General features: G+C 42.3%; 2 protein-coding genes and 2 pseudogenes across 5 annotated transcripts in view; 1 reads left to right on the top strand and 3 right to left on the bottom strand.

The window, feature by feature from the left end:
- Nucleotides 1-12,650, top strand: part of ADAMTSL1 (ADAMTS like 1) — a gene marked incomplete at its 5' end in the record, with an annotated part of 379,578 nt that extends 366,928 nt beyond the window's left edge. For both annotated transcript variants that reach the window (XM_080921555.1, XM_080921554.1), the window contains 4 exons: nt 3,401-3,608; nt 8,307-8,416; nt 9,186-9,406; nt 10,289-12,650. In XM_080921555.1, coding sequence (XP_080777681.1) covers nt 3,401-3,608; nt 8,307-8,416; nt 9,186-9,406; nt 10,289-10,395 — 646 coding nt within the window. In that variant the 3' untranslated portion in view covers nt 10,396-12,650. The remainder of the gene's footprint in view (nt 1-3,400; nt 3,609-8,306; nt 8,417-9,185; nt 9,407-10,288) is intronic.
- An 18,120-nt stretch (nt 12,651-30,770) lies between these two features.
- On the bottom strand, nt 30,771-138,810 carry SAXO1 (stabilizer of axonemal microtubules 1; the record flags this gene model as incomplete). The annotated part of the gene is made up of 4 exons (XM_080921970.1): nt 30,771-31,774; nt 56,207-56,412; nt 70,393-70,572; nt 138,770-138,810. The coding sequence occupies 4 exons, from the start codon at nt 138,808-138,810 to the stop codon at nt 30,771-30,773; spliced, it is 1,431 nt and encodes a 476-aa protein (XP_080778096.1).
- LOC308424792 (TSC22 domain family protein 1-like) lies at nt 111,664-112,089 on the bottom strand (annotated as a pseudogene). Its single transcript has one exon. The product of its transcript is annotated as a TSC22 domain family protein 1-like (transcript).
- LOC308424791 (transmembrane protein 216-like) lies at nt 118,199-118,462 on the bottom strand (annotated as a pseudogene). The gene has a single exon. The product of its transcript is annotated as a transmembrane protein 216-like (transcript).
- Nucleotides 138,811-144,179: the final 5,369 nt, after the last annotated feature.

The raw sequence follows: 144,179 nt of genomic DNA, 5'->3' as shown, positions 1-144,179 counted from the left end.
CTGGTTAGTCTGGCTAAACGTTTATCTATCCTGTTGATTTTCTCAAAGAACCAGCTCCTGGTTTTGTATATTCTTTGTATAGTTCTTTTTGGTTCTACTTGGATGATTTCAGCCCTGAGTTTGATTATTTCCTGCTACCTACTCCTCTTGGGTGAATCTTCTTCTTTTTGTCCTAGAGCTTTTTGGTATGTTGTCAAGCTGCTAGTGTATGCTTTCTCTAGTTTTTTTTTTTTTTTTTTTTTTTTTTTTTTTTTTTTTTTTTGGAGACACTCAGAGCTGAGTTTTCCTCTTAACACTGCTATTTTTATGTCCCATAAATTTGAGTATGTTGTGCCTTCATTTTCATCAAATTCTAAATAGTCTTTTATTTTATTCTTTATTTCTTCCTTGACCTAGTAATCATTGAGTAGAACATTGTTCAGCTTCCATGTGTATGTGGGCTCTCTGTTGTTTTGGTTGTTATTGAAGACCAGCCTTAGTCCATGGTGATCTGATAAGATGCATGGGATATTCAATCTTCTTGTACCTATTGAGGCCTTTTTTGTGACCCATTAAATAGTCAGTTTTGGAGAAGGTGCCATGAGGTGCTGGAAAGAAGGATTGTTCTTTTGTTTTAGGATGAAACGTTCTATAGATATTTATGAAATCCATATGATTCATTAACTGTTAGTTTCACTGTGTCTCTGTTTAGTTTCTGTTTCCATGATCTCTCCATTGATGAGAGTGGAGTGTTGAAGTCTCCCACTATTATTGTGAGAGGTGTAATGTATGCTTTGGGCTTTAGTAAGGGTTTTTTTTCTGTTTGTTTTGTTTTTTTGTTTGTTTGTTTGTTTGTTTTGGGTTTTTTTTTTTGGTTTTTTTGTTTTGTTTTTTGTTTTTTTGTTTTTGTTTTTTTTTTTTTTTTTGTGAATGTAGGTGCCCTTGCATTTGGAGCATAGATATTCAGAATTAAGATTACATCTTGGTGGATTTTCTTTTGAGGAGTATGAACTGTCCTTCCTTATCTTTTTTGATAACTTTTGGTTGAAAGTCAATTTTATTAGATATTAGAATGGGTACTCCAGTTTGTTTCTTGGGACCATTTGTTTGGAAATTTGTTTTCCAGCCTTTTACTATGAGGCAGTATCTGTCTTTGTCACTGAGGTGTGTTTCATGTATGCAAAAAAATGCTGGATCCTCTTTATATATCCAGTCTGTTAATCTTTGTCTTTTTGTTAGGGAATTGAGTCCATTTATGTTGATAGATATTAGAAAACAATGATTGCTGTTCCAGCTATTTCTGTTTTTAGAGGTGGAATTACGTTTATGTGGCTGTTTTCTTTTAGATTAGTTGAAACAAGATTACTTTCTTGCTTTCTCTAAGGTGTGGTTTCCCTCCTTGTGTTGGAGTTTTCCATCTATTATCCTTTGTAGTGCTGGATTTGTGTAAAGATAGTGTGTAAATTTGGATTTGTCGTGGAATATCTTGGTTTCTCCATCTATGTTAATTGAGAGTTTTTCTGGATATAGTAGCCTGGGCTGACATTTGTGTTCTCTTAGGCTCTCTATGACATATATATCTGCTCAGAATCTTCTTGCTTTCACAGTTTCTGTTGAGAAGTCTGCTGTAATTCTGATAGGTCTGCCTTTATATGTTACTTGACCTTTTACTTTTACTGCTTTTAATATTCTTTCTTTGTTTTGTACATTTGTTGTTTTGACTATTATGTGAGGGGATAAATTTCTTTTCTGGTCCAATCTATTCAGAGTTCTGTAGGCTTCTTGTATGATTATAAGTGTATCTTTCTTTAGGTTAGGGAAATGTTCTTCTATAATTTTGTTGAAGATATTTACTGGCCCTTTAAGTTGAGAATCTTTGCTCTCTTCCATACCCATTATCTTCAGGTTTGATCTTCTCATTGTGTCTTGAATTTTCTGGATACTTTGTTTTTAAAACTTTTTGCATTTTGCATTTTCTCTGACTGTTATGTCAATGTTTCCTATGGCATCTTATGCCCCTGAGATTTTTCTCTTCCATCTCTTATGTTCTGTTGGTGATGCTTGTGTCTATGACTCCTGATCTCTTTCCTAGGTTTTCTATCTCCAGGATTGTCTCCCTTTGTGATTTCTTTACTGTTGCTAATTCCATTCTTAGATCCTAGATGGTTTTGTTCAATTACTTCACCTGCTTACTCGTGTTTTTCTGTAATTCTCTAAAAGATTTTTGTGGTTTTTGTGTTTCCTTTTTAAGGGCTTCTACCTATTTACCTGTGTTGTCCTACATTTCTTTAAGGAAGTTATTTATGATTTTCTTAAAGTCATCTAACATCATCATGAGTTGTGACTTTAAATCAGAATCTTGCTTTTCTGATGTGTTGGGGTATCCAGAACTTGCTGTGGTGGGGAAACTGGTTCCTGAAGATATCAAGTGGCCTTGGTTTCTGATGCTTAGGTTCTTGGACTTGCTTATCTCTGGTATTAGCTGGTCTTGGCAGTTCTGACAGTGGATTGACACTCCTGTAAGCTTGTGTGTGAGTGCTACTGGGGAACCAGCTCTCCCAGCAGGGTCTAGGTACTGAAAGCTGTAGCACAGAGTCAGCTTCAGGCATAGGCAGTAATCAGAAGGTTGCTTTACAGTTCTAGTCCCAGACTCCAAGTAACTGAACTAGTAGAGTGTTCCTAGATTATTTTAAGTCGGCTGAAAAGTTCCATGCCTCTGCATGCCCCTCATCCTTTGATAATTGTATGTTTACACGTATAGAAGAGGCTTGTGCATGCTTATACGGGCCTCATAGTATCTCTAGATTATAGAATGGCTTTAAGAGAAAAGCAAACAACCCACAACTTGTCAGTGTCCATATTTTATCAATTCCCTGTGGCTTCAAGAAAAAATTGTCCAAATGGCATCGTAAAACTCAATTTTAAAAGCCAGAAATCAAGGCACCCATGGGGCTATAGGCCCTTTGTGAAGACTCTAGGAGTGAATTTGGTCCTTGTCAGTCTAAAAGTCCCTGCTTTGTGGCTACATAAAACTGCAGCTCCTGTTCCCTGGTTATGCTGCCACCTCTTCCTAATATGCATATCCCTCTGATACAGGCATGTAGGTATCTACTCACATAATTTCATCTCAAAATCCAATTATGGTATATACCTATAACTCCAGCACTCAAGGAAGGAGCATCGCATGTTCAAAGCCACACTGTGTTACTTAATGAGACTCTTGACTCAAAAGCAATCAAGCAAGTTAGCATAGGTCATAAATTGCAGAGACACTGTGTGGATGCTTTATACTTTTGTGAGTAAATATTGGGGAAAACAAGGTTTACACATGTGCGCGCGCGCGCGCACACACACACACACACACACACACACACACTGCCTTACCCTCTACAGTTGCTCTCATGTTCCTCCTGATTCGCAGATGGATGGTGACTTCCTGGTCTGCCTGTACTCGGAGCTGTGGTGGAGGTATTCAGACCCGAAGAGTGACCTGTCAGAAGTTGAAGGCTTCTGGTATTTCCACCCCAGTGTCCAATGACATGTGCACCCAACTTGCTAAACGGCCTGTGGACACCCAGGCCTGCAACCAGCAGCTGTGTGTGGAATGGGCTTTCTCCAGCTGGGGCCAGGTAAGGATTCAAGGGGTTTTGGTTGGTTGGTTGGTTGGTTGGTTGGTTGGTTGATTGGTTGGTTGGTTGGTTGGTTGGTTGGGTTGGTTGGCTGGCTGGCTGGCTGGCTGGCTGGGTTGGTTGGCTGGCTGGCTGGCTGGCTGGCTGGCTGGCTGGCTGGCTGGCTGGCTGGTCTGGTCTGGTTTTGAGGGGAAATCATCAGATAAAAACTTTGCCACCATGGGAGAAATTCACCTCCACATCACATACACATAACCCCACCAGTGTCACTGCTGCATTCCCTGTCCTAATGGGTGTAGGCTATTCTGAGGCATTAGCACCTTCCTCAGGCCCATTGTTTTTCCTTCTGCTTTTGTGACCTCAAACACTACCTTCTGACCAACATTCCCCAAGAGCACCTCCTATAACTCTACTAGGAATCATTCTGGAAACTTCATATGAGAACTTTCTGGAGACTACACTGTTGCTCTACTTGGTCCAGGGTTCTCAACCAATTCTATGGAACAAAAACTTCACTGGGGAATTTTTTTAAAAAACAACCAATGTCCAGGCTGTGACTCCTAAAGAATCAACTATACTGCAGGTTTTAGAAACTGTCCTTGTGATTCTGATCTGCAACTTAAGAGTAGAAAACCATGATTCCAAACCAGGAAAAGGTGACACCTAGATGGATCACCTTAAAACCTAGGCCTCCTTTCCCAAAGACCCTGCCTAGATGTTAACATGGGAAAATTCCAAATGAGATTGTGAGGGGTCTGAAGTTGTTCAGGAATTCACTAGTCTGTTCATGAACAAATTTTAAGCAAAGAAGCTTTATTCAGATACTGGAGCCAGGTTGACACTCAATATTTGAGATTCCCAAGGTAAGGTTTCAAAATACACCAGTCAGGCGTATAAAGGCAAAACTCACAAGGCTGCATATTTTCTTCCTTTGTGCAATCACATCTTTGGGCAAGACACATCTTGACATACTTCCTGCCTACACATAACTGAGCACACATCCCCACCTACATGCAGTCAGGTATACATCCCATTGATGTACAATTAAAGGCAAGCAAGCTTGCTTAAAGGAGCAAAAACACATGGTTTGTTATTTCATATGAACAACAGATTCATTAAAATTGTACAAGACAAGGAAATTATAAGAACAGTTCCCAGCATTCTGGGACAAAAGTTATCTGTCCTTGGGCAAGTGAGGCTTACAGGCTAGAGTATTTCTGTTTTATATATCTCTTAAGCACAGTGATATAAATTTAAAACATAATGTTAGCAACCAACACAAAGATCAACAGGGTGGTCCTTGTTTAACTAGAATCTGCAGATGGAGCATCCTTTAGATATAATAAAGGCATTATATTAACGTTATCCACTGAGAAGTAGTATTTTTAGTTGTGATTTTAAAAGGAGACCAACACAAACAAAAGATTCTAGAGGTGAGAGGAAGGAAGTCAAGGGGGAGTGGCAATGGTTGTACTCTGGCTAGTCCAGGTAAGACTGTACACCTGTCAGAACCTCTGTTCTGCTATAGGCCTACATTAGATACTAATAGTCACCCTACTTGTATACCTAATTCACAAAATGGCTTGCAGCCAGCCTCTACAATTTTACATTGTTATTCACACACACAAGAATCAGGGAGGGGGTATTTATATGAACTAATTAATATTCTTGTATATTGATTCCAAAATCTGTGTTCAAAAAATGTTGGAGATCTGTCATGGGTGTAAGAGATGTTCTGTCTTCAGAGCATGTGTCTGCCTGTTCTTGGTTTGTCTGGAACAGCACTAATTGGCAGTGACTTATCTGACTGGCCTGGAATAGTTCTGGATGTTTTGGGGCAATTAGAAACCATAAACTTGTTGGAATTTTGGCTATGTACACATTTCTATTCAACATTCAATATAATACACATTTGAGGGATCTTTTAAGCTGGCAATAAGCCTTCACATACATGACAAAAAGATCTCAACAAAGTGCCAAGACCACTTTATAGTAGGGAATCATTTTTCAGCATTTGATGTTGAATAACGGAAAAAGTGGAGCTAGTCTCTTACACTGTGTATGACAGTTCATTTTTGTTGCTGTAACAAAGTTCCACATATGGATAAGTTATAAAGAATATGTATTTATTTCTTATAGTTCCAGAAACTAAAGTTACCAAGCAAGGAGTGGTGCTTACATGGTAAAATATATGCCAATAGCACAAGTTTTCCAACTGTGTCAGCCACCACATAGCATGAAAGCAAGCATGTAGGCTCATGTCTTGCAAAGCCACACCTCACCCAGCCTTATCTCCCACAATGCCAGCAACCTCTCCAATTACTAGTAACATATGAAAGTGAGAGTTAAATTTCAAACATAAAAAACTCATAAAAATCTACTCAAACCAAACCAAACAAGAAAAGTACATCAAAATTAAGGGTTCTGTACAGCAACAGGATACTATTCAGTATGCAAATGCAACTGTCAAAGGGTCAAGTCCACACTGAGCTACATAATAGAAAAAACGCTTTCTCAAAATGAAAAAATAAAAGAGCTGGGAGGTGGTGGTGGACACCTTTAGTCCCAGTACTTAGGAGGCAGAGGCAGGTCGATGTCTGAGTTCAAGACCAACCTGGTCTACAAAGCAAGTTCCAAGACAGCCAGGGCTACACAGAGAAGCCCTGTCTTAAAAAGGAGGTGAAGGAGGAAAAAGATGAGACAAAACACTCCCACATGCATTTCCCTGTTACACTCATCAGGGTGAAGATTATCAAATAAACAGGGAGTTTGGGGCTGGCTGGGGTACCGAAGAGCACTCAGCTTGTTTCACAAGGTCTGCGTTCAATCCTCTGCACTGGGGGAGAAAACTTTAGTGAAGTTAAAAAAGTTGCATTTCTATTGAGTGGCCATAAGAAATAAAAGATGGTTTAACTACTGTGAAGAACACTGTCAGTTCCTCAAAAGTTTAAAAAAGAAAGCAAAACAAAGGCCAGGGTAGAAGGAGAAATGTGACTAGAATTTATTAGACACATATTTGAGACTGCCAAAAAAAAAAAAAAAGAAACAATTATCACGTGCCCCAAGAATAACAGTTCTGTTCTACACACCAAAACAGCGTCATTGTGTGTCAGTTAATGATTCACCATCATATACAATGACGGTCCCATAAGATTACATCACCTGTGTCTGAGAGATAGTTCCATGCTTGAGAATGCTCCCAGCATCTGTATATGGTGGCTCCAAAACACCTTCAACTCCAGTTCCAGGGATTGCCTTGGTCAGCCTCCGTAATGGATACAATGTACACATAGGCACACATATATACATATTTATTTTATTACTGCATGATATATGATGATGTCATAGCCACCCTGGTTTTAGTTTGATGTTTGCATAACAGTAAAATCACAACAACAAAACAAAACAAAAAACAGAATGTGCCTCCATTGTTAAGCAACAAGTGACCATATGTAGCAGACTAAATAATATAAAACAAAATAATTTACTTAAAATCAACAACACATAATTGTGTTAATAAATTCAACTAATCAAAGTTTGGTTTTCTGAGAAGACATCATTTGAGTGAATGTGGTGAGCCTCATAAGAAAGAAAATGATTAAAACCCCTAGCTAAGCAAGGGGCACACACGAGAAACTTATAAAACAAGTTACATTAAAAGGAAAAGGTTAGAAAACATGGGGAAGACTTTATCCAAGTGGAAAGTTATCTGATAAAAATATATTAAATACTTTTTAGTAGACAGGAGGATACAAAACAAACCAAGATGAGGTACAAGTATATATTTAGTAAAATGCTTAATGTTTAAAATATATAACCATCCAAGAACTTCCAAAAGTACAAGGTAAATGGAAACCCATGTGCCAATGGCCAGAGAAGAAATAGGCAAAAGCCCTTGTAACCCTAAGTAGATAATGTGTCTTAAATCTGCACATGCATGGCTGTGTGAACACATACAAAGTTGCACGCTTGGAAGCATGAAGCAGTAACACCCCAGAGGCTTGGAGCAGTACTCCTTTTATTATAATTACAGAGCTATAAAGAAATTAGGTGTTGACAATAGAGGCATAGTGACTTTTTCACCTTGGCATCAGTTGCCTCTGGAGGGTAGTGGGTGGACGCAGGCTGTTTAGTTACATGGTGTGCCGTGTTTGTTTGTTTTCTTGCCGTCCCTTAGCCAAACATGGTAACAGATGAGGAAGTAGTCAACTGCGTTACTCCAAGACCATGTCCCTTCTAAGGAGGCGGTAACACCACGCACAAGTTGACCGTTTATATTCATTTTCTGAGGACTCACTGAAGTGTTCTTTGTTTTCCTTACCTGTACTACACTTGACCAAAACATAGTTATATGGTATAGAGAGGAACTTCATCGCCGAAGTTTTCCGTCACATTCCTAGCAGGTGACAAAATACTTCCACAGGTCAGCCCGGGTCAGCCTTCTCTGGTTAATGCTACACTTGCCCTGGCCATCCCCTAGCACAGTGCCCACAAACTATAGGACAGTTAACTGTCCCATAGAGCACATGCCATTGAATGTCAATTATTTGACCCAAAGAAGACAAAGAAGATCTACAGGTTTCAACCATCCTGCCCTCTAAGATACACGTATATACTTAGCATGTGCCTAAGGGAGTGCTAAACTTTGCAGCATCCCCCTTGGACATAACATTCCGTACATCTCCTCTTTCTTCCCAGTGCAACGGGCCTTGCATAGGCCCCCGCCTTGCTGTGCAGCACAGACAAGTCTTCTGCCAGACCCGGGATGGTATCACCTTACCATCAGAGCAGTGCAGTGCCCTCCCCAGGTGAGACAAGGCCTTTACCCTCCTCTACGCAGCCCCAATATCAACAACGCAAAAAGACCTTCACGCATGAATGCTGCTGCTCTTCCAATCTTATACAAGGGGTCACCTGTCCTGCCCTCCTCCATCTTACCCTAAGTCCCTTGCCTCCTGCAAACGGAGAACTTGTACTTGTTGAATGAACCAGCTTGGGTTTTCTTCTCTCGGGGATGAAGTACATGTAAGTGTTCTTCATAAAAGAGGTTCACACTTATCTCTAGGTGAGCAAGAGACAGCCACAAGAGTTCCACAAGCTCATCTTGCTGGCCTGTCTCTAAAAGTTAGGCCAATATGAAAACTTTTGTCCCTAGGTCTCAACCTGTGCCTGACTATCTACTACTGTCCCCTAGTATACTTCCTTATAGATGACCCCCTAGGAAAATGGCCCCTTACCTCTTCCTCTTAGCCCAACATGAGACTCCAGGTTTCGCCTTTGCTAGTCTTCGTGATGAGTAGAGCTTGTTCGCAGGTCATAACAGACCATAGAGAAAAGCAGAAGGATGCTCAGGACAGTGGCCTCCTTAAGATCCACGCCCATTCAATCCTTAACAGATCAAGACCTCAGGACCTCGGCTTACCTACCTACATCTCTGAGTTCCTACAGAGAGAGAGAGGGAGACAGACAGAGAGAGAGAGAGACAGAGACAGAGACAGAGAGACAAAGACAGAGACAGAAACACAGAGACACAGAGACACAGAGAGAAAGCTTACCTTTGTTATTATCTTCCTACAGGCCGGTGAGCACCCAAAACTGCTGGTCAGAGGCCTGCAGTGTCCACTGGAGGGTCAGCCTCTGGACCCTGTGCACAGCAACATGTGGCAACTATGGCTTCCAGTCCCGGCGGGTGGAGTGTGTTCACGTGCGCACCAACAAGGCTGTGCCTGAGCACCTGTGTTCCTGGGGGCCCCGGCCCGCCAACTGGCAACGCTGCAACATCACTCCATGCGAAAACAGTACGTTCCAATCCCAAAGAACATTCTGCAAATTCCCCACAGGCCATCGGGTACAGAGGGCAGTCCCTGGGACTGAGCCTGAACACAGGGCACTGGATCAAGAAGCTCCCTAAGGATTGTGAGCTTGGGCCAGAATTGAACATTTTAGGTGGGGTACATGGGTGTGTGCAAGGATGTGTATACACGTGTTCAGACAACAAAAGATTCCAGGATGTGTCCCAAGGGCTTCCACTGTCTTCATCCTGAGCCCTAAAAGAATCAAGGGCCAGATAAAATTGGCCTCCAACACACCTGCAGTCTGCCTTGAAGAAGCATACAGAATGCCTGCCACTCAGCCAGTTCTGCACCCAGCACTGTTCTGCCTCACACCAAACAAGGACCTGCTGACCCCCCTCCTTCCCAGCCCATGTACATCCACTGGAAAGGAACATGAGGACTGTGCCCCTGGGTTCTGACAGTCAGCCATTCACTCCACCCTCAGGTCGGGAGCCTCTCAGCCCCATCCCAGGATTTGTGTTCTAGGGAGCTAGTCTCTCCTCCTTATAACCCAAAACCCACAAAAAGTAATGATAAATCTTTGCAAAGAATAGACAATTAAAATGGGAGCTTCCTATTGTGAAGGAGATTAAAGCTACCAGTCAGAATCAGAAGGAAGCAAAGAAGGCCCTGGGATAGCCCCCAATCAATCAGCCAAGCATCTGCAGGCTGGTAGGGAGGGAAGGGCAGAAGGCTAAATGCTGCCAGAAGAAAGGCTGTCCAGAGGGGCTGGAGAGCCATGGTTGGGGTAGACCCCACAGGCAGCTTGCTGAGCGCCCAGTTGCCTCCATGAGTCTCTGTTTCATATCTCCTTTCTGTCCCCCTCCTCCCCTCCTGCTTTCCCAGCTGAGTGCAGAGACACCACCAGGTACTGCGAGAAGGTGAGACAGTTGAAACTCTGCCAGCTCGGCCAGTTCCGATCTCGCTGCTGTGGGACGTGTGGCAAAGCATGAAGACAGGGCACAGGGATGAACTCTACCCTGGCCACACAAAGGACTCATACAACCACCTTGGACATGACCTATGCTTTCTTCCTTTTTATTTATTTATTTGCCCCTCCCCACACACCCATGTCCACCTGCACCCATGCTCCTGAGGACCTTGGCATGTTTTCTTATTCAGTTAGCTGGAGGCAAGTGTTGAGAACAGAAAAGGAGCCGACTAAAGGAGGTCGCAGGCCAGGCAGACAGCAGCTCCCATGCAGAGCTGGTTTCTTCCGAGTCAGGGTCTCAGAGACTCAGGAAGAGCAAGCCATAACCTATAGGGACAGCAAGGAGTTTATAACACACAGGCACAGGCCAATCAGGAGTGCTGTTCCTTTGTTTCCTAGTGGTAAGAACCGGGAGCAGCGTATTAGAGCAGAAACCAGGCTAGAATCCAGTTCTTCTGGTAGCAGGGTGGGAAAGCAAGAGAGAAGAGACATGAACTGGGGGCAGGTGGGTTACACTGAGAGACAAGCAAAATAGGCAGAAGGCATACAGCTATGCTTTAGACAGAGGCTGGGAAGAGAAGGGAAGCTTGCGCGTGCTCCTTGGTGGGAGGAACTTGCAGGCAGGACAGATTTTCGAGCAGCCAAATGAGACCCATATGACATACGCATAGTCCTGTAAGTTCAACAGAGGTGGGAAGGGTATTCAGCGTCCTCCATGCGGTTATACAAGTGTGTCTACTCTTTTCTATCAGGTGACTTTTGTGTCCGCAGCTGTGGCAAACCCAACAAGGAGTCAGGGTGTGGCTGTGTGGTAAGGCTCCCCCTGGCACACGCCTCACTTAAATCAGAGGTCACTAGCCCTGAACTAACTGCTGCTGTGGGCCAAGGGCATTTGAGTATGAGCACTCCTGGTTTGCCATCTGAGCGACTTTGCAGCTCCTTATGGGGCCGGGGTCTAGCATCATTGCTCACAAAGGATTCGTTAAGCAACCTGTTTGCTGGCCAATATCTACAGGGTGTGGGAACCCTTGTCACCAGCGCTAGCCAGAAAGCAAGAGAGAATGGAGGGGTCATGCATGCCCACTGTACTTTTTGCTCTCCCAGCCATCACACACTGGGCCTGGGAGCCCTTCCCAGAGCACAGCAGAGGTGCTGGGTATCCTATTTCTCCAGCAGGCTGGGAGTAGGGAGTGTGATGCGGTGCTATAGCAAAGCCAAAAGATAACTAAAGACTCACAACACAGCCCTCAGCAGCTTTTAAACTATCCTCCTGACTACACAAACACTATGGTAATTAGCACACCAGACTGGGTGAGTGGACCACTCAGTGGGCCAAACACCACACACAAATCAGCTATGGCCATGGTTAAAACAGAAGACCTTGGCAAATCCTCAGTCAGCAGAGAGGCTTCAGCAGTAATATTTGCTTCTTTCCTGAGCAGCCTCGGTTTAGCAGATGAGGCAGGCAGAGCCTGGTAGCCATCAGATAAGCCGCCCCTCACCAACACACTCACCAAATGCTAACACCCCAGGGCCACCTCTCACATCCATCGGGACTGCATTTCCCAGCCAGCCTGGAAATTAAATTTGGAAGACGGTGTTAATCTGTGTCTTCATAAATGTGCTATGGACAGAGTAGGCCTCTTCCTCATCACAGAAAGAGCCTCTAAGAAATCGAGTTATTAAAAGTCAATGTAATGTCTATTTAAAATTAAAGAGAGTGTTTCTATGTATATCTTTTGTGAATATTTATTAGGATTTCTTGTATTAAAAAGTGCAATATTAGCTGTACATTGGCATCCAGAAAAACAACTCTTTGGGGGATTTTATTAACTTCCTGCAGCTGTGTTCCTAAAATCTCTGTGGCAATAATTGTATTCTTCCTAAAATTTTAAAAGAAACAAAACAGATGTTTAACTCTGATCCACTGTGTACAGAGTATCTTGTAAAAGCTAATGTGGGACTGGGGGAGAACAATAGAATCGGTTTGTTTGTGACACTAGTTGTACATAAAACGAACACACATTCTGTAACGCTAATACAGCTGATTAGTTCAGTAGCTATTACAAATTGGTGGTCAGTGTTTGAATTTTTCTAGTAAGTGGGCATCTTCCAGCTCTGCCACCTGAGGTTGGAAGTACCTTTCAGAACAAGTTGGAGAGCCTGGGTTTGGAGTGGAAAGCAGTGTGCTCCTTGCATGACATGAATGTACATTTAATGTTTGTTCTGTGAATCGTGGCTCCGCAGTACCGCAAACTATCGGGGCTGTTGGATAGTGCAGAAGACACGTCCTCCTCTAAAACACAAGACTGTATTTATGGTTTTTTGTACAGATAATACAGCTTATTTATTTAAATGATGGTGTCAGCGTCTCTGTGAAACTCATTCTCTTCATACTTTCTGAAAGGGGTGAAGAAAATCCCTGTTTACTAATTGGGTGGTTCCCAACTAATTCTAAATAGCTTACTGAAATGGGGAAACTGCAGTTCCCCCTCTCCCTGGGAAGCTGGGATCCATGCTCAGCTCAGGAACGGAACTCGGCGGATAGGCATCGGCAGAGGTGTGCACGGTCTGGCTGAGTACTGCCTAACCAAAGGACCAGTCATCTCGTTGACAGCCCTTTGTAGGAGACTAGAAGAAAGCCTCAAGTACCTTCTGGAAGAAAGGCAAGGGACAGTGTCTTAGGATAGATGAAGACTCCATGGTGGCTTCCAGTCAGCACACGTGCACAGGAGGAGGCAGCCGTGGGATAGAATTTTGGTTATGCATTGTAAGCAAACACTAAGCTTCATGAATCACTACCGTTAATCCTCATGCGACCCTACAATTATTCTCACGTGCATACAGCCACTTTGACAGACACACACACACACACACACACCACAAACCATCCTTTCCTACTGCTTTGAGGTTACTACAAGATAACAGTTATGCACCATGGTATACAGAATTGTGAGAGCTATTGTGTTCTCCTGTCCCAAAATCAATTGTTTTGGCTTATAGGGCTCAGGTTCCTCCATCCCTATTCTTAACACATTTTCATAGCAACAGAGATGCTGTGAGGTGTGCAGAAAAACTGCACGCACATTTGTAAAGTTCTTCCTAGAGAGGTGTAGTCAAAGGGCACTATGTCCCCAGGCCTGGATTATGTCCATGCAGAACTATTGTGAGAGAAACTCCAGAACTGTCCCTCCAAACCCCACCCATGATACACACAGCACCCTCAAAGCTAAACTTTTTTTCTAGAATTTTACCCCAGCACACCCATTCCTATTGAGTAGTGTAACAATACATCTGAGAACTCTTCATTCCCCCATTTTCTCAGAAACATTAGGTTTTGCTAAAATATATAGATATAGATAGATATATAGATATAGATATAGATATAGATATAGATATAGATATAGATATAATCACTTGTATCCAATGTCCTGCAGCAATACTGTGAAAAGAGTCAAAAATGTCAAAGGGAAAACCCAAGAAGACTCAAGAGACAGGGAGGCCTCAAACATCATGTACAGCAAAGTCTCAATCACAGATCCCAATAAGAAAACAAAAGATTCCTACAAGGATGCCTTAAACTCCGGCATAAATGCCTGGAAACTTGACCGTAAATTGTCCTATAGTTATTGTTTGACATTATAAAGTCCTTGCTGGTCCTTGTAAGCAACTAGAACTAAAGGAGCCCAGAAATAATGTGGGCCATTAGGATCACAATGGTCAAGTGTCACCAAAACTCATTCACACCTCAGCCTCATCATCTATAAAGGCAGCACACCACACAGGATCCAGGATGTTAAAAAAAATGCTAATTCCTTCAGGCTGAGGAATTACCAGGTGCTGAAATACTCACTGAGGATAATTGTTTTTATTACCACCATCCAAACTAACCCTGGAATGGCAGGGAGATGAAAGTCCCTGGCTACTTTGTGTTCTTCTCACTGTCCCTTCTGTGTTTCCATTTCAGACTGAGAAGGAAGCCAGTCTTTCTTTCCAAGTTTAGTGTTGCCCAGTGGAATAAACAAGATGGACATTAGTAATCAAGTTCTAAGCTCTGTGTCTTAGAGAGAAAAATATATCAAAGCATTTAGCTAAGTCAGACCCACAAAAGTCTCCAACAAGCACTGGATATTTCCCAGTGCAAATGTTATCTTAGAACCTCAGTGTGAAGCCTGCTCTGGAATCAGCATATCCAAATACATACATCACTACTGTTTCCACTGAAGTCCACGTAAAACACTGGAAAGTACTTGGGAAAGTATGAGCTAAAATAAGAGACATCTCACTCTTTTTCCTCCAGCCTATCTCTTCATGCTGCAAATGAGCCGGAAGAAAGCAATCCAACTTAACTATTCTCAGCTAATTTCAGACATGTCAGACATGTTATATAACTCAGTAATCTATGGGGTTCCCTAAAGTAGTCAAAGTCCCCCACAAAAGACAAGAAAATGGTTGTCTAGAGAGAAGGACAGCACTATTAAGAACAATAAAAAAAATTGGTGGACTAGCCTATGAACAGCTAACTTAGAAATTGAAACAAACACTTCTTTCTCTTACCTCATTTTATTGAGAGAGCTACCTGAGCTAAAGGCTTTTTGATTCAGACTCTTTTTTTTTTTTTGGATATTTTGGGTATTTACATATTAAATGTCATCCCCTTTTGCCCCCACTCCTATTCCCCCTCCCCTTGCTTCCACAAAGGTGCACCCTCTCCACCTACACTGGGAAAACACACCTTCACCTGACCAAAGTCTCTTCTCCCATTAATGCCAGACACTGCTATTTTCTGCTACATACACAACTGGAGCCATGGGTCTCTCCAGGTGTGCTAAATAGTTGGTGTTTCAGTCCACGGGAGTTGTGGAGGATTTGGTTGGTTGATAATGTTGTTCTTCCCATAAGGTTTCAAACTCTTTCAGCTCCTTCAGTCCTTTCTCTAGCTCATTCACTGGGGACCCCTTGCTCAGTCCAAAGGTTAGCTGCAAGCATGCTCAGCTGTATCTGTATGACTCTGACAGAGCCCCTAAGGAGACATCCATATCAGGTTCCTGCCAGTAAGTACTTCTTGGCATCAGCAATGGTGCTTGGGTTTGGTGGCTGCATATGGGGTGAATCCTAAGGTGAGGCAGACTCTGAATGATCTTTTCTTCAATCCCTGCTCCTCTATCTAACCTTGTATTTCCTCCCGTGAGTGTTTTGTTCTCCCTTCTAAGGACTGAGGCATCCACCTTTTAGCCTTCCTTCTTTTTGAGCTTCATAGGGTCTACAAATTGTTTCTTGGATATTCAGAACTTTCTGAAGCTAGTGTTTACTGATCAGTGAGTGCATACCATGTGTGTTATTTTGTGACAGGATTGCCTCACTCAGGATGATAGTTTCTAGTTCCATCCATTTGTCTAGGAATTTCATAAAGTAATTATTTCTAATAGCTGAGTAGTACTCCATTGTGTATATGTACCACAATTGATTCTCTGGAGTCTAATTTCTTGAGTTCTTGTATATATTGGATATTAGCCCTCTATCAGATATAGGATTGGTAAGGATTGTCCCATTTGTCAATTACTAATCTTAGAGCATAAGCCACTGTTGTTCTGTTCAGGAAAATTCCCCCTGTGTTATGTGTTCTAAGTTCTTCCCCACTTTCTCTTCTAATACTTTCAATGTGCCTGGTTTTATGTGGAGGTCTCTGGTCTTTGTACAAGGAGATAAGAAAGGAACAATTTGCATTCTTCTGCATGCTGACTGCCAGTTGAACCAACACCATTTGTTGAAGAGACTGTCCTTTTTCCATTGAATGATTTTACCCTCCTTTGTCAAAGATCAAGTGATCATAGGTGTGTGGATTCATTTCTGAGTCTTCAATTCTGTTGCATTGTTCTACTTGCCTGTCTCTGTACCAATACTATGCATTTTTTAATCACAACTAATCTGTAATATAGCTTGAGGTCAGGGATGGTGATTCCCCTGGAAGTTCTTTTATTGAGAATAGTTTTCACCACCCTAGATTTTTTTTTTGTTATTCCAAATGAATTTTAAAATTGCTTTTTCTAGCTTTATGAAGAATTGAGTTGGAATTTTGATGGGGATTGCATTGAATCTGTATATTGCTTTCAGCAAGATAGCCATTTTTACAATGTTGATCCTTCCAATTCATAAGCTTGGGAGAACTTTCTATCTTCTGAGATCTTCAATTTCCTTCTTCAGAGATTTGAAGTTCTTGTCATACAAAACTTTCACTTGCTTAGTTAGGGTTATACCAAAGCATTTCATATTGTTTCTGACTATTGTAAAGGGTGTCTTTTCTCTAATTTCTTTCTCAGCATGTTTATCCTTTGAGTAGAAAAGGGCTACTGATTTGTTTGATATAATTTTCTATCCAGCCACTTTGCTGAAGGTGTTTATCAGCTGTAGGAGTTCTTTGATGAAATTTTTTGTGTCACTTAAATATACTATCATGTCATCTGCAAATAGTGATGTTTTGTCTTCCTTCTTTCCCATTTGTATCCTGTTGACTTCCTTTTGCTAATTGCTCTGGCCAGGACTTCCAGTACTATATTGAATAGGTAGGGAGAGAGTGGGCAGGCTTGTCTAGGCTCTGATTTTAGTAGGATTGCTTCAAGTTTCTCTTCATTGAGTTAGATGTTAGCTACTGGTTTGCTGTATATTACTTTTACTAAGTTTAGGTATGGGCCTTGAATTCCTGATCTTTCCAAGACTTTTTACATAAAGGGGTGTTGAATTTTGTCAAATGCTTTCTCAACATCTAAGAAGATGATCATGTGGTTTTTTTCTTTAAGTTGTTTATATAGTGAATTACATTGATGGATTTCTGAATATTGAACCATCCTTGTATCTCTCAGGTGGAGCTTACTTTATCGTGATTAATGATCATTTTGATATATTCTTGGATTCAGTTTGCAAGAATTTTATTAAGTATTTTTGCATCAATGTTCATGAGAGAAATTAGTCCGCAGTTCTCTTTCTTTGTAGGGTTTTTGTGTGGTTAGGTATGAGCATAATTGTGGCTTCAAAGAACAAGTTGGGTAGTGTTCCTTCTGTTTCTATTTTGTTGAATAGTTTGGAGGTCTGGTATTAGGTCTTCTATGAAAGTCTGATAGAGTTCTGCAATAAGCCCATCTGGTCCTGGGCTTTTTTTGGTTGGGAGGCTTTTGATAATTGCTTCTATTTCTTTAGGTGTTATGGGACTGTTTAGATGGTTTATCTGATCATGATTTAACTTTGGTACCTTATATCTGTCTAGAAATTTGTCTATTTCCTCTAGATTGTCCAGTTTTGTTGACTATAGGCTTTTGTAGTAGGATCTGATGATTTCTTGAATTTCCTCAGTTTTTTGTTATGTCTTCCCTTTCATTTCTGATTTTGTTAATTTGGATACTCTCTCTACACCCTCTAATTGTCTGGCTAATGGTTTGTTTATCTTGTTGGTTTTCTCAAAGAACCAGCTCCTGGTTTTGTTGATTCTTTGTATAGTTCTTTTCATTTCTACTTAGTTGATTTCTGCTCTGACTTTGATTGTTTCCTGCTATCTACTCCTCTTGAGTATATTTGCTTCTTTTTGTTCTAGAGCTTTCAGCTATGCTGTCAAGTTGCTAGTGTATGCTCTCTCCAGTTTCTTTTTGGAGGCACTCAGAGCTATGAGTTTTCCTCTTAGTACTGCTTTCATTGCATCCCATAAGTTTGGGTATGTTGTGCCTTTATTTGCATTAAATTCTAAAAAAATATTCTTGATTTCTTTATTTCTTCCTTGACCATGTTATCATTGAGTAGAGCATTGTTCAGCTTCCATGTATATGTGGGCTCTTGTTGTTTTTGTTATTAAAGACCAGCCTTAGTCCATGGTGATCAGATAGGATGCATGGGAGTATTTCAACCTTCTTATATCTGTTGAGGCCTGTTTTGTGTCTGACTATATGGTCAACTTTGGAGAAGATGCCATGAGGTGCTGAGAAGAACATATATTCTTTTTTAGAATGGAATGTTCTAATATGTCTGTTAAATCCAATTGGTTCATGACTTCTGTTAGTTTCACTGTGTCTCTGTTCATTTTCTGCCTCCATGATCTGTCCATTGATGAGAGTGAGATGTTGAAGTCTCCTACTATTATTATGTGTGGTGCAATATATACTTTGGGCTTTAGTAAGGATTCTTTTATGAATGTGGGTGCCCTTGTATTTTGAGGATAGATGTTCAGGATTGAGAGTTTACCTTGATATTTCCTCTTTAAGGGCTTCTACTTGTTTATGTGTGTTCTCCTGTATTTAAAGAGTTAGTTATTCATACGCTTCTCAAGGACCTCCATCATCATCACGAAGTATGATTTTAAGTACATTACTTGTTTTTCTGGTGTGTTGGGAAATCTACTACTTGCTGTGGTGGAAAAACTGGATTCTGACGTTGCCAGGTTGTCTTAGTTTCCATTGCTTAGGTTCTTACACTTTCTTATTTTCATTTGTTATCTGTGATTATAGGTGATCTTGTTGTCTCTCCTTTGGTTCTGAGGGCCCATGGTCTGAGGAGAGAGATTGCTCCTGGGTGTTTGGCCTTTTGTGGGCAGGCAGTGAGTTCTGATGGCAGTGACCTGATGCTCTCTCTCTCTCTCTCTCTCTCTCTCTCTCTCTCTCTCTCTCTCTCTCTCTCTCTCTCTCCTCTCTCTCCCTCCCTCCCTCTCCTCTCTCTCTCTCTCTCTCTCTCTCTCTCTCTCTCTCTCTCTCTCTCTCTCTCTCTCTCTCTCTCTCTCTCTCTGAGCCGGAACAAACCCATTCCCAGAGAGTACCACGCTACCTGGGCCCAAGAGTTCCCAGAGGTTCCTCCCCGAATATACATTTGGAGGGGGTGGCAGGCTCACCGTGGGCTCAGGTGGGAGAACACTTGTGAGGCTCTTCTGGGTGCTCAGTCGTCTTCGGGCAGGTCCTGTGTCCTGATGCTGTTGACCCGGCTCTGTTTGTGGGCCAGAACAAACCTGTTCCCAGAGAGTACCATACTACCTCATGATTCTGACTCTTATATGTTGGATATAAGTTAAATCAGAGAAGGTGATCTGCCCAAGTCATGCACTGCCAATTAGGAAATGAACTAATTGTTGATTAGTTGATACAGTGTCGATATATTTCTTACTGAAGTAAACAGTAAGAAATCAAATATAACAAGAGTTTGACCAAACTTGATCCAAAATCTTTCTTTGCTCCCTCCTACCCACCTTTCTTGTCCACTTAGGAATGCTCTAATAGGTCAAGTCTAGATCAACATGTCATGGTTTGTCACAAACTGTTGTCCTTAGCCTCTTCTTCACAGCACCCCAAGTTTTTGAGTTTCTTTGTCAATAATCCTAAACTGAAGGCAGATATGAGGAACCAATCTTCTGCTAAAAAGAACTGGACTGTCATCCTGCTTGTCAACCAGAAGTTTATAGTTTTATTCAGATGGCTTCTGTGAGACACCTGGTCCCAATCAACCACACAATGTCACGCCTCTGATAAGACAATATACAGTTGTCACTCGCTCTTGTGTTTTCAAAGGGCAAAATTCATCTCCAACCAAGCATTTCCCAGGCTACTCCTAATGATATGGTTTATATATATGTAAACAGAAGTTAAATGTACAGTTTTATGTGAGTTAGAGGCAGACAATGGGGAATGGTTCTCTTGCTGAACGTAAAGAATATTTGTTTAAACTGCGTCCTCAGAGATTGTGCAGTCAGCATTCAGACCAGAGAATATGCTGGGAAATCACCTCCTCCTCTGGGACTTCATGTTATCCAGGGTTGACCTTTCTACAAACCCCATGAAGGATGGTAGACAAGCTGTGAATGACTTTGTTACCAGGTAAACAACTCCACACTGTGTTTAATGGTGGAGGTCAATAGGTGTGTCATGCCTTGGCTTTCTTACCCCTCAATCCCACTGCAGTTGTTTTTTAGGGAACAGTTGAAAGTTCAATAAATGGTTTAGCTCAGGCCAGTGAAGGAAGATAAAGTTGTTCCATCCACTATATAAATTCTGTCCCATGACTGTAGATCAGTAGGTCATAATGCAAGGACACATGGCAGAAGCCAGCTCCAAGGATTCCCACTCTGAATTTCCACTTATACAAGCTCCTGCCTACTGGAGTGAAAAGATACTCACCTAAAAGCAAGATCCCATAACCAACTCTCCAATTCATTTGTACAGTGAGGGTCTGCTTTGCCCCTGTTGCAGCAGGCATAGAAGACAACCCAAGCCTTTATCTGCATCAAGAGAGTCTCACTCTTGTCTTTTCTCTGATGAGTCTCTACACTTCTCACTCATTTCCTCTTTCCTGACTCCCCAACCCCTTGTCCCAACACACATGCCTATTCTTGCTTTTGACCTTTTTTATTAAAGCCATCAACTCCAGACCCATGCATGTAGAACTGGGCACCCAATTTCTGGATTTAGAGAGTACCCAGTCCACCTGGGGTGACACAACCCACAACAGATGTTAATTCATCCTATCTCAAATGAGAAGTCTGCCAAGCTCTAGGGAAGGCTCCATGACTTCTTACCATGGTAACCAGTATGGAAAGTCTTCCACATTCTCCTCCTCCACAGAGCTTTTGCAAAATTCACCTGACTACAAAGTTTACCCTTTAAACTCACTCCGCCCTCCTACAATACATGTCAACTTAAAACAGAACTGTGGTTCTCTCTGTAGAAACCTCAGTATAGATGCATGTTTATGGAAAGAAATTTAATGTATGTCCTGGAGGTAGTTCCCCAACATGTACTCGACTTCATCATGATCCACCTCTAGAAGTAAACATTGCAAGCACTTCAGATATTTTTATAAAGCTAAACAAGCTGTTTTGTTATACAGTCTTTATGGATTATCCACAGGTAAAAATGTGTTGTGCTTTAGGCTTGCAAAAAGCATAGCAACATGACTGTCCTGGCATAAGTGTGCTAAGGTTCCAGCTGTTGCAGTTAGAATGTACACCTTCAAACTGCAGGTGCTACCAGGGGTGACACTTTCCTAAGTGTCTTGACACTTTCTAAAAAGAAAGCATGACAGCCCCTCCCCAAACAGGGAACAGGAATGGCTGTCCAAAAAAGGAGCTTGACATACTGAATTGAATCTTTTTTTGCCCTTCCAAGCTTCTGCCATGTGAGAACACAATGTTCTTTACAAAAATCCAGCATCTAAAGTACCATCTTGGAAGCTGAAAGCAGCTCCCAGAGAGCACTGGCAGCTTGGCCTTGGCCTTGGCCTTCCTAACTTCTGGACCCATGAGGAAATTTTTATATTTTTGTAAATTACCCATTCTACTGCATTCTTACAACAGAAATGGACTAAGTTTTTACATAGGAAATTCAGTAGCACTGTGATCAAAATCTAGCTACAGCTGGTTTGGGTTCTCTGAGCCCAACTCTTTTTGCTTGACCTGAACAGAAAAGGGTTCACCTGTTGTTACCATGGAAATGCTGACCTTGAAGCCATTATGTATTAACAATAGGACTCACTCAAGGACCAGGTTATTCAATGGCATTGGGTTGGGATGATTAACATTTATGCTTACTCTAGAATTTGCCCTTGCAGTCACACACCATTGCTGATGGGTCAGACCAAGCAAGTAGAAACACAGTACTTCAACCTCTTGCCCACTTTTACCAAAATAACTTGCACCTTCGCTCTTTAAAAAAAATTACTTCAATGTACAAAGAAACGCCCTCAAAGAATGATGCAGGTTATACCAGTCCTGCTTTGACCCATCTATAATTCCTACTGCCAAAGAACAAGACTCTTTACAAGACTCTTTATACCTCCATTCCCTGTTCTTTCCTCCCTCCACTGCCCAAGTCTATTTACTAGATTCGTGACTAAAAGATAAAAGTAAACCTGCCATCTGGCCTAATGCCCACTCTTTCTTTCTTGAAGCACCCAGTACAACCAAAGTTTCTTACCCAGCTCTGGTGTCCAAAAACCTTCCTGCCAGAAGAACCTTATCCCCTTGAAGGCTGGGGAGTGGAGGAAAAACAGAGAGAGAACATAGTTTCCCAACATCACGGGGGAGCATGGTGGCTCCTATTAACTAGAGAACAAGAGCTTATATAGAAGCACAATGCCTCATTCTGCTGGAGAAGCCTGCTGGCTCCTCAGGCATCCAAATGTCCCACCTCCATCCTCCCTAATCTCACTGGATAGCAAGTGTGACCCTGAAATTATTCAGACAAATCCTGAAACATTCTCTAATCAGCAACACCCATGGCCTGCCTTTGAGACATATCCAAAATGTAACACTACTCTCATGACTCCCACACTTCTACCCCATAAGGGTGAGCCTGCCTTATGCTTTGATAAGCATGCTTGCCACCAAGCCCTGATTCAGCCAGCCCACCTACAGCCTCCTCAATTACTCTGAATTGACCACAAGGCTAATTTTCATGGGCCAGATCTCCATCTTAGTTGAGTCCAAGCTTGACCTTGGCCCCTTTTGATTGGCCTGCTTTCTTCTCCCTGGGCACACCTAGACAGAAATATGCTCACATCGGAGCCCTTTGCTCAAAGTGTTCCCAGATATCCACTTCGTTCCCTCCTTCAAATTTCACATCTCCTCAGTGAGTGCACTCTTTCTAGCCACTCCATTGGGTAGAGTTCCTGAGCTCTACTTCATCCTGATCACACTTCATGTGTTTATGGCTTTCTGACAAGTCATTATTCCTGTTAATCATGATTCGTGTGTTGCTTTTCATTTTATACTAAACAGTATCATCTAATTGTTTATTATGGTGAATATTTTTGACTGTACTTTAACTTTCTCCCCATGGAAATTTCAACGGACAAGACCTGAGTCTGACTTTGTCTAGTGGGGACCTGGGAGCATTCAGAAGAAACCCTGGCACTTTCTGAAGTGTTCTTCAAAATATTTACTTTCTGAAGGGATGAATAGATAGATGGAGGACGGAGGGAGAGAGATGGAAGAAGAAAAATAGGAAGCGAGGGGGAGAAGGGAAGAGGGAGAGAGGAGGGGAGGGAAAAGGGGAGGGAGAGAGAGAGGGAGGGAGGAACGGAAGGAGGGATGAAGGAAGGTGAAAATGCCTTTTTTTCCCTTCATTAAATCCCTAAGGGCCATCTTCTACAGTGAAGAAAAACTTTTGAACAGAAAGCTTTTTTTTTTTTTAATTGATCATGCTGATGAATTCCTATAATCCCAGAACAAAGAAGTCTGAAGCAAGAGGATAGGGCCAGGCAGAACTGCATAGCAAGACCCTGCCTACAAAAGAGATTTTGTTTTACATTTCCCTCAAATACCTTCATTTCTTGCATTTTCCAAGAAATTGATGCTGCATATTGTAATCTAACCAAAACCTTAATTTTTGTGTCTGTCTTATCTCTGTTTCTGTCTTTGTCTCTTTTTCTCTCACTCCCTTCTCTCCCTCCTCTTCTTCCCCTCCCCACTCAGGTATGTATATATACATTATATAACAAGACAAATTTGAATACTACAAGTTGTAGTGGAGCAGGCATATATGTGCACACACACACACACACACACACACACACACACACACACACACACAGCTTTCATACTCAAACATATCTATAAGTTACATTCCTTTAACTCATCCCAAAGCTCCCTCTTTACTCCCAATCTAAAGGACCATGGAAAAGTACTTCTCCATCCCATGGATTCACCTCATATACAATTATTTCATCTAATCCCCTGAGCAAACCTGGGAAGAATTTGCCAAGTTGCCCTCTGGGCCTCAGCTGCCTGCTTGGACAGGGTGCAGATTAAGGGGGATGGTACAGACTGTGCTTCTACGGTACTCCACAGGGTTTTACACAGGACACACACAAGCCCATGGCCTGTCATAAACTTTCCCAGGCTCCCTTCAGCCTGCACTCTGGCTGTACCTAACCTCCCATTTATCAAGAAGCCACAATCTAAGTAGTCAACAGCCAGGATGTTTCAACATTCAGGGAGGACCCTGAGGCCCTGCAGAGTCCAGGGAGGTCCCCGGATCATCAAAGGAGGCTGCACCACATGCTTGCATGGCATGTGTATTTTATTGTCTTCCAAACTTACTTGAAAAAAAAAATTTATGATGAGTCCTTGGCAGTATGTCTTGATATGTGTTCCAATAGGTTTTACACAATAAAAAGGACTTATTGTCGGAGTTTAAAAATGATGTTTCTGTCTGCTCAGCATTTATTCCTCCCTTCCCTGGAAACTGCATTTCAGTTCTCCCTCGAGAGCTCACCCCACCTCCAGCCTTCTGTTATTCACGTGGTTCACATGAGTTGACCCCACACATACTCCTCCGCGCAGGGGTGGACCCCAGTCCAGGCCCGGACAATAGGCAATTTTTCTATTGCCATGACAATCAGCTTAGGAGTCAACATGAGACTCAAAGCCAGCAAGAGACTCCACTCCAAGATCTTTACTGGAATCTCTGGGCTTTCGAGGTGAGAGGACACTGCAAGTTTAGAATCGCCAGAAATGCTCACACTCTCCAGGCCTGCCTTAGGAAGCAAGAGGGAAGAAAATAAAGCTAATAAATAAAATAACAGAGAGCAGGACCTCATCACATCGCTGGAACTCCTCCCTCTAACTACACTGACAGTCAACAGTGAAGTCTTAGACGGTGCAGTTGCCTGAACCAATAAATTGTTTTTTCTTGAGCACTTATTATTACAGGCATGCTAATTCCTACTATGGGTTACACTAAGTTAACAAGACTTCCCAACATACAACAAAGACACACGCACCACAATGTTCATAACAGCCCTATTTATAATAGCCAGAAGCTGGAAAGAACCCAGATGGCCTTCAGTACATGAATGGATACAAACATTGTGGTATATTTACACAATGGAGTACTAAGCTATCGGAAGCAATGACTTTATGAAATTCTTAAGAAAATGGATGCATCTAGAGAATATCATCCTGAGTGAGGTAACCCAGTCACAAAAGAACAGACATAACATGCAGTCACTGATAATTGGATACTAACCCCAGAAAGCTCAGAACACCCCAGAAACAACTCACAGACTATATGAAGTTCAAAAAAAAAAAAAAAAAAACAAAAACAAAGGCCAAAAAAAAGGAAAGAAAATAAAGAAAATGAAAAACCATTATGCTTAATCTTTAGACACCAAGAAAACTTTGACTAGTTCCAGGTTACATCTTGTTTTACGTGTACTTTATATTCATTGTAACTAGTAAGATCTTAATGCACACTATCAAACCTTTAAAAAACTCAAGTACTGACAAAAATGTATTCACATACTTTTATGCAAAAATGCTTAAAATCTATACATTTACCTTTGTTTTTTAAAATAAAGTTGTTCAACTTTTAAAAAAAAAAAAAAGGCCCTCTTACTCTAGAGCATCCCTGAGACTTCAGAATATGAACATGCATTATGGTTCTGCTCAGGAAGCTACACAGGAAGCACTTCCCACACATGTCTAATGAACTGCTTTGGAAAGACCATATCCTGGGACTTAGAATCCACAAGAAAACACCTTAGGAAAGGCTAATGCACATTACCTGTCTGTTAACCTAATATTAAAATACTCCAAATCCCTATTCCCTTGTTATATTCTGGATAAACGAGACAAATGGGAATTCATTTATTCAATACTGTTGGTGCATTTTTCCAGCCTTTAAAAAATGTGTGTCCGTAATTTTTCAGTCATTTTCCTAAATTGGGGTCATAAGCACAAACCATAGTATGTTTTTCCCAGACTTACTAAAATATGTGCACACATATACAGACTTCTCTGTGTTGCACTGGGGTCATAATTCCTGAACCGTTATACTTTTGATTTCCACCTTTTAAAATAGTTTTGGTCTCTAGTCTCACTGCCAAGTTATCAGCTATCGTTTCTTGTTGTAAATGTGTCTCCCTCTAGCTGTAACCCCTCAGACTCCTTTTTGGCTCAAGGGCTAATAACCCAAAAACCTCAGGTGGGCTGAGAAACTCTTGACCCAAACGTGGGCACACTGACATTAGCTCCTGAAGGATGTTAGGATCCCTGAAGTCTCTGATAAGATCACCATGCCAACCTCCCCACGATGGGATTCACAACTCTCAGGCTGCAGAGAAGCAAATCTGCCCATAACACCTTCCACCCCAAGGGTTCCCATTTCAGTGCCACAAAGCCTCAAGGTCCCTGTGCCTGGTCATGTAGTCTTTGGGAGGAGCAGAAGGCAGAGCAGAGCTCAGGGAGAGCCTGGGCAGCAGATTTACCGTGTAAGCTGACTGACAGCACCTGGAATACATATGGAGGGTGATTGGCTCACCTTAAAGACTGCTGGTTTCCAGGTTCCTGCTTGGTTTCGAACAGTTAAAGTCTCTACAGAAGTGACGTCAACTATAGAAAGTGTTGCAGTCTTCAGGGAGAGAAAAAGAACTCTAACTTAACAGTAAGCACTCAGCTGTTCTTAGAAACTGTAAAATAAATTAGGTTTTTTTTTCTTCTTTAAACCCAAGAGAACCTATAGTCCAAAGAAAAATTCCATTCCTTGGTTTATAAGTCATCCATTGGCACACAAGTCAGATTGTAGTCATTTGTCAGGCTTGTTGTGTGCTGCTGGTCTCGTCATTCTATGCCTGCTTAAAAAGTGTGGGCTTCCCCACACCATCCCTCCCATTTATGGTCCTATAATGGAATAGATGGAGATTCGGGAGAAAATGAAGTAATTACGCCTTTCTTTGTCATTGAAGATGCAATGCTGGCCCGGGCAAGTAGCAGAAGGAAGCTAGACTGCTAATACAGATTCAAGCAGGGGAACAGGATATCCATGGGTCCTTCGTAAAGACTGGAGCTGGGTTTGTAGCCACTCTAGTCAGGGAAAAGACATCAAGATTTCTAAAGATCCAGAGGCAAGGACTCAGGACACCTGAGTCTCGGGACTTGAACTAAAAGAAGAGCCCAGCTCACCACTGCTCTGATGTCTTTTCCAGAATGCAATACACATGTTCTAGAAGGTTCATGGACTCCTGCACTCCTCTCTTGCACCTCCAGTGTAAAGAGGAGCCAAGCACCTGCTCAGAAAGCCATTCGAAAAGTTACGGTCTGCCCTGCCAAAGAAAACACTCCTTCTGCTCCCAACCCCCATCATTTATGCTCAGAAGGGCCTCTGTCTTCCCCGTTGAAGGCCTGCTAAGCAGATGTGGGGCTTGGGCAATAGCTGGAGGGACTAGGGAGCCATTAATCTACAATTAGGACTGTGCTTGCCCCAACCTGCCCCACCTGCTTGCTCTTGACAAACACACAACTGAAAAACATCTTTTCCTTTTGACAATCAGAAGCCTTGAGGTTCCCAAACACTGTCACCTATCAGGGAAAGAGAGAAAGAGAGACAGTACAAAAACTTAAAATCTATAGCCGTCCAAGAAAATAACATCCAAACTAACAGAACGTAAAGTAATAAATAAAGCTCATAGCACCATAAAGTACTAAGAAAAATCACAAGCCACCAAGGGATAAGCCACCCATGACCCACAGGGCCAGCGTGCCAGAGATTATAAAGGTGCAATGGTAGAGAGGGACTGTGATGAAGATTGCTGAATTGGGATAAGCATTTTCAGATGAGACAATGGTTTTTCTAAAGATGTGACAAAAAAAACAAAATGTTATTATAGATTCCCTGTTATCGCTGTGACAAAAATCATTGATCGAAGAATAACTCTTTTCAAGAAGGGCTGATGTCTGTTTTGGGAGCTGGAGTTACCTTTCTCGTGTTATTATGGCTTTGTCTGGCTTGGCTCCAAGAGTCACTAAAAGTTGTTTTTGCACTGTACACATCAGCACATCTCTTCCCTAAATAGAGTTCAGTTTCATCTCAGGCATATACACCTTCCATTTTAGAAACAGCCATACACTCTCTCTCTAGTTCCAGAGACGTTGCTTTTCCCAGCAAAACTGGCCTTGCACCTCAGCAGAAAGAAATGCATTCCAGGTCTTCCTGCATTTCAGAAGTCCTGTTCCCAGAAGACCTCTATGAGTGCCAAGATCTCAATTTTTTAATGAAAAAGGATATATTTTGATTCACAGCTTTAGAGATTGTAATCTATAGTCACTGGCTCCACTGTTTTTGGTCCTGTGGTGAGTTTAATTAGCATCACAGTGGTGCATGCACAGTAGAACAAAACTGGTCATCACATGGTACCTAGGAAGCAAAAAGAGGAAGGGACTGAGAGCAAAAATAAATACTTCAAGAACAGGAATCTGGCTCCTCTAACAAGGCTCAGCCCCTAAGGTTCCCACTACCTTCCATCAATAGACATCTGGCTATGAATTGAATAATCCATTGGTGATATTAGAATCATCAGGATCCACTTCTTTAATGCATGAGCTTTGAGGGGGACATTTCCCATCTGAGCCACATTCGTGTTCTCCGCTAACATAGATCCCAGTACACTTGGATATATGGTTTGACATGGTTCATGGAACCAGGATGTCTGAGACACAGAAGATGGATGAACAATGCCTGCATTGTGAAAATGCAGTTCTGAATTCAAGAAACTCCCATTACATACTGGTTTTGTTTCTTTCCTTCTCTGTGTGGCTTTGGAGCATGTCTTTAATGGCTCTGAGCTTCCCCATCCCCATAAAGTTAAATATCCAGACCAGAACTCAGACCAACAAGAGGAATAAATAATGCAGATCTTAACCCACTGATGACTTAGCTCATGGTAAAGACACAAGAACTTAAATAGCCCTGGCCAGGCATAAGAGCCATGGACAGGCTGAGACCTAGGTAGAGAACATAGAGACTTCTCACTGAAAAACTCAGCTCTGGGCACGAACCAAAAAGTCTTAAGCTGAAAGCCCACCTCCTCCACCCTATCACCAAGTTCTCTGGGACCATGAGAGTATTTAGAGATTCTGTGGACTTGAAAGACCTGCTTGGGTAGGTATGCCCAGTGTCGCTCAGTATCTTCTGGCCATCTAGGCCTGGAAAGAAGGCCCACTTGAAATGATCTTTCCTCAATTCTGCCTAGTTCAATTTACTTGACCTTGAAAATCAAAAGTTGCTTAAAAACAAACAAACAAATAAACAAAACTTAGGCCCAACAAATCTCCAAGGCAGAGCTCAGTGTATTACCATGTCAAACTTTAACACAGATCTGGTCACAGCTAGTATTTTAGAATAAACAGGCTTAGAGTTTCCAGAAATCTGCACTGCCTGGGGCAACCCATCCTAGGCTCTGGGCATTTAGAAGACCCCACAGTTTTTACTCACAGCTCTGGGACCAGGTCTCACCTTCATGGTTGACAAGGGTCCCTTTCTTGCCCCTCTTCTCCCTGGAACCAAAGCCTACTGTACTGGCTGCTTTTGTGTGTCAACTTGACACAAGCTGGAGTTATCACTGAGAAAGGAGCCTCAGTTGAGAAAATGCCTACGTGAGATCCAGCTGCAAGGTATTTCCTCAATTAGTAATCAAGGAGGGAAGGGACCAACCTATTGTGGGTGGTGCCATCCCTAGGCTGGTAGGCCTGGGTTATAAGAAAGCAAGCTGAGCAAGCCAGGGGAAGCAAGCCAGTAAGTAACATCCCTCCATGGCTTCTGCTTCCTAACCTGCTTGAGTTCCAGTCCTGACTTCCTCTGGTGATGAACAGCAATGTGGGCACATAAGCTGAATGAACCCTTTCCTCCCCAACTTGCTTCTTGGTCATGATGTTCGTGCAGGAATAGAGACTCTGACTGAGACACCTGCACTTAGAGAAGGCAAAAGTGTGGCTGATGCACATAGCCATAGAATTTCCACAGGACCCCCTCCTTTGCCCATGACTGACAAGAACCACACCTAATCAGACAGCATTAGCCTTGCTATGTCATTCAGGAAAAAAGGAGACAGATGTCCTGTGAAGGAGACCTAGATACAGAAAACCCAAACACAGCCCCGGACTGAGCCCGAAGAAACCCTTTCCATCCTTGCTAGGATGGAATAAGGTGTCCAAAAGTTTTAGGTACACTACTCTCTGTATAGAAAGCACATGAGAGCAAAGAAACCAACCTAAAACTTAATGCCCCAAAATAAAGTTTATTCTTTGGCACTTCACACCTGCCAAAGGTTAATGTCACTTCATACAATAATTTAATTAGATCAGGATCCCAGAAATGTCACTGAGATCATCCTTGATTCCATGAACAAAGGGGACCTGAAGGGGTTATAGAGATAAAATAGAGGGAGGACTTCAAGGGGTTAATCAGCCAATGAGTACATGTCATTTTCCTTTATTCAAGTGATTCTCATATTATTCAGATATCCTGGAATCGGTGGTGATTTTTATTTTATTTTGAGGTAGGTATTTTAATTTTTTTCATTTTGGGAGATTTTTCAATGGATAATTTTTAGTTATCTGCTTTTAAAGGTGTTTTGCAGGTTTTAATTTTTTCTTCAAAGTCAGGCTGACACTTCTAGTTCCCTCTGACCAGCCTTTTCTGCATCAGGTATAGAAAGAGAGCTGTTCTGCCTAGAACCTGTCTGAGAAATTGACCTATATATCTTGTGCCCCATAGAATCCACTTCCTCAAAGATATAGCCCGGGGGCTCTGTGTACGATGCTGGGCACCTGCTCAAATCCTTGGGAGTAAAGCTAATGGAGTAAGTTGTCTGACCCTCTACAGGGATTTTTCTTTGAGGGACAACCAAGGCAGGCTTGTAATTTTCGGTAACAGTAAGTGGATGAGGCACATAGCATATCTTGGTGGTGGTCTGGCAGTCCAAAGGCTCAACAGGCAAGTTTAGCTGGGGAACGGGTTTGAAGGGCTTTGTGTTTATGGGTGCCCACTGCTTGAAGTCATCCTTGCAGGTAGTGGAGCTTTCAAAGCGGCTGCTCTTCTTAATGGAAGGCACAGGTCGGCAAGTTATAGCAGGGCTACCCTTAAGGTGTTTGTAATGGGTCTGCACAGTTGTCAGAAGATCCATCTTCTCCTCAGGAGGCACATACACAACAGGAGCTTTGGGAACTATCTGAGGCGTTGGCCAAGCTTGGTATTTCTCCTGAACTTCAGTGATGTTCGAGAAAGGTGCATTGTGCTCAAGGAGCTTGGATGGAGGTTTTAAGCTCTTGGCAGGCTCCCCTAGGAGGCCTCGGTAGAACTCTTTGTGGGTGGTCAGGTTCTCAAAGGGGATATCACAGGGTATAAATTTCTCTGCCTCTTTAACAAAGCGCTTCTCCACAGGATGGGGCACATAATTCATCTTGTAGTTAGTCAGATCTTCAAAGGGGATGTTGTAGAGCTTTGGCTTGGCTGGAGGCTTGCAGTTCACAGTAGTCACAAGGCCTTTCATGGTGTAGTCATCCTGATGTGTGGTTCTGTTTTCAAACTTGGCAGACTCTGGACAGTAGTTGTTTGGAGGACGAAAAGACTCCCGTCTTGGTTGGTTCCAGGGTAAGTAATCAACTGAAATTAAAGAAGCAGTAATCACTGATCAATCGGGTCTCCTAACTTGCGTGTGTTTTAAAAAGCCCTAAAGCTGCAAACCAGTTTCCATTGGAAATCCCTAGCCTAACAGAACAAAGTAGAGCTCTGCTACCCTCTCAAGAATGAGCTTGCTGTTTCAATATTGTGGGGCTTGCAGCCTGCTGTGCAGAGACAAATCTACTGAAGTTCTGGTATGCCACAATGTCACACACAGAGTTTTAGAATCCTAGGGTCTACAGAACCTACTCCAGCAGAAAAGTCTGACCCAAAGGCAGCTCTTTACCTGTGCAAGCAAAGGTGCTCTCTCAGAGTCAGTGTGTATGAAAAGATGCAGGTGCTGAGCAGAAATAAGAGATTTACAACCCATCACTGATAATCTACCAGCCAAGCCAACCAGGTCTATCTAGTCAAAGTAACTAGTACTGTGTTCCTGAACTGCTCATGTCTAATCCCTATGCACCTAATGCACTGATTCAAGGGAGAAAGAATACATGATACTGCCTAAAGACGATTGCCACAGCTGCCTCGCCCTTGGTTCTTTGTACATTAATCATCTTTCTCGTCAGAACCCCCTAATGACATATCTACTATCAAAATACTTACTTTACAAATGTAGAAACAGAAGCACAGAGAAACTCTCATCCAATTACTTGGTTTCAAATTAATAAAAGAAAAAAAAAAAGCATAGGTTCGAACCCAGATTCGGAAGCCATGGTCAAACTGGCTCCACTCCTGTGAACGTGTGCCAGCCAGCTGTGCTCAACCTTTCCAAACACAACCTGTCATCTTCGAAGTCATCTTTTGTGACCATTGTGATTGTCTCTATTTTCCAGATTCCCAAAGGACAATCTCAAAGAAACTTAAGAGCTTGCCTAAAAGTTTAAGCCACAGGCCTAGCTCCACAGCTATGCTTCCAAATGTCCCCAAGTCACAGCAGGACACTGTATTTTTTAAATAAAGACTGAAAAAGAATAACCAGGGAAAATTTGTAGAGAAAGGCTAACTTCTAGCCAGAAACTGAAAAGAACCCAGATGTCTGTCAAGAGAGGAATGGACACAGAAATTGTGGTATATTTACACAATGAAGTACTACTCAGCTATTAAAAACAATGACTTTATGAAATTTTTAGGCAAATGGATAGAACTAGAGAATATCATCCTGAGTGAGGTAACCCAATCACAAAAGAACACAAATGGCATGCACTCACTGATAATTGGATACTAGCCCCAGAAAGCTCTGAATACCCAAGAAACAACTCTCAGACCTTTTGAAGCAGAAAAAGAAGGAAGGCTAAAATGTGGATGCTTCAGTCCTTTTTAGAAAAAAAGAAAAGAAAAAGAAAAAAATGTGTATTCATCATATATTATTATGTAACCCATTTTGTGAGCTATAATAATATTTTATAAAATAAGTGAATTAATTAAAAAGAAAGAAAGGCTAACTTCAGAGTATCTGAAAAATGAAGATCGGCCAGCGGAGACAAGTACGCATTCATCTCAAGAGGAGCCTCTGTGGTGGGTTAAAATGGCTTAGAAGGAAGGAGTCAACCCAAACGAACTGTGCACTGGAGGAACAAACACAGCACGAGACAGTTTCTGAAGCCACCTTATCCCAAATCTTCAGCACAGCTGGAAGACTAAAAAGTCAGTTGAGAGCAACAGAACAGCTGTTCTTTCCTTTCAGAGTGCCTTGCTCACAGTCGAGACTGGCACTGCCCCATTGTTCTCGTCACCAAGGCTAAAGAGCCACAGGAATGATCCCAGTGAGCCCTCCAAATCCACGAGTTCCCTGGCAGCCTTGGGACAAGTGCAGCTTCTCAGGAACTTATGTAATCAATAGGAGTGGAGGGCAGAGGCACTGTTTTTAACAGCTTTGCACAGGTGGAGTTTACATAACAAAATGAAACCTTTGTAACGCCACACGCTTCTGGGTTTCAGGCACATGATGGTTGTACAGTATGCTGGGTTCTGTTGTAACCATTTCATACATGTGTATAATGGATCGTTGATCTTATCGTACATACCCTGTTATGGTGTGGTATGCTCCAGGATAGTGGTTCTCTGCCTTCCTAATACTATGACATTGTAATACAGATCCTTATATTGTGGTGACCCCCCCAAACACAAAATTATTCTTAACTGTAATTTTGTTGCCATTATGAATCATAAATAAAAAAATGAGTTGAGGTATCAGGGAGCAGAGTGAGAATGCCCGGGCCCATGGAACAAAATGAGTGTGTCAGGCATGGTAACACCCTGCCTAGAGGACAGTGTGTGAAAGCAAATGCAGAGAAACAGCCGGAGAGCACAGCTCCACACTGGAGAGGCTCATGAACTGCACAGAGAGAGGACTCTCAGGAACCGGTAGCCACAGATCCTTATTTTTACTGCAACCATCATTATCATTACTGCCCCTCATCATTATCACTATTGTCCCAATTCCCAATCCCCAGAAAGAAGATGCTCGGATACCTCAACTTATTTTTCATTCCTATATGCTTAAAGGGATTTGACTGTTGTATTTTTTTCAAGCTTTTAGGCTTTGCTGTTATTCTTTATACATTCATCTCATTTTGTTTCTGCATTTTCCCCTATTCTTGAGCAACCTTTTTCTTTTTCTTCGTGTTTTTTCCTTTCTGCCCCATGCTTACTGCTTTTCCCCATCTCTATGTTTAGTGGTATTTTTGCTTTTCCATAATTTGACTTCCTTTTCTCCTTTACTTAAATGGGGACAGGGGCTATGTATTCTGGCTGTACTGGAACTCAATGTGTAGACTAGGCTAACCTGGAACTCACAGAAATTTGCCTGCCTCTGCCTCCCAAGTGCTGAGTTTAACATCATGCACCACTGCACCTGGTTTTGTTTTTAATTATGTGTGCACGTAATTTGTCTCTGTATGTTTACATGTACCATGTGAGTGCAAGACCCAGGGTGGCCCAGAGACTAGAATCACAGGTGACTGTGAGCAGCTTCAGCAAGAACAGCAAGCACTTTATTTTTAAAGATTTATTTATTTTCAACAGAGACTATGAAAGTTAGAAGATCCTGGACTGACATTATATAGGCCCTAAAGGAAAACAAGCTCCAACCAAGGTTAACTCTCAGGATAATAGGTGGAAAAACCAAGATGTTCCAGGACAAAAACAAATTTACACAATATCTGTCCACAAATCCAGCTCTACAAAGGATAATAGATGAAAATCACCACCAAAAAGAGGGAAACTTCACCCTAGGAAAAATCAAGAAACTAATCCTCTTGTAACAAATACCAAAGAAGAAAAGCATACAAACATAACTCTACTTGTAACAACAAAAATATCAGGAAATAGCAATCACTATTCCTTAATATTCCTTAACAGCAATGGAATTAATTCTCCAATAAAAAGATATAGATTATCAGACTGGATATTCAAACAGGATCCATCATTTTGCTGCTTACCGCAAACTTATCTCAGGAACAAAGACAAGCACTATCACAGAGTAAAAGGTTGGGAAAAAACTTTCCAAGCAAATGGTCCCAAAAAAACAAGCTGGAATAGCCATCCTGATATCAAATAAAACTGATTTTCAATCAGAAGTCATCAAAAAAGGACAAGGAAGGACACTTTACTCATCAAAGGAAAAATCTATCAAGAAAATTCTTAATCCTGAACATCTATGCTCCAAATACAAGAGCACCCACATTCATAAAAGTAACTCTACTAAAGTTCAGAGCATATATTAAACCACACACAATAATGGTGGGAGACTTCAACACCCCACTCTAAAGAATGAACAAATCATAGATGCAGAAAATGAACAGAGACACAGTGAAACTAACAGAAGTTATGAACCAATTGGATTTAACTGACATCTATAGAATATTTCATCCTAAAACAAAAGAATATGCCTTCTTCTCAGAACCTCATGGTACCTTCTCCAAAACTGACCATATAGTTGGTCACAAAACAGGCCTCAAAAGATACAAGAAGATCAAAATAATTCTATGCATTCTATCAGATCGCAATAGACAACGGCTGGTCTTCAATTACAACAACAACAACAAAATCCCACATACATATGGAAGCTGAACAATGCTCTACACAATGACAGGTTGATAAAGAAAGAAAGAAAGAAAGAAAGAAAGAAAGAAAGAAAGAAAGAAAGAAAGAAAGAAAGAAATCAAAGACTTCTTAGAATTTAATGCAAACAAAGGCACAACATAGCCAAACTTATGGGATACAATGAAAGCAGTGCTAAGAGGAAATCTCATAGCTCTGAATGCCTCCACAAAGAAACTGGAGAGAGCATACACTAACAACTTGACAGCACAACTGAAACCTCTAGAACAAAAAGAAGCAGATACACCCAAGAGGAGTAGACAGCAGGAAATAAACTCAGAGCTGAAATCAACCAAATAGAGACAAAAAGAACTATACAAAGAATCAACAAAACCAAGAGCTGGTTCTTTGAGAAAATTAATAAGATTGATAAAGCCTTAGTCAGACTAGCCAGAGGGCACAGAGAGAGTATCTAAATTGACAAAATCAGAAATGAAAGGGGAGACATAACAACGGAAACAGGAAATTCAAGAAATCATCAGATCCTATTACAAAAAACTATAGTCAACAAAACTAGAAAATCTAGAGGAAATGGACAATTTTCTAGACAGATGCCAGGTATCAAAGTTAAATCAAGATCAGATAAACCATCTAAACAGCTGCATAACCCCTAATGAAATAGAAGAAGTCATCAAAAATCTCCCAACCAAAAACAGCCCAGGACCTGATGGGTTTAGAGCAGAATTGTATCAGACCTTCATAGAAGACCTAATACCAATACTCTCCAAACACAATACAAAACTCTAAATTCACAATATAGAAAAAGTGGGAAAGCTATCCGATTCATTCTTTGAAGCCACAATTACACTCATTTCTAAAACACACAAAGATCCTACAAAGAAAGAGAACTTTAGACCAATTTCCCTCATGAACACTGATGCAAAAATACTCAACAAAATTCTTGCAAACCAAATCCAAGAACACATCAAAGCATCATTCACCATGATCAGGTGGGCTTCATCCCAGGGATACAAGGATGGTTCAGTATGCTGAAATTCATCAATGTCATCCACTACATAAACAAACTCAAAGAAAAAAGTCACATGGTCACATGATTATTTCTCTAAATGCTGGGAAAGCCTTTAACAAAATGCAATACATCTTCATGTTAAAAGACTTGGAAAGGTCAGGTATTCAAGGCACATACTTAAACATGGTAAAAGCATTATACAGCAAACCAGTAGCCAGTATCAAAGTAAATGGTGAGAAACTTGAAGCAACCCCACTAAAATCAGAGACTAGACAAGGCTGTCCACTCTCTCCCTACCTATTCAATATAGTACTTGAAGAACTAGCCAGAGCAATAAGACAACAAAAAGAGGCCAAAGGGATACAAATTGGAAAGGAAAAAGTCAAAATATCACTATTCAGATGATATGATAGTATACTTAAGTGATATTAAAAAACTTCACAAGAGAACTTCTACAGCTGATAAACACCTTCAGCAAAGTGGCTGGATATAAAATTAATTCAAGCAAATTAGTAGCTTTCCTCTACTCAAAGGACAAATAGGCTGAGAAAGAAATTAGTGAATTGACACCCTTCACAATAACCACAAAGAATATAAAATCCTTGGTGTGACCCTAACCAAGAAAGTGAAGAATCTGTACAACAAGAACTTCAAGTCTCTGAAGAAGGAAGTTGAAGAAGACCTCAGAAGATGGAAAGATCTCCCATGCTCATGGATTGGAATGATCAACACTGTAAAAATGGCCATCTTGCCTAAGACAATCTACAAATTCAATGAAATCCACATTAAAATTCCAACTCAATTCTTCATAGAGTTAGAAAGAGCAATTTGCAAATTCATTTGAAATAATAAAAAGAAACAGATAACAAAAACCATTCTCAATAATAAAAAAAAAAAAAATCTTCTGGGGGAAGCACCATCCCTGACCTCAAGCTGTATTACAGATCAATTGTGATTTAAAAAAAAAAAAAAAAAAAAAAAAAAAAACTCCCTGGTATTGGTACAGAGACAACCAGGTAGACCAATGAAATAAAATTGAAAGACCCAGAAATGAACCCACACACCTATGGTCACTTGATTTTGACAAAGAATCTGAAAACATTCAATGGAAAAAAGGACAGCCTCTTCAACAAATGATGTTGGTTCAACTGGCAGTCAGCATGCAGAAGAATGCAAATAGATCCTTTCTTATCTCATTGTACAAAGCTCAAGTCCAAGTGGACCAAAGACCTCCACATGAAATCAGGTACATTGAAACTAATAGAACAGAAAGTGGGGAAGAGCTTAGAACACATAGACACAGAGAAATTTTTCCTGAACAGAACACCAATGGCTTATGCTCTACGATCAAGAATCAACAAATGGGACCTCATGAAATTGCAAAGCTTCTGTAAGACCAAGGACACTGTCAAAAGGACAAAATGGCAACCAGCAGATTGGGAAAACATCTTTACCAATCCTAGAACTGACAGAGAGTTACTATCTAATATATACAAGGAACTCAAGAAGCTATACCCTAGAAAATCAAAGAATCCTATTGAAAAATGGGGTACAGACCTACACAGAGACTTCTCAATGGAGGAATATCGAATGGCTGAGAAGCACCTAAAAAAATGCTCAACATCCCTAGTCATCAGGAAAATGTAAATCAAAACAACCCAGATATTTCACCTCACACCAGTCAGAATGGCTAAGATCAAAAACTCAGGTGACAGTAGATGCTGGCAAGAATATGGAGAAAGAGGAACACTCCTCCACTGTTGGTGGGATTGTAAACTGGTACAACCACTCTGGAAATCAGTCTGGCAGTTCCTCAGAAAATTGGACATAGTGCTACCTGAGGACCCAGCTATACCACTCCTGAGCATATACCCAAAAGTAGCTCCAATATCTAACAAGGACACAAGCTCAACAATGTCCATAGAAGCCTTATTTATAATATCCAGAAGCTGGAAAAAAACCCAGATGTCCCTCAACAGAGGAATGGATTCAGAACTTGTGATACATATACACAATGGAGTACTACTCACCTATTAAAAACAATGAGTTCATGAAATTCCTAGACAAATGGATGGAACTTAAAGGTATCATCCTGAGTGAGGTAACCCAGTCACAAAAGAAAACTCATGGTATGTACTCACTTATAGGTGAATACTAGTCCCCCACCCCAAAAAAAAGAGCTCAGAATACCAAGAAACCATCCACAGAACTTATGAAGCTCAAGAAGAAGGAAGACCAGAATGTGGATGCCTCAGTCCTTTTTAGAAGGGAGAACAAAACAGGGAAGGAAATACAAGGCCAAATAGAGGAGCAGGGATTGAAGAAAAGATCTATAGAGACTGCCTCACCTGGAAAACCACCGCATATGCAGCCACCAAACTCATGCACTATTGCTGATGCCAAGCAGTGATTACTGGCAGGAACCAGACATATATGTCTCCTCTGAGGCTCTCCCAGAGTCATACAGATATAGATGAGGATGCTTGCAGCTTAAGATCAGACTGAACATGGGGACCCCAGTGACAAAGCTAGAGAAAGGACTGAAATCGCTGAAAGATTGGCACCCTCATGGGAAGAACATCATCATCATCAGCCAAGTCACTGAGGTGGAGAGGGTGATTGGGAGAAGGAGCACCTTCATGGAAACAAGTTGTGGGGGAGGAGGAAGGGGGAAGGGGAGGAGGATACAACATTTGAAATATAAATACAGAGAATATCCAATAAATTTTATTTTAAAATTGCTGTTGTCAAGTAGTGCTTACTGGCAATAATCTGATATGGATACCTCCTCAGAGGCTCTACCAGATCATTACTGATATAGAAGAGGATACTTGCAGCTAACCATCAGACTGAACATGAGAACCCCAATAAAGTAGCAAGAGAAAGGTCTGAAGGAGCTGGAAGGGCCTGCAACCCCATGGAAAAAAACAAAATTATCAACTAACCAAACTCACCATAGCTCCCAAGACCCTGGGTACTTATGCAACAGAGAATAGCATTTTCTGACATCAATAGGAGGAGAGGCCTTTTGTCCAGAAAATGCTCTTTTTCCCAGTATAGAAAAATGCCAAGATTCTGAGGTAGGAGAGGGTGGTTAGGAGAGGAAGCACCTTCATGGAGGCAATGGGAGAAAGAGGGGGAATGGAATTGTGAGAAAGAAATAACATCTGAAATGTAAATGCAGAGAATATCCAATAAAAATTTTTGAGAAAAAAGAGAGTAAAAACAAAAAGAAAGAAAAGAAACAAAACAGAGACACAGTGAAACTAACAGAAGTTAGGATCCAAATGGATCAATGGGATACAGTCGGAAAGGAAGGGGTCAAAATGTCACTATTTGCAGATGACATGATAGTGTACTTAAGTGACACACAAAAAAAAAAAACTCCACCAGAGAACTTCTACAGCTGATAAACAGCTTCAGCACAGTGGCTGGATATAAAATTAACTCAAACAAATTAGTAGCCTTCCTCTACTCAAAGGATAAGGACTCTGAAAAAAAATTAGGGAAATGACAATTTTCACAATAGTCACAAATACTATAAAATACCTTTGTGGGACTCTAACCAAGCAAGTGAAAGATCTAAATGACAAGAACTTCAAGTCTCTGAAGAAAGAAATTGAAGAAAATCTCAGAAGATGGAAAGATCTCTCATGCTCGTCGATTGGAAAGATTAATATAGTAAAATGGCCATCTTACCCAAAGCAATCTACAGACTCAATGCAGTCCCCATCAAAATTACAACTTAATTCTTCATACAGATAGAAAGAACAATTTGCAAATTCATTGAAAAAAACCAGGATAGCACAAACTATTCTCGACAATAAAAGAACTTCTAGGGGAATCACCATCCCTGACTTCAAGCTGTATTATAAAGCAATAGTAATAAAAATTGTATGGTATTAGTACAGAGACAGGCAAGTAGACCAATGGAATAGAATTGAAGATCCAGAAATTAACTCACATACCTTTGGTCGCTTGATTTTTAACAAAGGATCTAAAACCAACCAGTGGAAAAAAGATAGCATTTCAACAAATGGTGCAGGACCAACTGGCAGTCAGCAAGTAGAAAAATGCAAATCGATCCATTTTTATCACCCTGCACGAAGCTCAAGTCCTAGTGGATGAAGAACCTCCCCATAAAACCAGATACACTCAAGCTAATAGAAGAGAAAGTGGGAGAGAGCCTTAAAAAATGGGCACTGGGGAAATTGTCCTGAACAGGATGCCAATGGCTTATTCTCTAAGATTGACAAATGGGACCTCATAAAACTGCAAAGCTTCTGTAAGGCAAAGGACACTGTCATTAGGAAAAAACAGCAACCAACAGAATGAGAGATCTTTGCCAATCTTATATCCGATAGAGGACTAATATCCAATAGAGGGCAGGGCTAATATCCATATATACAAAGAACTCAAGAAGTTAAGATTCCAGAGAATCAAATAACCTTATTTTTTAAATTGGGGTACAGAGCTAAACAAAGAATTCTCAACTGAGGAATACTGAATGGCTGAGAAGCACCTAAAAAAATGTTCGATATCCTTAGTCATCAAGGAAATGCAAATCAAAGGAATCCTAAGATTCCACCTCACACCAGTCATAATGGTTAAAATCAAAAACCTAGGTGACAGCAGATGCTATCAAGTATGTGGAGAAAGAGGAACACTTCTTCACTGTTGGTGGGATTGCAAGCTGGTACAACCATTCTGGAAATCAGTCTGGTGGTTCCTCTGAAAATTGGACATAGAACTACATGAGGACCCAAATATACCACTGCTGGGCATATACCCAAAAGATGCTGTAACATACAACAAGGACACATGCTCCACTATGTTTATAGCAGCTTTATTTATAATATCCTGAAGCTGAAAAGAACCCAGATATCCTTCAGCAGAGGAATGGATACAGAAAATGTGGTACATTTGCACAATGGAGTGCTAGTCAACTATTACAATGACTTCATGAAATTCCTAGGCAAATGGGTGGAATTAGAAAATATCATCCTGAGTGAGGTAACCCAGTCACAATAAAACACACATTGATCAGTGAATATTAGCCCAAAAGCTCTGTATACCCAAAATACAATTCACAGACCACATGAAGCTTAAGAAGTTGGAATGCCAAAGAGGGGATACTTCAGTCCTTCTTTTAAAGGGGAACAAAATATTCACAGGAGAAAATAGACCAAGTTTGGAGTAGAGACTGCAGGAAAACGTCATCCAGACTGCAGGGATTCATCCCATATACTGTCACTAAACCCAGACAACATTGTGGATAACAACAAAAAAAAAAAAAAAATGCATGCTGAGTGCCTGATATAGCTGTCTCCTGAGAATCTCTGCCAGAGCCTGAGAAATACAGTTGGATGCTCTCAACCAACCATTGGACTGAGAATGGAGTACCCGATGGAGGAGTTGGAAAAAGAAATGCAACCCCACAGGAACCATATCAACCAACCAAACCCCCCCCCCCGAGCTCCCAGAGACTAAACCATAAACCAATTAGTAAACATGGAGGGACCCATGGTTCCATCAACATAAGTAGCAAAAGATGGCCTTATCAGGCATCAATGAGAGGAGAGAGGTCCCTTGTGTAGAAGAATGCCAGGTCAGGGAGATAGGAGGGAGTTAGTGGGTAGGGGAACACTCTCATAAAGGCAGGGAGAGGGGGTTGGAATAGGAGTATTCCAGAGGGGAAACAGGGAAAGGGGATAACATTTGTAATGTAAGTAAAAAAAATATATCCAATTTAAAAAAAAAAAAGAAGGGGGAATAAAATTCACAGGAGAAAATATGGAGACAAAGTTTGGAGCAGAGACTGAAGGAAAGGCCATCCAGAGACTGCCCCACCTGGGGATCCATCCCATATACAGTCACCAAACCCAGACAATATGGCTGATGCCAAGAAGTGCATGCTGACAGGAGACTGATATAGCTGTATCCTGGGAGGCTCAGCCAGAACATGACAAATACAGAGGCAGATGCTCACAGCCAACCATTGAACTGATAATGGGATCCCCAATGGAGGAGTTAGAGAAATGATTGGAGGAGTTGAAGGGGTTTGTGACCCCATAATAACAACAATACAAACCAACCAGAGCTCCCAGGGACTAAACTATTATCCAAAGAGTGCACATGGACAGACCCATGGCTCCAGCTGCACATGTAGCATAGGATGGCCTTGTTGGGCATTTATGAAAGGAGAAGCCCTTGGTCCTGCCAAGACTCGATGCCCCAGTGTAGGGGAATGTCAGGGTGGGGAGGCAGGAGGTGGATGGATGTGTGAACACTCTCATAGAAGCAGAGGGAGGGGGATGGGATAGGGGATATGAAGGGGAATCTGGGAACAGTGATAACATTTGAAATGCAAATAAAATATTAAAATCAGTTTTTAAAAAATGATCACACACTATGACCAAGTTGACTTCATACCTGGGATACAAAGTTTTTTCAACATACACAAACCAGTAAGTATAATTCAGTACATAAATAGATGATTAGAGAGTTTGCAAAGTAAAAATTAAAGTGGTCAACAATATTTTCTAAGTATTAACATCTTTAGCCATTATAAATGCAAATTCAAACTTTTTAGGATTCCACATCACCACAGGCCGAATGGCTATTATCAAGAAAACAAATGACAAATGCTGGCAAAGTTGTAGAATAGAAAGCTCTGTTACTGGTTGGAATTAAGTTTGTGCAGCCAGTCTGAACGTCAAGATGTAGGTTTCTCAAAATACTGAAGGTAGAACTCCCATATGAACCATGTACAGTACTCTGGGGTATAAAACTGTCATGATACACTGTACTCTCAGATCTTCTGTAAGTTGTTTTGTCAGGCATTGGGTCTCAGCTGAGAATGAGTGTATTGATCCTGGTGTTTTCAAAGTTTCAGGAATTCTTATAAGGTCCCCCATCAATTTTGAAAATCTTTCTACAGGAGAGAGATTAGAGAAAGATAATCTTTTGCATGTGAATATTCAATTGTCCCAACATAATTTGTTTAAAGCTCTCTTTCCTAGGGTACATTTCTCTTTGTACCTTCGTTGAAAATCAAGTGTCTAGAGGTACTTAGATTCATTTCTGGGTATTCATCTCTACCCCATTGGTCTACTTTTATGCCTAGACAGTGCTGGACTCTGTTCCCCTAGACACGGTGTGATGGGCATCAGGTACTGAGATGCTTTATTATACTTTATATTATATTTAGATACTTAAAACAAAAGCTTTATTCTATTGTTTAGGATTGTTTCAGCAATTCGAGGTTTTCTATGTTTTTATACCCACTTTCAGAAGTTCTTTTTCATGTTCTGAGAGGAAGATCATTGGTATTTTGGGATGGTGGCCATTTTAGCAAAGTGAATTTCACTGATCCACGATCAGGGGAAGCCCTTCCATCTCACAAATACTCTTCAGTTTCTTCCATGTTTCATAGATTTCTCTGTAAAGGTCTCTTTCCACTCATTGGTTAGGTTTATTTTATTCTTTATGAAGCTTTAATAAATGGGACTATTTTCCTGATTTCTTTTTCACCAGGTTTATTGTGGGTGTGCTAAAAAGCCACAATCTATTTAGTGTTTATTTTGTATTCTACTACTTTGTTAAACATTCTGGTCCTAAAAGTATTTCGTTTGAATCTTTAAGATATTCAAATTATAGAATTCTAGCATCTGCAAATAGACAGTTTTACTTCTTCTGGATTTTCATCCTGAGGTGTTTTTTTTTTTTTTTTTTTTTTTTTTTTTTGGTTGGTTGGTTGGTTGTGTCAGTGTTTTGTTTGTTGTTCTTTTGTTCTGATAGAATTGGGAAGTGTGTTTTGCTTTTGCCATAAGGCTATTGTTAGCTTTCAGTTCCTATGCTGAGGAAAAGTGGTGAGAATGCACACATTGCCTTATTTGTTCAGGTTGAATAAACCTTAGTTGCCTTCCTTTCACTAATGCATCTGTTGATGACACATTGCTGGTGAACTTAATTTAAAAAAAAATAGTTACTATCCAACTCTGAATTTTTTATTTTATTCTTTTTGATTTCCCTGTATTGGTACTTCCTAGTTTATGAGTGTCCTAGTTAGGGTTTTACTGTTGTGAACAGACACCATGACTAAGGCAAGTCTTATAAAGGACAACATGTAATTGGGGATGGCTTACAGGGTCAGAGCTGAGAGTTCTACATCTTCGTCTGAGGGCTGCTAGTGTAAGACTGACTTCCAGGCAGCTAGGGTTAGGATATTATAGTCCACATCCACAGTGACACACCTACTCCAACAAGGCCATACCTCCTAATAGTGCTACTCCCTGGCCCAAGCATACACAAACCATCACAAGTAACTATTATCACACTTGGTTTCATGTCGTTAAATGTCACTTCCAACTACTCTTCAGATATATTTATAATACCTACTTTCAAATATTTTTCTGTTAGCTTCAATATCTGGGCTTCCTCATAGATAATTTCTCTTGACTGCTTTTTGCCTTTGTACATGGAGCCTATATCCCTCTTTCTGATGATCTCTCACCTTCCTCTCCTCTGACTCTCTCTTTGCCCCCTCCCCACTTCCCTCCCCCTCTTCTCTGTAAGAGACAAAGTGTCGTAGATAATATACGCTCTCTCCACTAGGAGTTCTTAACTTTTCTCCTATCTGGAACCCCTTGCACCTCCTTTGTACTTCTTCCCTCTGCAGTGTGAGGTCACTGATGTGTTGCCTGTTAAGTCCATTTCCCGATATCCTTCCTCCATGGCTTAGTATTTAACCAGCAATTAATGGTAAGTTAGACTCTCGCACCTCAAAATCAGTGAGGTGCATCTGTGGGAAGTTAGAGAGTACTTTACAAATCAAAACTGCTTTTTTTTTTTCATATATCTGCCACATAGATATGAGGCCTCACACTCAGCCAGAGCACTTGAGTAGATGGAAAGGCCCTTCCTCTGATGGTTCTTGAGACAGCACACAGCCTTGGCCTACAAAAACAGCCTTTCAGATAGCCTGGCTACATCTGAGCATATCAAGCTCTGTGTGTATCACCCTACCAAGGTTCTCATACATCTACTCACTTTGCTCAACATTATCCTCATAAGCCTAGGACTGGCTGCACAAGCTGTTATCTCTAAACAGTTTTTCCCATTACGTAACTTCTCTTCTGTCAAAACTGTTCCAATCGATCAGACCCTCTAACGGCCCCGCTGCTTTTGTCCCCTAACCCCTCCCTGCCCTGCCCCAGCAGAACTGCTGCACAAATGGAACTGGGGGAGGAGAGGCTGAGCTGACAGGAGCCACTCCAGGATAAATCCCATCGACGCCCACTGTTCATAAACCAATCATGTCTCTTGAATAAGTGCTGGCTCTCAATCTGCCCTGTGCCTTTGGTTGCTTTCCAGAGTCTCAGAACAGTTGACTTTAGCACTTTGTCAAGTTTTATCATTGCTGTTGGGGAGAGGAGGTTTACTAAACTTCTACCGCTCCAGAAAACCCTACATTTCTATCCCCAGGCATATTCCTAAGTTTATTTTAGGCCAGTAATACTACCAACTAGCTATTCAAAATTGGCTTCATTTTAATTGAAAATCTAATCTTTCTCCAAGAGCCATTAATGACTCTATCCGCATCTTGAAAGCATTATGGGGGCCTTTGCAGGAACCATCTTGCTGAATACAAACCACATGTTGAGCCCACCAAACGCCGGGCCGCCCTGAAACGCGGCATCTACCTGTAGACACCACCACACTGCCTCGAGATGCTTACAGCTAGGGAGAGCGGAACTTCCTTGGGCCTCTCCTCTGATGGATGAAGTGTTAAGAAAACAGGTTCCTAAGCTCAAACTTGCCTCATGGGACTCCTGGTCATCAACAACATAGTTGAAACCACATTATTATTCAGCATCCTGACTTTCTCCAACTAAAAAAAACCTCAGAATTCCGTATGACAAACTATTCACACACCAGTAAAGCCTTTCAGGGCCAGAGTGTCATGTGGGTAATTGGCAAGAACCTCTTTAAAAGAGATTCTATTCAATAATAATGGGGGGAAACTCAGCAAAGCCTAAAGCTGAGCATCAAATAATTACACTCTCCATCTTTTCAATTGCCCAGTGTTTTGAAAATGTCACAAATTACAACCAAATGCTGCTGAGAATATATCATTGGTGGGTTCTTTACTTTCTCTTTTTTCTTTTTTTTTTTTCCCCTCTTTTCACCACAGTGAATATACTAGTCATGAGTAGAAAAGTTTTAAATATTTTTTCTCACAGGACCAAAATAAACAAAATATGTAAGCAAAATACAAATGGGGTGCATTCAAATGCACATATCTGGTGTTTAGTTTCTGTCCTTGACAGCCCTCTCTGGAAAGGCAGACAGTGATATGTGGCCAGAAATTGTAAAGATTACTGGGGAAATATTACTATAAAGATCACTAAAGCAGCAAATTTCCACAAAAGCCATTCTAGGGCCAATAAACCAAGAAGTGAAGCTAGAGTATGGTGCCTCTTAATTGCAGAAAGTAGCTCAGGAATGACCCAAGGGCAGGATGAATGTCATGCCCCTTCCCCAGACCTCACTCCTGCTCCTGGTTGAAACCTGTGGAGTCATCGGCAGGATGGAGATCTAAGTATAGGTACTGCCAAGCAGAAACTGTCATCTAGAGTGCTGTGAGCAGTAGTTTAGAACTATCTATTCATTTATTCTTCCCTGCATCTCTTTGCCATTCATTTATTCTTCCCTGCATCCCTTTTCCCGTTCATTCATTCTTCCCTACATCCCTTTGCCATTCATTTATTCTTCCCTGCATCCATTTTCCCATTCATTTATTCTTCCCTACATTCCTTTGCCTATTCATTTACCCCTCCCTACATCCCTTTTCTGTGGTCCCTGTGTTAAGATGGTGAGAATGGGTATAGGGAATTTAAGGCAGAGCTTTAGAAGCCATGGTGTCAGAAGAGATCAAATAAACTACTCACATTTTTTTAAAAACATAGGTGCTATTTATAGTTTGAATCACACCTTCCACTCCAAGTGCAAATGTTAAACTTCGGTTTCCACTGTAGTAATATAAAGAGAAGGGGCCGTTTCAGAGAAGTGATCAGTCTTGAGGGCCCTGTCCTTGTGAATGGAGGAGCCCCTTAAAAGAGCTGAAGGGAACTTGCTCAGGCACTTTATTCCTTCCCAGGCACCAGGTATTTGTTGTGTGTATTAGACAACACAACAAAATACCATCCTGGAGTGAGGATAGGGCTCACTAGACTCTGGTTGACAGGCATCCAAAAGGTAAGAGGGAATGGAAAAGAAGTAGGCCTAGACCTCTTACTGTCAGCCCAGGTAAGTTTCAGCAGCAGAAGTCTATGGTTTTCTAGGAGAAATCTGAGAACTGGATAGACAACGGGAACGTGTAGGCAAGCTGGACGGTGAACAAACTGATGAAGCTCAGGTATTTATTTTTGTGATTTCTGTATATTAATTTTGAGGAATGAATAGTTTGTCAGGGGCAGGGGGGAAGTCTCTTTGAACACCACCACAGGACTTTCTCCATCCTTACTACTGCCTAGGTAAAACGAGGCACACTCTTCATCCCCAGACCTGCCAGTGCATTGGATCGGAACAAGAAAACTAAACTGAGAAGGAAGCTCCTCTGCAAAGCCTATAACCTCAGTGAGAGCAAGAGCACCCACAAAACATATAGAGGAGAGGAGGGTTTGTAGCTGAGGATGCCTTACTGTCTTCCTCCGCTTACTCCAGTTTTGCTCAGCTTTGCTACTTTTCCAGGTTCTGAAATGCCCCATTTCCATCTTCAGACAAACACTGACTTAGAAAGAAAATGAGTGCATCCTACAGAGGCACGCAGAGACCCATGATGCACTGATTATATTGAAGCTTTGGTAAAACACCTGTCTACTGTGTTGTGAGTGAGTAGTGATGGTTATTTGTAATTGTCAACTGGACATACTATAGACTCCTGGGACATCTGTGTGTATACATGCATATGCCCAATGCAGATTAGCCTGTGGGCATGCCCGTGAGGAAGTTCTTAACTGGGTTAATTGAGGTGGTAATCAAATATTATATTGAATGAAGTAATCCAGACTCAAAAATCAAAAGGCAAATGTCACATGTTTTCTCTTATCTGTGGTTCCTAGCTTTAAATCAGAGATGAATCCATAACCCAGAATAGCTACAGAAATCAGATGAGAAAAGAGACCATAGGGATGGGGAAGAGTTGTAGAGGGAAAGGGGGAAAGGGGGAAAGGGGGAAGATGGGGGTGTTTTAATTACAGAAGGATACAGAGGGAGAAAAGATAGCAGAATGATTGAAAATGCCATAGGCAATCATAGTTTGTATTTATTTAAAATTACATATAATATGTAAATATATGCACATTTGTGAATATGTGTACAAAACTATACATATGCATATCCTATCCTATGTTCTATATGTTCCTACCCTATGCATTAACAGGTATACACACACCACACATACACACACACACACACACACACACACACATACACACACACACATATATATATTCTTTTAATGAAGTTGTGTCGCTTAGAGCAATAATGCTGCCCCACCCAAAAGCCATAGACTATCTGGTAGGAACCCCAGCACCAGGCATGAGAAACCTCCTTTCAAGCTGGTTAAGAGATTCTCAAAACAATACAGGCTATATCCGTTTCCCTTAGTTGCCTCCTAGAGCTGATTTCAGGTCCCTATTGCTTCAGACATGCATACTTTGGAGTCAAAGGATTGGAGCTAGATGGAAACTTATAGCCTCCATACTGAGGATTAGATTTCACAGCATAGGAAGGTGCTGTACAGGCTGCCAGTGAGGAGAAGCAAACACTATCTCTGTGTGATCATGGGGTGGCCAGCCCCAACTGAATCATTTACAACATGATTCCTGCTGCTAAGGATCAGAGGAAATCACAGAAGGGAGGGAAGAAAGATAAGGGCCAGAGGACCAGGAAGGTTGCTGCAAGAATTTTCTCTCCTAGAAATGACAAGAAAACATCACCAAAGATACTTCAATAATACAGCTGCCCAAATAAGACCTGAATGATGATACGAACAGACATGCAAATGTAGAAGAGGGGACGCTCACGGAGCCTCAGCCCTAGAGAAAGAATTACATGCAACTAATGACAGCTGAGGGACAATCATTTTCCCTAGGGAGGTGACCCCTAATTGGTTGTCCAAAACAAGTGGTTAGCCCTGGAAAATCATTTATATATGTATAGATGGATATATATGAAAATTATATATGTTGCCAGACTCATCAAGTTGTATGTGTGTATTATGTAATTTAATATGTAATATAATTAATATATAATAATTAAAGGAGAGACCATTAATTTGAGAGGGAATAGAAAAAATGTAGAAGAAATTAGAGGGAGAAAAATGATATAATTTTTTTTAATTTGTAAAAAATAGCTGGATATGGTGATTCATGCCTTTAAGACCAGCACAGGCAGAGGCAGATAGATCTTTATGAGTTCAATACCAACCTGGTCTAAATAGTGAGTTCTAGGACAGCCAAGTCTACATAGCAAGACTTATGCATAGATTTATCTCAAAACATAAAAACTAAAACAAATTGTAAAAACTACAAAATAATTTGGATGAAGAGACAAACAGACAACTTCATCTATCCAAGGAAGGATTTGAATACAAGCCTACAATGATTACAAGTGTGCTGTGGTACCCTGAGCATCTGTAGTCTGCCCTGGGGGGTCTAGAAAATCCTCAGACAGCATGGCATTGTAGCCATTACTGGAGGAAGGGTATGCCCAGCAAAGAAACCGCACTGACAGCGTCTCTAGCAGAAAAGGTAAAAAGAATGGGGCTGAGGAAAGTACTAGAGGCTGAAACTGTGGGGCCCAGACAAGCAGGTGCCAGGACCTACAGTTTCAGAGAAGTCGGTAAAGATTTGACATCTTAAGAACCATAACGGCTCAGGAGGCTTAATAAGCAAGGTCTAATTTTCTAAGGCTTTGTGGCTCTGATGAAACTTCGGAATGTATGTGAGATGAAAAGTCAGACCCGCTCTCAAGTGTGTAGTCAAGGATACGGAGGTGGGGTTGGGATTCCCCTAGAAGAAACATCAACACGATAGAAGGGAGAAAGGTTTGAGACACTGGTTACAAAGTGAGCGGCAGTGAAGTATCAATGAGAAAGCTACATGGGGAGGGACAGACAGAAGAAACAACTGATGGTAGAAAAAGGGCCAAAGAATCAACGTACCAGAAATCACAGCAATACTGAGAACCGTTGTCACGGGTGTAGACAAGAGAACAAGCCAGAAAGATAGGATACCGGGCTTTACAAACCCTTCGTAGATGGACCATTTCAGATTATAACAGCACAGCTTGGCAGAGGTAGAACAGAAGAAGGGAACACAAAAGATGAGTAAGTGAAGCACGCAGAGTACAGGCCACCTTGGGAGCAGTTCCAGGACTAAGGAGAGTATGCGACCACCATGGATTCCCTGACAAATGATCGCAGCCCCTTCAGAAAGATTCTTACATCACCACAGCCTCCCATCTTCTCTGCCAAATAAAACGTGTAGATTTCAAAAATGTCAGAGGAAACAAAACAGAACTGTTTGGAAGAGGCAGAGGATCCAGGAGGAGAGGGAAGGCATGGACAAAGTGGGGGAACAAAAGAGAGGGTGAAGACGGTCTAAATATGACAGACATGTATGAAAAGGGTTGCAATGAAACCCATTTCTTTATGCAATTAATATATTCTAACTCAAAGGAAAAGCAAGAATGAAGGCGACTTTGAGGGTTTTCACCCTAAAAAGATGTTTGAGAAAGTAGATGTACTACCCTGGTTAAAACTGTAGAAGTCACAGTTACTTTTTAGACTGTGCCTTGCCCTAAGTGACATTTTCCAAAGCAGTAGTTGAGTCCATTTCAAGTGCAGAGGAAGACAGAGGGTGACTCTGCACTCTTCTGTTCTTGTAGACACCAACAGTCCAGCGTAACCAAGATACACAAATGACAACCTCTCCTTGAAAGTACAAAGATGCCACCTATAAGCTTACCAAAGCCTGGGAGCACCTGGATGTGCTAATACCACATCAGAGGGCTGGAGAGATGGCTTCATGGGAAACAACACTGGCTGCTCACCCAGAGCACCTACAGTCTGTTTCCATCACCCATAAGATGAGCATACGTACATGCAGGCAAAATACTCATATACATAAATTAAAAGTAAATAGATCTTTTTTTAAAAATCAGGGGGAAAAAACAGGTCTAACAATTTACCAAACATATAAAGATAAACAAAGAAAGTAATGCCTTACCTGAACACCAAAAGGAGTAGGATCCATAACACTCCAATGACAATGGCCCCACACACCTGTCATCTGACCACCCAGGATGTCCCTCAAGAGTTCCACCAACAAAGAACTCCCACTTGTCTCCTAGACTTCAAGCTCAGCATGGTCCTCACTTCTTAATGAGGTCATTTAAATCACCCAGTCCCTCCATTCATCTGTCCATCCATCCATCCATCCATCCATCCATCCATCCATCCATCTTCCATCAGGACCCATTTCCGCACCTGGTCTCTACTGCCTTGCATCTCTACAACTCTACAACATCACTGCAGCTGAGTTCTGCAGAGCTTGCAGCAGCTCTCCAGTTGAGCTTGTTAATACTATATCTAACCACCTTTAGAGAGACTGCATCTACAACAGCTCCCTGCCCCTTAAAACTCTATGCCATCCTCAGCTCTTTCGAAACTCTTTTGAAATATAGAAGATATAATTGCCAGGTGACATGTAATGAATGATCAGAGAGTTAATAGTCATAGTTGGACTGGAATAAAAGACATTGTGTTTTCCCTGGCCGGATTCAAAGGGAAGTCAAGACTTATTGGCCATATGCAACCAATCAATTCAACGTGGTTTATGATTTGGTTTTGAATAAAAGTTAGCACTGTGAAGAGACACAAATATGTCTGTGTTTCTGGCATAGCACACTTAGGACAAAAACCTTACAACCAAATAATAATAATAATAATAATAAATCTTAAAAGTGGGAGCTAGAGATGCTCTTCCAGAGGACATAGTTAGGTTCTCAGCATCTGTGCAGTACAACTACCTGAAACACTGATTCCAAGAGATCCAAAGCCCTTCTGGCTTCCATGGGCATACCTATACATGCCTTATACTCAACACAGATATACACATATACACAAATCAAAAGTAAATACATAAGTTAAAAGTAAATTCACTTTTAAAACCTTACACAATGCACATATTATTAAAATGCCACCTTGTACCCTATAAATGGCTATAATTATTATGTGTCAATTTAAAATACAGATATTTTTCGAAAGAATAAATCAATCCAACATAAAAATTTTAAACTAGTAAAACTAATTTATGGTATTAAATTGCTATGATATGGTATAATGGGGCAAGAAATGTAGCTCAGTTAATTTGTCTGGCATTTGGGAGGACCTGGTTTCAATACCCAGCTAATTTGTCTGGCATTTGGGAGGACCTGGTTTCAATACCCAGCATGGAAATAAAACCACAATGGTTGTGTTCTACTCTGGAGACATGGGTTGTTTGTTTGTTTGTTTGTTTGTTTGGGGGGATTTTTTTGGTCAAGCACTATATGTACAGTAAAAATGCATTGATCTATGTTACCATAATGCATTCACTTTCTGTATGTTAAATTGAAATTTCTTGTAGTTGGATAAACAAATTGCAATTAGACTTTGAACAACTTCCAGAGTTATATGGATCAGATTTGTTAGAGAAAGAACTCCTAAAAAACTAGATTCAAGAAAATCAAACAAAAAGATTTATCTTGATGATACCAAAATTTTGTTTTTTACATTTATTTATTACAGAATGTACAGCTGTGGTGAGTCTCACCATCAAGCGTGCTGAACTGGCCTGCTTGAACTTTGAGCCCAGATCCAGTCAAGACAGACATCAGAGACTACATCAATCATTGGTGTGGCCTTCTTAAGGCCTGGCCAGCTCCCTCATTTTCCCTACACACACCCCCTTCGAGATATATCAACATCCAAGTATAGCTTGAAGTTTTTGAAGAGTCATTGCCCCAGGCCCTGACTTTGGGAGGCTGGAGGCGGTTATTCTAAGATTGTCTTACTGAGTAATTTAGAAATGGTCATAATTTAACAGGGAGAAATTAGCTAAAATTGTACAGCTATAATCTCTTAACCACTGAGCCATCTCTCTAGCACCAGCCATAATCTCATTTGGTAGAAATTCTTATATCTGTTACTAAGCTGAAGGTAAAATCTTTTACATTGACATAGAATTTATCTGATACAAATATAAGGTTTTCATTAGTATGAATTTCTTATTGATTTAAAAACTAGATTGATATTGTTATTCTCATATAGGCATTGTACCTATACAACACATTTAAGAATACAAGGCTTAGACTCAGTCCTATGACTGCTATTATAAACTGATCTGAGATGATTAAACATAGGAGTTAAGGATTAACATAAGTTAAGTTAACATATAGCAAATTCATGGCTCTGAGTTTACTGTTAGGATATTTTTAAGATAATTTATTCAGAGTAGTTAACAGACAACAGTCAAGATTGCTTTACTTAGATAGATGGTTTTCAAAAATGTCAGAAATCATAAAATGTGACATTTAATGTTATTTATCATTTGTTGAGACATCTGCTTCTAGTAGCTCCCCTTTGTGAATTCAAAGAAGAAATTGAGCCTCTCTACCTCCAGGTGAGATAATACATGGTGGTTAGGTAGCCACTGGGCAGAAATTGCCTATTTCTTTTACAGACCTGTACTGTTCTTGAGAGGACACAATTTATAAGTTAGGACAGTTTAGTTCTGTTGAGACAAAATAAGCTAGTCCTTAATAATTCCTGTTATTATTATTATTATTATTATTATTATTATTATTATTATTATTAGTCTGTCTGTCTGTCTGTCAAATTCCTGAGCCAGAAGGCTGAAGGCTGAGCTCTCACATGTTGCTAACAGGGGACTATGCAGGTAGGCAGTTGTCACTACAACCTGTCTCAGTTCTAGAAGCCATATTAGGCTTCCTGTATTTTCAGATAGTATTGGCCATTCTCTGGTTTCTGACAGAGTTGAAGACTAATTATAGTTTCATGGCCTACCCAGGCTGTTTAACATTGAGAAGACATAATTTAATTAAATAGTTATCAGATAGTATACAAGCTTCCCAAGACATGTAGATTTTAAGCCTTTCTTAAGCTAAGATAGATAACAAACTGTTATTAGGTGTATTTTATACTTTGTAAATTACAGAATGGTAATAGTTGTGCTCAGTTTATATTTGAGAGAAAAGTTCTTCTTTTTAATTAGACAGAAAGGGTGAATTGTGGTTGATATGCAGGTGAGGGCAGGCACAAGATAAGGCAAGGCCTGTGGTTGGACAGTGAAAAAGTAAGGTGGGGACAGAGTTTTGGAAAGGCAGGAGAGATAGGAGAGGAGGGAGAAGAAGCTAAGATAGAGGAGGAAGAGGATGGCCCATCTCCTTGTGGCTTTAAATAGCCACAGGTAGCTATGAATATCTTATAAAGAGATGGATTATTATATGACAATCTGTGGACAGTTTGTATCAATATCAATTGGCTCTGATTTTATTGTGTGGACATTTTTGTGGAGTGAGAACTTACTGATATAAATCTGATTGATAAACTACAAGCTTCTAGAGTTGTGATTTTTGCCAAGCTACTGGGAATTGTGACAATAACCACAGGGGGCAGATGCAGGGAATGAGAGCAGAGTTCAAGGCAGAGAGCCTCAGAAGGGAGGCCACTGCTGGAGACAGAGAGTAGCAAGGGGTAGGGTGGTGTGGTGCCATGGAACCATTCACAGATTTGTTAATAATTACCATAACAGATTCCTAATTAGCTTAAATTTTAACAGATTTCCCATTGTAAGAGTCAAACAGAAAGCAAGTCAAACAAGGATCATAAAATATATTCTAAAAAGACCAAGATACTGTTCATTTCTGCCACCTCTGGAACCTCCACCATGATCACCTAGCTTTGCCACTGTCACATAGAAGCAGTTATAACAGATGAATGAAAGAATGGATATGACTATGTTCCAATATAGTGTACCCACCAATGGTGAACTTTGGAATATTATAATTTTTAACGTGTCCTGAAATAATTTTTTCAGTTATTGAAAATTATCAAACTATTCTTAGCTTCCCATTTGTACAAAACTAGGCTGTTAGTTGGATTTAGCCTGCAGGCAGTGTTTTTTTTTAACCTTTGCCCTAAGGCAATATGCATATACCCATGTCTTGGTGGACAGACCCACCTGTCCTTTACTTAATCTTTCTCTCACCTTTGTAGGTAGGCAGATACTGTGTTATCTTGTCACTGTTTGGAAATTTACTGTCCCGAGGTTTGATGAGGCCAACTGGACGAGCAGGGAGGTAGTTAAAATCGTGTTTATATGTTGTGAGTAAATCCATAGTCTCTTGACTCGGAACATATGCGTCAGGCTGGTGGGATTTCACGGGTAACATCTTGTGAAGCCCAAAATCTCTCCTAGAAAAAGATTAAGCACATGCCATTGGGGTCCTTGGTTAGAAAAAGACAGTGTTGTCCCCTTGGCTCACATCAACCAACATTCTACTTGATCTCCCTACATTCTATTTTTCTCTCTTCTACTTTGGAACATGTCACTATAATCCACTTTTTGCCCATGTTTGACCCCTTGGGTGTCATCCTTGACTCGGCCCCTCAAAGCCACTGAGTCTGTCATTCACCGGAGCAGCCCCTCGACCTCATGGGTTTTTCTTTCCCCTTTGACCCAGACCCTCTTTCACTTGGACCACATGACAACCTTCCCCTATCTTCCTTCTTCTGTTTCAATTGCCTTGGTGTATCCAGAATAAATGGTGAATAAAAAAATTAGATCAGCTTGCCCTCCATCTATAAATGTTTTCCAGATAAAACCCAGCTCTCCTGTTCAATTTACAAGTTGTCCCACCCCTGCCCCCTGACTTACTCCCCACCCCTACTGACACCATGTGTCAACCACAAGGCTCACTGAGAAGGAAGGCTCTTCTGTAGTGAAACTTCTACCTGTCTTCCATCCAACCCCTCATGTGGGATTAGCATCTGTTTTTCAGATACACTTATGTTCTCTCTGTGTTCTCAGGAACTTCTACTAACTGCTACTAATATCTATCTTCTCTACTCAGCCTTACAGAAAACCCAGAAGAAGAAGAAAAAAAAATCAGAGAGACACAAAGTCTTCACTTCTTCAATATCTACTGCTGTCAGCACCACCGTTATGTCAAAGAGTAACAACAGTAAAATGAAAAGACAGGATACTGTTCGCTCAAGCATGGCTCAGTAATCACTTCCCAAATCCTTCCATACTTATGACAGGCCCAGGTGGCGCCTACTGAGTCAGGCTACACTGCCCACTGCAACAGTCTCCACTGCCTATTTCTCCATAATACCAGTTCCTCCAAAAACAAACTGTTTTTTCCTGAATCCCATTTGTCCAAACAGGACAAGGGGAAAGCAGGATTTTTCCCTTAAAGGTACTTAAGCAAACAGCCCTGTCAATGGCAGGGTGAAGTTTCCAGACAGGAAACATTAGGCTAAACACTAATAAAACTTATTTCCAGGCTGAAACCTGGAGCAGTATTACTGAGCCATGCTTGAGCAGCAAAGGTAACACGCTTCACTGTACACTGTCTTGCATGAATTATTCGTGGGGTTGTCCATAAACCCAAAGCAGGTCTTGAGCATGCCTGGTGGGATGAAGGAGTGTGGAAACAAGAGAATTAGTCTCCTTGGGCCTGCACGTTCGAAAGGGAAGATGCTTCTGCAGACCTTCTATAACACCCTCTTGATACATCTTAAAATATATCTTAGTAGCAAGAACAACAGCTGCAGCCTGACCTGCCTTCCTAGCAGCCTTACTGTGGGCCAATAGCAAAGGGAAGCTAAGGGACCCCAGCATCTGTTAATCATGTAAATGTGAGTTATGTCGTGAACAGGCTGACAAGAAGCTAATAAGAAACCAAGGGTCAGGTTCATACTTTTAACCTTTGTAGATTAAGGACCCTCACATAGTGATTATACTCAATACTCAACCAATTACAGCCAGACACTAGGAGACACTAAGCCTCTGTGAGCTGTACAGACCAATGAAAATGGCTAAAACCCTGTCTGAAAATCAGTTAACCTGAGAGTTAACTTTTTGCTAAAGTTCACCTTCTGGAGAGAAAATACCTACCAGGAGCTGAAGTTTTTTCACTCCCAGGACTAAAGCAGGATTTAGAGGCCACCTTATCTGTGTTCTGTGATGGCTGACCAGGCTGTGGTTCCTCTGTACTTCTGAGAAACAGCAGAAGATACCAAAGGCCAGCACCAAAGAACAAAGCCAGTTGTCCAAGTTTGCATGTTGAGACCTCCCACCCCAGAGCTCAATTATTACCTTACAAAGACTACTTCTCCTCCAAGATGCCATCTTCCAAGGGTATCCAGACCTGCAGACTAACAGCTGAAGCAGGCTCAATGCTCCCATGTACTGTTCACTCACAGAAAGCTGCTAAGCAATGCTCACAAACTCACCAGCTCAGGGGCTAGCCTCAAGTCATTCCTCAAAGACAGAAGTAGACACACAAAACTTTATGCTGAGTTTAGGGAGTGGATTTATTTCTGAATCTCCTTCCACACAAAAGATGCAAATCCCATTATAAATATTTTTTATTCTCTAGAAAAGGCAAATAATTGGGGGAGGGGGGAGCCTCTCACCTTCAGGAGAAAGGATGATTTTGAAGTTTGAAGTATGATTCATTTTTTTTTCTGGCCCCAAATATAGTCACTATGGCTTGCAAATGAATTTTATCATAATGTATGGGTTTCCTCATTAGATTTTTATGGTGGGAACATTCACTGAAACCTATCATTAGCCAGAGCCTAACTGCCTATCCCCAATCTCACATAATCCTATATCCTGCAAGTTCATTTTAAAAAATTATTTTATTCTACCCAAAAATTGCTTACATTTAAAAACTTATTTTTCAGCATTCAATGGCTTCTCTTTTCCTGTGGTACATGTCCCAGTGTTTGGTGTCACTGTGACTATGAATAAAGAGGAAATAAAAAAGTCAAAGATCTAACTTTTCTTTAGGTCGGTAGCTATAAAAGCTACTCATCATGGAGAGCCAAGACTTAAACCAGAAGTGAGTACTGGTTAAAGTGGCCCTGCCGGGGAAGTTATAGCAACTTCATTTCAAATCACTTGGCTAAGCTAAAGAAAGGTGTTGGGCATGAAAGGGGGAAAAGGAAAGGGCAAATTACATCATTTCTAACAAAAAACATTTGCCAAGAAGTGGGGAATGGAGGGTTTTCACAGGAGCCAAGCAACATTTACTTTTTTAATAGTTTAATATTTGTGAAATTTCAGAGTGTATTAAAGTGGTCAGGGAAGGAATCACATTAAAATGTATGCTGTCTTGGGAGTGAGGGAAGCTTCCTATCTGCTAAAAGACCTGTCACCCTTTCCCTAAATCGCCCTCTTCAGGTTTTCATCCACAGACTGTTTTCTAGCCTTCCTCCCAGCCTCCCTCCCAGCCTGCCTCCCAGCCTCCCTCCCAGCCTGCCTCCCAGCCTACAGCTCCACATCTTTCCCCAACTGTGTCCTTTCTGACAGTATTTGCCCCATTCAACCCCATATTTAAAAGAAAAATAAAATGTTTTATAATTTTTATTGAACAACTTTATTTTAAAAATCAAAGATAAATGTACAGATTTTAAAAGCAATTTTGCATAAAAGTATATGAAAACATTTTTGTCAGTACTTGATGTTATTAACGGTTTGATAGTATTATTAAAATCTTACTAGCTACAATGAGCATAAAGTACATGTAAAACAAGATGTAACCTGGAAATAGTCAAAGTTTTCTTGGTGTGTAAAGATTAAGCATAATGATTTTTCATCTTTTTTTTTTTTTTTTTTTGGCCTTTGTTTTTCTTGAACTTCATGTAGTCTGTGAGTTGCTTCTGGGGTGTTCAGAGCTTTCTGGGGTTAGGATCCAATTATCAGTGACTGCATATTATGTCTGTTCTTTTGTGACTGGGTTATCTCATTCAGGATGATATTCTCTAGATGCATCCATTTTCTTAAGAATTTCATAAAGTCATTGTTTCTGATAGCTGAGTAGTAGTCCATTGTGTAAATACACCACAATTTTTGTATCCATTCATCTACTGAAGGACATCTGGGTTCGTTCCAGCTTCTGGCTATTATAAATAGGACTGCTATGTACATTGTGGTGCATGTATCTTTGTTGTATGTTGGAGCATCTCTGGGGTAAATGCCAAGAAGTGGAATAACTGGATCTTCAGGTAGTACTATATCCAATTTTCTGAGGAATCACCAGACTGATTTCCAGAGTGGTTGTACCAGTTTACAACCCCACCAATGGTAGAGAAGTGTTCTTCTTTCTCTGCATCCACGCCAGCATCTGCTGTCATCTGAATTTTTGATCTTAGCTGTTCTGACTGGTGTGAGGTGGACTCTCAGGGTTGTTTTGATTTGCTTTTCCCAGATGACTAGGGATGTCTAGCACTCCCTTAGATGCTTCTCAGCCATTAGATATTCCTCAATTGAGAACTTTTTGTTTAGCTCTGTACCCCAATTTTTAATAGGGTTGTTTGATTCTCTGGTGTCTAACTTCTTGAGTTCGTTGTATACCTTGGAAATTAGGCCTCTATCAGATATGGGGTTGGTAAAGATCTTTTCCCAATCTATTGGCAGCTGTTTTGTTTTCTTAACAGTGTCCTTAGCTTTACAAAAATTTTGCGGGCTGGAGAAGTGGCTCAGTGGTTAAGAGCACTGACTGCTCTTCCAGAGGTCCTGAGTTCAAATCCCAGCACCCACATGGTGGCTCACAACCATCTGTAATGAGATCTGATGCCCTCTTCTGGTGTGTCAGAAGACAGCTACAATGTACTTATATATAAAATAAATAAATAAATCTTTAAAAAAAAAACAAACAAAAATTTTGCAGTCTCATTAAGTCCCATTTGTCGATCTTTGACCTTAGAACACGAACCTTTGGTGTTCTATTCAGGAAATTTTCTCCTGTGCCTATGAGTTCTAAGGTTTTCCCTACTTTCTCCTCTAATAGTTTCAGTGTACCTAGTTTAATGTGGAGATCTTTGATCCACTTGCACTTGAGCTTTGTAGAGGAGATAAGAAAGGATCTATTTTCATTCTTCTACATGCTGAGTGCAAGTTGGACCAACACCATTAGTTGAAGAGGCTGTCCTTTTTCCATTGAATATTTACAGATCCTTTGTCAAAAATGAGGTGACCATATATGTTAGGGCTCATTTCTGGATCTTCTATTCTATTCCACTGATTCACATGCCTATTTCTGTACCAGTACCATGCAGTTTTCAGCACAATTGCCTTGTAATATAGCTTGAGGTCAGGGATAGTGATTCCCGCATATGTTTTCTTGTTGTTGAGGATGGATTTCACTATTCTAGGTCTATTGTTATTCCATATGAAATTGCACATTGATCTTTCCAATTCCATGGAGAATTGGGTTGAAATTTTGATGGGGATTGCATTGAATCTGTAGATTCCTTTTGGTAAGATGGCCATTTTTATAATGTTGATCCCTCCAATCCATGAGCCTGGGAGATCTTTTCATTTTCTGAGATCTTCATCAATTTCCTTCTTCAGAGATTTGAAGTTCTTTTCATACAGATCCTTCACTTGCTTAGTTAGAGTCACACCCAGGTATTTCATATTGTTTGTGATTATTGTGAGAGGTATCTTTTCCCTAATTATTTTTCTGCAAGTTTGTCCTTTGAGTAGAGGAAAGCTACTGATTTCTTTGAGTTAATTTTATATCCAGCCACTTTGATGAACTTGTTTATCAGCTGTAGGAGTTCTCTGGTGGAATTTTTCAGGTCACTTACGTACACTATCATGTCATCTGCAAACAGTGATATTTTTACATCTTCCTTTCCAATTTGTATACCTTTGATTTCCTTTTGCTGTCTAATTGCTCCAGCCAGGACTTCCAGTACTATGTTGGATAGGTAGGGGGAGAGTGGGCAGCCTTGTCTAGTACCAGATTTTAGTGAGATTGCTTCAAGTTTCTCACCGTTAAGTTTGATATTGGCTATTGGTTTGCTGTATATTGCTTTTATTGTGTTTAGGTATAGGCCTTGGATTCCTGTTCTTTCCAAGACTTTTAACATGAAGGGGTGTTGAATTTTGTCAAATGCTTTCTCAGAATCTAGTGAGATGACCATGTATTTTTTTTTAACTTTGAGTTTATTTACATGCTGGATTATGTTGATGGATTTCCATATATTAAACCATTTGTTCATCCCAGGGATGAAGCCTACTTGATCATGGTGAATGATCATTTTGATGTGTTCTTGGATTCAGTTTGCAAATATTTTGTTGAGTATTTTTGCATCAGTGTTCATAAGTGAGATTGGTCTGAAATTCTCTTTCCTTGTAGAGTCTTTGTGTGGTTTAGAAAAGAAGGTTATTGTAGCCTCAAAAAAAAATGAGTTAGGTAGTATTCCATCTGATTCTATTATGTGGAATAGTTTGGAGAGTATTGGTAATAGGTCATCAATAAATGTCTGATAAAATTCTGCACTGAACCCATCTGGGCCTGGGCTTTTTTTGGTTGGGAGGCTTTTGATGACTGCTTCTATTTCTTTAGGTGTTATGGGATTATTTTTTTAGATGGTTTACTTGGTCCTGGTTTAACTTTAGTATCTGGTATATGTCTAAAATTCATCCATTTCCTCCAGATTCTCCAGCTTTGTTGATTATATGCTTTGGTAGTAGTATTTGATGATTTCTTGAATTTCCTCAGTTTCAGTTATGTCTCCACTTTCCTTTCTGATTTTGTTAATTTGGATACTTTCTCTTCGCCCTCTAGTTAGTCTAAGGGTTTATGAAACTTGTTAATTTTTTCAAAGAACCAGCTCTTAGTTTTGTTGATTCTTTGAATGGTTCTTTTTATTTCTATGTGGTCAATTTCTGCACTGTTTGATTATTTCTTGCCATCTACTCCTCTTGGGTGTATCTGCTTCCTTTTGTTCTAGAGCTTTCAACTGTGCTGTCAAGTTGCTAGTGTATGCTCTCTCCAGTTTCTTTTTGGAATCACTCAGAGCTATGAGTTTTTTTCTCAGTACTGCTTTCGTTGCATCCCATAGGTTTAGGTATGTTTTATTTTCGTTTTCATTAAATTCTAGAAAATCCTTAATTTCTTTATTTCTTTTTTGACCATGCTATCATTTAATAGAGCACTGTTTAGTTTCCATGTGTATATGGGCTTTTTGTTGTTTTTGTTGTTATTAAAGACCAGCCTTAGACCATGGTGATCTGATTGGATGCATCAGAGTATTTCAATCTTCTTATATCTATTATCTATTGAGGCTTGTTTTGTGACCAATTAAATGGTCAATTTTAGAGAAGGTGCCATGAGGTGCTGAGAAGAAGGTGTATTCTTTTGTTATAGGATGATATGTTCTGTAGATGTCTATTAATTCCAATTGGTTCATAACCTCTGCTAGTTTTACTGTGTCCTTATTCAGTTTCTGTTTCCATGATCTGTCTATTGATCAGAGTGGGGTGTTGAGGTCTCCCACTATTATTGTATGGCGTGCAATGTATTTTTTGAGCTTTAGTGGGGTTTCTTTTATGAACATGGGTGCTCTTGTATTTGGAGCATATATGTTAAGGATTGAGAGTTCCTCCTGACAAACTTTCCCTGTAATGAGTAAAAAGTTTCCTTCCTTATCTTTTTTGATTACTTTTGGTTGAAAATCTACTTTATTCAATATTAGAATGACCACTCCAGTTTCCTTCTTGGGGCTGTTTGCTTGGAAGGTTTTTTTCCAACCTTTTACTCTGAGATAGTGTCTCTCTTTGTCTCTGAGATGAGTTTCCTGTATGCAGCAAAATGCTGGATTCTGTTTATGTACCCAGTCTGACAGCCTATATCTTTTTATTGGGGAATTGAGTCTTTTTATGTTAACAAATATTAAGGAATAGTGGTTGCTGTTTCCTGCTATTTTTGCTTTTAGAGGTAGAATTGTGCCTGTGTGTCTTTCTTTTTTTGGTTTTCTTGCTTAGGTATTTTCTTGTTGTTACTAAGATGCAGTTTCCCTCCTTGTATTGGGTTTTCCACCTATAATTCCTTGTAGTGCTGGGTTTGTGGTCATATATTGTGTAAATTTTTTTTGCCCTGGAATATCTTGGACTCTCCATGTATGGTGATTGAGAGTTTTGCTAGGTATACCATCTTGGGCTGACACTTGTGTTCTCTTAGGGTCTGCATGATGTCTGTCCAGGATCTTCTAGCTTTCATAGTCTCTGTTGAGAAGTTGGATGTGATTCTGATTGGTCTGCTTTTATATGTTACATGACCTTTTTCCCTTACTGCTTTTAGTATTCTTTCTTTGCTTTGGGCACTTGGTGTTTTGACTATTATGTGTCAGGAGGAATTTCTTTTCTGGTCCACTGTATTTGGGGTTCTGAGGACTTCTTTATGCTCATGGTCATCTCATTCTTAAGTGTAGAAAAGGTTTCTTCTACGATTCTGCTGAAGATATTTACTGTACCTTTTAGTTGATATTCTTCACCCTCTTCTATTCCTATTATCCTTAGGTTTGGTCTTCTCATTGTGTCCTTGATCTCCTGGACATTTTGGGTTAGGAGCTTTTAGGCTTTTGCATCTTCTCTGACTGTTTTGTCTATGTTTTCAATGTTTTCTTTGGCCCCTGAGATTCTCTCTTCCATCTCTTGTAGTCTGTTGGAGATGCTTGCATCTGTGACTCCTGATTTCTTTTTTAGGTTTTCTACCTCTAAGGTTGTCTCTTTTAGTTTTTTCTTTATTGTTTCCATTTTAAATTCCTTCTTCAATTCCTTCATCTCTTTGGCTCTGTTTTCCTCTAGTTCTTTGATTTCTTTGAGTGGTTTTCATGTTTACTCTTTAAAAGCTTCTAATTCTTTATGCTTTTCCTCCCATTCTTGTTTAAAGATCTCCATCATCATCTTGAGGTATGATTTCTGGTCTGAGTCTTCTTTTTCTGGAGTGTTTGACATTCTGCTGTCTGCTGTGATGGGAGAGCTGGGTTCTGATGTTGCCAGGTTGTCTTGGTTTCCATTCGGTAAGTTCTTTCGTTTTCCTCTTGCCATCTTGTTGTCTGTGATTATATGTGGCCTTGTTGTCAGTGATTGGTTCCCGTCTCTCCCATGTACCTGGCCTGTGTCCCTGGATCTCCCGCTGTTCCCGGTGGCAAATGGCCTGAGCATTTGGTCCACACTCACCCGCCCTCCAGGTGGAAACTGAGTCCCTATGGTAGAGTTCCTGATCTCCTGAACCAATGGGGGGGGTACTTTCTGCACACTCAGCCCAGACCTCTCTGCACCCCAGCTACTTGCAGCACAATCTCACCAGGCCTGCATTCCTGAATCTCTGCTGTTTCCGGTGGCAAATGGCCTATTTTATAATTTTTAAAACAAAATATTTTACACATTTTTTTAAAACACACACTGAGAAGCTCTTCTCTTCAGAGTCTCTCCTCATCCCCTCTCCTCCAGAAAGGGTCTATATGACTTCCCACCTCCCACACACTCCCCTGCTCTGGAACATGACTCTACTGCATGTACTAATCAAGGCATCTCAGGACCCAGCCTGTGTCTCTCATCATTAGCCTCCAGCACAAATAGTCACAGTGTCTATCTTCAGATTCATGTTTTATATCTCTCATGACATGTCCTCCTTAAACATCTTCAGGTTGGGAGGTACTCTTTGTCTTGTTTGTTATTTTATTTCCATATGTAATTTTCAAACGTCCCCAGGTCAAAAGACACTTTCTAAAGAAGCCATTATGTCATCCCAGGTAGGTTTGGAAATCCTTTTCCTGAACACTGAGAACGATCTTTCAGCACAACTACAAAGCTTCATCCCAGCATCATCCCTGAAGCCAGCAGATGCTAGTATACACACACACACACACACACACACACACACACACACACACACACACACTGGGGGTTATGCAGTATTATCTCTCCTCTAGTCTCAGCTCCTCAAATCCTGCTGAGGTTGAAGCTAACATCTGTCATCATTCCAAGTAGCCTAGAAGAAATCATGTTTAAACTACTCGAGTGGGCCCAGCCAATAGGCTTCTGGGGCCACGCCAGCAGGTGGGAGAAGACATGGCCCTGTCTGAGTCTTTGCTCCTTCAGTTTCCATGAACTGCTTGTGAGTCACAGCTTCAGACTGAACCAGTTACCAGCCTGTGCCAGATGAGGCAGCTAAAACCAGCCTGTGCCAGACCCTTTCTGTTCACTAAGAAAACAGAAAAGCGAAATGAGGCAAGCTTGGAAAGGAAGGAGCTAAAGCCAAAGTTCTGTATGTCGCTGGGCCTAGGTCCCTGCTCACCCCACACACCAGAAGCAGGCTTCTGAATTAAGGATAACTGAACTGAAATGGAATTTGGGCTGCCACCCAAGACACGGAGCTCACACTTTGAGCTTAATCAAATTACCTGTCCAACAAACAAACAAACAAAAATGCTTTTTCAGAAGAATGTAAAGGGGGAAACAATCCAAGGTCTCCAAATGCAACATTCACAATACTGTCCAGAACCAATGCAAAACCACTCGGTACCCTGCAGGAAAAATGTGCCTCAAGCAGACCACATGTTGAACCTGGAGAAGATTTCAAAGCAGCTATGTTCAATCTGCTTCATGCAAAGGACAAAGTAAGGTCAGTACAAGCTATAATAAACTAAGAGCTAGAAGAGGACACAAAAGAAATAAAAGCTATCATCTGAAAGACAAATGGGAACTCAAAAAGCTAAAGCCGGGCCTGGTGGTACATCCCTGTCCTCCCCAAATTCCAGCACTCAGGATGAAGAACAAGAGGCTGGTCATCAGTTTAGGCCAGCCTGGAATTCTGAGTGAGACTTTATCTCAAATTTAAAAAAAGAAATCTAAAAAGTGCATTATCTGAGAAAAAAATAATTCACTGGGCTTATTATTATGTCTTATTATGAGGAAGACATCAGCGACCTAATCTTCCAAAAGAGGGAAGGTTAAGGCAGAGAAGTAGACGAGCAAATCCTTAATGAAATAATGGGCAAAATGCTCAATCAAGGGTGAGCATCAGCAAAGCCAAGGTTCCCAGGCTCCCCAGACAAGCCTAGTGCTGAGAACCTTGTCTTGTCGTCATCAATCCTCACCCCGCCCCCAGCCCCGCCATCTTGGAAGACCCCAGCATTGAGTAACAGCAGAGAATCCACAAAGAAAACCCACACAGTTCAACCAGCATGTCAAGATGACTCACTACTATCTTGCATCCTTCTTGGCTTTGGTGAAGGGCACCAATGCCCTTTTTCTTTTACTCTTCCTTCCTTAATCAATAAGCAGGAGTCTATACTAGTAATCCACCCCACCACCCCCTAGCTTTAAGCCAAATCCATCTATCTCTCTCTCCTCTCTCTGTCTATTTGTCTCTCTGTCTCTGTCGCTCTGTCTGTCTCTGTCTGTCTCTTTCTCTGTCTCTCTCTGTCTCTCTCTGTCTCTCTGTCTCTGTCTCTGTCTGTCTCTCACTGTCTCTGTCTCTCTGTCTCTCTCTCTGTCTCTCTCTGTGTCTCTCTATCTATCTCTCTCTCTCTCTCTCTCTTTCTCTCTCTCTCACTCACTCACTCACTCACTCTCATATGCACGGATGGACTTCCAATGAACGAACTCTACCATGTCTCAGTCCTTTCTCAGATGCGGACAGTGGCTCCGGCAACAGAATCACTGTTCCAAGTGGATGCCCAAGTGTTTTATCCAGTAGCAGCCTAATGGGAAGCAAAGCTAGAAATGAAAACTTTCTTCATAACTTGACGTTGGATCTAGCTGAACTACAGGCAAGTCCTCTGCAAGAGAATTACCAAAAGCTGCATATTTTTTAAAAGAGAAAAAAAAACAAATTTTCCAGTAAAAGGGACTGGAAATCTCCGGCATTCCCCCTTCTGACACCTGCTTTAAATCCCCACAATTTATAGTCGGTAAGAGTGTGTGCAGCTGTAATCATGCCTCGTGCTGGGATGATAACCTTTCCAGAAGCCAGGTGTTTTTTGTGTCTGGACTTAATCACCAAACTCAGCCAAGCCAGGACACCAAATGACTTTTTCATGCAGCAGGTGGGAGCCCTGTGTCCAGCCTCAGACACTATACAGAGTCCACCTGTAGATAAGGAAATGAGTGAAGTGTCACAGAAGCCTGGGGGTGACAATCTGAGCAAATGACACATCCCATCTCCTAAAAGCCTCCGGGGAGGCAGGCTGCTTTGCATTCCTGAAAGCAGCCAGCAATGGATGTGAGGTAAGGCAGAGCCGCTGTACCTAGAGTCTGCGCCTGGCTTCCCTCCCGAGGGAAGGGTAAAAGGGAACAAATACCCTATCAGCTTTTCTCCCCAACCTCAGTTTCAGCTTATGTGTGATAAGCAAGTGCCCTGTGAGCGAGGTGTACCCCAGCTTTCAGGTCTGCTTCCTCCCCATTAGGAACTGTATTCCATTCCTTTCTCTCTTTAAAGCTCTGTAATCCTTAATAGTATAGGAAATGCTTTCAGTAGCTGGGGACCTCTTAATATAAACTAGATTTATTGTTACTGTGGCTCTGACTGAGGCAGGGTACCTACTGGGAGATGGGTTTATTGTTATAAATGACACGGGCAAAGATAACTTAGCTCAGGTCAGAGATTAATTTTATGATAGGAAGGGGGAAAGTATGTAGGGCTTCCATATCTGAGGGCCTCAGACCTGGGCAGTGGGATAGAAATCCTGCCTAGGAGGATGGATGTGTGCTCTATGATTTAAACATAAACAAGAGCATCTCACAACAGTCATGCCTCGATCATTTCTGTCATAATGTTGCTGAAGTTAGTGCTTTTGATCTCACAAGAAAGTGTTCTTCCTTTCTTGGAAACTGCGTGTAAATAGGTGAAGGCTGCTGCTCCTGGGAGTGGAAAATGACGTCTGGAGTCAGCTCCCAATGCCTCGCTTAGTCCTGACTAACCACTGCTTTGCGCATGTGCACAGGACGCCTCTTTGGCATGGCCTGTGGTCTCTTGCAATGAGAAGCAAAGCTCATGAGCAGCCGACAGTCTTCCCTGAGAGTGCTAGAGCCCTGAAGGTGATCTTAGCCAAACGAAGCCCAAACTGTCATGTTCACGTTCACATCACTTAATAAGTAAGCTGTAGGTTAAAAAGGGCAGCCACGGTTGCACTGTTCAAATGTCCCAGGATCATCCTTAAACAACGTCATGTACAATAGCTGCTGGGCATCAGACAAATCCCCCAGCTCTCTGCCATCCTTAAGGTGCCCCTGCCCAGTAGTTCCTACCAAGCTCAGAAATCCCTTCGCTTCATTCCTCCCCTTAGATGACCTCCTGCCCTAACCTAGACGTGGCTTCTATGGGTCTAGCATACAGCACCTGGTTTTTAGATAAGAGCACTCACAAGTCAAAATCTCAAGAGAGGAAGTTTCCGTTATTTGGGGGGGGGGGGGAAGATGTCATGCTCCACCTCAGGCCAGCTGGAATCATTAAAACCACACAAAATTACAATGCAATGGCTGAGCTATAGGAGGGCATTCAGCAAGTTGTCCAGCATCTGTAATATCTAAGTGTTGTGGGGAAACAAATGGGGTATACTGGTAGCCCCTTTTGTAAATGAGGACTAGGGAGACCAAGAACACATCATGATTCAGAAGGATCCTGTTGGAGACTGAGTAGCTGGACCTGACGTCCCACCTGACTACATTCAAAGATGTTCCTAACTTCACAAATCACTAAGCCAGGCATCACTGTCAGGAGGCCACTAACCAAAACGTCAATGGAAAAACACATAACCTTGTGAGCACAGAACCCTCAGACTAAGCATTTCCCCAGGCCCTGGCAATAGAGACCTCCATGACACTGACAAAGGCAGTTCCATGTGTACATGGTCCTAATCCTAACAACCTCAACTTGGAAGTCAACTGGAGTATAGCAGGAAAAACTGAAAATTAAGTATGTCCTTTGCATGTCTTGAATGTTTGTGGGGTCTCTAATTCAAAATCCAGAGTGCCACAACAAAAGGGCCCATTCTTCATTACCAGCCTTCATTTTCCACCCAAGTTGTTATGAAGCCTTCCATATAGCCAAAAAATTCCTTTCTCAGCAGCAGGCCCTCTCCTTCCAGTCTGATATTTAACTTAACTATCTTTAATTAGACAGACCAACTTAGCCTCCTGACCCCCCACTTCAACAAGCAAGAATTATTGGTAAAGAATGTTTGGTAATAGTTAAGAAAGCTAATGACTACAAGAATCTCCTTCAGAGATATCTAGGACATTAGCATTAAGGCACTAATGTACTAATGTCATTCCACACTATACACTGCTCCCTTGACAAGACACTATGCGTAACTAATTTCAGGTCAACCATTTACTCACTAGCAAATATTTGCTCTCACCTGGATGTGGTCAGGCCGTCCATTGGTATGGACGGTTTCCCATAGCCCCTTTCGGGCTTGAAGGAATTTCTAGGTAGGTAAGACTCATAGATCGGATAATTCTCGGTGTACTCGGAGAGAAGACATGGTTTCTCAATTTTATCATAAATCTTCGTAGGAAGATGTGGACAGCGATGCCTCCTACAAAAGATACATGGAGGGTTTGGTTAGTTACTTTCTTGACGGGAATACAATCAGTCTGAAAATGCATGTCCTCCGAATGTGATTCAGATTGAATGTTGCCCTTAGAATTCAGAATTTAGCCTTTCCTTTATTACACCATGTACATGTCAAAATTTAAAAGATCTTCCCTAATGATTTAATCAAAATATGTGGATCATAAAATGACACACAAGCATGGCTGATGTTCAACTGTCACGTGTCACACTAGTTGTGGGAGCATTTAAAATAGTCTGTACCATAATAAATGGCTTCGGTGTCCAACCTTTCTGCGGGCCACCACACCCTACTGCCCTTTTGAGAAACCAGAGGTAGAAATTGATTAGGCAGCTTCCAGATCACCAACACAGGAGTTCCATCGTTATCCTTGGTCAGAAGCTTGACATATCCTTGGCCCTGTCCTAGTCACAGGCCAGGGATGCCATAAAAGGGCTCTGGTTTGCTATCTCTTTTCTCCTAAGTAAGCACCGCTTCCTGGAAGACTCATATTAGGGTGTGCCCTAAAACCCAGACACCAATTCCTGTTGGTGATTAGCTTTGGTTTCATGTTTTTATCAGTTTTAATCAGTTTCGGTTCATTTAGGGTCTCAGCTCTTGCGGTAGAGAAGAGTGTTAGGTAACTGCATGAGGATTAGAATGCTGGAGACCATTGAGGTACACCCTAGGCCCACTTCCTGTCTGTAACACTAGAAAGGAAAGCATCACAAGTGCCCCTTCCTTATCTCTCCTGGTCAAAAAAGAAGGAGCTATACCTGTACTTGGTGGAAACATCTGATGGTCTCCAAATAGTAGAATATTAAACAGGACTCTTCTGTCCCTTAAGAATCAACCCAGAGAGTTGAAAAGATGGCTCAGCAGTCAAGAATGTTGGCTGCTCTTCCAAAGGACCAGGGTTCGATTCCCAGCACCCACTGGCAGCTCACAACTGCCTGCAGCTCCAGTTTTAGAGGAGCTGATGCTTAAAACAGAAGCAGAGGGGGGAAAATCAATCCAGTTGGGCCTGCAAAAGGAAGTAGACGAAGGGATAAAGTGTAGTACATCTAGACTCCAGCCAGGGAGCTGCTGTTAAAATTCACACATCAGCTTTTCAACTGGGTAAACACTTAGGAGTATGATTCTTACTTAGTAAGACCTTATGAAGCTTTGAAAGAAAATTGAGTAGCCAAAGGCTAAGCGTTTAGGTCAGTCACGAAGCAGCACAGGGCTGTATCTAAAACACTGCGAAATAAACCAGTAATAGCACGGCCTGCTCTTCCAACTGTGTATTTAAAAACATTTATCCGTCTGTCTGTCATCTGTTTACTTTGAGTGAGACAGGGTCCCTCCGTGTAGCCCCTCCCCTTGCTCAGCAGTTAGTATTACTAACTAAAGGTAGTAGATAGACAGAGAAAGTGCAGTGCATCTAGACTCCAGGCACGGAAGCAGATCAGCGTCTTGCTCAGCCATGGTCACAGAAGCTTTCTCCTGCAGCAGATGGGAAGAAATGCAGAGGCTCGCAGGCAGACATTACACACAGAGAAAGAGACATGGAACACTCAGGCCTAAAGAAGAGGTCTCCATCAAATCCTTCTGCTCGGGAAACCCTGAGGAAGAGGAGACAGAGCCTAAGAGCCAGAGGGGATGGAAGATACCAGAGGAACAAGGTCCTTTAAGTCAACATGATCAAAGCTCATGTGAACTCAGAGACTGAGGCAGCACGCACGGGGCCTGCGTGGGTCTGCACCAGGTCAAGTAGAGTCACCTGGGAAAAGGGAGCCTCCTTGAAGGAATGCCTCACATCAAGCCCTATGGGCATGTGTGTGAGACGTTGTCTTGCTTGATGGTTGACTTGGAAGAGCCTAGCCCACTGTACGAAACATCATCCCTAAGTACACGGGGCTGGGCTGTATTTAAAAAAATAAAAATTAGCTGACCCAATGAGCAAGTCAGCATTCCTCCATGGGCTCTGCTTTGAGTTCCTGCCCCGGCTTCCCCCACTGATGGACTGTGAGCCAAATAAGACCTTGCCTCCCTAGCTTGCTTTTGGTCAGAGCAACAGAGAACATGAGATTTGGACATTTGTAGAAATCGGCAGAACTAAGGTGCAGAGTGTGCTGACGGCCCTCCGGAAGTAGAGGCAGAAGAATCACACGTATGGGGTGAGCCTAGGCTAAGTAGTAAGCTCGATCTTAAATGCCGGAACGAGAATCGGAAGTAATGACGCAGAAAGCACTTGCTTTGATTGGTTGCTCGGTTAGATTTGAGGCAGGGTCTTGCTCTGTGGCCCTGGCTGGTCTCTTACAAAGTTAAACATCCTTCTGCCTCGTCGGTATTACAGGTGTGTGATCCCACCACACTTGACAAAAAAACACCCTGATAGAAAATAATCACAGCTGGGAGCACAGGTCAGTGAGAGCAAACCTGATTAGCATGCAAGAGGTCCTAGGTTTCAAGCAACTATAAATAATATAAATGCATATACATTATGTTTAATATATGTATTAAAGATATTTAATCAGTGTGTTTATTAAATATGAATGTATTAATGTGTTTGTATTTAATATTTAATAACATTTAATTATCTAGATATGTAATTTTAATTAAATATTAATATTTAATAATTTTCTTATTTTTGTTTGTATCAAAATTGATTTGTTCATGACAGTGCTAATACAAAATTTTAATAAAGAGAAAACTAAGTACATAAGAAAGATATATGGACTTCTCAGCTACCTCATTTTCTATAACTCTAAGAATTTTCTGTAACTTTGTCCTAGAGAGTAGTCCATTGCTTTTTTAAGGGTTAAAAGGTAAGTAAGCTATGTCCCAGGGAATGATAGTCTAGTTGTTCCTGCTGTTACTTCAGCGGTGTACAGACACACTGCTGTTCCCTCTCTATCCATCCGTGAATAGCAAGTGCTTTACATAACATTCCTGTTCGTTTTGGTTTCATTTGTAAGCCTGTAAATAGAAAAGGCCTTAAGATGTCTTGATTGCTGCTCAAGTTTATCATAAATGCTTTGACTCATGATAAATGTTTGATATATGGTCTCCCTGTTATGGATAAATTCCAAAACCGCCAGATGCCTGAAGCCACAGGCAATGCTGAACCCTATTTGTACTATATGTGATTCATACTTACCAGGTCTAAGTTTAATTTGTAAATCAGGCACAGAAAGGAGTTAGGAAGAGGTTAGCAATAAGTGAGTACAGCTCTTCGCGACCTCAGCATGTGATGTTTTCCTTCCCTGAGTTGAGAATTCACCTTTGCACTTGAGGAAGCTCTTTATTGGCTCCTTTTGGTGTGGCCAGATGCTCTTATACTTTGGAACTATTATTAGCTAATATAAGAGTTACTGCGTATAGTCCTTTCAGTGCCACAAGTTGATGTGAGAGATGAACATGTAACAGTGGAGGACGAGCAGCAGACGGGACGGACACACTGGGCAAGGTGATGACTAGTAGGCTGGCAATAGATCCAATCTCGCTACTCAGAATGGCATGTAATTTTAAATGTATGAGTGACTTCTAGAATCTTCCGCTTAATATGGCCATACTGCATCTAACTGTGAAGTTACTGAATATGCAGTATGATGAGGAAGTCATGGTATTCCTGTTTACAAGGTCTTCCACAGACCCTACAAACCTTATGGTGTTAAATGATCGATAGAACTTTTTTGAACACACATTGATAGCACTTAATGTATAATATTTATCATATTTTATGCAAATTTATAAGACAGTTAATAGCCATTGCATAGATAAGTTCACTCTAGGGATAAACTGTGTTTGCAAGATAAATGTCTCCCATTGATATTATTTTCATTCCTGTGTTCATAATCAATCCAATCATCTGAATTCTCACTTTAAGCCAACTATTTTAGGATTTCTACAAACCTCAAAGCAAAAGCCAGGAAGCTGAACTTAAGAAAAATGCCACTGCACATATATTTCACGCACACAGTCTTGAGATTTCTCTGAGCTTGTCTTGACTCAGGCATTTTCAGTATAATCAACTCTATAGGCAGAGGGATCTTTTCCCACTTCAGAGCCCCTGCCTTTTGAACCAGTAAAATGCTCCTTTTGAACTGTTGCTACTTCTCTTAAAATACAGTATATTATAACCACTTATTCCAAAAGAAAAGTAATTTAACATGGTCTGTATCTTAAAGTGAATTTCAATGTAGCAATAAGCTTCCATACAGATTGAAGCTCCATTAAAGGAAATTTGTATTGACATACATTTATTAAACAGGTTTTATTTACCAGACTCATGACTTAACTGAATATTCATCTTACTTTGAAATATCAAAAAAACTTGTGCTCCAAAATGTATAATTTGGCAAGATACCCCAAAAGTTGCAATAGCGGCACGTACAGCCTAGATGCAACCAACAGCTGTCTAATTGGACTTAAGACTCACTCAACAGGAGGGAATTCTTACCTGGAATTTTACAAGGTTCACAAACCTAGCCCACTTCTTGTGGGTGATGAGGTCATGGGCCCTAAAGGAGAATTCACTATTGCCAATTTCCTGAACCCGTAAAACTCCCAACTACATTGTAAATACTTATTTGTATACTTGCAGATAAATGAAGCTCTCACCTTTCATCAAAGAAGCTTCTTTATATTGCAGACAGCAACCATGACAAAAATACATGACCAGGGATAGAGAGATGGATTAACAATTAAGAGCATTTGTTCTGGCAGAGGGCCAGGTTTGATTCCCAGCACTCATATGCTGGCTCAGATCTATCAATTACTACAGTCCCAGGGAAGCTGATGCCCTCTTTTTGGCCTCTGCTAGCACCAAGCATACACCTGGAGCATATACATACATGCATATATAAAGGCAAAACACTCACACACATAAATCAAAAAAATTTAGAAATCCACAACTGATCAAAATGCAGAAAAAAATGACTATTGTGCAGCCATTCCCAATTAATACATCTACAACACAATCCTACACCTAAGACTCAGGGAACATTGTTCATAAGGTAAGAGAGAGGTTGCAAGAGCCAGAGAATTGGGACATCTCCCAAAAAGTAGAATCATCTACATCCAAGAAATATGATCATCATTTAATGGGCAGGAAAGCTGTGCCTATTAAATCTTAACACAGTTTCTTAAACATGACATGCATATGACACCACTAGTTAACATACCAACTCTGATAAGAGAAATTACACAAGGCTCCACCACTGGATGAGGAGCTGGAGGTAATTAGAAGCAGCTGAGAGAGAATCAGTCTTCCCTATGGTTGAGCCACATAAGAGCTTATCCAATCTCAAGTGGTCAACCCTAAGCACGGGAACATACAAACAATAAATGGATTCAGCATGTGTGTGTCACAATAATAATTAAAGTAGCCATAAATCTGAGAGGGAGTCGGGGAAAATAGGAGGAATGAAAGGGAAGGGAGGGGGGAAATACTGTGAAGGAAGTACTCATATATTACACCTTTAAGTGAAAAATAAATGTTTCATGGTGTAAGTTTGCTCAAAGGGTTTATCTCCTTCATCTGCCTGTAGCATAATGTAGTCTGAGGTCTCTCAAGACTCTGAAATCTATGTCTTTGATCATCTCCCTGCCCCTTGGGATAAAGACTAAGTCTTAGGCCTCTATCCTGGAGCCTAGCCTAGCATCTGTTAAATTCAAGTAATAGTTGATAGGAACCAGAAGAAGGGCACTGTGTAGGAGGAAGAGCTACTAAAAGAAAAATACGCTCAGGGTTGAAGAAATGGTGCAGTTATTAAGATCACTTGCTGCTCTTAGAAACCCTGTAAACACATTAGGCACTTCAAAATCATTTCTTACTCCAGGAGATCTGATACCCATTTTCTGGCCTCCAAGAGTACCCACATCCACACAGACAGACAGACAGACAGACAGACAGACAGACAGATACTGAAGGCATACATGCACTTAAAAAAAAATACTATTGACAAGTCACGGGGCGGGGGGGGGGATACTCATGTGCTCCATCTACAGCCTAAATATTCAAAAAAAAAAATTGGATTCTTGTTTTTGTAGCATCTAAGCACCTTTGTAGATCAGCATTCCTGGAACATTTGAAAGTAGGTTTGATGACCATGAACCAAATTCCAAAAGTCCTTCTAGTTGGGGCACTGTGTCGTTGAACAGCTGCCTTGACTACCTTGCTCTGGCGCCTACTCACAAAAGCTCACATGTAGCAAACAGTGGGAGGTAAAAAACCAAGAGGGCAGAGGGGTCTTAATTCAACAGAACTCTCTAAAATCTTTCCACTTGAAAGAGAAAAAGAAACAATCCTAGCATACTCTGACACCTGGGAGAGGGTGTAGTAGAAACCTGACGAAAGTCACAAGAAAATTAATAATAGCTAACTCTGAACACCAGGTCCAAACGAGAGTCAGAACTTCAAAACTGAGAGGGGTATGAAAAATATCCAAGCCAATGACTCATGTGCGGATAACAATATTGCAGCTAAGAATAATGGACACAGCCCAGCTGTGGATACAGTGCAGGTTCTATCATAAGGCACTCCCCCAACATGCATCTGGCTCAAGGAGTCTGTGACTCAGGTTCTCCTACAGTGGATGACAGGAGTTAGTATGGTTCCCTTGAATGACATCATTCGATAGAAATAAAATACAAACCACATATGTCACCTTAAGTCTGTTGGTCACATTAAAATGGTATAAAGAAGCAAGTAGAGCTTTACTTAGTTTTTTTCCAAAATCTTTCAACAAACCACCAGTATAAAAATTATTGAGCTATTTTATTTTATACTCTTCAAAATCCAACATTTATGGTACATTTGTAGTGTATCTCTGTTTAGACCAGCCACATTTCAAGTGCTCAGCAGCCCCATGTGATAGTTTTCATACTGGAAAACACAGGGCTAGAATCTGAAGGTTCAAAAGAGCTACCAGCACATAGGTGCTTAACACAAATGCTTACAAATATTTAAAACCATGCCTGATGGTGCCCGTGTTCTCAGCACTCAGGAGGCAAAAAGAGGAAGGTAAGTCTGAGGCCACCGTTATCTACAAAGTAAGTCCATGGCCAGCCAGAGCTACATTAAACCTGTCTCAAGGAACAGAATATTGTTTTCTAACTTGCAGTTTGTATCTTGAGTCCTCTAAAATCGTTCATGTGGCATAATCAGAAATATTAAAAGACATGAAAATGACGTTTTCCCACAATTTTTCTCAACCTACAGCTTTGAGCTTCCACTCGACGCACCTGTATCACTCCCTACATTAGCTCTTCTCCTCTACTTCCATTTATACAAAATGCTCCCCTTTCAACAGTCCATCCTAGGTGCCACCACATCTAAATATGTTAATTATGTGTTCTGGGGAAGAAGGGAGCCACAGCATTGTATGGAGGTCAATGAACAACTTACAGAGTCTGATCTTTCCTGTGTTGATCGGGGTTCCAGGGATCCAACTCAGTTGGCCAACAAGCATCGTTTATCCACAGAACCATCTTATTAACCCATCTCCCCCCAGCTCTCCTCGGGGTTATTGATGAGCCCACTGGACAATGTCACTAACTCTGACACTCCTGCTCAGACACTGAATAGTACTATGGTCCTCCTTTTCATTTTCGCCATCTTAATTTCTCGTCCCCTAACATTTTCTCTTTCTCATTGATATAACAAGTGCACATATTCTGTGGGTTACAGACTATTTCAGTACATGCAAACAGTATACAGAGATCAAATCAAACTAACAGAAATCTCTACCACCTCAAACATCTCTTTGTACTAAGAACATTCAAAACCCCCCCCCCTACTAGTTATTGTGAAACATACAATCAAATATAGCCTATAATATAGCCTATAACCACAATATGACTGGTCCAGCCGAATGCCATTTAGTAGTAGCACTATTATCTTGGGCGTAACAAATAGCTGTTTAATTGGTTTGAGGACTACAACCCATGACTGAAGAAAACCAACCCTAGTTGTTTAGCTACAATACAACCTCCACACCTGGCTCAAGACACATTGCAAAAGAAGAAACAGAAAGATTATAAGAGCCAGAGGACCAAAATGCCTGCTACTAGAATGTCTTCTAGACATGACAAGTGATGCTGTGCCCATGAAATCTAATAATATGGGAGACCAAACAAGACTTACCTAATGACATCACCAGGTGCCCTCCCCCAGATGAAGAGCTACAGACAGTCAGTCAGTGGCTGCTGAGAAAGGAGAAAATTGGATTCTCCATGGACAACCTCTCTGGGAGGGTATCCAATAGCAAATAATCAGCCTAAACACATAGACATAAAAACAATGTTTAATGAGCTCAGTAGTAGGGGAGGGGGTACATACCTAAGCACATTAAAATATTAATTATAAAATGAGAGGTCATAAAGAATAAAGGGGGGCACTCCTCGACTGGCAACATTGTGCTTCTAGCAGCTCTCCGAGGTCCCTGCCAGGGTGTAGGAAGAAGCAGACAGACTTGAGCATCCCTCTTTTCAGGCTTTTCTGATCATCGTGATGAAGATTAGATACAAAAACTAAAACCCAGGCAAAGGTTCAGCTATCTTCCATTGACACAGAAAACATCCCAGCACAATCCAACAAGTAGATACAATTCCAAGAGCTCATAAAAACTCTGGGACTTCCTTTACTTTGTAAACAGAAGGCTGTCACTAAAGTAATCATAATCACAAAAAAAGAATACAACTGCTGGATCTTGGAGGACCTTGGAGATCAGCCAGGCTCTCTGCTTCAACTATGCAGATGTAGATGCTGAGACTCAAAGACATTGCATCCCAGCCTGGGGTCACACAGCTGGCCAGCAACAGCCTCCCTCACAGCCCTGTGTCACCTCCCACGTAACTGGCTTCCACTCTCTATCCAATTTAGAACTCAAAGTTCAAGCTCTTAAAGGATTTGCAATCTGTTTTTCCTTTTTCCCAGTCGTTTCGTCTCGGAAGCTTGTGAGCTATCACAGCTGCTGGGGGAGGAGGGAGGAGGAAGGGGAACCCAACACTTGCTGCAGGAAATGTATTCTTAGTGTGGTAGGGGCAAGGATTTCCAAACTTCAAGCCACAACAGTTGTCTCTCTACACTTAGAATGATTCTAGTGTAGCTGGAGAACAGAAACTGAGATACTAAAAGGCAGGATCTCCAGATGAGGATCCATGTCTCTGGAGCAGAAAGTTTTCTCTCTTCATAGTTCCAGAAACTCAGGCCCACTGACAAAGCCAACACTTCCCAAAAAGCTTGTCAATCAATCGATCAGCAGCAGTTTATAAGCAGATAAACGCCTCTTATCTTTATAAAAGGATCCAAAGACAAGGGTCAAGTGAAAATGGTTTTATAGACTCCAAAAAAAAAGTATGCCTTACATTTTGATTAGCATGTATTAATCATGTATTATAATGTGTTTGTTATAATATATATATATATATATATATATATAATATATTTGACCATCTTTACCCTATTAACCTACGCTGTTCCATTTTCACTTGAACAAACCCCCTTCTTTATCCCAATTAGTCCCCCTCTGTGTGTGTGTGTGTGTGTGTGTGTGTGTGTTTCATTAGGGTTGCTTACAGAAACAAGACTGAATGACTATTTACAGAAACATTTTAGTAACAGTTACATCACTGAAGAAAAATGTTCCTCTCTTTCTCAGCAACAATTAACTGTCTGTAGCTCCTCAGGGAAGGGTAGGACCCCAACAGCTTCTCCTCTGTCCATGATAGAACAGTGATAGGCCAAGTCTTGTGTGGGTCCTGTACAGGTATCACTGTTGGAGGATATTTGATCTCACTGTAAACCCTAGATAGTGAAGTGAAAAAAAACCTGTTTCATGTTGTGGTGTAGCTCATCCCTAGCACACACATTTAACACAAGAGCTTTCGGTAAGCAAGAGCACAGGCTGCTCTTCCAAAGATCCTGGGTTCAAGTCCCAGCAACCACATTGCAGCTCATAATTGCCTGTAATGGAATCTGATTCCCTCTTCTGGTGTGCAGAAAAACAAAGCACATAGAATAAATAAACATAGAATAAATAAACAAAGTACATAGAATAAATAAATAAATTTTAAAAACAAAATATTCTACAGCATTGGCCATCATAGGAAGGCAGATTAAAACTACTTGGAGATTTCAACTCAGTCAGAATGCCTATTGTCAAGGAAACAAATGATAACAAATGCTGGTGAGGAGGTGGAGAAAAAAAGGACCCAGATCTTCTATTGGAAGAAGTATAAACTGAAACCCAAAAATCTCAGTTTTGTTAGATTCCCAAATATCTCAAAATATAAAAATAGAACCACTCTCTAACTCATTCATACCCCTTGTGGCATACCCAAAGGATCTCATAGCCTATGACAGAGATACTAACATACCCACGTTTGCTGAGGTTCTCTTTATACCTAGTTAACAATTGGTCCACATGACCAGCAATTCATGAATGGATAATAAAAAATGTGGTGCATAGACAATAGAATTTTATTCAGCTGTAAAAACAAATTAAATCATAAAATCTGCAGAAAAAAATGGTAGCTCTGAGAAGCTGTATGTGAAATGCTGGACTCAGAGAGAAAAATATCACATATGATCACTTGCATGTGGATCCTATCTTCAAACTGAAACGTGCATGTTTTGTCTAGAGTACCTATAGAGCTAGAAAGCTAGAAAAGCCATAAGAGGTGAAGGGAAGAGGTCTTAAGTGGACGATGAAACACAATACCTGTGGTATGAACACAGAGAGAGGAAAACCCTAGGAATTAAAGTTTCAATAAAAATGGGGATGGAAGGTTGGCTAAAGGAGATGGTACAATATCAAAAAACTATGGATTTACAGAAAAACTAAGGATCTTGTTGAAGAACAGTTGTTTATAAGTCAATTGAAATAAGTTTCTTAAAAGAAGGCATTTAAACAGAGATGTCCTTTGTGGGTGGATAATGCTGGCCACAGCCCATGTGAGTTGTTAAAAATCTTAGTGCCAGGTATAGGATAGCTCCCTATGAGTAATTGGTCAAAGGTGGTTGGGGTTTCAAAGGCTCCCAACACAGTACAAACTACTGCCATTGCTCTTGGTTGACATCCATTACTGAACAGTAAGATCATACTGCTGAAGACACACTATTGACTTGGTTGCAGAACCTAGAAAAGACAATGTACAACTGACCTGAAAAAACTTCTCCCTGCTGGCTAGTTGTGATGATGCTGGGAGGTGTTATGCAGTCTGCTAGGGCAGAAAAGACTTCCACAGCAGCGAATACTCTAATAGCAACCTGCCAATCAAGATGTGCTCACTAGTGAAACAGTGGCATGAACGTCAGAAAGACAACAAACTGCCTTCTGATTGGATACGAAGCCTGTTCTACAGGAAATAATTAGTGCTTAGTTATATAACCTTCTCAAAGCCCATAGGGATGTTATAGGCCCTAGAAAGAAGCCTACTGCTGCTGCACAGGTCACCAAACTGCCTTCTGAATATTTCTTTTCATACGAATAGATTTATGGTGCTCTCAACCTTGCTCACAGAAGCTCCATTTTGAAATGCACAGCAGTTAACACAGAGACTGGTCAAGGTGATGAATTAATGTGGCTACTGAGTGCTTAGCTCTAAAATATAGACCTAAATCCCCCCACAACCACCACCACCATCATGCTCAGAGCATACCACAGAAGAGGAGACAGGAGACAGACAGAAAGAGGGGAAAGATGGAAAGGTTGGCTATAAACATGTGGCGATAGAATGCATGGGAATCACAGATGCCATGGTCCATGGACAAGATCTGCACAAGATTAAGCCCCTTAACCTTCCAGCATGGATAGAGGAGGGGCTCACCAAGGCCCTACCCCTCGCTAAGGAATGATTGGCAGTTGGGGGAGAGACACTGGGTCTCTTTAGGAGTATGGCTGCTTTTAGGTTGTTCATGTTCCAGTGGATGGCCCTTTACCTATGCAGATGCAGACAGCAATAACTGGACACAGTGGGCTACTGGAGAAAGAGGAGTAGATGATGGTGATGATTCTGGTGATGCTAGAGAGGGTGCATATCACTGTGAGTGAGCTTTGAGGTTTCAAAGTCTCACATACACCACTGTGTGTGTGTGTGTGTGTGTGTGTGTGTGCGTGTGTGTGTGTGTGCGCGAGCTTGCCACTGAGGATGTGAGCTCTCGACTTACTGCTCTAAATGCCACGCCTGCTGCTTGCTGCTGTGTCTCCACAACAAGATAGATGCTTATCCCTCAGGAACAATAAGCCAAAACAAACACTATTTTCTATAAGGTGACTTAGTCACAGTGCTTTGCCATATCAACCGAAAAGTAACCAATCCAGAGGTGCAAATGGTATACCAACTAGCAGAGGCCACTACCTAGTTTGTGCCCAATAAAAAGGTTCTGAGGTTACACCAAGTTTAATGACAAACAACACCTGATTTTTCAGCCATGTCTGTTGAGGGCACCAAATGAAAGGGAAGAAAAAGAAGAGAAATCCTGGCAGAGATGTCCACAGGCTGCTGAGCATGAAGGCTTTAAGGAAAAACAAGTTTGGAAGACATCTGGACTGACAACCAAGCCATAAAATACGGAAGAAGTTGCCAAGAAAGAAGAGGATTAAAAACAAAACTTTATAGAGAATTCCATGCTTAAGAATGAGAAAAAGACGCTTGTTGGACTCTGGAGCTTAGTTTTTTAAAAGGGGAAGAAAAGAGGACATGAAGTTGGGAGGTGTAAAAGGACTTGGGGACAGATGTGATCAAAGTGCATTGTAGAGGTGTAAATTTCACAAAGAATAGGTATGTTTAAAAATAAAAATGTCAAGTGGCAAAATAGAGTACAAGCTCAAAAAAAAAAAAAAAAAAAAAAAATCACCAAGGAGGGCCATAAGAAATGTTGACTAAGCCATGCTCATCACAGGACACTGGTTTGTAAAGAAAATCGAGTCAGACCATCCTGTAGGAGAGAACACGTTGGGCAGATAGACATTCTTTGATGAGCAAAAATAATGAACAGGGTGAGAGCTTTGGGTGCAAAAGCTACCAAGAGACGGGAGGGGAGTGGGGTTAGAGAATCCGAAAGGAGAGGAGGCAAGCCAGATAGAAGGACCTAGTCTTCAGTGGGGGAAAAAAACAAATCAAATCAATCAAATCAGTAATTACCCCAGGGAGAGAAAAGAAGGCTGATGAAGAGGTTTACAGGCAGTGCTGGCAGTGGCTTCATCTAGATAGGAACTGAGGTTAGGCACCTGACTTAATCAAAACTCAACAAACATGCCCGAGGGTACACACACACCAGCACTCACTTCAAAGGGGAGAAGTAAGCAGCTGTTGTGCTCTAGGTTTTGAAATTAATGCCGAACTACTCAGAGGAAAGATTTACTGATCTCCATGATTTACTTGCAAATCCATGAAGTATGGGATGGACAGGAAAAATGTGTCAATTTGGGAGCCGTTCATTTCCATATCCTTCTGGTTTTGCTGTATGTTTGCAATTTTTCATTGGGGTTTAGGAGAAAGGAACAAAAAAAAAAAAAAAAGTTTCTCCAATCCCTGGATTTTTAGATGTGATTGTGACTGTGTATGAAACTGTTCTTTTAGCGATGCATGACGGGAAATGCAGTGTGAAATGACACGGTGCCCTGATGGATGGACCAAATGTGGTCAGATTCTCATCACTGCCTACGCTCAAGAGCAGGACTTGGTGGGGGGCTGTCCCTCTGTTCTCTCTGCTTTGCAGATTTGAATTCTTCCAAATTAAGGGAAAAAAATTAAGACAGATCCCTGAGAGGTTGCGCCTACACAAACAAGAGTGTATCTGCTTAAGCAAGTGCTTCCCTCGAGGCCAATAGGGCTTCGATCCAACCACCTGGGACAAAACAGGCCCTTGATTTAAACTGATGATAAGTACAGAGCCAACAGCCAGAGGAAGCCTGTTTCTCACACTCTGAAGGTGCCGTCAGCTGCACTGGGCTTGTTCCCACATGGTCTGTCGGTATCCTCCAGCCAAAAAGCAGCAAGCCTACATAGTTGACTGGAGTTTTACTCTCTTCCCAAGAACCTCAGAACCTTGTGAAAGCTGGGAAAACCCTACAGTTATGGTAAACACATCTTTCCAAGGCTTTCCTTCAGGTACCACAAATACCCTCCCTCCCAGGCTTCTTGGACTCCCGGTTTGAAAATAAAAGTCTCTCCTAGGCATGCCGACTCACCACTAGGCGTGCCTACCTTGAAGCCTGAGATTACTCTCATCAGAACATTAGTCCCACAATACTAAACACTGTTGCTTATAGAGCTGTAGAGATGACTCCATGCTAAGAAGCACTTGATGCTCTTCTAAAAGACTTGAGTTTGTTATCTCACACCCATGGTGGAGGCTCATAGCTACCTATAACTCCAGCTCCAAAGGATCTAATACCCTCTTCTGGCTTCTGCAGACACCTGTGCATTTGTGCACACAAACACATAAGCAAAAGTAAAAATAAACCTTAAAAAAGTGAATGTCCCTCAGACTACGTTTGTACTAAATGGGAAGGTATCTTGTTTACTATTAAATAGCCAGCCAATCTGGTAGCCAGAGCACACAAATATTAATATTTTAGAACAACCATTTGTAAAACTTTCACAGTTTCTACAGCTTTGCTATGCCATTTTGTCTGTCCTTTGTGCAATTCTGAGAGCTAGATTGGGAATCGTACATGCACAGACACTGCCACAGTCCTCAATACCACAGTTAAGGAGGTCAGGCCAAGAGGGTTAGTGCTAAAATCAGCATTATAGAACAACCATCAACAAAACTAGGATTAATGACTGTCTAGCTGACTCTCATAGCCCTTTATCCTATCCAGTGCCATTCTGAGGAATATTCAAGGGGATTTCTCAGAAAAGGATGCCCTCCTACATGAGCTCTAAATGGAGTTCAGGATAAGTCTCTGCCTAAGTTACCAATAAATGGTACCTGATGATTGGGGACTTGTTTGAAAAGCAGGAAGAGCAAACAGTTGAATAGATGCCACCATCCATAAAACCCCAGATGTTTGGCTTGCTGTAACAACATGTTAAGTGTCTCATATAATTAATTCAGGTAAAAAGATAACCATTGCGCTAAACGCCACATTAATCTCTGGCAACTGCTCTGCATGCATTTGCTTGATAATTTCTCCTGCCCCACGGGGCCCTTTTCCTCATCTTGATTAAATAACAAAGCACTGTACTTCTGGAGCCCTCTGAGGCTACACAGGGCCTGGCTAGGATCACCCAGCACTGTCAGCATGGAGATCAGATGACCCCAAGCAAGAGTTTGTGAGATTTCTCCTCCTGCCTTGGTTCCTGAGTCTAGGAAGATAACTGAATGTTCTGGGTGAGTTTATAAATAAGTACTGGCCACAGGCTGTCTTCACTGTTGGTGCTGTCCCCAACTGACACACATCTAAGCTCGGTGGAGACACAACCTTCTATTTCTGCTTGTAGCTTCAAAGCCAAACCAGTGGCAATTTGAGAAGAGCCCAAAAGTCCTAAAAGTGAGACTTCAAGGGCAGCTGCCACCATCTTGTCCTGAAAAGGGTCTAGGGATCTGTGCATCTCTCTGTTTCAGGGTCTGTACATCCCTCTCTGGGGTACCATCATGATTATGATACCCTATATAGTCACTGAAAGGCCTTGGAATTGTGGTGCTAGAGAGATGGCCCAGCTGCTAAGAACATTGCTGCAGAAAATGGCTTAGGTTTCCAACTCTCTACCATATGTTACTGGCAACTTCCAGATATCCAGTGCCCTGTTCTGGCCTCCTTGGACATCAGGCACACATGCAGTATACTTGCATACATACAAGCAAAACATTAAATAAAACATAAAATTATATTAAATCTAAGTTACTGATTTCAAGCAGCTTAGCCCAATGGTGGTACCTTCATGACCACCACTGTCGGGTGTTCATATTCTCAGTGCCTTTCCATCTCTAAACATGGGTCCTGTCCATGCTGTAGACAACAGAGAGAAATGGCTTTCTCCAGATACCCCTGCCCAGTCTGATCACCCTTAGCTCTTCTATACAGCAAGTGCCTTTTCTCTGACCAGCCACAATCAATCAATCAATCAATCAATCAATCAATAAAAGCACACCTGCCTAGCAGCAATAGACCCAGGAAGGCAGACAGAAATTTCCCAATCAATCAACCACTGGCTAACTCCAACAGTGGAGATTTCTATAGTACTTATAAGCCAGTGGTTACTATCATGAACTTAACAGTCCCCAGACCCTAGTGTTGTTTGCTTCAATTCTTGAAACCATTACAGTATCTACTGATGGCCAGATTTTCAAAGCTGTTGTAGCTGCCAGCAAAAAGTATTTAGCATCATTTTTCTCTCTACCTCTGTAAAGATTTTCAAGAATTGAGCCAAATCTCCCATAATGTCATTAAACTGAAAGAAAAATAATTTAACAATGAATGGAATTATTTAAAGGAAAAAGTCTTACTTTACCAAATTTAGTCCTTTGAGTAAAATAAATACTTTTAAAGAAGCATTTGGTTCTTAGGAATTAAAGTCACTGTTATGAGACACCCCTTACCACCACCACCACCACCCAAAAAGTAGGAGACTGGACTTCAAGTTTACTTATTATAACCACAGCTGAACAGATGGAACAAGATTACTTCCCTGTGCTGTGTAGTCATAATTCGGTATGTCAAAATGATCTCGATTTTTTTACAGATTTTCTCTCTGTCTCTCCCAAATAGTTTGCCTAAAGGGAATCTTTTTAGGTCACTCCCTTCCAATTGTGCTTTCTCAACATATTTCCTCTGGAAATAAATGTTTGCCAGGAATATAAGCTCTACTCACTCATTAAAAGACAGCACTATAAAATATAAAGGTAACCTACTGCTCTATCTACAGAGATCCTGTTTTATGCTAACTGAGGTTCTGCTTTGCTTCATCAGTCTAGGAAAATGATTGTATATGTGTATGTATATATAATATATATATTTATTATATATATTCATTTGGCTAAAATGGGAACTTGACAAACCCCTCAGGTATCTGAAATAACACAGAGGATTTAAAGGGTATGTCTTACTAAATCCCCCAGATGTGGCAAAGTCCTGGAGAATGAAGTGGTATTAGGAGAGAACAGGATGTTTGTGCCACTTCTGATTTCTGGCTAAATATATACCTTCTTTATTAAAAGGTTCACAAATAAAAATTCTCATCTATCTATGATGTTCAGAGTTAATCCTCTTTCTTCATCTCAAATCATTGAAAAAGCAAACCCCACCTACTTCTATTAGACCTGCTGGAAATGTCTCATGAGCTCCTTGCCCTTTGTTAATAAATATAGTTTATACATCAACAAGTTTGTTCACTTTCAAGAACATCATAAGTAATAGACAGCACTGTTCGAGTACCTGGCACTGTCCTTAATCTTTTGTCTGTATTAACCTAATCACTATACAAAAATCTGCTTAGAGTAGAAGGCTCAAAGTCAGAATCTGGGAGCCATACAATCTCAGACTGCAAAGGACTTCACAGAACCAGGTCTACTGGAGGTCACACAAGGTCATTCATGATGGAATGGAATGTAAACTTGGAATATCCCCGCTAAGCCTGTAAGCAGCCCATAGTCAGGGTCCCCCAGATTCTACAGAACCCCATCATTTGGCCTTTATTGTGTCTTTTGTTTGTCCCCTTACCTACCCCACCCCCCCCCATCTCATCTTTGTTTCCTGGCTACACTAAGACTTAACTCTTTCAGGATCCATACCGCAAACATTTCCAACATCGACTTCACATGAGGCAATGTCCCATTTTTTTAAAGGCACTGCCAGCAGCCTTGGGTTCTCAGCAATCCTATCCCCTGGGAAAAATGAAAAATATTCCCACAAGCTCCCTGCTTGTTGGGATCAGAACACAAATACACCCCCTTCCATTATAAAGAAATCTATGGAATCAAGTCTTAGGTCTTGGAATATAAAGTACCCCCAAAAAACAGGCTCAAGTGTCCCAACAGACAGCACTACTTTGGAGGTCCTGGAAATTTTGAGAGATAGGACCTAACCAGGTGTGGTAGTACACATATTTAATCCCAGCACCTAGGAGGCAGAGACAGGTGTATCTCTGTGGATTTGAGGTTAGTTTGAGATATGTAGCAAGCTCCAAGCCAGCCAAGGTTACATAGTAAGATTCTGTCTCCCTTGAACAAAAATAAGCAAACAAAAAATATGTTGGTCCTAACTGGAAAAAAGAAGTAGGTGACTGGGGCCAATTTCTGGGAAGATACATCTTGTCCTGCCCCTACCCACCCATCCACCAATCACTCTGTTTATGAGATGGCTTGAGCCACTTGCTTCTAACAACAGGAGGTTCTGTCTCACCAAAGGCACAGAATGGCTGGACAGAGCCAAAGAATACTGGCTGCAACGTCTGGAAACCAAGAGCCAAAGTGAATTCTTCCTCCTTAAATTGTTAGCTAAGCTATTTCATTACAGTGACAAAAAGTTACCAACAGGAAACAGGGAAGGAGGTGAAGATTGGCTCAGTGGGTAAGAACACTGGCTGCTGCTCTTCCAGAGGACCCACGTTCAATTCCCAGCAACCACATGGTGGCTCACAACCATCTGTAACTCTAGTTCTAGGGAACCTCCAGTGTCAGTGAGCACCAAACATATGCCCAGTACACACATACACAAACAGGTGAAATACCCGCTGAACTAAGATAAATTTTTAATTTATAAAACTTAAAACAAGCAAGAGCAGTGGGAGTAGGAAGTCATTTAAACGATTACCCAACAAAACCTATTCTCAAAATGACACTACCAAATAAGACACTTATTGGCCCAACATCATACATGCAGCTGTCATGGTAAGAGTTAGGGAAAAGTCATGGGACGACGACTACTTTTAATTAAACATGAAACTGTGCACTGTTAGAGAGGACTCGGCCGCTCTAAAGCACTGGCTCCTTAATGTGCTTCATGTGCTCCACAGTTCCCATAAAGCTGCACATTGCTCTAGCAGTTTTTACTGTTGCACTGTAATTGTTGAAAAGAAATATGGTAGAACACTGAACCAACTGAAACTAAGAAAACACATAGGTAAACAGAAAGTAGCTTCTCAGGGGCACTGCCTTTATATTACTAAACACACACACACCACCACCACCACCATCATCACCACCACCACCACCATCATCACCACCACCATCATCATCATCATCACCACCATCATCACCACCATCACCACCACTACCATCATCATCACCACCATCACCACCACCACCATAATCACCTCACCAGCATCAATATCACACAAAATGAAGCAGTTAAAAGCTCAAGCTGTGCTTTGCTCTTTCAGTCATCATTACATCTCTTGTTAAAGGCTCCCTCAGGTGCCCTGTGCTCTACGTACAAGAAGCTACATTGCCTGTCAGCTGAGTCTAAATCAGAGCTCCATTCAGCCCAGATGATGGATCAAACATACCTGTTCATAGACTCTTCCACTGTGGACTTTCACAACTATTTGCTTTTGAAAAAATTTGAACTCCAAATACAGTCAATATCTTGGGCTAGCCTATCTTCATGTTTTATAATCCCTATATAACATTCCATAGATTGAATCATGGAAACTAATTGTGCAAGTGTGTTCACTCATTCATTCATTCATTCCTTCATACAACATCCAAGATGTTCCTATTATAGGCCATGTACTGTGTTAGGTACTAGAACCAAAAATAATAATAATAATAATAATAATAATAATAATAATAATAATAATAATAATAATAATAATACCCAGTACTTGAAGGAGTAGAGACATAGCTCAGTTGGTAGATTGCTCACTATTTAAAGCTTGTCTGATGATGAACAACTGTAACCCCAGCACTCAGAAGATGGAGTAAAGAGGATCAGCTGTCAAAGGTTATATTCAGCTATATAGGAAATTTAAAGCCAGCCTAGGTTGTGTGAGATCTTGTCTCAATAAATAAATAAATAAAAGTATTTATCATTTCCCCTCTCCCCTTCTTGACACCGGTACACAATATTCAAAAGAGATTAGCAGTAGTGTACCTCTTACAAAAGAGTAAGCAGTAAGCAGTTGAAGGCACACTGTTGGAAGACAGGAAAGGCGGGCATGTCAGAAGGACTGTCTACATCAAACTAATAAGTAAATATATGGGGAAAAAAGGAAGCTGTATTTCTCACACTAAGAAGATATTTCTATCTATGAGAGATGAGGAAACTCCTCTAAGTACTGGGTAGGAATTGGATATTAGTAGGAACTGAGTAGATTTTAATACACACATACTCTGATTTTTAAAAGTAGTTACAAAAATAATTATTTTTCATATAACATATATGTGTATATATGTGCAGGTATGTTTATGCATATGGTGTGGTTTGGAATTAAAGTAAACTCCAAAAATCTCATGTGCTGCAGTCATGGCCCCAGCTGGTAGATCTAGTTACTGACAGCTCAATTGATTTGATCATAATTTGACAGTATTATTGGGAGGTGTCAGAAAATAGGAGGTAGGACCTAGTCGGAGGACATGACTTTGTATGTTAGACTTGTCTACAGACCCTTCCCCCACCCTCTTTCTCTGTGTGTCTGTCTGTCTGTCTGTCTGTCTGTCTGTCTGTGCTTGTGTGTGTGTGTGTGAGTGTGTGTACCACATGCCATGAAGTAATCAGCTATCTCTGCCATGTTTCCACCACCATGAAGTTCTGCCTTGCCTCATGCCCAAAGCAGTGGAGCCAGTCAACTGATCTCAAACTAAGAACAATACCAACAAAACAAAATACCACACTTCTTTTCAGTTTGATTGGAGGGGGGTTAAAATATAGATAAGTAATGAACATAACAAGCAAACATTGGTTTAGTTCTAAATATCACCCTTCTCTTACAGTAATCAAAGATGCTAGAAGGGCCATTAATCTTAGGAACATTCGAGATGAACCTTGGGATAACTTATGTCAAAAAGCAAAAAACACACAATGAATGATGAGTGTGTCTCAGAACATGTGAGGAGCTCAGACAGAGAAAAGGGTGGACATTAAAATGAATAATGGTGACGACAAGTCAGAACAAAACAGACCCATGCGTCCACACAGAGATAAATGCACACATTTGTAAATGAGATAATGCTTATAATAAGATGCCAACCAGTAAATGTAAAAGACATTATAGGAATAGATTCTCACTGATGTTAGATTCATGTGACCATGGATTAGTGCTGAGGCTGACAGTAAAGAGTTTTAATAGAATATTAAAGAAGTCTCCACAATAATCAGATACGAGGGGGAAACAAGGCTCTTATTGGGGAGAAATCTCGAAGACTTCAACCCCAGACAATCAAGGTTAGCATCTCCAGTGATGAGTGAGCCACCATCATGCACCTCTTGATCTGATGCCTAAGAACTCAGCAGCATCTCCACAGTTTCCTCCCCAGAAGGAATGGCTAAGTCTGAGTCTGATGACAAGAAAAGACTGGGTGGACCTTGTGGAAGATTACCCTACAGAAAGGTCTGACAATCCATGAACAAAGATGAGAGAGGTATTTCAGTTTAAAATATAACTAATGTCACCCATACCCCTAGCTAAGATAGCACCTTGGCCAAGAATAGAAGAAAAAAAAAAAGTGAATTAGCCCCATGCCATTAGAACAACATCTGTGATGAGCACTGTGTATCTATACCGATTCCTACCAGACAGGGTTGGTGATGACAATGTAGGAGAGAGGCACTTGTCTTTAAAGTATTAAGAGATAAGTTACCATGTTTTAAATGTTTAAGAAATAGGGCCCCCTGGCCCTGGGGTCATTGGAGCAGGAGAGTCGTCCCTGCCCCTCCTAAGAGAGTCGTCTCTTAGGAGAGCATGCTGTGACCTCGCCTGGGCAGCACAATAGAGCCGGCCCTGCCTCTTGTCTTCGAGGCAGTGGCACTGGGAGAGATGCCCTCCACCGCTCTCTCATCCCTCTTCCTCTCTGGGGAGAGCTTGGCCATGAGAGGAGGAGAGAACTGTCCCTCAGCAGCTGCAGCACTTGGGAAAACAGAGCAGGAGAGAGGAAGAGGGTGAACTGACCCCTCAGATCTCTCAGCCCACCCCCAACACCTACCCCAAGTGCTAGAGCGCATGAAGGGGCCAATCCTGCAGATCCAAAGCTAAAGGATCTCCATGATACTGGACAACAATAGGTTATCAGAGAGGAGTCCCAGTAAGATCCAGCACTGAGAGGAGCAGAAGCCAGAGACAAGTCAAACCAGACCAGTGACTCATTGCGATGAAAGCAAAGAAATGTCGACAGAAGGGTGTACCATGGGACACCCGGTGACACACTACAGCTTCCACAAGGTCTTTTCCCCTCTGTTGAGGGATGGGTTGCAAAGGTGGAGGGTGGTTACAAGAAGAGAAGGAGAGGAGTGATATTGGGGTACATGATATAAAATTCACAAAGATCCAATTAAGTTTTTTTAGAAGAAAAATAGGTCATTATGCCAGAAAACTGTGTGTGATGTGTATGTGTGGAGAGACAGGAGGTAACCAGGCAATGAAATATAATCAGAAGCTCTGAAAGTTGTACAGCTGCAATGCTTTGTATTAATAACTTTGTGGATTGGAAGTTTTGATGTATAGTAAAAAGGAAGCCACTAGCCTTGGAGTTTCACTGATGGAACTCAAATTCTAACTTAGTCATTTGTTGACGTATGACCCTAGGGGAATAATCCAAGTCTCCCTGCATCATTTTTTTAATGTTAACTCTTACCACCTCCCAGAACTGGTGTGAAGATAAACAACCCGAGATAAAATTACCACGAACTTGTACTATGTACCAAGAGTTTACCATAACCCCCCAAACAGCCTGGCTAATGTTAATTAGGATTCCTAATCCACTGAGACTACACAGCCTCAAGAAAAGAGGGCAGGTGTAACATCAGAGCCAACTTCAAAGTCCAAATCTCTACTGGCTCTCTACTCCAGTGGGACTTACCAAATGTGTGGGTGTGTATGGGGTGTGTGTGTGTGTGTGTGTGTGTGTGTGTGTGTGTGCAGTGCATGGTGTGGTGTGTGTGTGTATGTGTGTATGGGGGTGTGTATAGTGTGTGTGTGTGGTGTGTGTGTGTGAGTATGGTGTGGGGGTATGAGTGTGTGTGTGAGTATGTATATGGTGTGTGTGTATGGTGTGTGTATGTGTAGGGTGTGTGTGTGTGTGTGTGTGTGTGTGTGTGTATGGTGTGAGTGTGTGTGTGAGTGTGTGTATGGTGTGTGTGTGTATGGTGTATGGTGTGTGTATATATGCGCACGTGCAGAGAGATGGGGGATAACTCAATATTCAAGTTTTTAAAAAAGGGATGTGAGGGGTGTGACTGAGGGCAAAACCAATGGCGGTTTCCATGGCAATTCTCAATCCGGTGTTAGAGGATGAGGCAGCACTGGATAAACTAGAGGCAAAGGACATTTCAGAGAAGCTGGGCAGATGCAAAGTCACGTTGGTGTGACAGACAGCACGGGTAAGAGCAAGCAGCACAAGGCTGATGAATGATCCTGGACAGGTAAACACAGTCCAGACCAAGAAGAATCTACCGTGCCAGGCCTGGAGGTTTAGGCAGCATCCTCCGCCTAGGCTGATGGGGAACACCTGCTGTGAGTCGCTCAGTAACCAGACTTCATTGCACCCCAGACAGCTGCCACCACTCACCTGGAACAGGCACATAAAATGGAATCCGTTTGCCTCCTGAGTAAAGCGATGGGGGGGGGGGGGTTTAGAGGGCTCTTGATGAGTAGCTGCTGTGGGTTTCCCTTTAACACAGCAAACTTTATTTGCAGTAGATCCAGGATGGACTGCTTTGTTGAGTTTAAAGGGCAGCTAAGTTCTTAGTAAAATAAATAAATAAATAAAAATACATATACATCTACAATGTTGGAGTGGAATTTATCACTTCCCAGGACTCAGTTTCCCTGAATGAGAAAGGAGCGCTGATGATAACAATATTTACTAAAATAGTAAGGCTAACTCTGAAGTCGGAGTAGCAGGAAGATCTGGGAGAGATCTTGTGACACGCACAGAAAAGTCACAGCTAGCGTCTGCGTGCAGGACCATGAGGGTAGCAACTCACATCACAGCCAGAAACCCGGTGAAAGGATTGAGAAAAGCGAAAACACATTGTAAGTCCGGGCCCGGGGAGCGTGCGGCATCCTGCTTTAAGACGCGGGCTGTTTTTGAAATAAAACTTTAAAACGTGCCGTAAAAGCAACTATTCCGCTGGGGAAAGAGTAGCCTAAAGTGTCTTTGATTGTAACGATAGGAAAGACTTTCATCTGCACTCTTTACGAGGTTAATTGTAACCCTCCCCCAGCTCAGAGCTTTTCTGAGCCTTGTGGTTGAAATCTTACACTGTATGATAAACCTTCCTTTTTCAGCAGGCACATTCCGGAAGAGCGAACCTGTAGCAAGTGAGTGAAATGCCTTTTGCTGGAGCGCACTCGCTACATGCGCGCACAGCCTGCTGCCCTCCAACCACACCAAGGCCTCAACATTTCTTTGGCCAAATTCCCACACCAAGACACAAAACAAAGCAAAGTGAGGAGTTAGCACGAGGCTTGACCGTGGGGGAAGACCCTCTGTAGCACATGGCTATTCTGCCATCTTAGCATCTCAGCTTCTGTCTTCTGTACTACTTACTACTGTTGGATCTGCTCCTATGCCACCGCCACCAGAAATGCAGCGAGGGCGAGGACCATTTTGAAGCTCTGTAGGCACATATGATGTCTGCAGCTGCATGATTCCCAACTAACCCTCCACAGCGCACAAACTACCACGGAGCAAAGAGGACCCATCTATCCGCCTTCTCACTGCATCGGACCACTGTCTCTAAAAGGAGTAACTTGGACGAGGGTGCAAAGAGTCCAGAGGTGGAGACTCAGGTTATAGCTGTCCGTTAGGAGGTAACTCCAGAGGGTGTGGGAGGAACAATCCCGCTGACAAAAGAAACTGTTTTGACATGAGGTAGAAAGAAAATTCGACAACAAAGAAAAAGACTCCAACCAAGGTTTTGAACATTCTGACTTGTTCAACTGTTGATGCTTTGGAAACAACAAATTCAAAAGATTAAAAACCTTAACTTGGTTTTGGAGAGATGGTTCAAATGTGTAAAAAACAAAAATGAAAGGAAAAATTCCAGCTAGCACTGAATAAGGCAGGGAAGGGCCCCAGAGTTCCCTGACTGGTCTAGCCAAAAGAGGAGCTCACTAAAACTAAAATCCTGCCTCAAAAAACTAAGACGAAAAGTGAGGATACCTGAAACCCACCTACCTCTGGCCTCCACACACAGACGTGAACATGCGTACACATGCAATAAACAAATGTCGTTTTTAGATTGTCAAAGAAACCACAAGGCAGAGGTAGACAGATCTCTCAAGTTGGAGGTAAGGCTGGATTACATAGCAAGTTCCAGGACAGCCAGAGCTACATAGACAAACCCTGTTTTTTTTTTGGGGGGGGGGACAAGGAGAGAGGGAGGTAATCAGGGGCTACAGTTGATCGTCTTCGGAATCTACAGTATGAATGGAAGCTTCGAGAAATGCAGGAGCCAAGTTTGTAGCAGCTCATTAATTCTCCACAGAAGCTTCTGTGGGACTCGTGAAACCTGGCTCACACAGGAGGCCTGCACCCCAACCCTAGCCCACAGCCCTGTGCAGCGGCAAGACCCGGGAGAAGTAGGTGCACTGGGGCTGTTAGCCCCATCCTGACAGGGTCAAACCAGCACTGCCATGGCTGCCTTCTGGAATTTTCCACACTCTCCCTTTAGGTTACCCAGTTATGGCTCTTTAAACAGCCTAACATTTTATAATACTAAGTAGCAGCATCACATTTGCTTTGTGGCAAAGGTTGTTTTATTCTTTTTCCAAAATTTAAAAAAAAAAACATTTATTTAAAGCATAGAAAATGCAAAATTTAATGGTTAAAGCATATAAAACGCAAAAAGAAATCAAGAAACAAAGGAAAGTTCATTTGGGGGTCCTACCATCTGAAGTTTGCATGAACGCTGTGCTATGTGACCTGCTAGTCTTCCCACTGACATTTTTAACATAGCTGAGAGATTTTCACCTTTAAGATATAGGCTTCTTGGTAGCACATTACCTGTGAGCTGCAGAATAAATGGACTTGTGAAATTCAGACCTGACCCAACACACCTGACAGCGAAGCAGGTGCAACCTGTTAAAAAGCAACTTCAAAGTCTTCCCTGAGACCCTTTGGAAATGGCTGTGATTTCTACGAGAAATCATTTTAACAGAAGGCGCCTGCTCCCTGCTGCCCGGTTCTTTGTAATGTGATAATTAAATAACTTGCTGATGGAAAAAGAGGAGGGAAGGAGGGGACAGAAATACCCACCCATACCCTTCTCATAACAATACCTTCCCATCTCTAGGGCGATTGCCTATACCCATTTTCAAACAGGTCTGGAAATGTAGGCAAATTAAGGACAAGCAACCCTAAGGTCATGGAGGTGGCTGACAGCACAGCCCAACGCCTTTCCAGAAAGATCCCTGGGGGCAGTTCTGAAGAAGAGGACAGGTAAAGCTCCTCCTATGAAGTCTGGTACTCAAAATGGAACCTGCATGTCACTAATACTGTATCAGAAGACAAGACCCGCTCACTCTGTGTATCCACAGAGTCCTCCACTGTGTGGTCAGAATGTTGTGCACAGGATGTAAATATGATCCTGGGAGCCTGCCAAGTGCCAGGAGTGCTACAATGAACTCTCACTCCGTTATCCTGCACCTCACAAGGGTGATGGGACCTATTTCGTGAGTGATAAAGAAAACAAGTGGGATGCCCGGATACCCGGATGTCCAGATGCCCAGATGCCCGGTACCCGGATGCCCGGACAGCTCTGCCCAACTCTAAAACCTTTTCCCACGTTGCCACTCTCAAAGCTTTAGAAACACGTAGCTCTTGTAAGCTGAGTGGGCTGAACCCTGTCACTAAGGAGGAAGAAAATCTCATCCCAGCACAGGCTGCTGGCTCTGTATAACTCTCACAACCCACAACAGCCCTGTGCCCTCACAAGACAGGCTCCATCCCAGACACTGCGAGTCCTTGATTATGCACCAGAGCAGCCTGAAGTGTATTAGTTCATAGAACTTCATCCACCTCAGCTGAGACCAACCACAAGCCAAGCAGGATACAGTTGATCCCCAAACTGGAGATAATTCAGACCCATTGGCCAATTGTTTAAAGTATGGGGGCGGGGGATCACAATAAAACAGCCCGATTTAGATGTCATGTTCTGGATGGACCCAAGGCTCCAGATGCACATGTAGTAGAGGATGGACTTGTCAGACATCAATAGGAAGAGAAACCCTTGGTCCTGTCAAGGCTCAATGCCCTAGTGCAGGGGAATACCAGAGCAGGGAGGCAAGAGGTGGTGGGTGGTTGAGCACCCTCATAGAAGCGAGGGGAGGGGGAATGGAATATGGGGTTTCTAGAGGGGAAACTAGGAAAGGGGATAACATTTGAAATGTAAATTTTTTAAAATCCAATAAAAAAAAAATCTGATTGATAGATATCTTGCTTCATGGTGTTCCACAGCAACTTGTATAAGGCAACAAAAATCCCCATATTGCTGGCCCTGGGGAGATGGCTCAGTGGTTAAGAGTACTGACTGTTCTTCCAGAGGTCCTGAGTTCAATTCCCAGCAAGCACATGGTGGCTCACAACCATCTGTAATGGGATCCGATGCCCTCTTCTGGTGTGTCTGAAGACACATACATATAATATATAAATACATTTTTTTAAAAGTCCCCAAAGACCAGGTGTAGTGACACACAATTTTAATCACAACACTGGAGAGTCAAGGGGCCAAGTAGATATGAGTTCCAAACCAACCAGTGCTATATAATAAGGTTTTTATAATAAGAAAAAATAAACAGCTCCCTCTCCTCCCCAGAGAGGGGGTACCAGGGCAGGCTGCATCACCCCAGGAAGGCATACAGTGTCCTGAGGAAACATTGCTAACCTCACTGAGAGATTCCCCATACTTTAAAATATTTGCACATTTGGTCCTCAGATGACAGTCCCGCTTGAGGAGGGTTACGAGGTAGGACCTTCCTGGAGGAAGTGTGTCACTAGAGGCAGGCTTTGAATTATCAAAAGCCGAAGTTTCCAGTGCATGCTATTTGACTCCTGTTGGCACTGTTTGATGTGCACTTCCAGCTGCTGCCCCAGCTGCCTGCCACCTCTGCCCTGCTATCGTGGGCTATGACCCTCTAGAGCAGTGGTCCTCAACCTTCCTGGTGCTGTAACCCTTAATACAGTTCCCCATGTTGTGGTGACCTCAACCTTAAAATTGTTTTCATTGCTACTACAGAAGTATAGTTTTGCTACTGTTATAAATCATAATATTACTATGACATATAGGATACCTGATGTGCTGTAGTTTTGCTACTGTTATAAATTGTAATGTAACTCTCTGATATACAGGATATGTGATACCCCCCCAGGAGGTCTCAACCCACGGTTTGAAAGCCCCTGCTCTAGAACCATAAGTCCCAAATAGAATCTTTCCTAAGTTGCTTTAGTCATGGTGTTCTAACAGAGTAAGAAAACTAACTAATGCGCTTTGAAAAGGTACTATAAAATAAAGCACACTAGGCCCAGGAGAGGGCCTGCTGCCACCAGGCATACTTGCCACTGACTCCCAAGCATTGCCCCAGAGCACTGAAGACAGCCATCTTCCTATGACTTCAGATCCGTGTAGAAGTGACAGACACAGAGATGGACAGGCCATCAGCTGAACACTCTGAGCTGTGAACATCATCAAAGCCATGGCAGTCTCCTTGACTTGCTGCTCAGATATGTCTGATTCACGTAGGGCTGTGCCGGATGGCTCACCAAAAAGCACTTTGACCATCTTTCCTCAACCCATCAAACACCTGTGATCATTATAAGAGCTACTAATTGAAAGCTCTAGTCCTTCAGTTGCTCACAGGCCACCCAGGAGAAACAAGTACCTACACTTCACAGTTCCTACTCAATTGCATGGCTGTGCTTACATAAACCTCTTGAGCAATATAGGAACAGTGAGTGAACCAGGAGAGGAAATGGGGAAGGCTCAGAGATGCTGCAGCATTTGGCCTAAGCAGAGTGTAGCCTGATGAACCATTGTGCCAGGCAAGATAGTCAAGGATGAAAGAAAACAAAGCATGAGACAGATACCTTCAAAATTATCATATGTTCCAAGAACATAAAATGAAAGGAGATGAACCGCATTTTCTGTATCCATTCTTCCATTGTGGGACTTCTGGGTTGTTTCCAGCTTCTGGCTATCACAAATAAGGCTGCTATGAACATAGAGAAACACCTGTCCCTGGGACATAGTGGGGCATCTTTTGGATATATGCCCAAGAGTGGTATAGATCGATCTTCAGGTAGATCTATTTCCAATTTTCTGAGGAACCTCTAGATTGATTTCCAGAGTGGTTTGTACCAGTTTGCAATCTCACCAGCAATGAAGGAGTATTCCTCTTTCTCCACTTCCTCACCAACATCTGCTGTTGCCTGAGTTTTTGATCTTAGCCATTCTGGTTGGTATGAGGTAGAATCTCAGGGCCGTTCTGATTTGCATTTCACTGATGACTAGGAATGTTGAGCATTTCTTTAAGTGCTTCTCAGCCATCTGAGATTCCTCTGTTGTGAATTCTCTGTTTATGTCCTTTGCCTTGTAGAAGCTTCCCAGTTTCATAAAGTCCCATTTATCAATTCTTAATTTTAGAGTCTAGAATGAGGACATCGTGAGTTTGCAGGCAAATGGATGGAACTAGAAAATATCATCCTGAGTGAGGTAACTTCAGACCCAAAAGGACGTGTATAGTATGTACTCACTAGTAAGTGGATATTAGACAAAAAGTACAGATTACCCAGGATAGAGTCCACAGAACTCAAGAAGGCTAACAAACCGAAGGGCCCAAGTAAGGATGCCTCAGTCCCACTTGGGAGGGAGAAGAAAGCAATTACAGGAGGGAGGAGAGAGGGAGGGAGGACCTGAGTGGGACAGGGAGGGGGAGAGGGGAATATGGGGGGGGGGGGTGGTGACCGAAGCCCTGAGGACCAGCAGAAAGAATGGGAACAGGAAACCTAAGGAAGGTGGGAGGGAACCCTTCAGAATGTACCAGAAACCTGGGAGTTGAGAGACTCTCAGGACTCAAAGGGAGGGACTGTAAATGAAATGCCCTACAGTGGGGGGAGAGAGAACTTGTAGACCCCACCTCCAGCAGAAAGACAGGGCATCAAGTGAGGGATGGGGTTGTCATTCCACAGTCAGAACTCTGACCCAGAATTGTTCCTGTCTGAAAGAACTGCAGGGATCGACATGGAGAGGAGCCTGAAGAAAAGAAGGTCCAGCGACAGGACCAAGGTGGGATCCAGCTCAAGGGGAGGCCCCAAGGCCTGACACCATTACTGGGGTTATGGGGCGCTCACCAAAAGGGACCTGTCATGACTCCCTCTGAAAGACCCAACAAGCAGCTGAAAGAGTCACATGCAGATATTTGCACCCAACCAATCAACAGAAGCTGCTGACCCTGTGGTTGAATTAGGGAAAAGGTGGGAAAAGCTGAGGAGAAGGGCAACCCTAGAGGAAGGCCAGAGTCTCAACTAACCTAGACCCCTGAGATTGCTCAGACACTAAGCCACCAACCAGGCAGCACACACCAGCTGATATGAGGCACCCAACACATATACTGCAGAGGACTCTGGGGTCTGGGTTCAGTCAGAGAAGATGCACTGAACCCTCAAGAGACTGGAGGCCCCGGGGAGTTTAGAGGTCTGGTGGGGTGGGGGGACATCCTCTTGGAGATGGGGGGAGGAGGTATAGGATGTGGAACAGTCCAAGGGTGAACCAGGAGGGGGATAAGTCTGAATGGTAAAAAAAAAAAAAAAAAAATTTTTAAAAGATAAGTCTGAACGGTAAAAAAAAAAACAAAATTTTTAAAAGATAGAAGATAGGAAAGGAAGGAAAGAAAGAAAGAAAGAAAGAAAGAAAGAAAGAAAGAAAGAAAGAAAGAAAGAAAGAAAGGAAAGAAGGAAGGAAGGAAGGAAGGAAGGAAGGAAGGAAGGAAGGAAGGAAGGAAGGATGATGAAGAAGAGGCCAGATCTCAAAGGGCAGGGCTTTGATGGAACATGCAAAGTTTTTATCTTTAACTCTAAAAAAAGCCAGTCATTGTTAAAAGATTCCTCAGGGCCAAAATGTATGGGTCAGTAAAATAGAGCATGAAGTCTAGTCAGAAAGCTATTGGCTAAATTCAAGTAAAAGGTGGGATACTGAGCCAGGGGAGGGGCTTCGGAGTAGGAAGACAGGACGGAGCAGAAGCTCTGTTAGGAAGGCCAGCTGCCAGGCTTCGACTTTGAGTTTCTCCTCAGTGTCCACAAGCCCAGGAAGCCTCCCTGTGCTGGCCATACCAAACTGGATGCTGGCAGTTAATCCCAATTGTGGCAACTGTAGCTGGATTGATCATGAGGGAGGTCTCATGAGCAGCCACGGGCTTGGGTGGCAGGCTCCCCCAGCTGTGGTCTCCTGCCACGCTCCCCGCCGAGGCCCAGACAGTAGTTCAGGACGGAGCAGAGTAGGCTTGTGGTGGAACAGGGAGGCGAGAGCGCTTAGCCACCGCCGAAACCCCAGTCCTTGCCGTTCCAACAGCCACATTCCAGAGCGTAATGAGAACAAGCTGCAACCATTTTGATACATTCCTTAACCAAACACAACTTCTCCAAAAACACACAGACGACACGGCAGCGACTCCGTCGCACAAGGCACATGTCAAGGGGAAAGTATGAGAAAATTGGGCAGGTACATCTAACATGTCAATAAATTAAAGCAAGTTTATTTTCACAAAACCAAATGGTCAGACTCGCCCGTGCTTTCCTACCAAGGAGTAAAAATTACTCCCTAGAGAGAGTACTCAAAGTGCAATTAGGCCAGTCCTGGGATTTTCTGAAGCATAACTATCCTTTCTTCACACATGATTGCTCCTTCCTTCTTAGGCGTAGATCCTTGGCTTGGGGGCATTGCAAAGAGCTTTCTCTATGTGTGTCCCTCAGTGATAACATGATCACAAAACAGACTTTTTTTTTAAAGGAAAGCCTATTGGTTTCCAGTTCAGACAAAATGTCCCTCACAGTGTACCGTTCCACATGTTACCACAATAATACATAATACAAATTCCTACAATAATGGCATTACTCTTGCCGTCATCTATTCAATGAAGGCAGTTTTCCCCAATGATGGCACTAACTCTTAGCCCATGGCAAGGATTTATCAGTCCTGAGGACACTGTATTGAGGTCCTTCTTAAGTAAAGGCTTTTGGACCAGAAGAACTACTGGCAGCCCAGTGACCTCACGTTTTAACATTTCATGCAGTCAGCAGAAGGAGGCAGGTCCCATTTTTGAAACAAACCAGGCAGAGGGCAGCTGCAGCCAACGATGGCACAGATGCTTCCCTCTGAAAAAGTTCATATTTTCTGGGGGTGAGATTCAATGCTGAGTCACTTACCTGATCCCAGAAGGCTCTGGGTTCAACTCCCAGCAATGAAGGACAAGCAATACCATCTATTCCTGCGGCCTAACAACTGAGATCGGATCCAAAAATTAAATAAATAGAAAGGAAGGAAGGAAGGAAGGAAGAAAAAAGAAAGAAAGAAAGAAAAGGAAGGAAAGAAGGAAGGATTGGTTCCACAGCGTTTGCAGAGAATGAAAGAGTAGAAAAGTTTTTACCCAAGATCATAACGTAAGATCAGAAAGATAGGGGCCAGGCTGTCACCATGCACACCTGTGCAGAAGTGTGACTTGTCCTAAGAGGGCCCTGTTCACTTCAAAGACACCATCAATTGGCTATTTCTTTTGACACTTCTGGGGGACAGCAGTCAAGGAGAGTGTTCTAATAAAATCAGCACAATTTTCTGACGGTAAAAAAGAACACCTGTCTCTAGTTGCAGGGAGGTTTTGTGTACAACACCAAGGCCCTGATAGAGAAAATATACTTAGTGGCTGAAGCAAAATGCAGGTGCTTTTTCAGTACAAATAACCCTAACTTTAACCCTAACCCTGAGTTTTGAATCAAATTCTTTTTTTTAAGATTTATTATGTATACAGCATTCCTCCTGCATATATGCCTGCAGCCACAAGGGGGCACCAGATCTCATTATAGATGGTTGTGAGCTACCATGTGGTTGCTGGGAATCAAATTCAGAACCTCTAGAAGAGCTGACAGCGCTCTTAACCTCTGAGCCATCTTTCCAGCCCTTTGAATCAAATTCTTTACCCACTGACATTGTACCTAAGCATCTCTAAACCTTTACTGAGCAAACAAAAACCATCAAGCAATCACCAGGCATGGCTATCAACCAGGATGTTTCCAGAGGCTGTGCCGTACCTTCGCGGCTGCAGAGGCAAGCCTCAGCAGGTGAGATCCAGCAGACTTCAGAATACACGCTCCGGCTCAGCAATAACTACATTTTCTCCCCCTTTCTTATGCCTGGAGAAACGCGCATCAGGAAGCAGACCTGTAAGGTGGCAACATCCCTGGCCCTACGTCACTGCATGAAAAAAAAGCCTCTGACTTCACATGGTTCACGGATGAACCTTTGCTAGAACCGACTACATTTCCAGGCTTGTTACTGTAGTGTAATCAAGCATTATTTGACTAAGATGAGGAAATGTGACCACATTTTCCTTTTCCATGTCTTACTAGGACTGCTTGCCTGCCCAGCCTACTGTGTCCCTCTGTATTCAGCAGTGTGATCTGGTGAGAGAAATGATTCAGGAGCTTTGTCCTCACTGCGCACACCCCGGCGGCTTCTGCAAGTGCTGCACTTACTGGCTTTGTGACCCCCTTCCTACAATGGTCAGCATAGCCTTTAAGAGCCTATGAATGACTTTAGGAGTTCCTTCTTACTGGTGGGGAAAACACCAGGCTCTGGTGATGCGCTTAGCACGGCAAACCAATGAGACACCAGAAAGAACAGATTTCTCTTTGGGTTTCTACAGATTCCTCCAGCAAAGTAGCTAGGAAGGCACCAGGTACACATTCATCAACGATGAAGAGCACAGAGGATAAAGGGCATTTGCCTCCTATGAGTATCTGCATCTTTCCCTTCAAAGTGGACACAATAGGGTACCTTAAAAGCGTAGGTGCAGAATGGGTGCTGTAGGTAATGCATGAGAAAGCACTTTGAAGCAAACATAAACACAAAGTAACAAAAATTAGTATCCATTCGCACTTCCTCCCTCTCACCTAGGTCATAAGTCACCCTCACCTAAGTACCTCCAAATTTGAAAAGTGAGTACAAATGTTCCTAATCGGAGAGTTAGGGATGCCTTACTGCATGTGTACTATGTGAACACTACATACATAAAGTTGAATCATAAGAAAGCTGTGCATTTATTTTATATGCTGAACATGCATACTACATGTATTCCCACTATGTGCAATATGTTTCCCACTGTGTGTGGCTAACAGTATAATATTTTTAATTACACTTCTGATATATGTTACTCTATGTACTTTTATATTGGTGGCCACTTTTGTGATTAGCATGATTCTGAATGTTCAAGAATAAAACTTCTACTTAGAAACGAGGCTCCTGGGTTGGAGAGATGGCTCAGTGGTTCAGAGCCCTGGTTCTTGCTCTCCCAGAGGACCCAGGTTTGATTTCCAGCACCCACATGGTAGCTCACATCTCTAACTCCGTTCTAGGGGACCCAGCGCCCTCTTCTGGGTGCAAACGTGGTTAAACAAACATAGTTGCAAAATACATACATGTACATACATTTTTGAAAAATTCAAAAACTTTTAAGGAAAAAAGAAAGAAACTAGACGCCTGAGGGCTGGAGAGACAGTTTAGTGGATAAGAGTGCATGTGCTGACCTCCCAGGGAAGCTCACTTTTGGTTCAGCACCATGTCCACAGTCACTGTTGCCTGTAACCCCAGCTCCAGGGGTTCCCCACTCCCTCCAATCTCAACTCGTAGCACATACCCACAGAGATACGCGCACTCACACACAAACTATCCCGGGACCCCGGAAAACAGAACCTTCTTTGTGAGGATTCCCCTGATATTAAATGCCAGATGGTGTAGCAACTCCAACCACAGAGTGTCTGCACACAGTTTGTGGCAGTAATTATTGATCAAGGGAGACGGAAGAAGAGCCCTTAGCAATTTCCTCTGTGTTTTGAACTTTGCCCGGTGAAAATTACACCTTTTTATAAAAAAAAAAAAAATGGGAAATAAGATCATTTGACTCGGGCACAAGCCTCAGCCTTAGAATAAGTTACATTAGTTATAATGAGGCATGAAGGACCCTCCGACCACCGGTCATTACCTCTGTGGAAAATGGAAAATACCCCACCCCCTAAAATGAAATAAGCTGAGAATGACTAAAAATTAATAAAACAAATAAAATCATGCCAAAACATAACATTCTATACCTCCTTCCTTCCCTACTTTTTAAGAGGAACTGGAGAACAGACCCTTCATCCGATACCAAATGACTAATCCAATTAATCTCCAGCTCAAGCCCTCTAACACAGACAGTAATTCAGTCTGCACTGATGTCTATAACATGCCTTGTGATTTTTCTTAGGTTATTGATGTTATCTGGATCCTAAAGTCACCCAATAGCCATGGTTATTAATACAGGTTTATCATAGAGAACTTCAAAATATACATTTTTTTTGTAGAGATGGCCAATTCCAATTCCAGAACATGAGCTTCAGGAAAATGTACTTTTTTTCTTTAGCAATTATGTATACATGTACATAGTTCTTCAAATGTTTTAGTACTTTGGGACTTTGTAAAAAAAAATAAATAAATAACCCCTAAGCAGAATTGCAAGTTCACCTCAGCCCACACTGGTGTAAAATGTCTATCTGACAAGTACCACCGAGGGGCTCTGAGCACATGGGTGGGGCTCAGCTTTCTGCAGAATACAATAAGCTCTTTACATCCCTCAATTCGACCTCTGCTTCATGGCTGAAAAGGCTGTTGAAAGATAGCACAGATGGGAGATGGGAGATAATTTGTATGGTACATAGGAGAAACATTTCTTTCCCCATCTTCCCTGACTTCAGCTTCAAACAGCCACCCAGATGGGTAGATGCTGGAGATGGTCTCCTGGTTACACTCTACTAACCTGAGCTTCTGGAGATCATCAACAAGAGACCATTAAGTGGGAATGATGATGGAACGGGGCACAATATACAAAAGTCTTCCTAAAGCGCCATTACTGTTAAAATATCAGTAACTCAGTAGGCAGGTAGGAGTCATCACACCATTCCACGATATAAAGAAAAAAAGCCAGGGATGATGAAGGTGTTTGCTGCCTTCCTGTAAGACTTCCTCCAACGTGTATGCGCACTAGGAGAACTGATCTAAAATGCATTCTCTCGTAATTTGTTTAAAATGGTGCTGTCAGTGTGACACCTGGGGGGCGGGCTTCTGAATGTGCCTTTGGGGATTATCTTTGTTGTTATTTCCTGAGGTAGGAAGACAGTTTCCTTGCTGAGATCTTGGACTGTGTAAGAGAAAAGGAAGCTTAAACAGCAATATGTATGCACCACTCTCTGCTTCCCGATTCTGGGTGTGTCATGAACCACTGAATCAGGCTCCTGCCACATTGGACTATAAACACCCTCAGACTGTGGGCCAGAATAAACCCTTTACCTCTTAAGCAGCTTTTGTCAGAATCTTATCACAGCAACAGATAAAGAAACTAAGAATCATTCTGGGGGAAGGGCTCTAAGGTACTGGCTCCTTCTGGTTGTTGGGGAGAATTACCATGTCATACCTCTTTCCTAGTTTCCAGGAGCTCAGATGAATGTACACGGATATACCTGTGTCTTTCCATCATCCACCTGCCATGCGTGTCTGTCTCTCAATCCGCGTCTCACCTTTTTTGACAAGAATATTAGTCCTGCTTTCTCTTCCGGTGCCAGGCGCTGCGGGATCTGTGGGTTACCATGCAGTCAAGGTCAAGTCCAAGAACCACACAACCAGTCCCACAAATGGCCCAGAAATGGCATCAAGAAACCCCGGTCACAAAGATACAAATCTCTTACGGGGGTTGACCCCAAGTTCCTGAGGAACATGCGCTTTGCCCAGAAGCACAGAGAGGCCTGAAGAAGATGCAGGCCAACAGTGCAAAGGCAGTGAGCGCATGCGCAGAGGCCATCAAGCCCAAGATGCCAAAGGGCCCCAGCCACAAACTCAGCCAGTCTGGCTTTCATCGCTCACCCCAAGCTTGGGAAGAGGATTCAAATCTACATGGCCAAGGGTGGTAGGCTCTGCCAACCAAAGCCCAAGGTTCAAATCAAGGCAGAGGCCAAAGCTTCAGCTCAGGCCCAGGCTTCGGCCCCAGCTCAGGCTCCCAAAGGTGCCCAGGCCCCTGTGAAGACTCCATAGAGAAGGTTCCTGCCCATGTGCAGACAGACAGACTGCCGTGACACCTACCTACACACTATTGCAGATGACCAGTGTCCTGTGCTGTTTTTACAAATAAACTTGAAACAAGAAAAAAAATTAGTCTTAGTATACAGAATCATTCTGATGACCTCATACTACTTTGATGACCTCATACTACCTCAATGACCTTCGTAAAAACCCATCCCTAAATAAGGACACATTTTAAAATGTTTGGATTAGACCTTCTGCATTCTTTGGTTGAAGAGTCAGTTCACAAACCACCCCTAAAACACAAGAATGCAGTTATACTGCCCTAATTAACCACTACTGCACAAGCCCCATTCCCCTCCCCCCAGGTGGCCATACCTTCCGAGGTGAAGAGCCAAGGGCTCGTCCAAGTGAAACATGAAGAAATAAGTAGACCACAAGCAGCAAGAATGAAGGAAATGACAGCCATCTCAAATGGGAACTTTTCTGGTAAGTGGAGATTTCATTTTAAATTGTCCCACACACTTGTGTATGACTCCACAAGTGACCACAACTATTGTGTGGGCAGCCCTGTGCCAGTGTCCTGTTAGGAACTGGCAAGGCCTGCGCAGCCCCAGCCTGTACCTTAGTGTTCAGTACAGTGGCTCAAACACCTTGGAACATGAAGGAATGTACAGGCACGTGCCCTGTAATCACCAGAGTGAAAGGCATCCCAGCTAAGGCCAAACAGGATAGATGTAAGGCATCGTTCCCCAGACAACTATAGAGCGGGGGCTGGCGAGACAGCCCGGGAACAGGAGCACTTGCAGTACGTCCCCAAGTTGGAATCTTCAGCACCATGTAAAAGGCCAGCTGTGGTCATGCATATATAACTCCAGCCCTGGGAAGGCCGGAGGCAGGAGGATTGGTAAAGCCTACTACACCAGCCTAGCTCCATGCTCAGTAAGAGACCCTGTCTCGAGCAGATAAAGTGGAGAATGATAGAACAGGACAGCCGAAGTCCTCCTCTGTCCTCCTCCTGTGCAGACACATACGTTTGCACTCACATGTGCATCATATACACGAGAAGAAAGGGAGCTCAGGGTGGCAATAAGAAGAGACTGCCATTGCTCTGGGAAGAATTTCAACTGAAGATAAAGTGTAGAGACGGCAAGGAAAAGACCTACTAAGGCACTTCACGTTTAGTTGGGAATCATATTAGCTACTGTACCATCAATATGTAAAATCATTCCCATGTAGCTTATCCCCAACTTACAGGAGATGAAAGTAAAGCTTGGGAAATTCCAGGCCAAAAAAAAAAAAAAAAAAGGCAGAATCCCCATCTCTAAAGGTCGTTGGTGACACAGAACAGAAGCAAAGCAAGTCTGCGAAATGGGTAAAATCCATCTTCTGAGCATTACTGATCCTAATTTAAATGCAAAAGTACGGGCAGTCCAGAAGGCAGAAATCAGAGGAATCGCATTTCTACAATATCAAGTATGCTCAGATTCTTGGCAACAAAACAAAACACATTACTGTGGCCAGAGAAGAAACATTCCAAATGGGTTATAATGGATCGTATTTAAAAACAGAAGTTATCACACAGCCAGCTAGGAAAGCCACGCATCGGAGGGTGTGTTTGCGTATGTTTTACATGCACATTTTCCCCTGGAGCCACTAAAAGCTCAGGAAAAACTTATGACAGCAATGTGCCATGTATGTAAAAGATGGACGGGTTAAAGTTACTGTTTTCTTAGGACCTGCCTGGCATCTGACAGCCACACACCAGTACATTATCTGGAAAGATTTAGGACCTGTACCGTAAAATTATTTATTAGTTGTTATTTATGCTATGTGCTCCCTGGCAGACCACCCAGTGCTGTAGTAATAAAGGGAGTTACACTGCATCTCTCCAAAACAATCAAAAGACCAAGGAGTCCACCTTTGGGTATCACCATTGAAGGATGTGGCTTTCTGGTAGGAAAAGTGATGTTATGGTTTTTTGATGGTTCTAAAAGGTCCCAGGGAAATGGAAATGACCAGGCCCAGCAGGAGACCTCTCTGTTCAGGGTAAGCATGCCTTCTTTAAGGCCGTCCATAAAAGGAAAGGCTGCTCCAACAGTCTCTCCTGTCCTCTCCCCCTGGAATCCTGAGTTTTAAAAAGACTGGAACCTGTTAGCAGCCCCACGCTAACCTCAGGATGTGATCGGAGGCTGACCTCAGCGCCTGGGGGCCTCAGCTCTGACAGCCTGCCAGCACCTCCTCTCTCTGCCTCCCAGTTTGGCTTGTTAGGGAGTTAGCAAGGCATGTTCGAACATTCCTGAAGGCCTCAACTGAGAAGCTCATCGCACAGCGCTTAATATCATTAGATATGTCAGAGCTGGGGTTCCACCAGGACAGCCAAGAACAGATCAAGTTCCCTTCTTAAAATGTCAAACATAACTACAAAATGCCACGTTGCTCCTACTAATGTTTTTAATAGTCCTGTGTTTTACCTAAATAAATATATAACTGGTTGATGAAGTAAACACCTCCTTCCCAAATAAGCTTCAGACAATATTTCTGAATGATTTCTTTAAATTATCTTATGAACCCTAATGTAAATATCCCACAGTAATCTCTCCATTTACAGTGACCAACAGCCCAGCCCACCCCTGGCTGAAGACAGCATCAGCCAAAGTTTCGCTTGTGGAATTCTTAACTTGGAAAACTAAGCACTGGCCTTATTTTTCTAAGGATAAAGTGGAGCAGTTACCTAACTTACCAAGTACCTAGGCTGACCTTCCAATTAGGACTTTTTTTAAGTTCCACTTTTCGCCCACAGGGGTAGTGTGAGTAAGATGAGTCGCCAGAGACTCCTGTTATCTGAATGTTTTCAGTGGCAGTAGAAGGTGTGTCCTTGTTAGAGGAAGTATGTCACTGGGGGTGGGCTTTGAGATTTCAAATGTCCAAGTCGGGCTGGTGTCATTCTCTTCCTGCGGCTTGCTGATTCAAATGTAGAATTGTCTACTCCTTCTCCAGCACCACATCAGCCTGCACACTGCCTTGCTTCCCACCATGATGATAATGGACTAAACCTCTGGAGCAATCAGCAAACCCCTTTATATTCCTTTATAAGAGTTTGTTGTGATCATGGTGTCTCTTCACAGCTATAAAAACCCTAGCTAGGATACAGGCTAATGATGGAAGAGTGCCAAAGGACTTGCTCTCTTTCCTTTTCCTAAACCTTAACCTGATCACAACCCAAGCCCTTCCAGGAACCAAGTCCTATGCTAAGCCTCATGAATCTGCATGCAAGGCTTATATAGTGTCTTCAAAGCATTCTCAATTGTTTCACATATAGAAATGTCTGTATAGGGCCTGAGATGGCTCAGTGGATAAAGTACACAATCATGAAGACTGGAGTTTAGGTTCCCAAACTCCATGTAAAAGCCCCATAGAAAAGATGGTTGTCTGGAATACTAGCCCTGGGAAGCCAGAGGTAGATAGATGCTTAAGGCAAGCTAGATAGCTAGACTAACAGGAACTGGTAAGTGTCAGGGAGAAATCAAGAACAGCGTGTGTGAGTCTCACGTCTCTCTCGTAGACAGCAATGGAATGGGTGACTGTGGAGGCGGCTTCTCACTAGCACATCTCTTCTGTCCAGTTCAGACAGCTGCAGCCAGTTCTGTTGAGGCATATCAGGCTATGCAGTTGATCCTGAGCCCTGGGATGCTGGCTGTGTGTGTTGGGGGAAGGGGGGACTGTGTGGTCCCCTGTGGCTGTGAGGTGGTCGGAGGGGAGCCAGTCTGCAGCTGGGCCTGAAACTGGGCGAGCTGCTCTGGACGGGCCAGTGTCTTCAGCAGATTGTTCTCCTGCTCCAGCTGGGAGTTTTTCTCTATTAGTTCTTTGATCTGCTCCTTCAGAACCTCCACTTCCTCTCTAACTGCATACAACAAACGGCTTTTCACCAGATCAATAGCTTGCTCTGTTTTGGTGTCGATGGCTACCACACTTGCACAGAGCTATCGTCCAGTCTCACGGAAGCGTTTTTGGTTCCCAGCAAAGACGACAAGAAAGAAATTGAAAAATGTCTCAGTTGGTAAACTCCTAGATCCATCGTCACTGGTCTACACCAGATTTCATGCAATTGCAGTCAAATTTAAAAACAAAACAAAACAATAAAACGGCCTTGTGGATAAGAGAGTGAGGGAGGGAGGGAAAGCTCCAGCAGCCTGCTTGAAACCAGATAAAGCCTCCTAGCTGTCTGCAGCCTGGGGCGTGAGACCTGCAGTGCTGGGGCTCTGCTGTGCTGGCTGAGTGGCCTGTGCATCCTCAGCCGCTCAGTCTGCCCCGGCTGTAGGCTGCACTCTAGAGCGAGAGAAAATATTTAAGGGGGGGGGGGTTAGTGTTTGTATTTTGTTTTATGTTGTTTGTTTGTTTTTTGTTTTTTAAGACAGGGTTTGTCTGTGTAGCCCTGGCTGTCCTGGAATTTGTTCTGTAGACCAGGTTGGCCTTGCACACACAGAGGTCCTCCTACCTCTGCCTCCTGAGTGCTGGGATTAAAGGCATGCACCATCACCACTCAGCTTAATAAAATTAATCTTTCATTGACTAAAAAAAAAAAAAAATCAGGTGGAGAAAGAGGAATATTCCACCGTTGGTGGGGTTGTAAGCTGGTACAACCACTCTGGAAATCAGTCTGGTGGTTCCTCAGAAAATTGGATATAGTTCTACCTGAAAACCCAGCTATTCCACTCCTGGGCATATACCCCAAAGATTCTCCAACATCTAACAAGGACACATGCACCACAATGTTCATAGCAGCCTTATTTATAATAGCCAGAGCTGGAAAGAACCCAGATGTCCTTCAACAGAGGAATGGATACAGAAAGTGTGGTACATTTACACAATGGAGTGCTACTCAGCTATTAGAAACAATGACTTGAAATTCATAGGCAAATGAATGGAACTAGAGACTATCATCTTGAGTGAGGTAACCCAGTCACAAAAGGACACACATAGTATGCATTCAGTGATAAGCGGACACTAGCCCCAGAAAGCTCTGAATACTCAATACCCAAGAAATAATCACAGACATTATGAAGCTCAAAAAGGAAAAAAGGCCAAAATGGGGATGCCTCAGTCATTCTTAGAAGGGAAAACAACTCTCTCATGGGAGGAAATGCAAGGTCAAATGGAGGAACAGGGATTGAAGAAAAGATCACTCAGAAAGTGCCTCACCTGGAGATCTACCACATTTGTAGTCACCAAATCAAAGCACTGTAGCTGATCCCAAAAAGTACTTACTGCCAGGAACCAGACAGAGATGCCACCTCAGGGACTATGCTAGTGTCATATAAATACAGCTGAGCATGCTTGCAGCTAACCATCGGTCTGAACTCAGGGACCTCAATGAGGTTGGTAAAGAAAGGACCTAAGGAGCTGAAAGGTGTTGCAACCTCATGGGAAGAACAACATTATCAACCAACCAAACCCTCCAAAACTCTCATGAACTAAAACACCAACCTCTGTGCACACTTGAGAGACCTGTTGATCCAGTTGCATAGGTATCTGAAGATAGCAGTGTCTGGCATGAATATGAGAAGAGACTTTTGGTCCAGGGAGGGCATGTTTTTCCAATGTAGGGGAATGCCAAGGCAATGGGGTGGGGAGGGAGTGCAGCTTAGTGAAAGAAAAATGGAGGGGGAGGGGGGATGGGAGTGGGGCAGGTTAAAGGAATAACATCTCATATGTAAATGCAGAGTATCTAATAAAATTTTTTTTAAATCTCAGGAACATAATTTTATGACAGGATAAAAGGTGCATATGAAAACACCATGCAGGCTTCAGACCTGGCGATGAAAGGCTGAAGACCACCCTTCAATCTGAGAGAAGCCCAATGCACTCACTTCAACACCAGTAGCAGACATAACACTGAAACTTCAAGCCAGATATTTTAGGTAATAAAAAAAGTAAGACCATGTAATCAGAAAGGAGGACATAAAACTATCCTGATCACAGCTATTGTCTATTTATGAGATGATAAAACACTTTTAACCCCTTGGTGTTAACAATTTTACTGACGTTTTGAAGTACGAAACACAAAAAAAAATTAGCAGAATTTATGTACATGAACAATGACCATCTTTAAAAAAATTAAGACAAGTATTTTAATTATAAAAAAATAAAATGCTTTGGAATAAGGTTAACCATGGAAGTGAAGTACATACACTAAACACTCTAAAACACTGATTAAAGAGACAGATAAAAAGAAAGATATCCCATGTTCATGGATTAGATGACTTGATTATTAAAGTGACATCAGAGGCTGGAGAGAGAATTCTGCCTTTTGAGGCTAGAGCTCGCCACCAAAGCTTCAAACTGACAACACTAACTACAGCAATTTACAGATTCAATACAGACCATACCTCGACTCCCTCTCTCTCTCTCCTCTCTCTCTCCTCTCTCTCTCCTCTCTCTCTCTCTCTCTCTCTCTCTCTCTCTCTCTCTCTCTCTCTCTCTCTCTCTCTCTCTCCCTCCCTCCCTCTCCCCCTCCCTCTCTCTATTTCTAGGAGACAGACAGAGAGAAAGTCGTCCTAAAATTTACATAGATTCCCAAGGGACCCCAAGTAGCCAAAACAAACTTGAAAGTAAGAAGGTTGGAGAATTCAAGCTTCTTGATTTCAAAACTCCCTGGAGTTGCAGGGGATGTGGGGAGTTATCATGTATGAAGTACAGTTTCATCTGGTCCTGATGGGACATTTCTGGAAGTAAAGAATGCTAATGGTTTCACCACATTGTAAATTTCTTGGTGTCACTAAACTGTACACTTCAAGCTGGCTTAGATGTGAAGTTTCACATTCCGTCTCTATGTTACCACACTAGAGCTTCATCTTGAAACAACACGCATTCTCTTAGATTAGGGAAACCTTTTTTCCATATTTTAGACCTTGTGGCCTCAAAAATAAGTCTGACTCAGTTCTAAAAACTTAGAGCTCTTTAACATACAGTAAACACTATAAAGCATTGCTGAAAGAAATTAAAGAAAATATAGATAAAAAGAAAGCCCAGGATTTGGAAGTTTAGGAAAAGAGGTTTCCTTTCCCCAAGTCCATTCCAGAATCTCATCCTATGCAGTGAGTTTACATCTTAGAGAATCTTACCTTCTTAGGAATAATTTCTATAAACATCAGTTAAAATTGAGAGTTGCTGGGGCTGGAGAGATAGCTCAGCGGTTAAGAGCATTGACTGATCTTCCAGAGACCCTGAGTTCAAATCCCAGCAACCACATGGTGGCTCACAGACATCTGTAATGGAATCAGATGCCCTCTTCTGGTTTATCTAAAGACAGCTAGGTACTCATGTACATAAGTAAATAAATAAATCTTTTTTTAAGTATTTGTAATTTAATAAATTTAAAAAATTGAGAGTTTTCAAATCATGGCCCTTAGTCTAAATTCATATTACTTCCTTGCTTGTTTGACTTCCTTTTTTTTTTTTTCTATTTGTTTATTTTGTTTTGTTGGGTTTTTTTTTTCTTTAATATTGTGTGTGTGTATGTGTGTGTGTGTGTCTTTTTTAAGATGTATTTTTTATTATGTATACAGGGTTCTGCCTGCATCTATGAGTCATCTTCCCCAGCCTGTTCAGCTTTCAAAGCTAAGATAATCCTTACATTTTGAAATTGCTGGAAGAATAGAAACAATATCTTCTAACTCTTGGAAATCATACGTAACTCAAATTTCAGTGTGGCGAGCAGAGCTTCACCAAGGCACAGCCACACGTTGTCCCATGTGTCATCCTTACCAGCTCTTAAGAAACGAAGGCTAAGCTTACAGAAAGTCAGAGCTCATCGGTTCTCAATGACTACAGTACACATCTGAAGCAATCAGGTCATGAAGAGAAAAGGCTTCTTTTGGCTGTTTGGAGACTCCAATCCATATCTGTGGCCAGAACGTACATCACAGGCAAAGTCCATGGGAAAGTGAAGCTGCTCAGATCACGGCTGTGATAAGAAACAAAAGGACCAGATTCCCACAACTTCCTTCCCAGGAACACCCCCAGTGACATAAAATCCCCTCCTGGGCTGCATCTTTTGTCCCTATCAGGAGCACTGCACAGAAGATACTAGGCTTTTATTTAGCACTTTGACCTTTGGGAAACATTCCAGATCCTAACTACAGCAGTTTGCAAATGTAAAATATTTAGATAGACCCTTTAAAGAAAGTTGACAAACCCTTTGTGTGTCTGTGTGTCTGTGTGTGTGTGTGTGTGTGTGTGTGTGTGTATGTGTGTCTGTGTGTGTTCCTGTGTGTGTGTGTGTGTGTGTGTGTGTGTGTGTGTGTGTGTGTGTGTGTTCTTGTAAAAGATCTTGGCTACATGGCTCTTTCCAGGTAAAGTGCCCTTTGAATTCACAACTTAAAAACAGAATTTCTAAGGGACTTAGAAGTATTTTGAAGCCCATGATGATTTGGCAGTGCAGGGAAAGAGTTTTGCTTTATTTGAAGAGCTGAACGATTATAGCAAAACATATTAGACACTGGCTGACCCAATATCTGCACACTCTGCTCTCTTAGTAAGTGGATCACTATAGACAGATTTAGATCTGGATTGATTTATTTTATGTATATGAGTGTTCTGCCTGCAGGCCAGACGAAGGCATCAGATCCCATTACAGGTGGTTGTGAGTCACCATGTGATTGCTGGAGACTGAACTTGGGACCTCTGGAAGAGCAGACAGTGCTCTTAACAGTTTAACCATCTCTCCAGACCCTGGACCACTAATGTTTTAGCTGTGCCAATTAGGTCTACATGGTATAAGTGTGAGGTTTCCTCATAGGACATACAGGGTAACAGTTAAAGGTGACTATTCCCTCCTGGTGATAAAATGGACACACACACACACACACACACACACACACAGATTTAATCAGCCATCCTGGGTAATGAGGCAAAACACTAAAAGACAAATCAACAATATGGAAGGAACCTGGGCTCCTGCCATTGTAAGCCACCTACTGTCCCTGAATTTCCTGTTTTTCTCTCAAATGACAGGAAAGCTTCTATCTTGTTAAGCCACTATTCTTTTGGGTCTTCTGAAATATACGACCAAACTTTATCCTAAATAATACTCCAATAATATAATAAGAGTTTATAAAGCAAATTATTCTGAATAGGTGCCTTTGTTAAAGGCAGACCTATGGCCTATTACAGGGAACTCAGCAGTAGAGTGTGTACCATGTTTTGCATTATTTAAAATGTAGGACATACAAACACACACACACACACACACACACACACACACACACACACACACGATATAGCCCAATAATGGAGTGCTGCCCACCATCCCCCAGGCCTTATTCAGCCCTCAAGACTATCCAAGAAAAGAGGGACCTTTGCCCTGGAATTTTTACTTACTTTAAAGAAATGTGTGTGTGTGAGTGTGTGTGCATGTGCGTGTGCAAGTGTGTACAGATCAAAGGACAAGTTTCAGGCTCAAGTTCAAGTTTAATCTTTCTACCTTGAGGGTCTCAGGGATCGAATCCAGGCTTCCAAGCTTGACCGCAATCACTTTTACAGGCTTTCTTTTTTTTTACATTGCCTTCCTGCTCCACCTTTTCTTGTTGTTGTTATTTTGAAATAATAAACCAACAGCACAAATATCATAAGTCTAAGTGCAATTCCCTCCAATATCTGAAGTGATCTTGATCAAAGATTTGGGTCAGTAGGTCGGTTTTTTTTTTTTTTTTTCTGTTTTCATTTTCTTTTTTGTTTGTTTTGGTTTTTTTTTTTATTATTACCAGAAAATACTTTTTATTTTTAAAAAAAAAAAAAAAAATGTGTTTGCTTAATGATCAGATTAGAAAAATACCATGAACTACAAGGGTTCTAGATCACCATCTCTTTGAGCAGGATGGGCAGTGGTACAGGGAACATACATTGGAATCAGCCCAAGAGCCCGCCATGGTCATGTGTGGTACATGCACAGCGTGCTATGGCTCAGGTTCTGCTGGAAGCCCAACAAAACTAGATGGGCCACACAAGGAGCTCTGGCCATAGTGACCACGGGAGAGAACTTTAGATGGTAGGTGCTCAATGCCCAAATGTCTGTGCTGAGGAAAAACCACACAAACCTTTCCCAGGTCAGCTCGACCCACCACTTTTCACAAGTGTGGCTGAAATATCCTTCGGATATGTTGTCACCCTGATGGGCTACCAACTGGAATTCCTGTACTTCAGATCCTGCTCATACTGGAGAAGGTGGCCAGTGTGAGGATCTCAAGCAGCAGCTCTAAGACACAAAATTAGAGCAAGATAATCTTCATGATAGTGTCTAGGCAGAGCACATAGGTCTGCAGCAGCAGGTAATAGGAAGCCAACATGGCAGATGGGAAGGTCAAGGCCACACTAATGCCCAGGGGCATCTTTTGCTAGCAGAGGTTTCCCTTTGTAGCGAAAACCAACCACATTACCTCAATGCCAAGATAAAGGAGCAGCATCGCCACATCCAGGACTAGGTTGGCTGTTGGGTATGGCAGCAGGAGGCCTTTGTACAGGAAAATTCGTAGCATAGTAGCACCTATTCAGAAAGAACAGGACCTCCAGGGGGGTTGAGGACAATCTTTTATCTCAGAGTCCCTTCCGGTTTTCATTTTCTTGTGGGTGTGGCATACGTGTATGTAAAGCACATCTGGAGGCCTAGGGTTGATATCTTAACAACCATCTCTCTCTCCTTCTTTTGCCTTACTTACTGAGGCAAGGTACCTCAGTCAAACCCAAAGGGCCCCAGAAAAACGTTGCTTACTCACTTCTGGGACTAGTCTTGCTCTGAGGATCTCCTGCTTTTGCCTTCTGGGGCTAGAACTGTAGAAGGCAGGCTACCTCACTAACAGTAATTAACTGGTTGTAGAGATCTAAGCTCTGGTCCTCATACTCAGACCACTAAGCAGTCTTTCCTGCCTAGTTATTTATATTTTAATGAGGCTTACTTTAGTCAGACTGGTTTTTATCAATAGACTGAAATACTTGTTCATACATTCATTCAAATACTAAGTGAAATCCTACTATTATTTTCTACTGTTCTAAGAGCCAGAGATATGGAATTTAAAATAAATAAATTAATTAAAATAGATGCAAATAGCAAAGAGTTTTGAAACAATAGTTTGAACCGGAGAACACAAAGAGATGTCAGAACTCAGCAGATCTCTTTGACAAGTCACGAGCCTCTGAGCTCCTGAGGAATGGGCAAGTAGAGAACCAGGCCAGAGAAAAAGTGTAAGACCATAATGGAGTGAGAAGAAACTGTCCCAGGTCTCGTGACTTCCCACCTCCTGTGAGGATGTCACAGCACCCTCCCTCAATCCAATGACATGGGACATGGATGGAGAACAACAGATCACGAGGGGAGAAGACATCACTGTGGGAAGGGACCTTTTCAAGGACACATGCCGGAGAAGCTGTGTCCTACAGGCAGGCCAGTTCTGTGGAAGCTCTTCTCAGTGGGCACGCAGCTTAGCAACTCCCTGCAGGGCGACTGGTCCCAGCACCTAGACTATATTCTCAAACTGAAAGCAACTGATCAAACTGAATCCGTCTTCACTGTCTACAGTTCTTCATCTGTGATAGAGAACAAAAGGCATGTGCGAACCAGATCACACTGAAGCCACTCAGCACATCTGCAGAATTAACCATCGAGACTGATTTTGTTCATTTTGTTCCTGTTAATCCACATCCAGAAAATACACGAAAAACAGCAGCAAAATTGCAAAAGACAAAAGTGGAATTTCAAAACTGACTCAAATGCCCCAAAAAGAAAAGAAAAAAAGGGGGAAGGAGAAAAAAATATTCCCCAAATGATCCTGCACTTTAAGCAAAGGGAGTCTCCATACTTCTGCGATTACGGCGCTGGCTGAAACTGAAGACTCGGCCAGCCATACCCAGAGACATCACAGCCATGACATCAACAGCCCAAAGAGAAGCCCTGAGTTTTCAGATGTGACAAACAGGGAAACTGCAGATGCTTTTTTGGCTTCGTGCAAACTCCAGAGTCCCCAGGTGGAAACTGTGAAGTAACAGACACGCTTTGGCATCTGAGACTTCGGAGAGTACACAGGATGAAATGGGGCAAACGTGAGGGAAAACTGAGATTTCTTGTGGTGAGATTCCCCAAGTGGAACCCTCTGCCTACTGAAACAGCTGAGAGAATCCTGGCATCCCACACTCTTTCCTGACCAAAGCCAGAGTCCTGCCAACTGTGGGACTCCCACCTCATCGGAGTATGCTCACCTTCCAGAGCTGAAGACTGTTAAAAAGGTCTTTTGTTTTTTATTTTTTTAACTAAAAAAACAACAACAACAACCTATGACATAATAAATTCATTTTACTCGGTATACTCATTATTTCAACAGCCAATGCCACCTGCTGTGGGTGGGCACCCCTGCACTGGGTCCTGCTATACCATTTGCTGTGAGTGGGTACCCCTGCACTGTCCTGCTATACCATTTGCTGTGGGTGGGTACCCCTGCACTGTCCTGCTATACCATTTGTTGTGGGTGGGCACCCCTGCACTGCCCTGCTATACCATTTACTGTGGGTGGGTACCCCTGCACTGTCCTGCTATACCATTTGCTGTGAGTGGGCACCCCTGCTATATCATTGGGGTTAAAAGCCACACTTTTCATCCTTCTGAATATGCCTCCTGTAGAGCTCTCTTCTGGAGTCAAGTAATGATGAACCAGAGGCCACCAACTGTGTCCTTGTATCTCTGGTTCTCAACAAACTCCCCCTTTAGCCAAGACCACACCTCTTGAAGGCCCAATCTTTAACACAACAACAAGATTGGAAGCAAAAGGATTCTGAACACCCAAAACACTCAAGTCATCCCTAAGGCCTCACTCCCAAGACCTGTATGAACTCTTCTGTACTTTTTACTCTTCATGAAGAAGTACACTCTGGTTAGCTGGCTTTCCAGAAGCATTTTACAAAGACAGGGTTGCAAACTGAGCACAGTGGCACACACCTGCAGCCCCCAATGGAAGTGGGGCCAGAAAGACCAGGAATTCAAGGTCAGCCCTCTGCTAACACAGTGAGTTCAAGAGCAGCCTAAGCCAAACCCAGGGAAAGTAGGGGACGTTGGTAAAAAGCAATCACAAACCACGTGTCTCATGCCTGTGATCCCAGGACCAGGAAGCAGAAGGATCACAAATGTTGGAACCCGCCTGAGGCTACAGAGTGCAAACCATCTGAGAAACAGAAAGGCATATGATGGTAAGAACAACACAAGAGCTACACACAAAAGAGAACAAGGCCCGGTGGGGAACTGGGCAGGAGAAGGAAGATCATCAGGAGTCGGCGTGAGAAGGTAAAGGGTGAACACGATCGAGATGCATCATATTCTTATATAAAACTGACAGATTATTTACACAATCAACAGGATCAAAGGTTCATAATTACATCTTGAGGGTCTATCTAAAAACAAGTCGGTACACATACACAGCTGCTTTAGGAAATGCTCAGTGTGATCAACAGGATCAGTGGGTCTAGAAAGGCTTCCTTCTTGTGAGACTAGAGAAAGGAAGCCTTTCATTAGACCCAGTTATTGTGGCTGTTGCCAAACGATGGACGTTCCGCTGCACACCAAACATGCACTTTTACATACATTACCTTACACAATCTCTTTCCAACATGAGGGAACTCTCTAGAAGATTACAAAAGGCAGCTCAAGTCTGCTTAGGCTTGAGAACAGTGGAGGCCCACACTGCTCTAGTCACAGCCAACCAGTTGCATAGATTTTTTAATCCCTCTTAAAATAGAACTAAGTCTCCCATTCTCCTAACCGCGCCATGAACTAAAGCCAGGTCTGAAGCCCCAAATAGGCATTTAACAACATGCTTCACTACACTTTAGTACCAAATAACTCGTTTTCTAACTGCCCTATTTCTCCAAATCCTATCATGCTACTTAATGAGGCATCTGAGCCCACTCTGGACTCTCACTGGGGAGGCGGGGATGGAAGCGACGCACTGTCAGCCAAACACTTCAGGTTGTGCATTAGAAATGCGGGGCATAGATGATTTTAACAGCACCAGCCGAAGGGGACACACTGGGACACGTGGAGAAACACTAACAATAGTGGCCAGAGACATCCAAGGTCTTAGAGTGGCCAGAACGAACCCCAAAAGTAGAAAACCCAAGACTGAGTCAAGGTCTTTTGTGATTATGGGCAACGTGGCGGACGCTAGTGTGAAGAGAGGACACACAACAAAGTACTTTACACATTATCCATTACCTTACATTTTACACGCACATGTGTGCACGCACACACATATATATTTACATGAGTACATATATATTACATATACATACACAAGAGTATATATGTGGGGGGGAGATTAAATATAATATTAGCTTTACCTAGGATACGTAGGTTTAAACCTAATGAGTTTGGGGCAGAGGGTGGTAAATTTAAGATTTCTTTTTTAACTAAAGCCAATTTTTAAGTAACTTAAAATTCTTTTTTTTCCCCTTTTATTTTCATTGTTGATGTTGGAGACAGGGTTTCTCTGTGTAGCCCTAGCTGTCCTGGAACTCGCTCTGCAGACCAGGCTACCCTCAAACTCAGAGATCCACCTGTGTCAACCTCCCCAGAGCTGGCATTAAAGGTGTGTGCCTCCACCATCTGGCTAAATAAGTTTCCTTAAACCTTTGACATCTCTTCAGAGTTGCAAGAGAGGTGGGGGTATCGGTGGTCCTGAGCCTTTCATAGTCCTGAGGCCAAATTATTAAGATAAATTGCAGTAGATAAAACGGGATCTAAAGCAGGTATTGCTACAAGTAGATGCCATCTGACATGGGGTGAAGCTATGTGGAGAGGTGGGGCCAGAGAACAGAGGCAAGGAGCTAAAACATGCTCCCCGTAGTGCCACTAGAGTAAGGGAGCTGGTACCAACTCCACAGTCCCCTGGTGCAGGGTTTGGATACATCACAGGAACCATCAATGTCAAATTATATCACTACCCTTATGTGGGTCTCTAATATTTTAACTTCTGGGTGTCTTTGTTTTGTTCTTTGGGGTTTTTGTTTTTGTTGTTGTGTTTTGTTTTTGTTTTCTGAAAGAAAAATATGCCAGTTAGCAAAAATGAATTCGCTGGGTCTTCTGGGCAGATGTGTCTCATTCTGAATTAACAAGCATCTGGGTTTACAGAGCATCTTCTCAGGGTGTAGTTAGTATTAGGGCATATGCCTGTGGCCTTGTTCTCTGCCTCAGGATTCTACACCAATAAGAATTACCACAAAGAGCTGGGACATAGCTCAGCTGGAAGAGTGCTTGCCGTGAGACCCATCTGTAGCACTGGGGGAAGCTGGCGTGCTAAGATGCCTGTTTCTAGCACCTGGGAGGTGGGAGGCAAAGGGGTCAGGCTCAAGGTCATCTCCAGCTACATGGATCGAGACCAGCCCAGGAAGAAGAAAAATAGAAGTATCACAGAGAAATGTTAGGCTGTGAGGCCATTTCTGTGGCTTAGGGTGTTTGCCTAGAAAGAACCCTGCCTTGCAAGGCCCCTACTAAACTCCTGAGGCTGCCATTTTAGCTGAACTTGTGTTTCTGAAGCTACAGAATCAAAAAAAAGTCCCCCTTTTGATTTTTTCACACAGTAGCTTGTAAAGATTTGAGAGCTGCAGGTGGGGCAGAGAGAACCAAGCCTGAGGACCGTGTTCTGATCTGTGTTCTGATGTGTGTGCAAACATAGATGGGTGCCTGAACAAATTTTTTTCACCAAAGTCAAATCTGCAGCTTTGCAAAGCCAGATGCCTCTACTGTTTTAGAGATTAGACTGCCCTCTTGTGGGAAACAAGAGGATAAACTTTCCTGGTATTTCCCCCCTTACCTTTCCAAGAATGATTTGGAAAGAGCCTGCCAGTCTTCTCAGGGCAACACCAGGCCACTCCCACTAACAAAGACACTCACAGTACTGCTGTGTCATTTTGGTCTTTCGAGAGAATCCAGAAACTCAAGACTTTAACTCAGAAGGCTTTGCATGATATTTTTTCAAATAATTAGAACGGTGTTTAATATCTGGGCTCTGCTCAGCTGTCATATTCGAGGGGTTCGGTGTCTCTGAGTAGCTAACTTAGAGGATGTTGTCAGCAGCCAGGATAGTAGTGCAGCCACACAGCTCAGTGAGTCTGGGAGAGAGGATACGGATACATGGGAATAAAGTCGAAGTGTGCCCAAGTCATTGAGCAGCTATAATAGGCAAAGATCTAGAAGATGCAATCATACAAGCCTTTAACCTTTAACCTTTAACCCCAGCACTTGGGAGGCAGAGGCAGGAAGATCTCCATGAGTCTGAAGTAAAGCTGGTCTACAGGTCTAGTTCCAGGTCAGCCAAAGGTATATAGCAAGACTCTGGTCTTTATGGGATGGAGGTAGGGGCTGTTTAAATTACCCAAGCCATATGATCTTAATTTTTTTAATGCTGTTGTAAATAGTACCATGAGCAATCCCCAGCTAGGAAGGAGATGGGATGGAACCAAAAGGCAGGGGATTTAGATGACTCAGTCGGTAAAGTATTTCCTCAGAACCTATGTAAAAGAGACAAGTGCAGTGGCCTGTGCTGCTACCCCAGTACTGGGGAGACAGAGATGGGGAATTCCTGGACCTTGCTGACCCATCATCCTGGTCAAATCGGCCTCAAGAAATAACGAAACAATCCTCCATTGCTGGTGGGACTGCAACCTGGTACAACCCCTCTGGAAGTCAATCTGGAGGCTCCACGGAATATTGGAAATAAATCTACCTGAAGACCCAGATATACCACTCCTGGGCATATACCCAAAAGATGCCCCACCATGTCACAAGGGCACACGCTCCACTATGTTCATAGCAGCCTTATTTGTGATAGCCATAAGGTGGAAACAAGCCAGATCTCTCACAATGGAAGGATGGATTCAGAAAATGTGGTTCATTTACACAATAGAATACTACTCAGCTATTAAAAACAAGGGTATCATGATCTTTGCTGGCAAATGGATGGAACTAGAGACTATCATCCTGAGTGAGGTAACCCAGTCACAAAAGAACACACATAATTCATACTCACTGATAATTGGATATTAGCCATAAAGTACAGAATACCCACGCTACAATCCACAGACCCAAAGAAGCTAACTAACAAAGGTGGCACCGAAAGGGGAAATAGGCACTGGGGATGGATGGAAGGCGAGAACTGGGTGAAAGAAGGGATAGAGAGGGGAATGCTATGGTGTGCTTACAGACCAGAGCCTGGGAAGCCTAACTAGCAGCTGACAAAGACAAAAGCAGATACTTACACCCAACCAATGGACTGAAGTCGGGGACCCCTATGGTTGAATTTGGAAAAGGCTGGAAGAAGCTGAGGAAGCCAGCAGTCTCAACAAACCTGGACCCTGGAGATCTCTCAGACACTGAGCTACCACCCAGGCAGCACACACAAGCAGATATGAGGCCCCCAACATATACAGCAGAGGACTGTGGGTCTGGCCTCAGTGAGAGAAGATGCACTTAGCCCTTGAAAGACTCGAGGCCCCAGGGAGTGGGGAGGCCTGGAGGAGTGTGGGTGGGTTGGGGACATCCTCTCAGAGACGGGGAGAAGGAATTGGATGACATAGTGTCAGAGGGCAGAACAGAAGGGGAGTAACAACTAGGCTGTAAAAAGATTAAAGTTTTTTTAAAAAGAGAAAAAGATATTTAAAGCTCTAAAAAGATGAAAAATCATATTGTATAAATGTAGCATTAAAAAACAAGCAAGCAAAAGAAAAAAAAAGAAATAATGAGAAGCAGCTGAGAAGGCCACCCAACATCCCTCGTAGCCTCCTCATACACATACACAACACACACACACACCTGTTTAACCTCACAAATGCACAAGCTCACACACTCAGGTGAGCACCCACAAATGCTTTAAATTCTGCATTGCTGTGTTGATGGGTGGAGACATAAGCTCTTAAGGGGACAACGACCGGAAGCTGAGCTTCCATGTACTGTAAGGCTATCAGACTGCCCAGCCTTGAGGTTCCACCAGAGGAATGAAGCTCATAGTGCCCAGAGGGTGCTCTTTGCTTCCACGGTGGGTGACAGAGATCACAGAATGGGCCTGTGAGGTCCAAGAAGCACTAAAACCACCCTGAAGGGACTGAGCAATGCAACTGGGAGTTTGAGAGTCCAGACTTCCTCCCCAAGGAGTGAGCAAGTCAGAACTCAAAACAGAGAATACACTTCTTGCTGATGGGGCGGGAGAGTAATGAATGCTAGCTCTGAGCACTCTGCCAGACCACAGAGTCTTCACCTTGCTTCTTTGTACCAAGATCCTGAAAGACTGGAAATCCTAAAATCTCACCAAACACCTCAACAGGCCACGTCTTGTTTTCGAGATTATTTTGTTAATCCTCTTGTTGAATTAGCATCGTGTTTCTGAAAGTGTGGTCCACTGCCTACAGCTTCAGGGATAAATTGGTCAAGCACTCAGATGCCTAAACCTCAGACCCATGGACTCAAGGAGTATAGAGACAGGACCCAGAAATCTGTGTCCTTCAGGGACAGATTTCCAGGGGATTCTTCGGGACATTTTGGGTTGGGGACACTGTGCCTTCAAGCATTCCCGTGCAGGTGAAGTCTACCATCATGACACAGGAACAGTCAAATAAGACACGCTCTCGTGAATAAAGCAATCATTGTGTGGCTACCAAGTCACGATGGCTTGGGAATGTCTCTAGTCCAGTCATTTTCTGCCTTTTGCCATTCTGTCCCTCCCTAAGGAGAGATTAGTCATCTAAGGCACATGTGGAGATCAGAGGACAGTTTGCAGTACTTGGTTCTCTCCTATCATGCAGGTTTCATGATTTCAACCCGGTCTTCAAGTTTGGCAACAAGCACTTCTTCATCCCAGCCCTAACAGACATTTTTGGTTGTCATAATCATACAGATGTCACTAGCAACTAATGACAGGTATATGTAGCTAATCATCCTGTAGAACTAACTGCACAAGACAGACCCCAAGGACAGACATGTCCATGTGTGCCACAGATGACAACTTTCGTTCAAGCCTACACAAACCTTTCATTTGCATACATGGTATAAAGTTAGGCATAAATTCTTTTCATTGAAGTGTATTGTAGTTGCCTCTTATCTGACATCCTTCTTTTCATGAAGCCCCACTGTGTTAATCTTGCGGTAGAAAAGGGTCCACCACCTTCTACAGACACTAATGAGATGTCGCTAATATACAAGTGATAAAGAAAAAATATGGGGGCTTCCCACATAGCTCAGCAGATAAAAATGCTTGTGGCCAAGCTTGACAACTAGAGTTCAATCCTCAGCATCTGTGTGGTGAAAGGAGAACAGATGTCAGCAAGTTGTCCTGACATGTGTACTATAGTACAAGTACACACACACACACACACACACACACACACACACACTAAATAATAAATATAACAAAATAATAAAATGTAAATAGGATGACAGTGGAAAATTCATAAGAACACTGGTTATATTGAGAACATGCCCAGCATGTCCAATGATGGTGACAGTTACAACATCCTCACTGCAAAGCAGCAGCAGCAGCAATCACCGCTGCTCACTGGCTAGGCCCTGGGCTGGGACTTCCACATCCTGGCTTTTGCCACACTTCTTTACAATTCCCAGAAAATCTGCACAATGCTCTGCTGCCTTCTCTTTGTTTAAACCCGCTGAAGCCAATCACTTATTTCAACTACATAACTAATAACCACTGTTGTTTGTTTGTGCAACACCACAACCTGAAAATATCCACACCTCCATCCAAAGCTGAAGGAGCCAAGGACACCAAGATAGAAGCTTGTGGGGTACTGGGGCTATAGCTGAGTAGTTGGAGCACTCGCTTAGCAATACTCAACTGAAGAGATCAGTCTCAACTACAAAGGGCAAAGAGGAGGGATGGAGGGAAAAAAAGACTTTCAGGTGGATACTAGCAGGACATCATAGAAGAAATCCAAGTCGTGCCTGATTTGCAGTGTAATATGCTTCAGAAATCTCTGCACTAGCTATAACTTGTAGCACTGCTTTCCCATCTGAGCTTACTACACGCAGAGCCGAGTGTCTCCACCTAAGCCTGCAGAAGTGTCCTCCGTGTGAACAGGAATCAAGAGAGCTGTGGAAGCAATGGATGAAGCCTTTCTGCACACTACCCAAAGGAGGTTACCAGAGGACTCTCAGAAAAGCAGGTTCGCCAGTGGGAAAGGCAGAGGCTCCAAACAAACGGCTATGGTGTGAACATGTGTTTCTATGTTGGAGATGAATGTCTTAGGATCCCTGTGACATTCCTGGTTATTTTTCAGGTACACGTAGATTACATTCATTACATGCCACCCATCAGTTTGTCTTTGATTTTCAAGTCTAATCGTCATATTAAAATGCATGCTCATCTGCCTTTCCAGAAATCTTGAGTTTCCAGTGCTAAAGAGGAGCTGGAGATCATGTTGTCAAACTCTCACCTGATTCAGGGTTCTTCTGTAAAATCCTAACCAAGCTACGTTCAGCTCAGCGATTGGAGAAGGTTCTCTATACAGCTCCTATAGTCCTAATTCTAAGGAGTTCTTTACTGACACTGGTCCCAAACCAGACTTTATGAAGTGAGCACTCACTTGTTTCTCATCCCTCTGAGCAACCTTGGACAAGCATAAGACCTCCCCTATAGTGACAACTAAAACTGACCATTCTCTAACTTTGCAAGGTCTGAGTTATCCCTTCCTGTGGTTGAAATTAAAAGAGGGCTGGCACAAGTTCTGTCATTGGATGAGAAGGAAGGGTAGGCAAGAACACAGTTTTAGAAAAGGGAAGGAGAGAAGTGAGGAGGAGGAGGAGGAAGGAAGGATGGAAGGAAGGAAGGAAGGAAGATGGAGGAAGACATAGATGATTCTCTCTGCTCATCTCTGCATAGATACAGGTTGCAAAGAATATTTTAAAGGGATGGGTGTGTACAGGATTTTGGGCTGTGTAGATGGGAAAATTATATCTTATCAGTTGGATCAGAGGTATTGTGTAGTGTGTTCTTTCATGTAGCGACTGAATTGAGTTCAAGAGAAAGTGCAGTGGTGGGGTGCACCAAGCCCACCACAGAATTGTGGTGGGGTGCTGTGCTGAAGCTCGTGGACCGCCCAGGTCAGGGGCTGGGGGGGGAGGTTGTGCTGAGTGGAACGCTTGGGAACTGAGTGCCGTGTTTACTACACCCTCCAAAATGTATCTCCTTAATAAAGACACCAAATCACCAGATAGCATCCTTAGGAAAAAAAAAAAAAAAAACTGACTAGGCCAAAGTGTATATATAAAGCAGTGATAACTTCTGACGTCTTATCTTCATCTAACCTGGAACTGAGTTGATGTTTTATAGCACAATCTACCACTGAGTAAAAACCAAAGACACATTCCACAAATATCCAATAAACATCCCTCATTATAAATATGTTTTACTGGGATTTTTATCCCAGCATAAAATTTCACATTGACACTAAGTTTTAGCTTGATTTTAACCCAGCATCACAGCCTGTCGAGATAATTTGAATCTTGATCCTGTCATCTGCCATACTTGCTGCATTCTTCCCATTTGGTGTTTTTAGGGCATTTGACAAAGGGGTGCCTTCTGTGTCTTCATCCAAGGTTTGAAGAAAACAAAATATGTTCACACGAGTAAATGCACACACACACACACACACACACACACACACACACTATGAGCCCTGTTGCCTCATACTTGAGCTACTTTTCCAAGTAAACCAATATTCATCATTCAATGTTCAATAAGCTAAGAGTCCCTCTACTAATTCTCTCAGCCAACCTGTCTTCCCCATCTAGGGTCAGCTTGGCAAGGCCAAGTGACTCCTCTTCTGATGGCTTACAACTCATGCCATTGTAGAAAGCATCCCTGAAGCTGGCTGGTGTTATACAACCCTAGGCCTCCGAGGGATCAGCTAACTGGGTCATGGGAAGGAACCTGGATTCCAGCAGAGCTACGTCAGAGACTGACCGAAGCAGTCCTCTTCCCTTTGGTATGGAGAAACTGGATAGTAGTGTAATTTGTGTCTTCAGTGGTCTAAAATAGAAATACTGTGAAGCTGGAGCACCCACAGATGCTGACGGGTGGAGAAATTCGAGCTCATTATAAAAACAAACCAGACATACACAAAAGTCGTCAAGGCCCATGGAAGACACATAGCTAATCAATCAGGAATTTTCTGAAAAGTCAGAACAATCTCTTCCCAGCTCTATGACACAGTTCACTTTTTCTTCTCTAAGGTTACCATCGGAGTCTCCAAAAGTCTTCAGGCACCTTCAGAGACTTGAGACAGAGATTCGGAGCCTAGACAGCCACTGTTGTAGAGTATGAAGGCAAGTTCCTTGTCTAAAGGTCACTTTAGGTTTTTGAATCAGAGTCTAGGATACTCAAGGCTGACCTTAAACTCATTACCTTTCAACTTTTGCCCAAGAAGTGAAGGGGTTGCATCCAAACACCACCAGCATGTTCAGCAAGATGGACGATTCTCCATTTCACTACCATGGATAAAACCCTAGGGTCTTTTAGTGTTTTGATCATTATTATTTAATGTGCACTGGTGTTCACCTGCATGTATGACTATATGAGGGTGTCACATACCATGGAACTGGAGTTACAGGCAGGTGTGACCTGCCATATAGGTGCTAGAGACTGAGCCCAGGTTCTCTGGGAGAGCAGCCAATGCTCTTAACCACTGAGCCATCTCTCCAGCCCCCCAAAGTGGAATTAGCAAAAATGGTTCAGTGGGTAAAATCACTGGCAGCTAAAGCTGGGGACCTAAGTTTAATCCCCAGATCCTATGTAGTCAAAGGAGAGAGAACCAGCTCTTACAAGTTATCCTCTGTCCTCCATGAATGCACCATGGTAGTACATGCATGTACACACAGTAATAAAGTATGGTCTGATTTTATGTAGAAAGGGGGGGGGACAGAGCCCAAGGATGCTGAGGGCCTTGAACAGACTGGTAAGGTTTTCAATTCATCAAGTCCAGGGTCTCCACTCACCATCGCCTCTTTCTTTCCCTGTGCCCCAGCTGCTCTCTGACTTAAATCAGGATTAAAGGCTGAAGTGCTCCGATGATTCTTTGCTTTGTGGGTAGATTTTATGTGGGGAACTGAGCAGACCTGTATATTTGAAAGATAAAATTGGTCATCGCGGGGAACATGGTGACTTTAAAAATCATCATCCAGTCAAGGGTAGCATTTCTGAGATTAAGTAACTGACAAGCACGGGCAGAAACAGAATTCGTTTCTGACATTACAAATTTAATTTGTAAAATAGAATGAGGGGCTTTCAGATATCTGGATATTCAAAATATATGGATCTATTTGGCTGCGTGGTTACCTTGACAGTCACTTAGAAACATCATCCCCTCCCTTCTGAGTGGACATCACAGAAACCTTAATGTAATTTTGAAAGTTTAAAAAGAAGAAGAAGGAGGAGGAGGAGGAGGAGGGGGAAGAGGAGGAGGTGGAGGGGGAAGAGGAGGAGGTGGAGGGGGAAGAGGAGGTGGTGGAGGGGGAGGAGGAGGTGGTGGAGGAGGAGGAGGAAGAGGAGGAGGTGGAGGGGGAAGAGGAGGAGGTGGAGGGGGAGGAGGAAGAAGAACAAGAAGAGAATGGTAAATGGTGCTGTGCACAGAGGAGGATGGCTCTAATCCCCACAGTCAGTGATTTTAGGACATGAAAAGCTCTAACTCAAATAGACATGCTTGTTCACGTCCGTCCCAATGTGGGAGGTGGGCTCAGGTACAGGCAGCTCCGGAGGGCAGAGAGGACCTGCTGGTGGGTAAAAAGTGAACCAAACCCTGTAAGCCAGGCTGGCAGGATGGCTCTGCAGGTAGAAGTGTTTGCCAAACAAGCCTGAGTTCCCAAGTTCAATCCCAGAAGCCTCAGGAGGGTGGAAGGAGAGAACCAATTCCACAAAACTGTCCCCTCACCTAGATGTACACACGATAGTTTTTAATTCTGTTAAGCCTTGTAAACTATTCCAATCTGCCAAATATAACCCAGCCCCCAACCATTTAAAGGCACTCCCTCTGATTTAACTTCTTCACCACCTGCAGCTAAGAAGACTTACTCTCTTCCGAAGAATGCACGATCTTTTGAGAACTAAGGTGGTATTTTCCTCTCAGGAGGCTTCATCACCCAGAATACAGACTGGGACCTTTATCTACATTCACTTAATAACACTTATTAATTTCACCTTCCTAAGGGCCCTCTTCCTAGTTTACAGTGGTTCCACCCTCATGACAGCCCTATGATGCTGACCCTACTCCTGTGACCATTTTACAGATGAGAACAGTGAGGCACCTAGATGTACAGAAGTCACCACAAAGTGGCCGATGTGGCACAACTAGGCCGTGTTAAGGGTGGAATCTGAACTCATGGACTGGTACAGTGCCTGCACTTTCGGTCTGTCTGCTCCTTGGCCCCCATAGGAGCATCCACTGCACTATTCAGAAAGAAAACGAAAGCTGAATGTGGTCACCCATGCCTGTAATCGCTGGGATCAGGTGGGAAGATCCATGAGTCCCCTCTCATGGGATGGGGTAGGGAAAGGGAAGGGGAAGAAATGACCAGAATGTCAATGCAATGCCACAAAGTCAGGTAAGGGCCCTGTGCAGTGTGTCTTCGGCATAGTCTCTCTCTTCTGGGACCAATGCCTTTAGCAAGTGGCTTGCCCCCACGCCCCCACCCTGCCCCAGGCACCACCTTTCCCTTCTGAGCATGTATTCCTCCCCATCCCTATGGGCCCTGAGACTAAGGCACTGATGTCACCCCTAATGGATAAGGACAGCACTTGGCTGGCACAGGCTCGGTCAGGCACAACCAGGATTCAGAACCTGGGGGTCCTGACTGCTTTGATTTCCGAAGCATGCACCGAACCCCTTCCCCTTCCTGTAGCCCCACCTCTGAAACCTTCCCACCTTAATATGCCTTCCTCACACCATCCCTTGTCTGCGGGTTTGCTACTTTTCTTCTTTCAGACTTGTCATCTTCCCAAATTATAGATTGCCAGAGGGCTCCATCTTTGAGCATCAGCTGAAAACTACCCACTAAGTGAAACTAGCCGGGTTGCTAGTAAAGGACCAGCTATGGGGAAGGCATCTTCCCAGGAAGGGGATAAGGGAAAAAGAGGAATCAAACAGGGTACTCAAACAAATCCATTCTCAGCCTACATGACAGAATAGTTTGTTTTAACCAACGCTATCTGAGTTAGTACAAAGCTATAATCCCTCGATGTCTGTAATTTGACAGATTATACATGGACTTATATCTAATATGAAAAGTATATGTGAACAATTGAGTTAATTCTGGTATCTAAAGATCCACATTTTAAAGTATCTATAAAGTAGCCTCACGTGGAAAGTACAGAAAATACAAAAGCCAGATGTGCTAAGATAGAAGATACCCTCCTGGTCTTCTACAAAGTCATCAGCAAGTATTTATAAAATGCTTCTCCCAGCTTTTTCTTTCCTTTTCCCCATAATCTGAATTTATGAAGTCAATTTTATTTAAATTAGAAACAAGAATTCTTCTTAAAACATGTAACGTCCAACCAAGTCCCCCCCCACCCACCCACCCATCCCCTCTTAATTTGTAACAGAGACTCTAAGAAAATAAAATCTAAGGTTAAGGAAATTTCCATCAACGTGAAGAAAATATTTTCCAAAATTAAAATAACAAGTTCCTCCCTGGTTCACATAACTGATTTAAGTTGCAGATACGTGACTGCCCTGGAGATCACCTTCCTTTGCACGCTCCCAGAAACAGCCAAATCCACATCCTCCAAAGCAATTGGCTGGTCCTCTCTGGGGCCAACTTCTTTATGAGATGCTGTGCATATGACCAGTGCTATGTAAATAGCCCATGATATATCCCCATCCCCATCCTGGAATTTCCTGAAAGTTTCAAAGAATCCTTTAAATGGTGTGTCATAAGCCATAAAATAATCAGTTATGAAAGTAAGCTATGTCAATCTCTTCTTTAACATCTACATTTTTGATCAATATTTTATAAAAAGTGGAAGTACTAACATTCTAATCTCTGGAGGAAGGTTTGCTATTCCTATTGCTTTACTAAAAACCTTTTTAGGATTGCTAATTTTTTTTAATCAGATAATACTTCTCAGTTGGACAGAAGCCTTCCTACTGTAATCAACAGATAAAGATGGCTTGCTGTGGACACAGTTCAGCAGTAGAGTTGTAGCCTAGGATGTGTGGGGCCCTGAGTGTGGTCCACAGCACTAAAAAAAATTAGGTTATATATTTTGGGTCCTAAAGAGATGACTCACTGGTCCACAGCACTAACAAAAACTAGGCTATATATTTTGGGTCCTAAAGAGATGACTCAGTGGCTATGGGGTGGCTATGAGCGCAAACTGCTCTTGTAGAGTTCCAAGCTCAGTTCTGGTGCCCAAACTAAGTGGCTCACAACTGTAACACCAGCTTCAGGGGAATCTCTTGCCTCAGGCCTTTAAGAACACCTAAACTCACATGGGTGTGTGTGCAAACACACACACACACATATACACACATTCACACACACACACACACACACACACACACACATGAGTGCACATGTATGAAGAAAGATATCTTTCTTTATAAATGTGTTTCTATGGAATATGTTTGAGTGTCCATGCACCCTGTGTGTACTTGGTGCTGGAAGAAGCCAAAGGAAGGCGTTGCGTCCCCTGGACAGGATGCCTGTGAGCTGAGACCTGAACTTAGGACCTCGCACAGAGGGCAAATCCTCCTAATCACTTATCCATCTCTTCCAAACCCTTAAGTCTTCTTTTGTAGTTATATTTTTATGTGTGCATTTAAGGACAACTTGTGAGAAATCTGTCCTCTCCTTCCAGCATGTGGGATTCAGGGATCCAGGATTGATGGCAAGCAACTTTACCTGCTGAGCCATCTTGACAAAGCTGGCATAATGTACTTGCCTGTAATCCCATCAATAAGAAAGATAAGGTGGCGCTAACAAAAATTTACACTCAACAAGTTTATGGCCAGCCTATGGGCTACATAGGACAACCCAGTAGTTGGAAAGGAGAGGAAAAGAAAGAAAAAGTGGGCCTGAGTTATTTGAAATTCCACCAGACTGAATCACAACATCTAGCAATGTCTGGCATGCTGTTAAAGGTAAGACAATTTGACAGACTTACTTTATGCCCAAGCTTAGCAAAATGGATCCTTCCAGACTCACGCTCAGTGTGTCCGTCTGTCCCTTACCTGTGAGATAAACTCCAGAGAGCACAGGTGTCCGCAGTTCTAAGGGCAGAAGAACACCTGACTGACTATACCATTGGATCCCAGACCCCAGGGGCTAATTTAGCTTCGATTTGCAGTTCCCAATTGGAAAAGGACCACTAAATAAGTTAAAAGCTTCTCTGTGGAGAGGAGGCTTAGATGGACCCATCAAAACTCCTTACTAAAACCGTGTTTCCCATGCTGACAACCATCACGATGATGGGGAGAGAAACTGCTCTGAATTTTCTGGAAAATCATAGAAATACAATGTGATAGAAGACTGTAGAACTTCCAAAGTGGGGTTTTCTACAGGCAACACTGGGGAGGGGTGTTCGGATATAATTGGAAACACTATCCCCTCACACTCACACACACTCACACACACACACACACACACACTCACACACACTCACACACATACACACACACACTCACACATACACACACACTCACACACACACTCACTCACACACACACACATGCACGCATGCCAGGGGGGCAGCTGCAGGAATATAGAAATAATTAACATTTGGGTTTTTAAAAATGTTGACTTCGCCATCTTTCTACAACTTACAAATGCTTACTTTTGCTTATTTGGTATTCACGATATTTAAAAGATTATACTATTCTATTGTAGAATACCAGTTGCCAGCTTTTGATTAGGGAAGGTGTGGAATGTGTCTTGATACAGGGACCTGCGTCTGGTTTCCTTAAGCCAGTAAAGCTTGCTAGCAAGTTTTATGAGTAGTTAGAATCTTTGGTTGCACATTATTTGAAACACCTTTGTTCTAATCTGTGTTGAGATCCTTAAGGACTAACACCTTCCTCGGCTATGCTGGGCCCTAAACACTAATTGCTCATTTTAGAAAACGTAAAGTAAACCTATAAAAAAGCAAAACAAAACAAAAATAAAAATAAAATTCAAGAAAACTTCTGAACCTCAAAGGTTTTGTTAGAAACCAGCTGAACCAGCAATGAGAATTGGCTGAGAAAACACTGCCATCTTGTGGCTAAACTTAAGAACTTGCCCTTCAGTAGCTAATTCCCCACAGAGAAAGGTTTTTTTATGTGTTTGTTTGTTTGTTTGTTTGTTTAATAGAAGTCTTCCACCACTGGTGAGTATCATGAACTACCTGCACTACCGTTGAAATAATATTTAAGGAGCTAGCCATGGTGAGATGTGCCTACAATCCTGGCAGTGGCAAGGCTGAGAGGCAGGAAAATCATGAGTTCAAGGCTAGCCTGGGCTACATAACAAAACTCAAAAACCAAAGAAAAGTTGGGAATAGTAATACAAGCCCCTAACACCAGGGCTTGGGAAATGGAAACAGGAAGAAACAGGAGTTCAAGGTCATACACAGTTGTGTCTCAGGAAGGCTGAGCCCAGGTCTTTTGGAAGAGTAGCCAATGCTCTTAGCTCTCCAGCCCTCAAGTGGCTTTTGGACATCAAAAAAAAAAAAAAAAAAAAAAAAAGAAAGAAAGAAAGAAAGAAAATGTGATTAACATAACTAAGAACTAAAGTTTTAATGTTACTTAATTGTAATTCACTGAAGTAAAAGGATGTCATGTGGCTAGCATTGTAGACAGCACCACTCCAGACTGTATGTCCCTAACTGACTGCGACAGACAGATCCCCCCACCGCCTCACAAAGGTATGCTCTGACTACCAAACAGGTCAGAATCACAAAGCACACAAAACAGAGCTTGGCTTTTCCAGAGCACACACCATCAATAGGAATCTAGCAGACACAGAACTAAAAGACCAGAGCGTAGGAAGCGGGGTCCTACCTCTGTGCAGGGGAATGGGGAGGGGGAGGCTATGGGGCTGAGCCAGATAGGCGTCTCATAACATGAGCCAAACCTTAAAGGTTAGGAGGCAGAAGAAGGGGTCAGAAGCATTTTAGAAAAGGGGGGGAAAGCAAGAGAAAAGAACCATTAATGGAGACCAGAGAGTCTCCGAGATGCCCCATTGAAATCACAGGAGAAAAACCCACAAAGACTAGAATCAAGGAGGGAAGGCCGACCAGCATGAGGGTCAGACCGGAAGCACCTGACAGACCATATAGTAAAGGAGACACGGGAGGAGAGGAAGGCACCATCAAGAACACCAGATAGGAACCGAGGCGGCATCTGACAGAGTCCCTATCTTCCTACCCAGACTCCATACTGTGCAAAGACGGAACTCAAAGACTTCAACCCCAAAGCTGAGAGCAGAGACGGAACCAAGAGTAATGCAAAAGGCCCCAAGAGGAAGTAAAGTCTTAGAACAAAAACTGAATTTTCAGTAAAATGAAAAATTAGTCCTGGACACTGGCTGGTCCCACCTGACAAACCTCCACAGCAAGAGCCACACTTGTAGGTGGCAGAGTTCAGAATTCCGGGAAATCGCAGAGATTATTTGGAGTCTGCTGATGGGACGTTTCCTTAGAGGTTGCTCATGAACAGCGGGAGCAATGACACCTGTTTTAAAGTCCCCAGTCAACTCTACTGAGCAGTGATTGCTGGGAATTCAAAGACCTCTGTTTGCAGAGTGCCCCCTTAACCTATTCTCCCAAATACAATAATTATGTTATTTCAGGTACCATGCTATACTTGCAGAACCCTTTTGCAGACCTTAGGATACTAACAGAATAATTGGAATCCGTGTGCATAGGCATACACCTTATCCCTTTATTTGTAATAGTCCGGTGGGGGCAGTACTCGTACGGAAATTTTAATGGGGAGAAAGTTTGGTTCCTATCGGAGATCCCACGTTTAGTGACAACCCCGGAGGGCTGACCCCCGAGCTCACGCTCTTCATTTGGTCTCAGTCAGAAGCCTGGGAGGCAATTCCAGAGCCCACCCTCCCGTGTGCCGTCCATCTGCTAACCCCTGGCGGGCGCGGACCTGCAAGCTCTCTAGCTGCACTGGCGAAACAGACAGAAGGACGTTCTCAGAGACCGCAGCCCAACGTTTCTCTCCAAAACTGCTTCACCTCACCGTGGCCCCTCCCTGAAGGCAAGTGGCAGGAAGGTGTCCTGCCAGAAAACTACAAACTTTCCCTATGGCGGTTGTTTCAACCCTGCAGCAGTTGGTACCAGTGCCCTTATCCCAGACAAAGTGCCAATTTCTGCAAGTGAGAAACTCACCACACAAAAGAACTCCCCAGTACTTACAATTGCAACAGAAGAAATAAGACTGGCCCCGAACCGGCCTTTCCATCCTGTCTTGACAGCGTGTGCCAGGCCCACTCTCAAGGTTCCTGAGTGTCTCCACTGCAGGAACACGACCGACCACACACACACACACACACACACACACACACACACACACACACACTGCCTGAACAGTGCTGATTTTTTGAATCCGAATCCAGTGTGATGCTGCCTGGCTAAGCAGCGGTATAAAGACTCGGGCTGTCTTCGTTCCAAGAAAAGCGCTGAGGTCCCTAAGGAGTGAGGAAATCGGGCTCCCCTCCCCAGGTTGCCCTTGGGGGGGGACGACCTTACCCGCAGGAGCACAGATTGCAGATACAAGTCCTCTTCCCCATCCTTCACCTTGGACCTTCCACTACGGCAGTCTCCTGGACGATCCCAGCTGCCTGGGACGGCGATCACACTTCTCGGGCGTGCCCACCAATGCTGTTTTGCTCAGAAGAAATCTTAGGTGGCCTTTTTGCAAAATTCTGTAGTCTATTCTCTTACTGGGGCTGGCCTTGGGCAGCACTCAGCACAGACAGCAAGCCAGGCCAGCTCCGGTCTGCAAGCTGCCCCAACCGTGGCCGCTGGGGAAGCACGCACCTGTCACCCAGCCTGGCCCCTGCGAGCCGAGCCGCAGGGCCCAGGACTGAGTCCTCTGTGACCTTCAGTGGCATCTTGAGGTGGCAATGACATCACAAGGGCCTCCTGTGAGGTCAGACTTCACCTAACATCTCACCTGACAGACCCAAGACAGGGAGTCTCCCTCCCACTGGACCTTGGAAGGGAGATGGAGGATACATTGGAAGGCTTCAGAAAGCCTCCGGTCCCCAGGTTAACCAACACCACAGGCACGTAATGCAAAGACAATGAAAGGCATTCTGTTTGTCAGGGTGACACTTGCCACCTCTAGGACACATTGTACTCCTTAAGGAAATACCCTGACCTTCAGAATGTTGACCCTGAACTCCATCTCCAGGTCTTCCTGGAAAATCAATCCCTTGGCTGCCTGCATCTTGGAATTGCTCTCAACCACAAGCCTCTGTTCTTGAGACCAAAGCAGAATGAGAGGGCCCAGCCCTTTATGGCTCAGGTGGTTTGATGCCTCTCCGGCTGCTGGTACTGGTGCCTGGAAGCAGGGGGCTTCTCAAATCAGAACCACATAGCTTGATGAAAACCCCTGAGCTTCTGTTGTTTCTGAGATATGGGCTCCAGAAAGTGTCTCTCACAAGTTCTTTTTTTTTTTTTTTTTTTTTTTTTTTTTTTTTTTGAGTTTAAATTTCTGTTACTTTTTTTTTAACATCTTTATTTTACAAAACAAAGATAAATGTACAGATTTCAAGCATTTTTTGCATAAAATTATACAATACATTTTTGTCGGTACTTTTTTTTCAGATTTTAAAATAATTTTTACATAAATATATATGAATAGTCAGTACTTGATCTTTTTAAAGGTTTGACAGTATGCATCGAAAACCCAATAGTTACAATGAGCACAAAGTACATGCAAAACAAAATGTAACATGAAAATAGTCAAAGTTTTCTTGTTGTGTAAAGATTTTTTTGTTTTGTTTTGTTTTCTTTATTTCTTGGACTTCCTACAGTCTGTGAGTTGTTTCTGGGGCAGTGCGAGCCTCTGGGGGTTAGCATCCCACTATCAGTGACTGCATATTATGTCTGTTCTTTTGTGACTGGGTTATCTCACTCAGAATGATATTCTCTAGATGCAGCCATTTTCTTAAGAATTTGGTCCCACAATGTTCATAGCGGCTCTATTTATAATAGCCAGAAGCTGGAAAGAACCCAGATGTCCTTCAGAAGATGAATGGATACAAAAATTGTGGTACATATACACAATGGAATACTACTCAGCCACCAGAAACAATGACTTAACCAAATTCTTAAGAAAATGGCTGCATCTAGAGAATATCATCCTGAGTGAGATAACCCAGTCACAAAAGAACAGACATAATATGCAGTCACTGATAGTGGGATGCTAACCCCAGAGGCTCGCACTCCCCCAGAAACAACTCACAGACTGTATGAAGTCCAAGAAATAAAGAAAACAAAACAAAACAAAAAAAAATATTTACAAAACAAGAAAACTTTAACTATTTCCATGTTACATTTTGTTTTACATGTACTTTAGCTCATTGTAACTATTAAGTTTTCAAGGCATACTATTAAACCTTGAAAAAAATCAAGTACTGACTAAAAAATATATTCACATAGTTTTATGTAAAAATTATGTTAAAATCTGAAAAAAGTACTGACAAAAAATGTATAATTTTAAGCAAAAAAATGTTTAAAATCTGTACATTTATCTTTGTTTTGTAAAATAAAGTTGTTTAAAAAAATAAATAAATAAATAAATAAGTAAAAAACAAAAAAAAAAAAAGAATTTGGTCAAGTCATTGTTTCTGGTGGCTGAGTAGTATTCCATTGTGTAAATGTACCACAATTTTTGTATCCATTCATCTTCTGAAGGGCATCTGGGTTCTTTCTGGCTATTATAAATAGAGCTGCTATGAACATTGTGGTGCATCTATCTTTGTTGTGTACTAAGGTGTCTCTGGGGTATATGCCCAGAAGTGGAATAGCTGGGTCTTCAGGTAGTATTATGTCCAATTTTCTGAGGTATCGCCAGACTGATTTCCAGAGTGGTTGTATTAGTTTGCAACCCCACCAACAGTGGAGAAGTGTTCCTCTTTCTCCGAAACCTCGCCAGCATCTGTTGTCATCTGAGTTTTGGATCTTGGCCAATCTGACTGGTGCTCTCACAAGTTCTTAATGCTGATACTGATGCTGGCCCAGAGCCCACACTTTAAGGACCATAGCTTCAGAGGTTCTATTGTGCCCTCTGACCTCTCTTCCCTAATAGCTAACCTGGTCCTAAAGAACCACTGCAGACCTCTGCCCTAGACTCTCCTGTATCAAATAACCACTAGTCAGTCAAAGCACATGATGGCCTTGGTCTGTGATCCCTGCACACAGACTGAGACAGGAGGATTGCTGCATGCTCAAGGACAACCTGGGCTACAAAATGAGACCACTCTATTTCAAAGAAGCAAAAACAAAACTGTTCTGGGAATCGAGTTTTCACAAGATAGCAGTGTACTCTGATGATAAAACAAGGTCAAGGGCCTCTGCCCTCGAGCTGGGTGTGCTAGCACGTGTCTAGAATCCCAGCAGCTGGGACAAGGGGGCAAGTTCTGGGCTACAGAGCTTTCCCTTTCTCAAAAACAAGCAAACAAGTGCAGTCATATACCATATAGTATGCCATGTAGTATACCGTATAGTCTACTAAATAGAATACCATGTAGTATACATTATAGTATATCATATAATCTATCATATAGAATACAATATAGTCTACCATGTAGTCTACCATATAGTTTACTAAATAGAATACCATGTAGTATACCATATAGTATACCATACAGAATACCATGTAGTATACAATGTAGTATACTGTATAGTATACCATACAGAATACCATGTAGTATACAATGTAGTATACCATATAGTATCCCATGTAGTATACCGTATAGTCTACCATATAGTATATGGTATATACTAGATATACCATGTAGTATACCATGTAGTATACTGCTGTAGTAGAATGTTTGGATTTAAACATTACTGTTTCCTTTTGTTGTTTTTATTTTTTTTTACATTTATTTATTGCAGGTTCTGGATAGAGAGAGCCATGTGTGCCAAGACTCACATGGGGGTCAGAAGACAACCTTCAGACGTTTATTCCCTCTTCTGCCATATGGGCCTGGGGAGCTGGGATTCAGATAGTCATGTGAGTTGCTAGTGTCTGAGGAGTCCAATGGCAGCAGTGTTGGTTGCTGTGTGATCTGTCTTAGTTTTTCTCCCATGGCAGACTAAAACCAAAAGTCAGCAAACCACTGCCAGCTTCCCTCTCTCCGATTTGGTAGCTAATTGACAGGGCCACTGAGCTAAGAATGGTTACTATGTTTAAACAGCCTGAGAAATTAAAATAACATTACACTGATCTGTAAAACATAAATTTCTAATTTCACTGTCTATAATAATTTGAAATTTGGAGCTGGAGAGATGGCTCAGAGGTTAAGAGCACTGTCTGTTCTTCCAGAGGTCCTAAGTTCAATTCCTAGCAACCAGATGGTGGCTCACAGCCATCTGTAATGGGATCTGGTGCCTTCTTCTGACCTGCAGACATACGTTCAGGCAGAATACTGTATACATAATAAATAAATCTTTAAAAAAATTGAAGTTTGTCACTTCTACAGAAATATTCCTGATTTTACCTCTTTACCCACAAAAAGCTAAAATATTTACTATCTATCCATTTACAGTTTCCCAACCTGAGCTATAGAAAGTCACTGATGTAGCCTCAGACAGGAAAACCACTTACTGATCAGTCTTAAGAACAGCAAAGCTATTTCTTGTCTTTCTCATAAAGGAGAATGTAGAAATGTGATATGGGACATGGGGAGGGAGGAGACCCCAGAGGGAGAAATGGAAAATTTGAAAACCAAGACCCACCTGCCCTGTTCATTTCAATGACAGGTTCATTGCATGCACACTGTCCCTCACCAAGGACAAAAGGACAGGGTCCACCACTTTGTGCAGTGTGTAAAGATTGTCCTTACATTATTCAAATGCTGATTTCTGAACCAGCAGAGATCTAATTACAGGCCTTATTTGGGTATTGTTAATCATCTCCTGCCTTAGGATTTCATAAAGAGTGTTCTCCATTGCCTTATTAAAAGCCTATAGCCCTATAGTAAAAGCAGAATAGTTATGTGGGACTTCCAGAGAGAGAGGAACTCTGGGAAGCCGGACTCAGAGGAAGAAGCAGGCTGGGAGAGAAGGAGAGGTAATTAACCGGGTGTGTGGCAGAACTTAGATTAGCATGATCTGGATAATTGAGCTATATATAGAGAAACAACATCTAGCTATAAGGACAAAAGCTTATAAATAAATATAGTCTTTGTGTTATTCAGGAACTGTGGCAGGCATAGAAAGACCCACAGTCTGTCATGTGCACACACTCTTCATTGCCAAGGACAGGGTCCACTGACAGAAACAATCTAGAAAAGCTATGGCAAGCAAGTAAATTTCCTAAAGATGGCCCATGTTTTACATGGCTGCAATGGGTGCGCTCTGGAGATGTGGAGTGCACAGCCCCACAAACCTCAGTTCCAGGGTTGCTTCTCACTGCTGACAAGCCTTTCCTGCCACCATTACAGAGCCTAATGATTCCTGGGCATCAGCCCACCCTACTAGGCAAATTTCCTGCAGATCAACATAAAAATGAACTTTCGTGAATTAATCCTGTTTAGATGAAAAGTAATAGAATTCCTGACTTGATTCAAAATAAAATTTAGGATGAAAGTTTAAGGAGATGGTTTTAGTTGTTTTGCCAGAAAGATGTAACAAAGTTAGAATCAAGAGTAGAATGTGCCCCCTCCTCAAAGAATAGTAAGTAAAGGCTGCATAAAAGGAAAATAATGTTCTTTCATAAATTAAAATAAGAGAAATAGGCTTGGGACAAATTTTGTGATCATTCTAAGCCAGATCCAAGGATGAAGCCACAGGTGTAAAGCCATGGTAACTTGAGGGCATGTGAAACTGTTGCTTTGAACTTATAATGAGCTGATAGAGTGAGACTCTGCTTTGTACTCCCTATCGACATCCTTCTGTAACTCCCCTTGTGTAACGTTTTGTCTGT

The sequence above is a fragment of the Micromys minutus genome, assembly GCF_963924665.1.
Source record: "Micromys minutus genome assembly, chromosome: 9".
Classification (NCBI taxonomy): Eukaryota; Metazoa; Chordata; class Mammalia; order Rodentia; family Muridae; genus Micromys; species Micromys minutus.
This window is presented reverse-complemented; position numbering and strand designations above follow the sequence as displayed.